The 144,179-nt window shown below is 34.8% G+C and overlaps 8 protein-coding genes and 2 pseudogenes across 8 annotated transcripts; 9 read left to right on the plus strand and 1 right to left on the minus strand.

Annotated features, from left to right (window-relative positions):
* The first annotated feature begins 6,789 nt into the window (after positions 1 to 6,789).
* Positions 6,790 to 7,752, plus strand: OR2T8 (olfactory receptor family 2 subfamily T member 8). Its single transcript, XM_010954061.2, has one exon. It carries the CDS (start codon positions 6,793 to 6,795, stop codon positions 7,750 to 7,752), a length of 960 nt encoding a protein of 319 aa, XP_010952363.1. The 5' UTR covers positions 6,790 to 6,792.
* An 8,636-nt stretch (positions 7,753 to 16,388) lies between these two features.
* Positions 16,389 to 17,333, plus strand: OR2AJ1 (olfactory receptor family 2 subfamily AJ member 1). The gene has a single exon (XM_010953498.1). The coding sequence runs from the start codon at positions 16,389 to 16,391 to the stop codon at positions 17,331 to 17,333; it is 945 nt and encodes a 314-aa protein (XP_010951800.1).
* Positions 17,334 to 28,812: 11,479 nt separating this feature from the next.
* Positions 28,813 to 29,763, plus strand: LOC105068234 (olfactory receptor 2L3-like). Its single transcript, XM_010954072.1, has one exon. It carries the CDS (start codon positions 28,813 to 28,815, stop codon positions 29,761 to 29,763), a length of 951 nt encoding a protein of 316 aa, XP_010952374.1.
* Positions 29,764 to 41,599: 11,836 nt separating this feature from the next.
* LOC105068245 (olfactory receptor 2L3-like) lies at positions 41,600 to 42,538 on the plus strand. The gene has a single exon (XM_010954082.2). The coding sequence runs from the start codon at positions 41,600 to 41,602 to the stop codon at positions 42,536 to 42,538; it is 939 nt and encodes a 312-aa protein (XP_010952384.2).
* Positions 42,539 to 60,457: 17,919 nt separating this feature from the next.
* Positions 60,458 to 61,396, plus strand: LOC105067843 (olfactory receptor 2L3). The gene has a single exon (XM_010953510.2). The coding sequence runs from the start codon at positions 60,458 to 60,460 to the stop codon at positions 61,394 to 61,396; it is 939 nt and encodes a 312-aa protein (XP_010951812.1).
* Positions 61,397 to 78,417: 17,021 nt separating this feature from the next.
* On the plus strand, positions 78,418 to 79,355 carry LOC105067851 (olfactory receptor 2L8-like; annotated as a pseudogene).
* Positions 79,356 to 90,049: 10,694 nt separating this feature from the next.
* Positions 90,050 to 90,985, minus strand: LOC105067860 (olfactory receptor 2L13). The gene has a single exon (XM_010953534.1). The coding sequence runs from the start codon at positions 90,983 to 90,985 to the stop codon at positions 90,050 to 90,052; it is 936 nt and encodes a 311-aa protein (XP_010951836.1).
* Positions 90,986 to 101,100: 10,115 nt separating this feature from the next.
* Positions 101,101 to 101,663, plus strand: LOC105067866 (ras-related protein Rap-1A pseudogene; annotated as a pseudogene).
* A 6,825-nt stretch (positions 101,664 to 108,488) lies between these two features.
* LOC105068257 (olfactory receptor 2T12-like) lies at positions 108,489 to 109,340 on the plus strand. The gene has a single exon (XM_010954092.2). It carries the CDS (start codon positions 108,489 to 108,491, stop codon positions 109,338 to 109,340), a length of 852 nt encoding a protein of 283 aa, XP_010952394.2.
* A 21,630-nt stretch (positions 109,341 to 130,970) lies between these two features.
* LOC105067874 (olfactory receptor 2M4) lies at positions 130,971 to 131,906 on the plus strand. Its single transcript, XM_010953545.3, has one exon. The coding sequence runs from the start codon at positions 130,971 to 130,973 to the stop codon at positions 131,904 to 131,906; it is 936 nt and encodes a 311-aa protein (XP_010951847.2).
* The last annotated feature ends 12,273 nt before the right edge of the window (positions 131,907 to 144,179 follow it).

Raw genomic sequence — 144,179 nt, forward strand, 5'->3', positions numbered from 1 at the left:
AGAGAAAAACAGATTTCTGTACATTAATCTTGCATTCTGCAAATGTACAGAAATCCATTTATTGTTTCTAACAGATCTATCTTTCTTTCTTTTTCTTTCTTTCTTTCTTTCTTTCTTTCTTTCTTTCTTTCTTTCATCTTTCTTTCTTTCTTTCATCTTTCTTTCTTTCTTTCTTTCTTTCTTTCTTTCATCTTTCTTTCTTTCTTTCTTTCTTTCTTTCTTTCTTTCTTTCTTTCTTTCTTTCTTTCTTTCTTTCTTTTTTTTCTTTTTTTCTTTCCTTCCTTCTTTCTTTCTTTCCTTCTTTCTTTCTTTTTTTGTGTGAAGATTTTAGTATTTTCTATGTAAAGTATCATGTCATCTGCAAATAGTGGCAATTTTACTATTACCCTTGCAGTTTAGGTGACTTTTATTTCTCTTTCTTGTCTGGTTGCTGTGGAGAGTTTTTTCAATATGATGTTAAATACATGAGGGGAAGTGGGCATCCTTACTTTTTTTCCCTGAATTTAGAGGAAAGACTTTCACATTTTCACCTGTTGGCTGAAATAAATGCGCAGCCTAAAAGTTAAGAGTTATGTTTTATTTGGCGGGAGGACTCGAGCTGGGATGACAGCCTCTCAGATCACTCTGAACGACTGCTGCAAAGCGGTAGTGGAGGAGCCAGGATATATAGGAATTTTACAACAAAGACCAGGTAGTTGGAACAATAAAAGATTACTTGTTAACTAAAGAAAACCAGGCATTTCAAGTTAAAGAATTTAGAGCTTTTCTATGTATGGAGGAAGCAAACATTTGGGCTCACTGAATTCATTCCTTTGACAAGCACCTAGCTATCTAGGACCAGTGTCCTGTCCTTTCTTATTCTGAGTCCCCTCAGGGTGCACCACTGTGAGTGGCTGCAGAGGCTGGGGCTGCAGGCTTGTCTTCACTGGGGGATGGCGGCAGCCGCTGATGACTTGATGGTTTCAGCACTCTTTGTTTACATATGGTATGGTTTGCAGTATTTTTCGTTCACACACCATTGAGTATGATGTGAGCTCTAGGTTTGCCATAAGCAGTTTTCATGATGTTCAGATATGTTCCCTCTATAAAACTTTGAAGAGTGTTTTTATCATGAAAGAATGTTGAAAATGTCAAATGCTTTGTCTGCTTCTATTTGATGATGTAATTTTTATCCTCCCCCTTTTTAATGTGATGTATCACATTGATTTATTTTCAAATATTGAACTATCCTTGCATCTTTGGAGTACACCATATTTCATCAAGGTGTATGATTTTTTTAAAAAATATATTATTGTATTTGGTTTGCTAATATTTTTGAGGACTTTTGCACCTATAATCATCAAAGATATTGGCCTGTAATATTTTTATAGTATCTTTGTCTGGTCTCAGTATTAGGAAAATGGTGGCTTTGTTGAATAATTTTGGGAGTGTTCCATCCTCTGTCCTCTTCAATTTTTTTTTTTTTTTGGGGGGGGATACTTTGAGAAGGATAGATATTACGTCTTCTTTATATGTTTGGCGGGATTCCTCTGTGAGCTGTCCAGTTTGGGGCCACTGTTTACTTGACTTTTTAAAAATTTTGCTACTAGTCATTCTTCTGTTCAAATTGTGTGTTTCCTCTTGATTCACCTTGGCAAGTTGTAAATTTCTAGGCTTTTGTCCATTTCTTCTACGTTGTCAAGCTTGTTGACATATTACTATTTATAGTATTCTCTGATAAGTTTTTGTATCTCGTGATATTGTTATTTTTCCTCTTTCATTTCTTAACTTTATTTATTGTTGTGTTTACTCGGGTTCTCTCTTTGTTTCTTGATGATCCTTGCTAAAGTTTTATTAGTTTTGTATTTTTCTTCCAAAAAATCAGCTCTTGGTTTCACTAATATTCTTATTGTTTTTGTTTGTCTCTCTATTTTATTTACTTCTTTCTAATCTTTATTATTGCCACACTTTGGGCTTTGTTCTTTTTCTAATTCCTTTAAGCAGTAGGTTAAATGGTTTGATATTTTTCTTTTTTCTGGAGGGAGGCCTATATCATTATCAATTTGCCTCCTAGAACTACTTTTACTGCATCCCATAGATATTGGAGAGTTGTGTTTTCATTTTCATTTGTCTTGAGATATTTTCTGACTTTCTCTTTGGTTTCTTCATTGACCCTTTGGTTTTTCATAACATGTTGTTTAGTCTCCATGTGTTTTTTCCGGAAGAGGCAAATTTTGAATCAAATGGTATCTATTTGGATGCTTCTATAATGCACACTGTGTGCTTTTAGATTTTTCTTATAGATTCATTAACAAAGTTTGATTTATGGAAAGGGGAAAGAGTATGTCTCCCTCTCTTCCTATTTTGATGAATGAGTAGTGTCTTCATACAACAAAGTGTAGGTCAATTATGTGAAAAAAAAAAATAATTGTCTTCTTATTGCAAGATTTAGGTAACCTCTGCTACACATTTTCTCACTTTTAAAATATGGAGGAGGAAAAAAAGCTGCTTCTTGGAACAAATGACTATCAGTCATTAAATGCTTTTGGATTATTTATTATATATGATTATATATTATTTATTATACATTATAAGGAGTAAACACATATGTGTCATATAAATTAGAGCCAATGAGATATTTGGGCCCCAACCTGACCTCTTGTCTCATTTCCATAGATAAGTAATCACAAAATCATCATAATTTTACCTCCTAAATATTTCTAAATATCCTTTTTACTTTTCAGTTCCTGTAATTAGTGTCTTAAATTTCCATAATTTCATAGTTAAGTCTTGTTAATAAAGAAGAAAAGAAGAAGAAAAAAGAAGACAAGAGACAAACAAAAGTTGGGTATTTGTGCTAAACACATGTCACCAAACTGAGACTTAATATCTACTCTAATTGCAGTTTCAGCCTGTCCAAGAAATATAAGCTTAACCAGTCAGTCTGAAATTACCTGGTCAGCACTAATGAGAATATCTGAGTAACAGGCGTGTACTTCCTTCCAGCATTTCCCATCAACTATTCCGTGAGACAGAGATATTTAAAAAAATTTTTATAGTTATGTTATATGATGCTTATAGTTGCTCTTTGAAAAGACAAGGTCACAAGAGTGGTAAAAATGGAGCCAAGAACCACGCTTTCCCTGGGAACTGAAAATATAAAGTTATATAATAATAAAATCATAAAACTTAGACCAGATAGAATCAAACTGCACGGCTCTTGGCTTCAAAGATGTAATCTGCTGTTACTGTCCTTGCAATTATCAAGCATTTTATTACTCAGACACAAATAAACCTGTAAAATATAAAATTATGTTACAAAGAAACAAATTAATAGAAACATAATTCATAGCAATTCTATCAAACAAGATTCAAAAATAAAAAATAGATAAATCCTACCATAGGCGTTATTAATTTAATTACTACTTTTGACCAAAGGTTGTCTCTCAACGACACACTCTTTAATCTTCCCTGTGTATCAAAGTTTTAACAAGTATTGGCAGAAACAGATTAAGCCACTGCTTAATGTATTTTTAAATCATCAGCCTTTTCCGAAGACATCTACTTACATTTCACATTTTCTTATAAGTGTTTTTTTTTTTTCTTATTTTTAATAAATTATAACCTTCTGAATGTATGTAAGGAAAGTATATTGAAGTTCTGGAAATCTAGAAAATCCTTGAAAATTAAGTATCTTTGGTATCCAAAGAGTCATGGTTTTGCAGCTCTGACATAGTAATAGGACAGTAATTTTAACATAAGATGGGAATAGGCCCCACCCCTTAATAGGTGACTCCCAACACTAATATGAGCAGGTTTGAAGCTGCAAGATTAAAAGAAGCTTTCTCCATTCCAAGAGGGACATTAGGAGGATGCCGCTCAGAGGGGATGCAGACCCAGGCTATTGGAGTTCCTTATTTTTATCTTATGTGAGTATGTCATTAAAAAATATTAGTTTTGTTTATGAAATTTGAACTCCAGAAAAATCCAGTTTTACCACCTTCTCCGTATAGTTTTACAAATAAAATCCATTCTATTATCTACCCTACAAGCTGCAGAACTAAAACAAATGTTAGCTGACACATACATCAGTTCAAAACACTTGTAAGAATCTGTCAGTTCTGTCACATAGATGATTTGACTGCTACTATTTTATTCTTTAAAGAATAGTTTGATTAATCATCCAAGTATCCTGGGGAGAAATTATAGTTTTAATGTGAAGTGAGGGCAACAAGGATCAGAAAAATATAGAAAGAAAAATTATAGGCAGTTTTCTAAATAGTCTATGGTTACTCCATGAAAAAATAAACAGAAAGGATATTTTGTGCCTTATGGTAGCATTGCAAAAGAGATGAGTTTATAACTTAAAGACATCACAATTTTAGCACCGTTCTAAGAAGAAAAGACAAAAAATGTCTAGTGTTCTGAAGCCATGATCAAGAGAAAGAAGGAAATACTTATCTTTGCAGTCTTAAACATTCCTATTCCTGTAGTTAGAGGTGAGATTTATGATTCCACTTAGTGTCATTGTAAATATTTTATTTGCAAGATGACTTAATTCCTCATTTAGGATTTTTACCACACTTCGTATCCGTTGTCAATTTGTTAGAAATTATTCCTGAGAATCCTCTTTGCATAGGTTTACAAACATTCTAATTAGTAGCAACTAGTCTCACTTGCGTAATATGAAAAGGTAGATAAGAATTTTAATTAAACAATCAATCAAACACTGTCACATCTTAGGAAAGCATAATTATGTACCACTTATTGACGCATTTAGTTGACCTTTCCGTTAAGTAATCTAAACGCTATTAGTATGCTGACTAGTCAGTTACATTTGTGCTGACTGATTATTTTATACATTTATTTCACCTAAAAAAAAAATGTGTAGATATATTACTCATGTCTGCTGAAAAGTTGACCTAATTATTTCATATTTGATAAGATATTAAACACAAGTAGAAACTTCATTAGAAAATGTATTTTCTGTGTATGGCTGAAAAATTGTGCTCTACACCAGAAATTGACACAACATTGTAAACTGACTTTAACTCAATAAAATTAAAAAAAAAAAAGTAAATGTGTTTTTCTAAATTGAAAATTCATGTAAGTTGTAATTATTACCTAAAATATGTGAAATTCTCTTGCATGACTTAAGCAGAAAGTTATCTCAGATTGCTGTATTTTTAGGCTATATATGTTTACCTTATTAAAATAAAAAATAATGAATATATGTTATCAAATATCCCACTAAATGAATACTTAATTACAAAACTGGTTTGGAAGCAACACACGTATCCATAGATGGAATGAATTAATAAGTGAAATACAGTACGTGCATGCAAAAGAATATTACTCAGCCTTAAAATGAAGGAGATTCTGATACAGCATAGATGAACATTGAGGACATAATGACAAGTGAAAAAAACCAATCAAAAAACAAAAGCAAAAGCAAATACTATATGATTTCACTTATCTGATGTTCCTAGAATAGTCACACTTATAGAGACAGAAAGTGGGACAGTGGTTGCCATGGCCTGGGGAGAAGGGGGAATGGGGAGTTCTTGTTCAGTGGATTTCAGTCTGAGTAGATGAAAAAAGTCCTGAGCATTCATATTGGTGATGGGTTCACAAATATATGAAAATATTTAATGCCACGGTATTGACAGTAAACTTAAAAATGGGTAAGATGGCATCGAAAAATTAATTTAACACACTTGCCCAACACCATCCAGTTATACTTAGTTACCTACTAATTTTTAAATAGATTTAAAATTCTGTCAATATTCAACAATAAAAAGAGCTGGAAATAATGGAATATAAGGTCTTGAGTCAAAAAAAAGTTAGAAGGGTTTGAAGTCCTTCAGAAGAGCAGTACTGAGATCTATAGTTAGAAATTGCATATAGTTACTAGTGGTTCAAAATGCATGTTAGATATATGAGATTGTGCAGATTACACAGTTTTGGCAAATGTGAAATACATTTGACAAGGAGGAAGTGTATTTCCATGACATCTAACTTTAAAACAACCAACTAAAACCCTCAAGTAGAATGCTGTCAGTACAGTGGTGGTGTTGAAGCAGTGGAGTTAGGGGTTGAGTGAACCTTTTCGCACTTCCTTTCTCCATCGTGATTGGCAGTCAAGTATGGGATGAATGTAAAAAGTGGGGGTAAAGGGAGGTGGAAGAGATGGACTCCCTCTGCCCTGTAACATCGCTGAATCACACCATATCTTTGATACTGAATTAGCATCCTCCTCACCTCTGCAGGTATGTTTGTATTTATTCAACAAGCTAGGGCAGTTTCAGCTCCAGAAGATCAGAGATAAACATACCTTTAAGGACTGAGGTCCTCTTAGAACTGAAGAAGAACCACTTATTTCTGTGGTTGGGTGAAGAAGTAAGGAGTTTTATTTTCTCTTCTTCACGCAGTAAAGATTATGTTCCTATGACTTTGACCAGGACGGATCTCATTACACAAAACGTCATTTTACAGTTACAGTTTCCCTTCAGTGTTAGAGGGTTATATTGGGGGAACATATTCTAAGAAGATCATTACTGTTTTCAATGCATAGCTTGGCAAAGTTAAACTAAATGCACTAACAATTCTAAGTAAACTTATGTTTCTACCTGCAGCCTCGGTACTCACAGTTCCTAGGACTAAGGATGTAAGTTTTCTTGTTTGCAAAGTAAAAATGCCTCCCTAGATGAATGGATGTCAACAAGAATTGACCGATTTTAATAGAGTTAAACTTTTTTTTGCTATGTTATATGTACGTGTAACCTCATCTATTTCTCCATCTTGCTGGAAATCATGGGAAACTGGAATACGACATCAGATTTCATTCTCCTAGGTCTCTTTAACCACACAGGAGCCCATTTATTTCTCTTTGTGATGGTTCTGATGATGGCCTTCACCTCCCTAGTGGGCAACGCCCTCATACTTGTCCTGATTCTCCTGGACCCCCGGCTCCACAGGCCCATGTACTTCCTCCTGAGCCAACTCTCCCTCATGGACCTGCTGCTGGTGTGCACCATCGTGCCCAAAATGGCTGCTGACTACCTGACTGACAGGAAGTCCATCTCCCCGGCTGGCTGTGGGCTGCAGATCTTCTTCCTCAGTTTGGGAGGGGGTGAGTGCTTCCTCTTAGCAGCCATGTCCTACGACCGCTACGTCGCTGTTTGCCACCCACTGAGATACTCAGTCCTCATGAGTAGGCAGTCATGCCTGAGGATGATTTTGGGGTCTTGGTTCCTGGGTGCAGCTGACGGGCTCATGCAGGCTGCTGCTACCCTCAGTTTCTCATTTTGTAGTTCACGTGAGATGGACCATTTCTTCTGCGAGGCCCCCACTCTGGTGCGTTTGGCTTGTGCTGACACGTCAGCCTTTGAGTACGTCATGTACATCTGCTGTGTGCTGATGCTCCTGGTCCCCCTTTCCCTCATCCTGACTTCCTACGGCCTCATCCTCGCTGCCGTTCTCCAGATGCGTTCTAACGAAGCCCGCAAGAAAGCTTTTGCCACCTGCTCCTCACATCTGTCCGTGGTGGGACTCTTTTTTGGAGCTGCCATTTTTACCTACATGAGACCCAAATCCTACAGGTCAGCGAACCACGATAAGGTGGTGTCAGTTTACTATACGGTCTTCACCCCTGTGCTGAACCCCCTCATCTACAGTCTGAGGAACAGTGAGGTCAAGGGAGCCCTGAGAAAGTGTATGGATCAGTGTGCTGCCTTAAGTATTTGCCCCAAAGTTCGAAGTTGTAAGAAGTGAATGTAGCGGATTTTCCTGACTGAGGTTATATATACATCATTTCTCTGCCTGTTATTTCTGCTTTGCTTCAAAATGCAGGTGGACCTTCAGCTTTGGGATGATTTACTCTTCTGTCATCAGCAAATCAAACTGTGGATTGTTAAAAATCTGTTCATCGCAAATCACTATTAAGATATGTCTACACCACCCCTCAGCATAAATATCTGTTCAAAGAGTAAATAGAGTGGTCAAATGATGTTAAGTTTGTTGATTTTTAAAATTGAGGTATAATTTACAGACACCAGAACACTCACATCTGAAGGGTGCCTTTCAATCAGTTTCAACAGTCCATGCACTCGTAACTTATCCCCATAGCAAACCACACCCAAATGCCCTTTTCCGATAAAACCCCTCAACTGAGAGGCAAACATTGATGCCATTTGTATCTCTCCATTGGCTTAACCTCTCCTAGAATTTCCTAGCAGTGAAAACATACAGTAGGCATTTTTCTTGCATCTTGTGCCTTTCTCTCAGCTTAATATGTTTTTGAAGATTTCTCCACAGTTCTACTTCTACCAGCAGTGTGCTTTTGTTTATTTAATTGCTGAATCACACTTCTTTGTTGGCAAGTATCCCCATTGCTTTAGGCGCTGTTTTGTTGATAGACATCTGGGCTCTTTTCCATCTGGAACAGTTATGACTAAAACTGCTATTAGCCATTTTTTGGTGTGTGTGAGCATATGTGTTTATGGTTAACTTTTTAGTAATCTGTTTTTCAGAGTAGGTGTCTGATTTTAAAGTCCCATCAGCAAAGCACTTGAGTAGCAGTTGCTTCAAATTGGCAGAAACTGTGGGTATTACTAACCTTTTGCATTTTGTCTCATTTTGTCTCATGTAGTGAGTCATTTGGTCTTAATTTGTATTTCCCTGATGTGTAATGACGCTGTGGACTTTTGCATTAATTTATTGCCTATTTGTGTATTTTTCTTGTGAATCATCCATTATGACTTGGAAAAAAAAATATAGATACATTTTAAGGCACAGACAATTTGGTTGTTTATTGATAATATATGATGTTCATAGCAATATTTGGCATTTTTAAATAACATTATCTTGGGTTATCTTTATTATTATATATTTTCTTACATTTCTGTTATTATTTAACTCTTCAATATTAATTCTTTTTGAACTGGGTGTGTATATAATGAATCTCTTCCACCACCTTCATTGGGCTTGAAACTGTAGGTATATTTGTTTGTTTGTTTATTTTAATTTTTCATTATAACAAAAGATTCCAGTTCCATGGGTGGAATCATCCCACTGAAATCTGAAGGAATTTTTTTCTTGTAGGTACATTTTGCCCAAAGTTGAAGGAAAAAATTAGGTTACAAAATTTAAGGTTTGGGTGTTCATGGCATATTTCTTATCTTTTCCTGGTAAATGAAGATATACTTACAATAATTTTCAGCCAAGTTCTTTGGTACATTTAAAGATGCCATTGGTTTTGCAAAGAAAATAGTTCTGTATATATTTGTTTAGTACATCTATATATTTACAAATGTGTATGCATGTGCTCTCCAAAAATAAAGCATTTGAATATAAAGTCAAGTATAAGACAGTGGTTTAAAATTTTTGAATTTTTGAATCGCAGTTTAGTCAAAATAGTTTTCTCCATCTCACATGAATTAAAAGGGAGAATGATCGACAGGAGATGATATCAGGGATCATGGGACAGAACCAGTTTTGCAGGTTCCTGGGATATTTTGCAAGTGGCACTTAGAGATTTAGGAGAAAGGCTAGTTGCTGTATTTGTCCATACCTGAATGCTGTGTTTCAGATTCTATAATGGAATTTAGCCATTAAATTCCATTTTGCTGTATTTTAAGCCTTGTTTGTTCCTCTAAACATAGTCATACGTTGATCAATAGATAATTTAAGTAAATATTTTAATAGTCCCCTTAAGTTACTATTAACTAATCCACTAAAGTAATATCCACTAAGGTGGAGTGACATTATATGTGATTTTTTTTTTTTTTTTTTTTTGGTTGGGAAATGTAGCAAAGCATTAAAAGATGACAGTTAATTACAAAGAACAGGCATCTCAGGTTACTGATTTGAGTGTTTTTCTATTGTGAATACAAAATATTGCCCACATATCAGTAAACAAAGGATGCTGCAGCCATCACACTGCAGTAGACCCCTGATGGTGAGCCCTGAGGGAACTCAGGATGGAAACAGGATGCCTGCCATCAAGCAGTCAGCCACTTAGCCACCCCCAACCATGTGCCCTGAGGGACTCAGGATGGCAGAGAACAGGATGCTGGCCCTAGATAGCTAGGTGCGCATCAAAGAAGTGATTTCAGTGAGCCCAGACTCTGGTATTTTCCCATACATAAAAAAGTGCTAAATTCCTTATCTTGAGATATCTGGTTTTCTTTAATAGTAATCTTTGGATGTTCCAACTACCTGATCTTTGTTGTAAAAACTGCCATATATCCTGGCTCCTCCCTTACCTCTTTGGAGCAGTCCCTTAGAGCTATCTGAAGGGCTATCTCCTCGGCTTGAAATCCTCAGGAAGTCTGCCAAATGAAATATGATTCTCAACTTTAAGGCTGTGCATTTTTTTTTTTTCATTTGACACAATGTATAGGAAGATGCAAGAATCTAGGGTCATCTGAAATTCATTTTCTTGAATACATATCTTAACTATGTAGAGGCCAGTATAGCCAAAGCACAGAATACTTCCTGTTTTTTCCGTCCTGAATTGTCCTCTGGAAACACTGTTGGGAGGCAATTGAAGTGTCTTAATGCCTTGATCTTTATAGAATTGGTGTGGCAGGCAACATTGTTTGTTTTACATCCTGATTTTTGAAACATGGAAGCATTTATGAGGCAAAATCCATTGCCCACCTTCACGCAGATCTGAATTCAGTTGTTTGATTTTTAAAAGCTTATGTATATGAAAGGGCCAGTTTTAAAAGTAGGACTGGGGCATTCCCTTGCCCCTGCAATTCACACACCTAAGTGAACTAGCTGTTTTTTATCTTTCCTAAAGAAAGAACAAGATATTGGCAAATTGAGACCCTTTGTTGGGTGAAATAGAAGAAGTTTTCAGGAAACAGTACTTTAGAATGTGAAATGGGAGACCAGAACTTCAGGACTTGAATTCTTGATGAACCTGAACAGCCCTGAAAATGCTGCTTGATGCCTGTGGGTCCCATGCAGTTCTTGATGATTAAGTAATAATTGTAACATGCTAATGAATGGAAGATGCTTGAAATCTTGTGTGGCATTTAAAACTGCCCAATGAGTTTTAGCTGCCAAAATAATTATGTGTTAAGGAAGTGCATTGACTGAGTGTTTTAACACTCCGTTCACTTACACACTTAATTTATTGGCTGATCCTTTGATGGACTCATGAATCTATTCAAAATGAAAACAAGCAGAATCACTTAGGTACAGAAAGTCCATCTTTTCAGTTTGCCTCCATGTAATAGGCAGTCTGTGGAATAATTGGGTTTCTCTATTGATGCCCAAACACCCAGAAGACTCTCAACTTTGCAGCAAGTGAAACCCCTCCAAGTGGCCTGTCCTGGAGCGCCTACCTAGCGTAAGGGACAGGCTGTGCATAGATCCTCTAACAGACAGTGTTCTCTCAGGCCCTGAAGAGTGGAAATAAAATATGCTAAGAAAAGGAGGAATTACAGGAAAGTGGTCAGAGAAGGCAGTTTTTGGTTTCCCCTGCATCAAATGTTCAATCTCACTTTGTATAGGCAATGCTGGTATAGATCCCTTATCCCTGTGACAAGAGGATTCTTCTGCTGCACCCAGAGGAAATCCTGGTCTGTCTCAGTGACCACACCTCTCTCCACACAAACTATTTCGTCATGTTTCCTTTGCTTCCTTCTTCGGCTTCCCCATGGAGACATGGTTTCCCATGTTGCCCTATCAAGGGGAAGCTCTTTTGTCTCCCAGAGGCTACATGTGTCCTTCCTCCTCCCAAAACATTCGTCCCGCCCCTCCCTGTAAACCCTTAGCTATAATGAAGCAAATGCACGGAGTTAGGCATCACCCCACGTCTCTCAATCACTCTGGAGGAAGTGATACCGAAGCAGACTCCTGAATGGTGTGAGCAAAAAGCCAGTCACCATGGTGGAGGGTGTTGCTTGTATCCTTGAGGTGCTGGTGAGGCTAGTGTGTTAGATGTGAAAAGACTCAGCAAGAATGTTCTGTCTTGGGGACGGGGGCTACTGATAAAGTGGAATGGTTTGAGACTTGTGGGCTTTGGGAGACTTCGGGTACCAAGTGAAGAAGAGATGCAGAGGTCATGTTCAGTGTGCAGAGAGCACAACTAGACATTGACAACGCAGCTACTGATCACATACGATATCCTGACAGAGCTATCTAGTTCCCAGCAGGAAAGAAAACCAAGGAAGAAAGATCTAAAGAGAAAAAGGGAATCACAGAAGAAGGATTTAACATAAAATATTAGAGGGTGGAAGTCCACAAAGCCCTAAGAAATGGTAGGGAAGACATTTATATGGGAGAAAGGATGTGGGTGTGGGCAAAAATGCAAGAAAGACAATGCTGTATATAAAATGAGTATTTCAGCTTTATTAGAAATGAAAACTAAAGATGGGAGATATTTTTTTTCTGTTCTTTCTTTTCCTTTTTTCTCTCTTTCAGGGAATGTACATGGAATGTAAACCAGTGAATTATTTGGATTCTTAAAACTGCTCTAAAAAGAATAACCTGATATAGGGCAAATTATATTTATGTGGGGGCTAGTTGGAGGCAGAAAATTACTTTAATTATCATTATATTATAATACTTCCAGTTTCTATCTCTTGAAACACATGTTAAACATTTTGAATAAAACATACCAGAATTATGCTAAATTCATGATCTTCAAAAATTTATGATCTAATAGGAATGTTAAGATGGCAAATAATTATCACAAATATTATTCTTCTGATTTTTCCCTTCTAAAATCAATTTTTGGGACAATTTGATGATGAGTTATTTCATACCAATACCCCCACATTGTCATGATCAATAGTAAATTGTATGGTGGCTCCCAGCTTTCTGTTCCTGAATCCCTGGGCTTTGTTCCCTGTACAACTCTTCCAGGAGGAACGCAGAACCACGCATCATCACATGCAAATTCCAACTAGTAAGATGAAGGTACAAGAAAGGCGTGTGCCTCCAGTCCCAAGACTGTTCTGTCATCCAAATTTACTCCATTGGCTACACACTGCTGGCTTCAAGGAGATTTGAAAAGCACGCAAAACTATGCGGGTCTTGCTACATCCATAATGGTCTATTTAATTAGAAGAGAAGAGTAGAATGAATGCCTCAAATCCACCACGGCCACTCATGGTATGCAGCCCATGAGAAGGAGGATCCCAGGAGAGGCATTTGCATGGGTTAAATAGGTAGGAGATGGCGATTTGCACATGGAAAAGGCAGACACAAAGAGAAGTCAGATGATTTTCTGATTGCTGGCTGGGCCATTACACATAGTGATGCAATTTATTATTTCAGGGGACTTGGGAGTTTCAGTGTTGCACATGATGAATTTCATGCGGATGTGAGACACTGGTCACAAATGGAGAGGCAGCAAAAAGACACAGAATTATGATCACCCTGCAATGATTCCTTGAGGCATGATACAGTGCCCTGAAAAGTCTAAGGGCAAGACATGTGTAATGAAAACATCACTGACTGTTATAAAATGAAATTGTGAGCAGCTCAGCTGATTGATTTCAGAATAAGAAGCATTGCTTCACTTTCTCATATACACCTGTTTGTGTGTAGACAGGTGAGAAAGCCAACCCACTCATTTTCATTGAACATGTTGAGTTGAATTCTCCCCCAGAGAACCTCCGGGATCAGTTTTAACAGATAGTGAGTAAACTTGAACTTCAGATTCATCTTATTGAAATTTACTTCTATTAACATGGTAATATTCTTGCATAACTTGGTTCTTTCCCTCTCTCTCTCTGTTTATTTTGAATATAATTGCTTAAGTGCATATTGAAATTATAAAGAAATAATACAGTAATGATAAGAATAGACTAATATAGAAATAGACTAATTATAGATATAATATAACATAAGAACAGACTAATTATAGAAACAATAGTAATAACAGAAACAATAATAATCATTGTTTTTGGTATTTACCATGTGCCAGGCTTCGTTCCGTGTGTGCGTGTATGTGCATGTATATATGTGAGTGTGTTATTTAATATGTTGTTTAATGTGAATTATTTAATCTTCAAAATAACCCTATGAGAAAGGTAACACCATCATCCTGATTTAATAGAAATTCATTTCAGGTATGATGTCATTTCTCATTAGTGTTCTGTATTACGATGAGACATAAAATTAAATATTTTAAAAATATGCACGTGAATTGTATTTTCTTGTTTATCTCTTCAAAGCATTGGGGAAATTTTAGCTTATATTTCTACTTTGTTAATATAATTATTTGAGTCAATAGTACACTGACCACCAGGCTATCAACTTCTTAAACATGAGTAATGATTTTATTCCATCCGTGTTTAAGACAATTCAATGTCTGACGATTGCATCTTTCATGAAACTCCATTGCAGTTAATTGAATTATTAGCAACAACCAGTTATTTTGAGTCAGTTGTACACCAAGCAAGTCTGATATTTGAAGTCTCATGATAGAGCTTATCATTATTATGTCAAGTGGGTCACTGATATTATAAGTTTATAGAAAAGCTCAAAAAATAAAAATGGTAGTGTCAAATGGTATCAAATACAAATGTGCACCTCAGACTTAACATTGCCAAGGATTTCCATGTCAAACAACTTTCAAAATAAAAGTTTTTTCAGAAAGAAAGGATTTCGTGTTTTCTCTTTTGTTTGCCTTTATAGTCAAATCTTTGATGTAAAGACAAAATATAGCAGCATAGAAACAATCGTTTAACTTATAAATGTGTAATCTTAACAAAATTAGTGAGTAACTGGCCTCTAGTTAAATCTAAATCATAACAAGATTTGTGAATAACTGACCTCTAGAAAAATTCTATGAGCTTAATTTATATTATGGAGAAATATGGTCGAAAAATGAAAAAAGTATTTTGATTCTAGTGAAGCCAAACTTAATGGATATATAGTATTTTGAGAACCTTGATAAATGCAAAGTGGTAAGAATATTACAAGTATTATAATAAGTAGTGTATAAATAAATAAATAGTGTATTCATTGCATAAAGAATACAAGTCTTTTTTTTTCTTATGAGGAAGAATTGAGATATGACTGTGTGTATATCTAAAAATTACAGCATTTTTTACAATTAGCTTCCAGGCGTTTAGAAGATACAGCAATACAAAGTACATGCGACATCTCTTTTCTGAAATTTAGCTTTATTAAACAAGGAAAATTTGATACTAGATGGAGAGAGAAATATTTTCCCTTGGGTAAGAGTTGTATGTATGTGGAAGAGGCTATGTGATATGTGACATGAGTTTTCTCAACTTTTTAGCTTAGAGGAAGGAAGCTGACAACTGAATCATTGCACTTTGGCTTCTAGAACAACTTTCATTGAAGATCTTAGATGTTGTAATAATGTTTTGTCTATCTTTCCAGTACCATGGGAGGATTTTCCAGATGCCTGATTGACTGGTTAAGCCAAGAGTTATAATAGGTGGTTGTAAAAATCGTAGATGCCTCATGGGTGTGGGGGCAGGGTGTGGGAAATGTGACAAAAGTAAGATGATCAATGAGTTAGGGGATATATTATGGAGTGCATCCAATATCTGAAGACAAAGGAATAGATACACATTCTTGTGGAGACAACACAAACTCTTTAAAAATGTAAATATGATTGAGGCCTCATTGAAAAAACATTAATATGAGAAGCCATAGAAGCATAAGTCAGTAATTTCTTTAATAAGCATTTGAGAACTTACATTGGGCCAGGGGATCTGTGTAGCAATGGGGATTCAATGTGAATAGACACTGTCCACTCTTCTTAACACTAAAGTGACGTATTAAGCTTTGAATTAAGATGATTCTATCAAAGCAAATCATTAGGAAAAAAAAAAACCTGAAGGACAAAATGATTCTAGACAGTGGGAAAAAGTAAACAATTTTAGATACAGATATATTAAATTTGAGTTGTCAGTAATATTCATTGATTTTAGAGAGTAATTTATAATCAACCAGTTCATGGGAGACACCACAACCTTAAATCTTAAATTCTACTGAGCTGTAGGTCAAAGCATTCAAAAGAGCCAGAACTATTTACACATGCAAACATCTGCAAAACTCATTCCTACGCTGATCTTTTAAAATTCTTATAGTTATGGCAAAACACTGTTAACATTCCAAGGCATTAAATATAGAATTAAGGGGTTTGTTTATTTCATAATGAAGAAAAGTATTAGTTGATTCAACAAGTAAATGTCCATCTTGTAAAACATGCCCACTTCAAAAGCTGGCTGAGAGTCTTGGGTTTACTTGCAAAATACTGCAAAATAGAAATATGCTTATTTGATTGCAATTAAATGTAAAGGAGTTTGAGACTTAGGCTAATTTTGCTCCCTTTTCAATTTACCTCTTGTTTATTTGTTGATTCATTTACTCATTTATTTATTTTTAGGTCAAAGGAGGAACACATTATGGGACGTGAGAATCAGACTTTCAGCAGTGACTTCATTCTTTTGGGACTCTTCTCTTCTTCCCAAACAAGTCTGATCTTCTTCTCCTTGATTTTCATCATTTTTATTATGACTGTAACAGAAAACGCAGTCATGATTCTCCTTATCCGCAGGGAATCTCAGCTTCACACTCCGATGTATTTCCTGCTCAGCCATCTCTCTTTTATGGATATCCTGCATACCAGCAACACTGTTCCCAAGATGATCACTGACTTTCTGGCAGGAAGCAGAATTATTTCATTTGCAGGCTGTGGCTTCCAGATATTCCTATCCCTCACCCTGTTGGGTGGTGAGTGCCTCCTCCTGGCGGCGATGTCCTATGACCGCTACATAGCCATCTGTCACCCACTGCGCTATCCCATTCTTATGAATGACAACGTCAGCGTCCTCATGGCTGGAGGATCCTGGCTTGTTGGGGCAGTCAACTCCATAGTCCACACGGCTTTCACACTCCACTTTCCCTTCTGTGCCTCAAGAACCACCGATCACTTTTTCTGCGAAGTCCCTGCCATGTTGGTTTTGTCCTGTGTGGACACGACACGCTACGAGCAAGGAGGTTATGTGAGTGGCATCATCTTCCTGCTTGTTCCGTTCTCTCTTATCTCTGCCTCTTATGTCCAAATTCTCCTCACTGTCTTCCAAATGCAATCATTTGAGGCACGGAAAAAGTCATTTTCTACCTGTTTCTTCCACATGATCGTGGTCATAATGTACTACGGGCCATTTATTTTCACGTGTATGAGACCTAAAAAGTACCACACTCCAGGCCAGGATAAGTTCCTAGCAATATTCTATACCATCCTCACACCCTCTTTCAACCCAATTATCTACAGCATCAGAAATAGAGATGTTTTAGAGGCAATGAAAAATATGCTCAAAAGTAAAATTTTCCATAAAAAATTATAGGGAAAATGCTTGAAGTATGTGTTTTTATATTAAATATTTGGAGGTATCTGTTATTCATATCTTTGGGGAAAAAAAAATTAAAGTTTTTTTTTTTTAATCTCATCAAGTGTGGAAACAAATGGATGTTTCCAGAACCCTGATAATACTAAAGTTGTCCCAAATTTTTGTTTTATAATTACATATATCTAATATTGTATCTATCCCTTTATATTATCAATTATAATCACCAGAGCCACTTAAAGAAAGTAAAAGGTGACTCATGCTTCCATTATTCTCCCGCAAAAATTGTATGAATTTGTAAAAATTATCTTCTATAAATCACATTTTATATATATATATATATATATCATATATATATGGAGAGAGAGGGAAATATATATACTTTCTATATTTGTATGAAACTGTTAAATGATATTTAAAAGCTTACAATAACTTATCAAAATTTTATAAAAATTCATAGGTGCAAAGGGTGAAGGTGAACAAAAGGCACAAACTTGAAGTTATGAGATAAATAAGTCCTGGGTATAGAGTGAACAGCATGGTGACTATCGTTAACAAGGTTATATTGTATATTTGAAAGTTGTTAACAGAGCAGATTTTAAAAGGTCTCATCAGAAGAAAAAAAATTGTACCTATGTGTGGTGATGGGTACTATCTAACCTTATTGTGGACATCTTTTTGCAATATATACATATATCAAAATGTTACGTTTTACACCTAAAATTAATACAATGATATGTCAGTTTATCTCAATGCAATAGGAAAAAATTAAATGTATGATTACTATTATTAAATAAATAATATTTATTCAATGCATATTATTTATAATAATTATAACTAGTAATATATTCATTTAATAGTATTTAATTAAACATTAATGTCATAAGAATATCATTTATTAAAAGGTATTTAATAAGTACCATTTAATTTTATTAACACGGGATTTATTTACTTATTTATTTATTTATTTTTATTTTTTATTGAGTTACAGTCAGTTTACAATGTTGTGTCAATTTCTGGCCTACAGCACAATTCTTCAGTCACACATGAATATACATATATTCATTTTCATATCCTCTTTCACCGTGAGCTGCTACAAGATATTGAATGTATTTGTCTTTGCTGTACAGTATAAACTTGTTTATCTATTTTACATATACCAGTCAGTATCTAACATTTATTAAAAGGTATTTAACAAGTACCATTTAATCTTTATCAACATGGGTTCTAAATATAGAAATGACTTAGTTTTGAAATGCTCAAACCCATGTTTTCTTGCACAACAAAATAAGCAACTACTGTGTGTAAGGATGTCCATACCTTAATTCCATCCTTGTCACAGCCAGCATCCCTGAATCTTTCTTTATTGTGATGTCCAAGGCAGAGGGCGGCACCTCCGCATGGAAGAAATGATGTAGAGAGGGTCCAGCAACACTTTGCTAAGTACAAGCAATTTCTGTCCCTGCCCCCACCTCAGGTTAATTGGAGAAGAATTTAGGGCAACAAAATGCTTGATTACATAATATTACAAACCAACAATACCACATCTATCATTCTGTCCTCTCCTGGAAGTTTCCAAAACAAGAAAAATTTACAAACTTTGCTTAAAATATCCATTATTTATTGCTTTGTTTTAAAATCTTTGTTAGTGTAGTGATAAATGTATATACATATATGTGCATATATACACTATTTGTGGTAAAATCAAGGTAGAGTAGTCCCGCCTTGTCCACAGGGAGTATGTTCCAAGACCCCTGATAGATGCCTAAAGCCACAGACAGTACTAAATCCTAAATGTAATGTTTGTTTCCTACATATGCTTACCTATGATGAAATATAATTTATAAATTAGGCACAGTAAGTGATCAACAATAATTAACAAAGAAATAGAACAATTATCACCATATACTGTAGAAATGCTATGTGAATGTGGTCTCACAGTGTAAAACTTCTTATGAAGTGTTTACTTCCAGAATTTTCCATTGAATATTTTCAGGCCATGTTTGATCTTTGGTAACTAAAACCTTAGGAAGTGAAACCTCAGATGAAGGTGGACTTCAGTGCTTGTCCTTAGCTAGAAGGGTGAATACAGTATTTGATAAGAATATCCTGAACAATTCCAGCATTTCCACTACTGGGCATACATCCAGAAAAGACAAAAACTCTAATTCAAAAAGATATATGCACCCCCATGTTCATAGCAGCACTATTTACAATAGCCAAGACATGGAAACAACCCAAGTGCCCATCAACAGATGATTGCTTTACAAAGATGTGGTGTATGTGTGTATATATATATTACTTAACTATAAAAAGAATGAAATGTTGCTATGCACAGCAATGTGGATGGACTTAGGGAATGTCATACTAAGTGAAGTAAGTCAGATAGAGAAAGATAAATATTATATGATATCACTTATATATGGAATCTAAAAATAATACAAATGAAACTCTATACAAAGCAGAAACTGACTAATGGATTAGAAAAAAAACTAATGGTTTCCAAAGGGAAAAAAGGAAGGGAAAGGGATAAATTAGGAAAATAGTATTGACAGATACAAACTACTGTTAAGTATCACTAGGAGAAATTCAAATAGACTGGAGATACTAGCATTTACATTCAATATATCACATGATACATAGGTTTTCCAGATACGTTGAAATTAAACTGACATAATTTAGTATAAGTTTAAGCTGCACAACATGTTGATTTTATGCACTTACATACTGCAAAATTATTACCACCGTAGTATTAGTCAACACTTCCATCACACATCACCCAATAGCGTATCTTTTTTGTGGTGAGAATATTTAAGATTTACTTAGAACTTCTGAGTATAATACAGTATTATTACTAAAATCACCATGCTGTAAAATAGATCCCCAGAACTTATCCCCCTTATAACTAGAAGTTTGTATCCTTTGACCAACATCTCTCCATTTCTTCCACTCTCTATCCCCTAGTAACCATTATTTGATGTTCTGTATCTATGAATTTAGCTTTTTATATTCCACACATAAAAGATATCATATGGTATTTGTCTTTGTCTGATGTATTTGCCTAGCATAATGTCCTCAGGGGTCATGCAAGTTGTCTTAAATGGTGGTTGGATGTCCATTCTAATGTCTGAATGATATTCCAATATTATATATGTACACACACATGTACAGTCTCTTTTTCATTTATTTATTGATGGACACAGTTTTTTTTTTAGTATTTTATTTTATTCTTAAACATTTTTTATTGAGTTATAGTCATTTTACAATGTTATGCCAAATTCCAGTGCAGAGCACACTTTTTCAGTCATACATGAACATGCATGTATTCATTGTCACATCTTTTTTCGCGCTGTCAGCTACCACAAGATCTTGCATATATTTCCCTGTGCTGTACAGTATAATCTTGTTTATCTATTCTACATATGCCTGTCAGTATCTACAAATTTTGAAATCCCAGTCTGTCCCTTCCCACCCCCTGCCCCCTTGGCAACCACAAGTTTGTACTCTATGTCTATGAGTCTGTTTCTGTTTCTGTTTCGTATTTATGTTTTTTTTTTTTCCAGATTCCAATCATATGAGTGATCTCATATGGTATGTTTCTTTCTCTTTCTGGCTTACTTCACTTAGAATGACATTCTCCAGGGACATCCGTGTTGCTGCAAAAAGCGTTATGTTGTCATTTTTGTGGCTGAATAGTATTCCATTGTATAGATACACCACCTCTTCTTTATCCAGTCATCTGTTAATGGACATTTAGGCTGTTTCCATGTCTTGGCTATTGTAAATAGCGCTGCTATGAACATTGGGGTGCAGGTGTCTTGATTGGCACAGCTTTTTTCTATACTTTGGCTATTATGAATAATGCTGCAATGAATATCAGAGGGCAGATATCACTTTGAGATCCTATTTTATTTCCTCTGGATATATATCCAGAAGTGAGATTGCTGGAACATAATGTAATTCTATTTTTGATTTTTGAGGAATTTCCACATTGTTTTTCATAAAGGTTGACGCATTTTACACCCCCGCAAATATAGCACAAAGGTTCCTCAGGTTCTATGTCCTTGATAACACTTATTATCGTGTATCAATTTGAAAATAGCTATTCTAACAGGTGTGAAGTGATATGTCCTTGTGGATTTGTTTAGAATTTCCCTAATGATTAGTAATGTTAAGTACCATTTCCTGTACCTGGTGGTCATCTGTATATCATTTTTTTCCATTTTTCAGTTTTATTAGGTAGAATTGTTACAATTTGACTACACACATACAATATGTTGCATGTAAATACATATACACCATATATTGAACTTTTAAATTTACATATATGTACTGTTCATTGTTTCTAAGAATGTTTAGAGCTTTAACTTTTTAAATGTACATAGTTATCAAAAGAATAAAGCCAACCAAAAAATAAGAATTAATTCAAAAGGATACATACACCCCACTATTAACAACATTATTTATAATTGCCAAGATACAGAAGCATCCTAATTTTACATCAATACATGAAAGGATAAAGAAGATGCAGCAACTATATGTAATGGAATACATAACATAACATAGAAGGATATTTTACCATTTGTGGCCCTTCATTTACTTTTTTTCTCACTTCAAAAACCAGAATTTTATAACTGGCATAAACATTTCCATTGCATCAAAAGCAACACAATACCTAGAAATAAACTTAATTAAGGAGGTTGCCTATACTCTGAAAACTATAAAACACTGATGAAGGAAATTGAAAATGTTACAAAGAAATGGAATTCACAGGTGAACAAAAGCTAAAAGATCTCAGCACCACCAAATCAGCTTTACCACAAATATTAAAGGAACTTCTCTAGTCATCAAACCATAAGAAAAGAGAGCAAAAGGAAAAAAAAAGAAAAAAAAAAAAAAAAAGACCTACAAAAGATTGCTTTGGCTCTTCAGGGTCTTTTGTGGTTCCTTATAAATTGTGGAATTGTTTGTTCTAGTTCTGGGAGGAATGTCACGAGTATTTTGATGGGGGTTGCATTGGATCTGTGGATTGCTTTGGGTGGTGTGGCCATTTTGATAGTGTTGATTCTTCAAGAATACAAGAAATCTTTCCATTTCTCTGTGTCATTTTGGTTTTCAGAGTATAGGTAACCACCTTATTTCTAGGTAATTTTTTGGTTTTTGATGTAATGGAAATGTCTCTGCCAGTTATAAAATTCTGGTTTTTGAAGTTAAAAAAATGTGAATGAAGGGCTGCAAATGGCAAAATATCCTTCTTTTTCATGGGTGAGTTGTATTCCATTACATATGTATATGCTGCATCTTCACTGTCTATTCAACTATTGATGTGCACTTAGGATGCGTCCATATCTTGGCAATTGTAAATAATGTTGCTATTAATAGCAGGGTGGATGTATCTTTTTGAATTAATTCTTCTTTTGTGTTGGCTTTATTTCTTTGATAACTACGTAAGTTTAAAAAGCTAAAGCTCTAAACGTTCTTAGAAACAATGAACAGTACATATATGTAAATTAAAAATATATGTGCAGTGAAAAAAAAGATCTATCCAGCCATGAAAGACATGGAAGAAACTTAAAAGACATATTACTAAATGAAAGGAGCCAGTCTGAAAAGGCTACAAGCTGTACGATTCCAACCAAATGACATTCTGGAAAAGGCACAGCTACAGAAACAATAAAAACATCGTGGTTTCCAGGGGTCTGGGGAGAGGGAGGGAGGGAGGGAGGGATGAACAGATGGAGCACAAGGGATTTTCAGGGCAATGAAATTGTTCTATATGATACTATAGTGGTGGCTACATGTCATTTTTCATTTTCACAACCCATAGAATGTACAACATCAAGAGTGAACCTTAATGTAAACTATGGACTTTGGTTGATAATAATGTGCCCATGTTGTTTCATCAGTTGTACCAAATATGCCACACTGAAGAGGGATACTGAGGGTAGGGGAGTATATGTGTGTGGGTGGGAAGGGCTGCCAACTCTGTATTTTCTGCTCAATTCTGCTGTGAACCTGAAACTGCTCTAAAAGAATAAAGTCTATTAAAAATGCACATACCTTAATTTAAAAAAATATTTTATTTCTAAAAAGTGCTAACCACCATCTGAGCCTTCAGTCAGTTGTATTCTTTTGCCTGGTTGATAGTTTGAAATATGTAAAGAATTACAAAAACGTGACATAGACAAGAGGTGAGAAAATGCTATTGGAAAAATGGCACTGAGAGACTTCTCCAACACAGGGTTGCCAGAAAACTTCAGTTTGTAAAAATCATAGTATTTTTGAAGTACATAAAATAAAGCCCAATAAAAGATATATGCTTGTATTTAATGCACTTACCAAATAATAAAATATAAAATATATGACTCCATAAAACTTTAGACACATAATAACATTGGAAGAGTCTGAATAAATACATCTCTTCATTTCCACACTAAATCGACACTTAGCGCATCTGTGAAAATATTTAAAGAAATTATCAGAACTCCTTCCCCGTTCTTGGCCTGAGGCCAATCTGAGTTATCAGTGATTTAACTTACATTAGTGACGTCTCAGTGGACTTTCCCAGGTGAACACACACACAAAATAAGCGTTATCCTTCATCTCCAGGTAAAGAAGTTTAGGGATCTTGGCTGCTGCTGATTCTTCATAAAATTATCCAAAATGTCAAGTGCAGGAGTAAGAGCTGAATGTATACATTTGTTTGTAAAATATTCAAAGAAGACCACTTAGAAAAATAATTTTGATCCTCTGATGATTGTAGGACCGCCGTCAACTATCCAATACAGTGGTGGCATCAAAGTGGGATGATAATAAAAGGCACAGGTACTAATTCAATTTCTATTTTTACTAATAAGCATCTTCTGCAAGTTCTTAAGAGAGTTTTTATTAGAATTAATTAATAACTGCTTTTTATGAAGAACTGACATAAACAATTGATCCTTTGATATATTCAGGCATCTAAGTATTTAGAGAATTGCGAAAAAAAAAAGAATTTAATTGAAATTAGTTTAAAAGATCATATATATGTGTGTATGCAATTAAATATGAATGGATTGCTTACATACGTGTATGCATTTTTAAGACATGAAACTCTCTTTAAACGTGAAACACAAATTGTTAAACAATTCCAGAAAGAAGTGGTGTTAATCCTAATAATCAACTGTGAAATAGTAGAGAAAAATAGTGAAATTAATATTATAGTCAATAGTTGGTATTATTCATGAATGTCTTTCCTGGATTTCTGGTAAATAACACTAAGGTCTATACTAAATGATACCATATTAATAAAAATATGGTCACTTTAAAAATAATGAGCCCACGTGACAAACTATATACTAAAATTTTATTTAAATGCAAATGGAAATTCAAATTTGAGAAGAATGTATTTGTCCATAACTGAAACAAGATATTTCTGAAAAACACTTGAATTTGAAAATAAATAGTATTGATGGAGGAAAGGAATGCGCATTGTGTTCAGAGTCTGTAATAAATCCTCTGAAGATAGAGATTTCGGCTAAGTGGAGAATTATTTAATACGGCATGTGTAAAATAAATTATATTCTCCAGGAGTAAAGCTATTTTCATGCAAGCATATGAGGTAATCACCCAGCTGTTGATTCTACTGCATTAATGCTTTAGGTAGTGTGGATTACTGTCTGGAATAAAATTATTCTAGATTAGAGATGATCAGTTTGGGAAATTAGGGACCTAATCTAAGTGAAAGTTGGTCAAGTCCAGAATCAGAAGATATTAAGGGCCTTTAAGTGTGAATTCCTGCACTTTTTACAACAGGAAGCATTTCGGATATGTTCTATCTGGATGGGAAGGGAAATGAGGGTCTTTGTAAGAGATTAGCTGGAATCATATTGTCATATTGAATATAGATATTTGATGGGCTTACAGGGAGTTTGATGAACAAAGCTAACATATGAGTCCAGATCCTCAACAATGATTGTATTAGGTAGAATTTTATATTTCTTACTTGCATTTGTATGTGAGGGTGTGTACTTGCATTTGTATGTGAGGGTGTGTATGCTTTCCTATGAGCACAGTAGTTACATGATTCCAGGGTAAACTTATAATTGCAAATGCACTTTTAACTTACATGAATCTGTTATTTCCAACTAAATTGTTTCTTGTCAAATTTTATACAAAAATATAAAATGAAACTTATACTAAAGGTGAGATAGTAATGGCTAAATATGAGACATAGCTGAGGTAATAATAGTACATTTAAAAAAATATTCAGAGCATCTTGTGGAAATTATTCAGGTCCTCATAGAAATTGTGTTACAGTTATCCATTTTTTTCCAAACACAAATTGTGCTAATTGTATTGCTTTTTGTGTTTAACTTTTGCATTTTATTTTTAACTCTCTGTGCATATCACTAAAATTCCAGTGAAATGGTAATGAAATCAGTGTTTGCAATCTAGGATGCTTTGTCAAAACCCAGCAGGAATGGTACACTAGAACAATTTGTGACCAATACTGCTGAGAAATTTACAGATGAAAATTATGTGGATGGAAATGATATGCTTATGTTGGTGGTGTTGGCAGTGGGGATGATGAAGATGGTAAATGTCACAGGTGCAGTTCAGTGATAACTTATGCAAGGCGCATGCTCTGTTTCCAGTGTACATTACCTCATACAATCTTGTAATAACTCCTGTTTTTCTCCCAGCTTTATTGAGGTATAATTGACAAATAAAAAGTGTATACATTTAAGGTATACAAGTGGATGTTTTGATATATGTACACATTCTGAAAGAATCATCCAATCAAGCTAATTAACATAATCAACCTACTTAGTTATCTTTTTTTCCTGCTTAAATCATGTAATATTTACTCTCCTGTCACATTTTAAGTGTATATTAACGTATTGTTGATTACATTTCCATTTCACTGTGTCAAATCCCCAGAATTTCTTCATCTTGCATGGTGGAAAGTGTCGTCTTTGACCCAGATCTCTCATTTTTCACTCCCTTTAGCCACTGACAACTGCTGTTTAACTCTCTGCTTGTGTGAGCTGGACTCTTTTAGATTCCAGAAATCAGTGTCATCAAGCAGTATTTGCCTTTCCGTGTCTGGCTTCTTTACTTATCATAATGTCTTTTACATTCTACATTTAAAAATTTTATTTATTCATTGATGGACACTTAGCTGTTGTGAATAATGCTGCACTAACAGTAAGACGACAGATGTCTTTTCCTGATGCTAATTCATTCCCTTTGAATATATACCTGGAAGTGAGATTGCTGGATTATATGGCAGTTCCAGTGTTAATTTTTTGAGAAATCTTTATACTGCTTTCCAAAGTGACTGTATCAACTTACATGCCTACCAACAGTGAACAAGGGTTCTCTTTTCTCCAAATGCTCAACAAAGATCGTTAACTTTGTTCTTTGGTAACAGCCATTGTAACATGTGTGAAATTATATTTTATTGTGGTTTTTGACTTGCTCATTCATACTATACAGGCTCAGAGAGTTAAATTCACTATGCAAGCTTACATTTCTAGTAAGTGTACTAGATCTAATTTTGACTGTAAATTATCATTATCATGCTGGTTCAATAAAGTAGAGTAAATTCACCTCCCATCAGAATCCAATCTCAAAGTATATACACTAGTAATCATTTTTATTTATCTCTCAATATATCAGTCTACCTATTATTCTATTTTCTATCTGTTAATGCTGATTCAGTATCACAGAATTTCATGACGGTATATAATTTAGAGGCATACATAAAAAATCTGGATAATTGTAACATATCCACCATTTCTAAGAATACCTGAATAATTTCCTCAAGATGTTCCTTAAATGTAGAAAATACGTTATTGCCTTAATGTGTCTCAATTTTAGCCATTATTATTTTACCTTTATTATGAATTCAATATAAGTTGCATGTACAAATATTGTGTATTCTAAATCTCTTTATGCATCAAAAACTTATACTTCTTACACTTTATCCTTCTACACAATTAAAATAAGTATTACTTAAATATTGGATGATAAGATTATTAATTCTTAAGTCACTGAAGTATTGCAAACTATATACTCTTTGCCCCTTTTTAGTATAATCTGTTGTGGAAAAACTAGAAGAGGTGGAATTTCATGTAAGATTCCGTCAGAGGATACTGTGGAGAATTATCTTGTGTCGGCTCCATCTGTTTCAGAAACATTGAAAACCATTTTGCAACACGGTACATGTAAGGTTTCTTACATTTTCCCAGTCATTTTTTTTAACTCAGTATGTGTGTGTATATGTCTCTTTGACTTGAAGACTTTCCTCAAAACTCTGATGAGCTTCGGTCTCAGAGCAGTATTACAAGACTGCAAATATCACCGCCCCTATTTGGGTAAAGCATCCTGAGCTTGCTCACTGATGGACACTTCTCTGGCGAATACGCTCATTCATTTCCACTTAGCAGACTCTCTGGAGTTCCCCCTGTCCCTTTAAGTGGGTATTTTTCAAAGTTTCTACTTCCAGAAGTTCCTAAACTCTTTCATCCATGGTTCCCTTCTCAGCTTTCTTCCCCATTTTTTATTCTTTTTTCTTTGTTATTGTGTGAGTTGAGTTTTATTATGGAAAGGTGTTAAAAGTATATGCTTATACTCCCACACTTAGGAGAAATGGAAGCAATTTTAATACGGGAGAAAACAAAATAGGAAAAAAGAGGAACCAGTAAGAAAAGGGATCATGAAGCAAAATATGTTCTATAAGCCATGAGAAGCAGATGGACAGAATGCACACCTTTCAGGAGAGCTTGAGCAGAGTTATTGAATCTACAGTGAAACTGAAGTAGAGAAACTCAAGAAAAGGGTCTACTTTAACTACTGCGTTCAGAAATTGGGTAAGGAGGCAGAAGAGAATAACTTTGCATAAATGATATATGGCAATGACATTTATGAAAAACTGAAACACATCATAATACTTGACATCTGTGAAGCTTGATTTGTCATTATTTCACAAGAACTCTAAGAGGGAATATAGATCTGTAACATGAGCTGTTAAACGACTGCAGTTTCAGGCCATATTATGACTTAAATTAAAAAAAAAGTCATTCTGTAAAGTTCATGAACATGTATTCAAATATGGGTCTATAATTTATGCACTTACATTGATTTTTTATGCATACATTTAAAGTATCAGTTCTGAATTTGATGATAACCTGAATTTATGTAGGGAAATAAAGTATTTGTGTCCTAATTAAGTCATTAGAGTAATATATTATTCTTACAAATTCACAGATTTCTATAAAATATTTTGGACACAGATGTTTGCCTGACCAAGATTTTACTATGAGGCAGATGCTGGTCATATTTCTTTTTCCAAAATAGGTTAGATTGTTCTTTATTTAAAAGCTGCAATGTTTTATCTGTTTATCACAATTTGATTAAAATAATAAATTAAAAACAACTTATTTCTCTATACATAATGTATGTCTGTCTTTAGGGAAAACTAAATGAATACCCCATGGAAAATTACAACGAAACACCTGATTTCATCTTATTGGGGTTATTCCTACCATCAAAAATTGGGCTGTTCATCTTCATTCTCATCATTCTCCTTTTTCTTATGGCTTGGTTTGGCAACCTGTCCATGGTCCTACTCATCCTCCTGGACACCCATCTCCACACCCCCATGTATTTCCTACTTAGTCAGCTCTCCTTCATTGACCTGAACTACATCTCCACCATTGTCCCCAAAATGACTTCCCATTATCTGTTTGGAAACAAGTCTATCTCCTTCATTGGGTGTGGGGTTCAGAGCTTCTTCTTGACTTTAGGAGGTGCAGAAGCATTACTATTGGTCTCTATGGCTTATGATCGTTACATGGCCATTTGCTTCCCTCTTCACTATCCCAACAGGATCAGCAGAAGAGTGTGTGTGTTGATGATAACAGGATCTTGGATAATGGGCTCTATCAACTCCTGTGCCCACACCACGTATGCCCTCCACATCCCTTACTGCAGGTCCAGGGCCATCAATCATTTCTTCTGTGATGTCCCAGCCATGCTGACTCTGGCCTGCATGGACACGTGGGTCTACGAGTACACCGTGTTTGTGAGCACCACTCTATTCCTCGTGCTGCCTTTTGTCATTATTGCATGTTCCTATGGCCATGTTCTCCTTGCTGTCTACCTCATGCACTCAGCAGAAGGGAGGAAGAAGGCCTATTCAACCTGCAGCACCCACCTCACTGTGGTGACTTTCTACTATGTGCCATTTGCTTACACTTATCTGCGCCCAAGATCCCTTCGATCTCCAGCAGAGGACAAAGCTCTGGCTGTCTTCTACACCGTCCTGACCCCAATGCTCTACCCTATTATCTATAGCCTGAGAAACAAGGAAGTGAAGGGGGCTCTGAGAAGAGTGATTCACAGAATCTGTTTTGTAAAAATGGATACAAACTATTTATCTTAGTCCCCAGCCCTCAGTTATAGATCTATTCACCTGTGTGTTATCATGAAGGGAAATAATATTCCATGCCTAAAGTGACATCACTGAAATTAATCTAGAGAATTAAAAATTAAAGTTTTACATAATAATTTTATATTCTGAGGCATAGGTTTTATTTTTCTTTGTGATCTGTTTTTCCTATCAAGGTAAAGGAAATGTATTTTTAGTTAACTTATGGGCAAAAAAAAGTTTAACATCAAAATGGAAATGAAAATGTATAACATAATGACAACATTCAGCATATCTGTTCTGCAATACTTTATAATCTCCCAATATTATTAAATTAGGTCTTGAAAACAATAAATGATTTAGGATGGACGAGATCTAATTGTAAAGAAAAGAATATTTTATTAAGGTACACTTTTTTTCAGTTTTATTAAGCTTAATTGACAAAAAAATTCCATCACTTTGAGGTTTCCAGTGTGATGACTTGACATACATACACACTGTGAAGTCATCACCACAATCAGACCAATTAACATTTCCATTACCTTACATTGTTCCTTTTTTGATGGGAATAGTTAAAACCTACCGTCTTGGCAAATTTCAAGTATATAATAGAGTGATATTAGCTAAACTCACTCTATTCCACATTAAAGTTCAGAAATTTTTCATCTTGCATATCTGAAAGTTTGTACATTTCCCCTCATTCCCCAGCCTTTGGTAAAGACCGTTGTACTTTCTAGGAGTTTGACATTTTTACATTCCACATGTAAGTGACATCATGCAGTATGTGTCTTTGTGTGTCCGGTGTATATACCTAAGCCTTATGTCCTCCAGGTTCATGCATGTTGTCAGAGTGACACAATTTCCTTCTTTTCTGAGGCTTAATGGTACCCCCATTGTGTGTGTGTTTACCGCATTCTCTTTATCCATTCATCCACTGATAGACATTTAGACTCTTTTCGTGTTTTGGCTATTGTGAATAATGTGGAATAAACAGGAGAGTGTATATATCTCTTTGTCATAGTGATTTCATTTGATTTAGATATATACCCAGAAGTGAGATTACTTGATCATATGGTAGTTCAATATTTTTTTGTTTTGAGGAAACTTCATGTTGTTTTCCATAATAACTATACAGATTTGTAGTCCAGTGAGTGAGAGACATCTGAAGTGGTGATTTGAATTTGGATACTTTTTACTCATGTCAGTCAAGCATTTAGTGTCTACCAGGGCACTAACTGATTAAAAGCTTAGCTCATAGAACGCCAATTGGTTATAACTTGCTTCTCACCAAATTTAACGTGGAATTTTTTTTTGCATCGCAAGAAACCGATGAAAATATCATAGCAATCTGGAAAAATGTAACAGTTGTTTGCTGTTCAACAGTTTCCCTCATCTCACTTAATTACATTACTTTAAAATTTGGAGAAATCTAAAAAAATATTTCTTAAAACAAAAATATTTAAAGAGCAAAAAAAGACAATTGCTGCTTAACACCAATGACCAGATAATTACTAAGCACTTCGTATGTTGTGGGGGACACAAAGATACAGCTCACAAAAATGATGAGTCAGTATGACAATTTCAAGCTAATATAAACTTTTTATTCTTTCATTGCAACAAACCAATGTATCATAAAAAGTCTGATGTTTTCTAACTGAACATTTTCAAGATCCCTCTCAATGGCTGTAATGACTGACTCACTCCAGGTTCTCACCTTCTCTTTACTAGAATATTTTGTAGCAAGATTTTCCTACTGACTCAAAATGGGATTTGGAACCTAATATGATCAGCTAGGGTTCTTAACTAGAAAAAGACAAAGTCAATCCATTTTAAACTGATAATACTAAAAATAATTGAAAGACCTATAAAATCTTGAGAAATTAGGTGAATTATGTCTGAAGACTCTTCAGTCATGAGGACTGGCCAATATGATCCTGAAACGAGTCTTGTGAAGGTACCACTGTTCCCTTCAGGGTGCTATTTATAGCATCAGAATCATATTATAGGCTCCTATAATATGATATAATAGAATATAAGAGAAAGAGGACAGAAAGCATATTTAAAGTAATAATGATAAAAAGATCCTTCCCAAATCTGGGGAGAGAAACAGACATCTAGCTCCATGAAGCCCGGAGAACTCTAAATTAAAGACGTTTTCACTGAGACACACTGTAATTCAGGAATCAAATATGTTTAAAATCATTTTTTAAACATATTTTAAAATTTAATTGGCTCAGTATTTCCCTTTTCCAAATGAAAGGTGTAGTTAATTCACTTATAAAACTATGAGAAATATAAGAATATTTAAGGTATGATCTGCAATAAAATTACATTGTTGAATATTTTCTACACTTGATCTTAGCCAATAGGCTGAGAAGTGATGTTGAATATTTTCTAAACATCATTCCACCGAAGTATGATGATCATTTTTACAAGCTTAACAAGTGAAAGTTGTTTTGTAGTTTAGTGAATATTTCCAACAGAATGGAAATATAACTGAAAAGATATAATACCTAAAATCAATGAAAGAAAACTTCCATAAGTGTGATATGTTAAGAATTTCTGCTTATATGTTTTTTTTAAACTAACCACATTGCATTTAATGTATTAAATGTTTGGTTAATGCATTCAAAACTGGGAGCCAAATTCATGCACATATCATTACTGTACAGACATACCATTACTGTACAATTACTGAACTATGATATAGAAAATATATGTTTTAATAAAGTTCAGGGACATAATAATACTGGAAAAGTCTGTATAAAGATGTTTTCTTCACTACTGTATTGACCCTAAATGCACTCGTGAAAACATCTAAAGAAGTTCTCAGAGGACCTTCCCCCAACTTGGCAAACGGCCATCACAGCCTAATAGTGAATTTACCTACATTCCAAGTCTCAGTGGAAATTTCTATGTGAATCCAAAAAAGAAAAGCATTAGACTAAATCTCCTGGTAAAGAAGGTCTAGAATCCTAGAATCATGATTGCTCTTGAGTTTCCATGGGGATGTTTAAAATGTCAATTGCAGAGATGAAAGATTAATATATGTACATTTGCTTGGATAATTTTCAAAGACATTTACTTGGAAAATGACTTCATTTATATGATGATGGTTGGACTGCTGTCAGCTAATTAAGCCAGAGAGTTTGTGAAAATACAGAAATAATAAAAGGTACTAATACTAATTGTATTATTCTTACTCACCACAGAAGAGGAGGGACTCTTGAGCAAGTAGGTAAGAGAAGTTTATGTGGAATTCAGTACTTTTTTATATAATAAATACGTCTAGGCATCTCGTTAGCCAGAGAACTCCAAAGAGAACATTTTAATTGACTGAGCTTGGCATAAACAAAAGATACAAATACTTTGTACTAAAATATGTGTCCTTAAAAATAGATGGGCTGCTCACTTAGTCACATTTTTTTAAAAAGATATGAAGCTCTTTTTAAACTTAAAATGTGTTATCATACAATTCTGAGAATTGATCTGATTTTTAAATGATTGATTGTAAAATCACAGGAAAACACTAAAGTTGATAATAAAGGCAGCTCTTGATATTGTCTTTGAATTACTGTTCTGGATGTACGATGAATAATACATGGGCTTACCCTTAAAGTATACCGTATTCTGAAATATAATTGAGACTAATCATGGTATTCTATGAAAAGTATATAATAAAAGTTTACATGAATTTTAAGAGGATGTCAAGTATAAGAATTTACTTGGCCAAAATCGAACTAAGATATTTATAGGGAAAAAAAACAAAAAGAAAGTTGAAGGAAGAGCAATAGTCATTAATGAAGTGTGGATGCATTGTATCCACAGCTCGTGATGTATTCCCTGGAGATGGGATAAATTGCAGCCAAGTGGAGAATGCTTTAAAACAGGACCAGTAACACAATTTATATTCCTTAGGAGTTGAGATGTTTTCATGCAAGCATGCTGTGTAATCACATAGGTGCTAATTCTGCGGTATTAAGCTTTGGGCAGTGTGGGTTACTGTTTGGATGGAAATCATTCAAGACTGAAGGTAACCAGTTTGGGAAATGAGTGACGCATTGTATGTAAGAGTTGGTTAAGTTAAGGAAAAAGCTTTCAAAGGACGTTTGAGGTTGAGCGAGTGGCTGTACTTTTTACAATGTTGTTCAGGAAAAATTAAAGAGTATGAAATGGACAACAGATGGTGGTTTTGGAGCTGACTCGTAAATGTGCTTTCTGAATGCAAAGTGAGAAGAGGGTCTTGGAAGATGCTTTGGATGTGCTCAAGTGATACTTAACTTAACACTTAAGAATCACAATCCTCAATAAAGATTGTGAAGGACAATCTACCTTATTTTCTACTTATTATAATAGCTTTTATAAATGAAGAGTGATTACTTGGCACCCATTATAATCTGAATACTACTTCCTACCTATTCTTTTACCTCACAAGAGTCCACAGTTTCTAATCAAAACCTAGAAATTGCTTCTCTGGATTTTATATGAAAAAAATGGTTAAAGTAATGTTATATATATTAATGGCTAATATTACTATCTATGGATAATTATATATAATATATATAATTTAAAGGATAACTTCTAAAAATAATCCAGGTAACAAATAATATGTTTTGTTCTAGTTATTCATTTTTCGGTTATCAAACACAAACTACATGACATTGAAGTGGCTTATGCTTTTAACTTTGGCATTTTATTTATTTGTTTTTTAAAATTTCCTGTACACATCAATAATTTTCTAGTGAAAGAGTAACAATTCCTGAATAAACAAACTTGTAGAGATTTTGTGCATATCACATACACGAAAACAATTTGAAATCGCATCATCAAGCGATTGTAGTGATAAGTGAGATAAATGTAAACGATGGTGATGGCAAGTTTTATCTAATGGACAGTTAAAATATTCCAGTGTTTCTTTGTGCCTATTCCACATAAAAGATACAGATTAAGATAGTTATTAAATGCTCTAAACTTAAATTCTTTATACGTAGGTGAGCTAGAATTATATCTAGTTTGCAACTTCAACGCTCTCTGACGTGGTTGAGTCATAAAGCAGACTGAAAACATTCTCATTGCAAAGCAAAATTTGAAGGACGCAAACTTACAATCAGTTTCTGTCTTTAAAAATGCCTGTCTACCTGATTGCCTGTTTATTAATGCTGATTCATCATTGGAGAAGTTCATGGAATGATGTGAATTATAACACACAAAACATACATACACAAATACTCACTGTGTATTCTAGGTCTCTTTATATTGTAAACAATATGGATCTCAAACTTTACGGGTTCAAAAATTAACAATACCCATCACTTGATTATTAAATACTATCAAAAAACGATTACAAATTATTCTGTACTCTTTGCCCCTTCTTTAGTTGATCCTGCTGTGGAAACGCTTGAAGGAATAGCCTTAGGTAGGTCTCCATGTAAGGGTACCACGGAGAACAAGGCTTTTCTAGACTCCAGAGGACACCGTCCTGGGTAACATGATTCTGATTCTATAAAAGCCATGTGGCAGTGCTGTCAATTCTAGATAAATGATGGCAATGAAAAGTAACTCAATACAGACGTTGAGATTGATGTATGATCAGTCCATTTTGCGGAACCACAATTGACTTCATATAACTAATGCATTTAAAGACCTCCCAGTAAAATTAACCTGGTAACCAGGTTTACTGATTTCCCGGCCCTACACATGAATGAGGCAAGTCAGGCTGGGGAAGCTCAAGAATATTAGGGTATCTTAGGGATCTTAAGAATGGAGGAGGTTATCCTCTGGTGGAGAGGGTTTTGTGCTTTAGACACTTTTCAGATTTCTTATAACATTCTCAGCAAAGCCAATTTACAAACGCTTCTTATGTGAATCTACACCTTGCTGCATCTCTGTAAATAATCACACCAGCTTTCTTTTGTAATCAAGAATGATCCTTGAGACTAGTTTTGATGAAAAGTGAGGAGAGAGTAAGGTATAAAAATATACTTCAGTGGAAAATTCTGCATTATCTAGTCTCTAGAGGACACTCTTCCGTGTTTTCCAACAGCCTTGAATAATTCACTGCATATATCTGTGATTCAGTTTTTTTATCTTTATAAGAATTAAACCCTAGTTTTAAAACCTTTATGCTCTATAAAACACATGAATCACTAAAATGAGGCTTTTTCCAGTATTTTATTTTCAACTCTAAATATAACATAGGAAGAAAAAGATCTGCAATGAAATCGATGCATATTGATTTCGAGAGATGGTCATATGTAATTCACTTTGAAATTTGGGCAGCATTTGGATGGTTTTGTTTATCATATAGAATATGTATATCTACAATCTGAATTGGACGGTGGATAATGGTTGTTTCTTTGCAAGTGAATTCTCCTAGGTAGGGACAATTTTGTGCTGGGAGTAAAACATGAATTGGATTTCATGCAGCTGCTTTGAGAGACCATTTTTGTAATTTATGTGTGTGTGTATATATTAGTAAATAGAATATGTCAAAATGAGTGAACTAGAAACACTGAAATAACTTTATATGTGTTTTAAGAAACTTTTCACATATACTCTTGACCTTCTGCCACATACATATAATTTCTATTTTGTAACTTCCATTTCTTTTTTTCTTTCTTCCTTTTCAGTTCTTTTTTGTTTGTTTGTGAATAAAAAGCAGCCCACCCTTATTTCAGATTTATTATCTCAAAATATTTAATATTTGAGGTATAAGGGAGGGCAGATAGGAGATACATTTAGGCAAATGGATAGATAAATAGACAGATAGACAGACTAGACAGATAGGTAAATAAATCTGGGAATCCACCTCCCCAATATATATTTTAAGGTAAAATCACTTTAAGTCTCTGAATCTCAGTTTTCATGATTTATAAAACGTCAGCAGTGTCAAGGTCAAGAGATAGTGGTCAAGATTAAATTCAATTTAATCCTGGAGCATATCCTGAGATATTCCAGGTGCCAAGATGGCAATAAAAGTTTTCACCTTTTACTTTCTCTTTTATTTAGGACATGGTCCAGATTCAAGTTTTGTTTATTCTCGTAAAAAAAAATCAGTTATTTTCTGCTTGCTCGTCCCTCTATTTTACAGTGTAATTAATGCTGATGCCTGTGTTGCAATATTTTAAAATAAATTTTAAAAATCAAAGAGATTCAAAATGTTTTGAAATTAAAATGGATTTTATATTGTTCTTCCAGTGGATAAAAACAAAATAAAATGGGAAAATAAGCTATTTGAATTTTATTTTAACCTAAGAAAAAAATTCCCTCTTCACATTAGACCTTGAAGAGTTCAAGGGTGATATTTAATAGTCAAATTTGCTTCCCTGTCAATGCAGGGGGTCTGTTAAGTAATATATTACAGAATACTAGAAACAATACAACATAAAAGCCCAAAAAATTTCCATTGGTGGTAATGATACATGGAATCAAATATGAGTTATAATGTACCATTCATTTTTTTTTTTTTTTTACATTTGGCATTTTTTTTTCACCGTTAGAGTGTGATATTAACTACCTCATGGAAACATTTTTATAGACAGACATATAAAATATATGTGATAGGAACAATTATAATTTCATTGGCAGTTTCAAATATTACATTATTAACTTGTTAATAATTAAATTACTAATATAAATTGTATACTATTGGAAAGTCTCACATGCTAATTGTGTTGAATCCAAAGGTATTTATAAAACAAGTTGCTCTTCCTTTTTTTTTTTTCCTTTTGCAAGTTTTCAGAGGCCACATTTTATTGGAAGATCGATTTCTCTGCGTAAGCTGAAGACCCTGCTGTAAGTTTTGAACAATATATTTGGAGCTCCAAATATAAAATAACTTCAGTTATATTCAAATTACATTTTTGACTGATTCATTGTAGTAAATATACGTATTATAAAATTTACCATTTTATCCATTGTTAAGTGTATGGGTCAATGACATTGAGTACATTAACAATATTGTGCAGCCATTACCCACATCAAACCAGGATATGTTATTTTCTTACTCAACTGAAACTCTTTACCCATTAAACACTAACTCTTCGTTCCTGTAATCTCCCAGGCCCTCGCAACCACCATTTCAATTTTCATCTCTATAAATTTTATCACCCTGAGTAACCCATGTATGTGGAATTAGGTGTATGGCTTATCATGACTGGCTTATTTTACTTAGTATAATCTGTGCATGCTTCATCCATTTTTGTAGCATGTAACAGAATTTCCTTTCTTTTGAAGACTGAATAATACTCATATATATTTATGTATAAATATACATATATAATATTAATGTATGTGTGTGTCTACATTTGTGTTGGTGGACATTTGTGTTGCTTCCGCCTTTTAGCTATTGAGAATAAATCTTCTAGGAACATGGGTATAAAAATACCTGTTGGTAGATAGACTCTGCTTTCAATCATTTTGGACATATACTCAGAAAGGCAATTGCTGGATCACATGATGGTTCTATGTTTATTGTTTTAAAAAATTGCAATAGCATTATTCATAATGGTTACACCATTTTGCATTCCTACCAGTATTGCACACATCCTAATTTCTTCATATCCTTATCAACACTTTTTTTTTTCCTGTACTGTTTTTAATAATAGCCATCACCTAAGAGTGAGATGTGGTATCTTACTGTAGTTTTGATTTGAATTTTCCTACTAATTAGTGATATGGAGGAACCTTTCCTGTGTTTATTGGCAATTTGTATAACTTCTTCGGAGAAATGTTTAAGAGCTTCCCCCATTTTTAAACTAGTTTCTCTTGTTGTTGAGTTATGTATTTCTTCATATATTTTTATATCAATGCATTATCTGATACATATTTTGCAAATATTTTCCATTCTGTGAGTTGGTTATTCATTCTACTGATAAAGTTCATCAATTCACAGTTTGTTAAAAATTTTGATAATGACCAATTTATCTATATTTTTATTCCTGTTGCACACATTTTTGGTGTTATATCCAAGAAAGAACAACCTAAATGCAATGTCATGAATCCCTTTCCTTATGGTTTCATCTAAAAGTTTATACTTTTAGCTCTATGTTTAGCTCTTTGATCCATTTAAGTGAACTCTTGTACACAGTGTAAGGCAATGGGCCCCATTTTGTTAATTGCATGTGGATATCCAGTTTTCCCAGCAGCATTTGGTGGAACAAGGTCCCCTGGGAATGGCTTTTGAGACTTTTGTCAAAAATCCTCTGACCACATAAGTGAAATGTTTTTATTTATGTTTTTGTATCTCTATTTTACTTGGTTGGTTTATGTCTGTCTTTATGCCAATACTCCTCCGTTTTTATTATTGTAGTTTTGTAAAAAGTTTTTACTCAGGATAGTGAGCTTTTCAATTCTTTTATAAGATTCTTTCCACTATTCTAAGTACCTTGAGATTTCATGGAATTTTAGGATGTACTTTTTTATATTAATACCAAAAATCTAATCGGGATTATGACAGACATTTCATTGCATCTGCAGTTTTCTTGTGGTAGTAATTCCATCTTCATATTCAGTTTTCCAACATTCTTTGCCTTCTTTGTTAAATTTATTCCTTGGGATTTTATTCTTTTTCATGATACTGTAAATGTAATCATTTAAAAATACTTCTTAGTATTATATATTATTAGTGCATAGAAATAAAACTTACTTTATGTCCTACGACTGTGCTGTATTTGTTAATTAGCTCTCACAGATTTTTGGTGGACTCTTAACAATTTTATGTTGTTTGTTAACTAAGATAATTTTACTTCCAGTAGTGCGTAAATTAGAATTGCCAAAGTGGGCATCCTTGCTTTTTCTCCTCTTAAAGGAAAAATTTTTCAGTCTTTCACCGTTGAGTATAATGTTATTTGTGAGTTTGATTTTTAACTGTACCATCAGTTTGACATCACTTAAATATCTTCTTCAAGTGAAGCAAGCGTATGATCTCAATAGCTTACAGGATGAAAGAATGGTTTCATAACCCAGTCCTCTTGATCCCCAAGGCAAATATTTTATATTATTTTAACACTTTGTACCCTCTATTTATCCATATTTTTAGCAATATTCTTATTTTCTAATGCTTAAGTGAATAAATCTCAAACATCTCTTGACTCTACTGCGGCCACTGTGTATGAAGACTTTCTCCCTCCGCATCCCCCCACCTCCAACTATCTTTCTCCCTCTCCATCCTTTCACAACATGGATACGTCCCACTTTGTGTCTGGGGTGGCAAGGTTGGCAGTGTTGTTCCAGGATGTATTTGTAAAATACAAAAATATAAATTAGTGTAAAACATGAGGATATTTTAGTATTTCTACCCAAATAGTCCTTCTCATTATTAGTATTTTCTCTGTCAGGACACTTTTAGGACAATATATTTATTTATATTTATTGAGAATTGTCTGAAAATATTTTCAAAAGGCATTTGGAATTTTCAAGGAACTATTGACAATAAAAGTTTTCACTTAGTTTTCAGTATTCTGTTCATACTGTTTGCATATGGCGGCTCATAAACACAAGTTCTGAAAAAAAAGTTTTTTGGATGCTATTAATGCCATTATTATTTTGCTACATGCATTTCTAGGAATGAAAATAAGCATGCATTTGTTCCCTTACATCAATTATCTAATTCTCCTATCCTTTCAAATTGACAATCTTTTTTCGTGTTTTTGTTGATGTTCTTTTATTTTAATTTGGGTGTATATATGTATATTTTTTCATTTTGTCTATGAAACTTTCACTTATTATTATTATTTTTTTAATTTGCAAGCAACTTTGTTACCTGACACTTTCTTTTACATATATTATGATGTTTACTTTGTGAAATAATACTGTCTCATACATATTTGAAGATTCAAGTCTTTTTTTAAAAATGTATTCTTTTCTACATTTTCCCAATCATTTTACCTCATTGTACATTCATTTATGAATGTGTACTTGTGTTTGTGTGTATGTGTACATGTATGCAACTTCCTCTTTCATGTTACAGATTTGCTTAAAAGTATGGTAACATGGGGGTCTAAAAGAATATTTGCAACTAAAACACGGTATAATCTGTAGGGTTTGTCTGTTTACAATGTCTCTGGAGAATTTCTCCTCCCATTTCCACGAAGAAGACTCCGAGGAGGCCATTTTGTTTTTTCCGTGTAAGTGACTGATCATTCCTCTAACCAGATTCCTTCCTCAAAGGGTCCTGAAATATTTCATCTCTTCTTGTGCTTTATGCTCTCCTGTTCTCTTTTAATTTATGATATATCTATTTTTTTTATCATCAAGATAATTGGGATTTAACAGGGAGATATTTTATATATGTGCTTAAATTTACACACTAATCTAAAATTGGAAAGAGTTTTAAGTACAAGAAAATAAAAGGTAAAAATTAAATGAGTAAGACGAAGAAAATAAAAGGTAAAAATTAAATGGGTATGACAAAGAAAATAAAATGTAAAAATGAAATGAGTAAGACAAAGAAAATAAAACATAAAAATTAAATGAGTAAGACAAAGTGCCATGAAGCAATGCTTAACACTTAAGTGTTACAGAGAGACATGAAACACATGCTGTCCAGGAGAGCTTGAGTAGATTTATGAAATCCACAAGGAATGTGATGCATAGATATGCAGGCACAGATTCTACATGAACTACAGCATTCAGAAACTCCTCTCTTCTGAGGATGCAGAAGACATTGACTTTGTTTAATTGCTACATGACAATAAAGATTCATTCCAGATTTCACAACAGATTATTTAAGAACTGTAGCATTTTAAATAATACACAGTCTGACTAAAATAATAACTTGAAATAGTTTATTGCTTTAGATCTAACTCACTTTTGTGTCTACCTTTAGGATAAATAGTAATATCAGTGCTCTATGGAAAGTTATAATCAAACATCAACTGATTTCATCTTGCTGGGGTTATTCCCTCCTTCAGGAATTGGCCTGTTTCTTTTTATTCTCATTGCTCTCATTTTCCTAGTGGCATTATTTGGCAACCTCTCCATGATCCTTCTCATCTGTCTGGACACCCATCTCCACACCCCCATGTATTTCCTACTTAGTCAGCTCTCCTTCATTGACCTGAACTACATCTCCACCATTGTCCCCAGAATGGTCTCCAATTATCTGTTTGGAAACAAAGCTATCTCCTTCATTGCGTGTGGGGTTCAGAGCTTCTTCTTCTTGACTCTAGGAGGTGCAGAAACACTGCTTTTGACATCTATGGCTTATGATCGTTATGTGGCCATTTGCTTCCCTCTGCACTATCCCAACAGGATCAGCAGAAGAGTGTGTGTGTTGATGATAACAGGATCTTGGATAATGGGCTCTATCAACTCCTGTGCCCACACCACGTATGCCCTCCACATCCCTTACTGCAGGTCCAGGGCCATCAATCATTTCTTCTGTGATGTCCCAGCCATGCTGACTCTGGCCTGCATGGACACGTGGGTCTACGAGTACACTGTGTTTGTGAGCACCACCCTATTCCTCGTGCTGCCTTTCGTCATTATTGCATGTTCCTATGGCCATGTTCTCCTTGCTGTCTACCTCATGCGCTCAGCAGAAGGGAGGAAGAGGGCCTATTCAACCTGCAGCGCCCACCTCACTGTGGTGACTTTCTACTATGTGCCCTTTGCTTACACTTATCTGCGCCCAAGATCCCTTCGATCTCCAGCAGAGGACAAAGCTCTGGCTGTCTTCTACACCGTCCTGACCCCAATGCTCAACCCTATTATCTATAGCCTGAGAAACAAGGAGGTGATGGGGGCCTTGAGAAGAGTAATTCAGAGAATTTGCTCTGTGAATATGTAGACAAAATTTTTGGCATGAGTACTTAGGTCTTGGGTATAAATCCATTTGTCAGTGTACAGCAATTTCAAAATATTTTATCATTAAATTCAAGGACTAAAATTAATCTAGAGCAGATGAAAATCACACATGTGTGGAGGAAATTATCTTGTAAGTATATACATATATTTTTTCAAGCCTTTTTCTTTTTTCTTCATGGTGTATTTCTCCTCATCAATTTCAAAAGCATTAATTTTTTCCTGATATTTTGTCAGTGAAATGGTTTTGTCATATTGAAATGAAAATGGAAACTGTCTAACTGAAGTTGTCATTTATTATAAAAGTTCCACAATTTTCAGTTGATTCTCCAATATGTCTGAAACATAAAAGTAAAAGTTTTCTGAAAGTCTAGATCAAACCAAGAGCCAGAAGACTTCTCATTCTTCTTACAGTAGTCATAGAATTTGCTAGTAACAGTTATACTTTCTTTCAGTTTAGGGAAACTTAAGAGAGTTAGCTGACACTTCATCAGGGACTCTGAAGTCCTTATACCACTCTGAAGGGAAAATGACAGGTTTCTGTTTCTTTCAGTGTAGTGCATCCCCAGGAAGTGATTTAATGCCGGTGTATTTGCAGATCCACAGCAAGGACTTGAAGATGTCAACAGAGGTCCAGTAAATAGTGAGGTTATGAGTGGGTCAAGATTTAGTACAATTAGTGGGAATTCGAAAAATCAAAAACATTCTTGCAACCACCCCCCTCACTCAGGACATATTCGGTTTACATCTTAAGTAGCCACTACAGATCTTGCATTAGATAACGTCTCTCAGATGAGATTTTGTTCGCCACCCACTACATCCCATGGTTCTACTGAAATGTATTCGGGAAGGTCAACTTTTATGAACCAACTTTAGCAGTCCATCCATTTTATGGCTTAGTCACTTTCCTAAACCAATCCCACCACTGCATTCAGTAAAAATCCATTAGCTCAGGTGCACTTCTTGGGTGAAGTGTTAGCACTGTTCATCAGTAATCAGTGGAAAAATGTGCTTTACCTCTCTGGTGCAGCAGGGAAGAGAAAGGTCACATCCTACTTAACTTGCAAGACACAGCACACAATGAAAATATGTCTTCTTATTCAGAAATCAGAAAAAAGTACAATTATTGGTGCTCAGATATAGTTATTTTTCTTCAAAATTAATTCATTAGTTATGAAATGCATTACAATTTACAAAGAATACTCTGTGGCAAAATTTTATACATAATAAAATTATGTTTTATTATACAATGTTTTTATTGATTATAAGATTTGGGGGGGCTCATTTTTCTCCAAAATTATTTTCATCAAAATTTACACTTTTCAAAATTTTAGCAATGTAATTCAGTGTTTTCAGTCACTGGTGACAAATGTAGGTTGCAATTAATTTTTGATTGTTTTGAATTTTGAAAAGAATCTTTCTGTTTATGTTACTGATATTATTTGAATTTTTTATAGGTTTTGAAAGCATGGGGATGAAACTTGTTAAACTGTATCAAAATATAAATTTTAGTATAGGTAGAGCTGATTATTTTCAAGATGTTTTTCTAAAAATATTTATCTTATAAATCAATGTCATCCCATAGATTTCTACAAGTCCATTCCTTGTAAATCTGTATTTAATTTTAAATACAAATTTAATTAATGGCATTTTAATAACCCCCCTCAAATTTCTGGTAATTTGTGGACTTTGTATAAGAAACAAGAAATGTCTTTTTGTTTCAAATATCTGTTTACTCATTTGATTACTGTATCTTCAATTACAAGGTAAATGGTTAGTTTTTTGTTAATAATTGTTTTCTGAAACATTGCATGAAAAAAGTGTTCTTTTCCATTTGTGACCATTCATTTAATTTTAAACTTTTATATAATCTTTAAATATTATTTCAAGTTAGACAACACCTACCAGGGAATATTCAGGATTCAGGATTCGCTTCATTTGGCAAGTCCCTAGCTGCCTGGTTAGGGAGTAACTATAAATGAGACTGTGATTTAAAAATCTCTCCTTAACTCTTGAAGGTATTGAAGAATATGTTGCTAAAACACAGTAGCTGCCCAAGACAAGACCTTAGATCTTATTGCCTAAGTGATTCTTGATAGATTACCCCTTGATTATCTTTTAACTGAACAAGGAGATGTCTGTGCTTTGGCCAACATCATTTGCTGCACTGGGACTGACACTTCTGGGGACATTAACACTCAGCTATATAAGATTACTGAGCGAGCCACTTGGCTTAAGAAAGTGACTCCAAAGATGCATTCTTTCTTATTTGATTTTGAATTAAGTCTTGGGAATCATGACTCCAAACTGCAATTCAGACAGTGGAAATTGTCCTGCTTTTAGTAAAAATAGAAGTTCTTATGGTGTTCTGCATTCTCTCAGAGCTTTAACTGGATTTTTACAGCTGCTTACCCCCAAGCAAATGAATTTGCTAAGAATGGAATGACATACACAGAAACCATCCCAACCAGAGAATATCAAAGAATCAACTGAAGCTGTGAGAACTACAGAGCAATAGCTGGAGATGGCACTAATGTGCTAAGCCCATGTCATCAAACTGAGACTTACTACTTATATAATTGCAGTGTAAGCCTCTCTGAGAAATGTAATCTTAACCAGTCAGTCTGGAATTATCTGGTTAGCACTAATCAGATTGTCTGCCTGATAGACCTCACCTACCCCAGAGGAAAGTCACCTTGCTTGAAACAATCCATGTTCTGCTGGAATAATTTTCTTGCCAGCCTTCTTCTGCCTATAAGAGTCTTGCGTTTTGTATAACTTCTCGGAGCCCCTTTTTCTACTTTATGAATGGGATTCTGCCCATATCGTGAAATGTTGAATGAAATCATAAAATCATACTTCAAATTTACTCAGTTGAATTTTGGTTTTTCACAGTCTGAATTGGCATTTGCAATCTGATTCTTTCAACCAGAATTCTAAATTGAAAGCAACAGACAAAAATGCAACCCCACTGGAATTAAAAATAAGTATTTTTAAAGAGATTAAGTGGTTCACAAAATGTTTAAAAGCACAGAAGAATCAAGTGTAATGTGTGCATACCATGAGCAATACCCAATAATGACCCTAAACATAAATTCTGTGACATCAACACCAGGACAAAAAGAAGATAAATGATATTATTTGCCAACTCAGTACTATCAGATCAAGTGACTTCAAGCCAGTATGCATGACCTTGAGGAAGTATTGGAGAAAGACAGACTTGAGAATTAGGTCCAGAAAGAAACCGAGCATGTGGATGGTGGCTCAAAACTCACCAGAGGCAAACACATTAGAAAAGATGAGAGTGTAATAATAAGGAAATCACTATTTTGTATGTAAGCCTTGTGATGGTAAATCCATGTGCTGTTTGAGAAGCAAGATACATAAACTGCTAAGAGCCAATGAGACAGAGACTTCAGTGTACAGCTTATGGGGGAGATGGTAGCCAACAAGGTAAAAGGTTCGGAAGGTACAGTAGGGCATGAACGATATTGGATTAGGAGTTTTGTCCCAAAGGTCAGGATCCACAGCCTGAGCAAGAAATTATATCTGGACTGCAAATTATCCAGAGACTGTGTATTTTTGTCAGGAGGCAATGACTGACAACTTGGTGGAACTCCACACACTGTGGAATATATGATAACACCAATTATCTGTACAGAAAATTCTCCTTGCTCATGAAATTATATTTACTTACTTGCAAGGAAAGACATCATCCTATACCATTTTGATTCCCCAACAATTCAGAATCCTATTTACAGAAATGAGAACTGTTGGTAGAAGAGAGTTGATTGGTCAAGAGACTTATTTCAACCCTTGCTCCCTGAGTGGACATATGGCCCCTTCCTTTCCTCACCAGAGATTTCCAGGACTCTAGAATAACATCCAATTTCTATGCTTTGGCTCCCAGGAAAAAAGCCTAAGCAACATATAACTCTGTTAAGAAACTTAAAATTCCACAGAAATTTTGTCTTCACACCAAGTGGTTGCTGATACAGTTTTAACATATATTATGCATTTCACAATTGTCAGCTGTCTGGTGAAGTTAAAAGTGTTAATTAGAATGCTGCTGCAAAGATACTTTCCAGTTGCTAAACCTTAATTCATGAAGATAGCAACTAGAGTTTAGATGTTAAATATCGATCAAATCATCTTTCATCAAAGTAAGTTAATGCAAGGACTTATAATTTTCAGGAAAAAGCATTAAGCTCTGGAGAAGAGGAGGTGCTTAATGTCACACAGAGGAAACTGACTATGTATTGCTCATTGTAAACACAAGTGTTGATTTAACTCTGCAACTATTTCATAAATGTATGGAGTTTATCCTCTGATCTCATAAGTTTTAAATGATCTATCACTATTTCCCCTAGATATTCTTTTAATTCTTGACATGCAGTTTTATCATAACAAAGTTTTTATAAATATATTATCATTGTGTTATAGAAGATCTGTTTATTATTATGTATTATAACATTTACATCTTCACATCTTGTCAGCCTCCTAATGAACTCTTTTGTAAGAAATATCATTGCACTACACTTTCATACCTAGTTATTTGGCTGCCCCTGAGTTACTGAGTTTAAGTATTTCCAGAGAGGTAGTTGCATATTTTTAATTTCAGAAAAAAACTTACAAATATAATAAAAACGTAGGGAAATCTCTTATTTATATTACCCTTTGTATGCATTTTAAAAATTTCCAAGTTATATATTCATTTTATTCATTTTTTTTTGTGGGGGTGGAGAGGTAATTAGGTTTATCTACTTATTTATTTTTAGAAGCAGAACTGGGGATTGACCCCAGGACCTTGTGTGTGCTAAATATGCACTCTAACACTTGAGATACACCTTCTTCCTAACTTCATTTTATTTTTCAAATAATGTTGAAGAATTAAAAGATAATTAAAAGGTAAATAAATAATTCTGAATTTACAAAAGTTCATAATTTAAAATTCTAGAGTCTTTTGAAAATATAATCAGTTGGGACATGACTCAAGATTTTCTTAGTCTGAGTTATACCTTTTCCTTATGTCTTTGTTTTAATTAATTAACTGTGTAGTTATAATTAATGTATGACAATAATATAAGCAAAATCTTATAAAAATATTTAAAATTTGAACTAATTATCTCTTCAACATAAAAATAATTTTTCCTCTACCATTCTAAGTTCTCTGCTGGGAACCCTGTAACAAAAGGAACTGGCCATGGGTCTGATGGATTGGAACTGATGAAACTGCTGGAGCAGGTAAGAGAGAGTATATGACAACTGGTTGAACTTCCAGCTGGATTTGAGCAATCAGAAGCTCCACATTCTCTCCTTTGTCCTTGGACAGTACATTCTGCCTACTCCCCACAGTGGGAACTATTCCAAGGACACAGCCTTGAGGGTGCAAAGTATTGTTGAGATTATCTGGGTTGTTGTGTATGCGACTGAACCCATTTAAGTCTTCTATATAAGTTTTTGAGATTGTGCTGGGAAGTTGTAGTGATCTATTTGTCTTGTGGCTGCCTAAAACAAGCCTCATAAAAAAGTTCCCTTGTTTATTAAACTCTAACATACTGATCCAGAACGTACTGCTTCTTTCTTTGGTCTCTACTTTCCCTGCATTTTCAGGGGCCAGTTTCTGAACCAAAAATTGGTGATCCAGCCAGGAGACCAAAAAAAGGAACATTGGGCGAGAAAGCATCCATGAGGGAAATTCCAAATTGGCCATCAACTTCTATGTGATGGAGAATGGCTCATATGTCAGACGCTTGTGGAAGCCTTATGAGTATGAGAATGTCCTCAAACCTCATTTTTTTTTCATTGTGAGTGTTTGAGTAACTACACATAGTCTACTGTAGCACAGAACAGAAACCAATGGGTGTCATAGTGTGTTAGCCTCCAGCATGGGCAATTTGAGTTGAGTTAGAATGTTGAAGGAAGGAATGAGGTTAGAGAAGGAGGTGAAGTTGTCCACTACTCTTCTAGCTTTGGGGCTGACAGACAGTTTAGCAGAGCGGGAGGAAAATTTGGAGAACTTAGCATGCCATTTTACAAAACTAGAAAGGCTCAAACTGCCACGGATTAAAATCCAGCACTTATCACAGTGCCTGATTAGGAATCAAAGAGATAAAATCCCTTGGAAAGTGAGGACGGTATAGTGTAGTAAATAAAAGTAAATGAACAGATGGAATGCCCCTTGCAATTTGATCCGTAATAGAAACAACATTTTTAATAGTAATTACACTAGATTTCTGATAATAAAGGTATATCCCAAAACTGCTAGGATAAAACTTGCATTATTTTCTATCCCTTAAAGTGGTAAATCTTTTCATGACTATACGATAGAAACATTGCCCACAATTTCTTGAGACTGAAAAAAAAAAAAAAGGTGAGTATAAGGCTTTTAAAGTACAAACTGCTATAGAGAATTCCTTTCCCATCATCTAATTCACAGTCTCAACAAAATTTCTTGTCAAGGGCTTAACTTTTGGAATGAAATCCATGGAATCACTGTTTCTATGTTTATGTATGTTTATGGATATATGCATGTATATATGATTTTTCTTTTACCTTTGGAGGGTATTGCCAAAATTAAATTATGAAAGTTCTCAATTTAAGTGGATTTAAGAAAAATTAGTTTTTATATCAATAGTGTATTTATGTAAAATTAAAACTTAATTTTCTTTCATCTGGTAAAAATGACAAAGTTTTCTTGGACTAAAGGTCTGTTTATTGACAAGATTAGGAAAGAATTTTCTTTTCCTTTTAAGTGACTGTTTTCTTCCCTATCCAATATTCCATTCATAATATCAAAAAATAAAAATGAAAGTGTGTATTCTTATGGTAATGGTTTCTATCACTTCCTGGGCCTACAATTGTTAAGTCCTTCATTACTCTTATTGACAATCCAGGGTCATTAACCATTTCTTCAGTGATGTCCCAGCCATACTGATGCTGGCCTGAAGAGACACATGGATCAATGAGTACACAGTGTTTCTGAGCACCACCCCTTCCTTGTGTTGCCTTTTTTCGGTATTGCATATTCCAATGGCCGTATTCTCCTTGCAATCTATCATGTGCACTCAGTAAAAGGGAGGAAGAAGGCTTGTTCAAACTGCAGCACCCACCTCACTGTGGGGACTGTCTACTATAGGCCCACTGATTACGTTATCCACCCTGAACTCAATGCTGGACCCTGTCATCTATACCCTGAGAAACAAGGACGTGATCTGGGTCCTGAGAAAAGAGATTAATAAAATCTGTTCTATAAAAATGTAGGCATGCTATCTGCCTTAGTCCCCAGGCCTCAGTTACAAGTAAATTCAGCTTTGTGTCATCATGAATAAAAATAATATTTCATGACTACAGTGAAGGAACTGAAATTAACCCAGAAAATTAAAAAGTTAAATTTTATATAATAAGTTTATATTCTAAAACATTATTTTTATTTTTATTTGTAATCCTTTTTTTTTTTGGCCTTAAGTATGAAATAAATATATTTGCAATTAATTCCAGGGCAAAATGTTTTACTATTATGTGTAAATAAAAATAAGAATTTCTAAACTATTGATATCTTTCAGCATACCAATTCTATAATAACTTTCTGTCTCACAATATTAGGATCAAAGCACAATAAATAATTTTGGATGGACATGATCTAATTGGAAACAGAATAATATTTTATTTGTATATTAATGTACACTTTTTCAGTTTTATTGAGGTATAACTGACAAATAAAATTGTATATATAAAGTGTACAGTGTGATGATTTGCTATACATATATATTGTGAAATCATCACACTCAAACTAATTAACATGTCTATGACCTTACATAGTTACATGTTGTTTTTCCTGATGAGAACAGTTAAGATCTACTTTCTCAGCAATTTTCAAATACGTGATAGAGAACAGTTAATTGTAGTCACCTGCTTCTACATTACAGCTCCAGGAAATTTACATCCTGTGTATCTAAAACTTCGTATCCTTTGACTAAAATTTCCTCATTTTCCTCATCCACCAGCCCCTGGTAAACAGCATCCTACATTCTGTTTCTAAGAGCTTAACTTTTTTGCTTTCCATATATAAGTTATATCAAGCAGTGTTGGTCTTTCTTTGACTGCTTTATACAGAACTTATCCTAATGCCCTCTAGGTTCATCCATGCTGTCACAGTGACAAGAGTTCCTTCTTTTATAAGGCTGAGTAATTTTCCACTATATATATATTTAGCACATTTTCTTTATCCACTATCCACAGATGGATACTTCAGTGATTTCCAGGTCTTGGCTATTACAAATAGTGTGGCATTGAATATGGGAGTTCAGATACCTCTTTTTGCTAGTGATTTCACTTCTTTTGGATATATAATAAGAAAGGAGATTTCTAGATCACATCGTCTGTTTTTAAGTCTTTGAGGAACTGTCATACTGGTTTTCAAAATGAATGTGCCAATTACACTGTTGGAATGTTACATTCCAACAACAGTGAGAGAAATTTGAAAGAAATGATATAAATTTTGATATTTTTAGGCTCATGTTGATTAAACACTTATTGTTTACTAGAGTGCCAACTGATTAATATCTTGGATTATAGAATGGCAATTGGTTATAGCTTTTTTCCTTCCAAATTTATATTACGTAGAATTTTTCTTTTTAGAAAAATTTTGAAAGGTTTTTAAATTTCTTGGAGGGGGAGGTAATTAGATTTACTTATTTATTTTTAGAGGCGGTACTGGGGATTGAACCCAGGACCTCCTGCATGCTAAACATGTGTTCTACCACTTGATCTATACCTTCCCCCTATATTATGTAGAATTTTTCATAGGAATGAAATGATAATGTTATAATAATCTGGAAAAACGTAACAGTTGCTTGCTGTCAAAAGATTTACCTCACCTCACTTAACTGCATCACTCTAAAATTTGGAAAAATTGTAACACAATATTGTTAAGAATAAAAATGTTAAAGAAGAACAAAGATAATTGCTGCTTAAAACCAATGGCTAAATTCTTACTAAGCACATCGTACATTGTGGGGAAATATTTCACAAATATTTTGTTCTTCCCTTGGATAGATCAATCAATCATAAGTAATTTCAATGCTTTCTACTTGAAAATTTTAAGATCTGTCTTCCTAAATCCCTATAATTACTGCCTTAATCCATGTCCTCACTCTTTCTTACTAGAGTGTTTTCTAGCAAGATTTTCCAACTGAATCAAAATGGGATTTGGAATCTAATATAATCAGCTGGGTTTCTTAACAGGAAAAAGAAATTAATTCTACCCAAATTAAATTGATAATATAATTATAAAAATAGTGAAAGACTTATAAAATCTCCAGAAATGGAGGTGAAGTACGTCTGAAGACTCTGCAATCCTGAGGAATGTCCAATATCAGCCTGTGAATGGATCTTGTGAAGAAGCCACTATTGCCCATTTGTGATACCATTTATAACATCAGAATAACACTATGAGCTCCTCCCAAAGCTTCATAAATGTATTTATGTTGTACCCATATTCACTTAGAAATAAAGAATTTAAAACATAGTGTAGGCATATATTTTCGCTATAGCTTAAGTCAAGCAAGGAAGTGAGAACTTGGCTTCTTTCTTAGATACTGAAATGTTTGCTCTCCAAGAAATGTCAAAAGAGAACTCATAAAAAAATGATAAATTTGTTCCAGACTTTCTAATTAACTAAGAGTCCAGTGACCTCTCATTTAGTTATGAACTTGGTTATTATCACTAAGCTAAAAGGATACGTCAGAAGATGGTTTTAGGTACAGTGTCTGGGGAAAAGGACATAAGAAGTGGAAAAAGTAAAAATGGTTTGGTTGGTCTTTATTCTTTGGTTAGTCCAGAAAGAACTTGTATGACTGTTTCTATAGATACACTGAAAGACAGCAGAGAGAGGTTAGAGAAAGAGATAGAGATGGGCATATATATACATATATATATAGAGAGAGGGAGAGCCAGAGACAGATAGAGACAGAGGGAGAGTGCCTGTCATGAATTTGTGAAAAAGTGGACAAGCATTGGTATCTCGAGGACCTGGTGATCTAATGTGTCCCAGTGCTTGTAGAAAAGCCATCTCTACAATTCAGTAATGAATAGAATGTGGCACACAGGAAAACCTCCCACCTCCTTGGACATCTCAAAGTTCCTAACACTTCTAAAGTTTCTGGAGTGGTGGTCTTTCTATGGGGGGAGGGGGGGAGCTCAACTGCCATTGTCATTTAGTGTCACAGTCTAGGAGAAAATGGGGATGATTTGTTTCTATGACTGCAGTCTCCCAGTACAAGACTCTGTTATTCTAATATTTCTTTTTAACTCCAGACTATCTTGAAATTTCTCTTGGAGTTACCTAGCCAACATGCATATTAATCATGTTACTTTTCCTTTTATGGCAAGTTATCGCCTCCTTTCAGTTGGTGCATTCCTGTGTCTGCAGGATCATGCAGCCCATGCTCCTACCTAAACATTTATGTCCTCTTCATGCTAAATTGAAGGCAGTTGTCTGAACAAATGGTGATAACTCATAACTGCATCAGGTAGATACTTGCACACATCTTCAAAATAAGATCCACTCTCCTCACATAAATTTCTTTGACTGTATTATTCACATTCCTCACTGTTCTCAAATTTGAAATCAGATGCCATTTACATAAGGACCCTGTATGCTTCCTCTCTGTTTCCATAGATCCCAATAGTCCTTCTAATAAAACATGTTCTCTACATATTGTAGCCAACTGTTTTTACTATCACTCCATCAAGCTTCCCCCCCTTTTAAAAAAATAAAAAATTATCATTGTAGTGGCCAGAAAATAGTTACTTTAGAATCAAATTATTCCATAGGTTTGCTGGGGCAGGGAATGGGCTGTGTGGGACCGGCTTAGTACTCTTTATTTTGTTCATTCATGGCTATTGTGTCAGAAAGATGTTGGAATAAAAGATTACAGCCTGCATCCGTTCACAGAAACACGGATATAAATACTTAATCATGCAGAAACATACGTTCAGGAGAGCTCTGGATTCCAGATAAGAGATTACAGCACTCAGGTGGAGCACAGAAATCAGAAAAGACACATTGAAGTGGGTAGAAAGGACAGTTTACTCTACCTGAGTCACTCCTTCCCCAGTGCCATGAAGCACAGGACACAGAGAGATTTATTTCTCTCTAGTGGTCTCCCGTGGGGAAAAGAAGGGCAAGTGAGCATCCGATTTTAACATAGACCCAAACATCAAGCCCACTGACCCACAGACCCTCTGAGCAAACCTGTGCATGTTACTTGCCTACTAGCCTGCCCAAAATTTCTAGCTGGGCTTATTAATTCAAGGCTGTTCCTATCAAATCTAACATATAAAGACTAGAAATTGTGACTTCCTCTTCAAATATGAAAACACCAATTCAAGAATCAAAGTTTCTCAAGGGACAGAAGAATATGACATGACCAAATGACAAAATAATACACAAGCAATTGATCTTAAGGAAATGGAGAGCTAAAAACTGCCTGACACAAGTTCAGAATATTTATTTTAAAGAAACTTATGGAGCTATAAGAAAACACAGAAAACTAAATAATATCAGAGAATCAATATTTGAACAAAATGAGACATTCAAGAACAAACTTGGTATCTTTAAAAAAAGCAAATAAAAATTCTAGAACTGAAGAACACAGTGGCTGAACTGAAAAATTGATAAACAAACAGACATGATCAAGTCAAAGAAACAGCCAGTGAACTCAAGAATATTTGAACTTATCCAGATAAAGGATCAAAAAACCCAGAGCACAAAAGAGTGAAAAATGTCATAGAATTTGTGGGATTTCATAAACAAACAACATATGCTTTATGGGAATTTCAGAAGAAGCAGACAAAGAGAAAGGGGACAGAAAGCTTATTTCAAATAATAACGACACCAACTTCCCAAATCTGAGGAGAGAAATGAACATCGAGACCCATGAAGACCAAAGAACTCAAAATAAATTGAAGAAAAAAAATCTTCCTTGAAACATATTATAACAAATGATTCAAGTATTTTTAAATCAGTTTTTAAAAATTTAAAAGGCACCTGTATTACTCTCACAAGTAAATGGCACAATTAATTCACTTACTGGAAACTATGAGGAATGTAAGAACATTTAATATATTTTCTCAGTATGTTTGCTTTGTTGGATATGTTCTAAATCTTTCATCAAAGTTAGTAATATTTTCTCTGTTTAGCTTAATAAGTGAAAATTGTTTTATAATGAAATGTGTATTTTCAATTGAATGGAAAAAAATGAAAAATATGGAATACCTAAAATTAAATATCACTTCCATATATTTGACATTTGAAGAATTTTTGCTTATATGTTTTTTATTAAACTAATTATATTATATTTATCTTACTAAACTTTGACCAGTATAATCAAAACTGAGATATACATTAATACTTGCAAACATATCATGAATATATATTAATTGAACAATATATAAAATATATGATCCAAAAAGTTTAGAGACATAATATGGGAAAAAGCTGATTAAATAATTTGCTTCTTTCCCCACTGAACTGACCCTTAACACACCTGAGAAAATGCCTCTAGAAGTTGTCAAAACTCCACCCTCAACTTTGGCTTCTGGCCATCGTGAGCCATTAGTGACTTAACTTACATTGGCTAAATCTCAGTAGACATTCCTAAGTGAATACAAAAAAAAAAAAAAAAAAAAAAAAAAGCATTAGAATAAATCTGCAGGCAAGGAAGTCTTATAATCATTTTGCTCCTGAGCTTCCATGGAGGTATTTAAAAATGTCAACTCTAGAGATGAGATATTAATACTCATTCAAAAAATTTTCAAAGACGTTAACTCAGAAAATGACTTTGATTACATGATGTCCATTGGACCTCTGTCAGTTAATCAAACCAGGGAGCGTGTGAAAGTGTGGATATAATAAAAGGTAATAATCCTAATGGTATTTTTATTTTTATTCACCACAGAAGAGGAGAGATTCCACAGCAATGGCTTAAGGGAAATTTATTCAGAACGAAGTACTTCTGTTTATAATAAGCATGAATGCATCCAGGAATCTCTATTAGCCAGGAAACTCCAAAAAAAAAAAAAAAGACTTTATTTGACTGAAGTTGGTTTAAACAAGATATAGAAATAATTTATACTAAACATGTATCCTTAAAAATAAAAAAGACGGACTTCTCAAACACATTTTCATGTATCTTAAGACATGAAGTTCTTTTACACCCAAGACATGTTATTGAATTGAGATTTGATCTAATTGTGAATGATTGATTATAAACTTAGATTAAAACAGCAAAACTGATGACATAGGCAACTGCTTATATTGTCCATGTACTAATGTCCTGGACTTACAGTGAATGGGCCTGCCTTCAACTATACCATATTCTGAAATATAGCCGAATACAATTATGATATTCCATGATAAAGCATATAATAAATATTTATATGAATTAAAATGGTACTTCAATTAGGAGTAGAATTTATTCGCCCTTAATTGAACCAAGACATTTATCGAAAAAAAGGAAGTTGAAGGATAAACATTGTTTTGAAAAAAAAAGAAGAGATGATTCATTGCTCCCTCAGCCTGTGATCTATCCTCTGGAAATGGGATAGATGCAGCACATAGAGGATGCTTTAAAACAGCGTATGTAACGCCATCATATTCCCTAGGAGTAGAGATGCTTTCATACAACCACACTGTGCAATTACATACGGACTGACTCTCTTATATTAAGGCTTGGCAGTTCTCATTATGGTTTGTACTGAAGCCATTCTTGAGTTAAAGTAATCAGTTCAGGAAGTGTGTGTTGTTCTCTGTATGATCGTTGGTTAAGGAACAGAAGACTGTAAATGAAGTTTGAGGTACAGCCAGTGGCTGCATTTTTTTTTTACTATACCGTTCAGCAAAAATGGTAAAGTATGAAATAGATAACATAAATTATTTTTGGAGCTAATTCTGAATGCAAAGGGAGATGAGGGTCTTGAAAGATGGTTTGGATGTGCTCAAGTGAAACCGGAATAAACCTAACGCTTAATGATACAAATTCTGAATAAGGACTGTGAAGGACCCTTTTTTGTATTTGTATTTTAAGAAACTTTATTTGTGTTTTAAGAAACGTTTCACATACATTCTTGGCTTTCTACACCTATGTAGTGTTTCTATTTTAATAACTTCTATTTCTTTTTTCTTTCGTTTCTTACTTTTCATTTCCTTCTTTTTGTGTGTTGGTGAATAAAAAGTGACCCAGCCTTATTTCAGATTCATTACTTTAAAATATTTACTATTTTAGGGATAATTATTTTAAAGTATAATAGATAAAGAATGCATTTACATACATAGATCCATCATTTGACAGGTAGATAGTGCAAGCTCTCTGGGAATCCAACACTCTATAATTTTAAGGCAAAGTCACTTTAAATCTCTGAATCTCAATTGTGTTATTTATAAAGTGTCAGTTGTGATTTCAAGCTCAAGAGATAGTGATCAAGAACAAACACAATTTAATCTTGGAACATATCCTGACACATTCTACGTGCCAGCCTACAGAGACGGTCAACAGAAGTTTACACCTTCAATTTACCTTCCATGTAGGATAAAGTCCAGATTCAAGGCTTGCATTTTTTTTTTTCACCAAAAACCCATCATCAGAATTTTTTTCTGCTACCTCTTTTCCTTTTATGGATAATGTCGTTAATTCTGATACATGGGCTGCAATCTTTTAAAATAATTTAAAAATATCAATGAGATTGAAAATGTTGCATAAATTGAAATAGGTTATTTATTGTTGTTCCAATGGGTAAAACCAAAATAAAAGAGAACATTAAACAATTTGGATTTATTTTTTAACTCAGAAAAAAAAACGGCTTCTTCAATTTAGACCTTGAAATATTCAAGACTGTTATCCAACAGTTAAGATTGCTTCCCTGGCAGATGTAAGTCTTTTAAGTAATATCAAATGACAGAATCCTAGAACAGGGCAACATGATAAACAAAAACAAAAACAAAAACAAAACAAAAAACTCCAGTGGCTCTCATTACCATGAGATTTCATAAGAATTTTAGGATGTATTATTGTATTTATGCCAAAAAAAACCCTCATTGGCACTATGATAGCCATTTCATTGCATCTGTTGTTTGCTTATGGCAATATTGAAATCTTCACAAAACAGTTTTCCAACCCAGGAGCTCAGAATACTTTTCCATTTATTTGCCTTTTCGATTTCCTTCAGCAATATTTTGTAATTTTTAGTGAAGAAGTTATTTGTCTTCCTTGTTAAGTTTATTCCCAGGGATTTTAGTTTTTTCATGATATTGTAAATCTAATTGCTTTCTTGAATACTTCTCAGTATTGTATATGATTCTTGTATAGAAATACAGCTGATTTTGTATCCTGCAACTTTGCTAAATTCGTTTGCTAGTGCTAACTCATTTTTGGTGAACTCTACATTTTTCTATATGTAAGATCATGGCATTTGTAAATGAAGATAATTTACTTCCAGTACTGTGTAAATTAGAAGTGACTAAAGTGGACATCCTTGCCTTTTTTCTTCCTCTTAAAAGAAAAGCTTTCAGTCTTCACAAATGAGTATAATGTTAGTCGTGACTTCAATTTTTAACTGTGACATCAGTTTTACATCACTTTAATAATTTATTCCAATTGGAGTAAGAACATAATCTCACAGCCCAGAAGGCAAGCAATGGTTTCATAACCCACTCCTCCTGATCAACAAGGCAGACGTTTTGTATTATTTTAACACTTTCCCCCTGTATTTAATTGTGTCTTTTCACCAATATGCTTATCTTCTCAAGCTTAATTACTAAATATCAAGTATCATCTCTTGATTCTTACTCTCACCCTGGTGAATGGAGACCTTCCCCCTCCACATACAACCACTTCCACCTCTTTTTCTCTTTCCTCTTTATGTCTGTGGTAGCTAAGTTGACAGCATTTATCCATCTGCTAGCACGCATTTCTAAAATACAAAAATATAAATTACTGTAAAATCTGATGGTCTTTTACTTGGTATTTCTATATAAATAATTCTTCTCATTTCTGATATTTTCTTCATCAAGACACTTTTAGGAGCATATATTTGCAGGTAATATTGACACTTTTCAAAAAATGTTCTCAGGAAGGCACGTAGAAATTTCAAGGTAACCTCTTTCGAGGAAATATTTCTTGTTTAATTTTCTGTGTTCTGTTCATGCTGTTTGAATATGATATTTCACACATATCAATACTTAAATTTTTAAATTTGGTATTATTAACTCCATTATTTTGCTATATGTATTTCTAGGAGTAAATTTGTGTCTCTTATATTAATTCTCTAATTCTTCTACCGTTTGAAAATGACAAAACTTTTATTTTGTTGCTGTCCATTTTTTAAAAATTCTGGTAAATATCTTTCATGTTGCCTTTGAAAGTTTCATTTAATCTTTAAAAGTTATTATTATTTTCTTTTAATTTGCGAGAACCTTTGTTACTTGACGCACTCTTTTATAGCTCTGATGATACTTATGTTGTAGAATGGTAATGTCTCAAACCTCTCAAACAAATCTTATTTTTAAATAATGCATCCTTTTATACATTTTCCAATCATTTTACCTCGCTGTATGTCTGTAAGTGTGTGTGAATGTGTATTTGTGTTTTTGTGTGAGTGTATGTGGGTATGTGCACACACCCTCCTTCACGTTGCACACTTCTTTAAAAGCTGTTAATATTTGTTTAAATAAAAATATTTACAACTGAAACACTACATACTTTGTAGACCTTGTTCAGTTACAGTGTCTCTGGAGAATTCCTTTTCCCATCTCCATGAAAAAGATTCCTTGGGTGACATCTTTTTTCCCTCTTTAAGTGACTGACCTTTCCTTTATCCAAATTTATTCCTTCAAACGTTCCTGAGCTATTTCATTTCTTATTGTGCCTTATGCTTATCCACTCTCTCTTAATTTATAGCTGATATATATATTTTATCATCATGATAGGTTTTAACAGGGAGAGATTATAAGTATATGTGCTTAAATTTACACACTAATCAAGAATTGGAAAAAAAACCCTTCAAGAATCTAAAAGGTAAAAAAGTTAAATGAGTAAGACAAAGTGCCATAAAGTAATGTATATCCTATTGTGTTAGCAAAGCAGAGAGACATAAAATGTCTATTTGGAAGAAATTGCACAGATTTATCAAATCTACAAGAAGTGTGGTGTTTAATACACACACACACACGCAAACACTCAGGCAAAGTTTCTAACTACATATTCAGAAACTCACTGAAGAGGCAGAAGAGAGTGAATTTTTATAAATGATACTTGACAATAAGGATTCACTGTAGATTTCACAACAGATGAAATTAATAACTGACTTCAAAGAAGCTCGCTTTAACACCTTTGAACAAAGAAGACTAAGAAAGAAAAATAGATTCTCAACATGAGCTGACAGGGTGCAATCGTTTTAGAGGTAAACCTGAGGGCTTAAATATGAAAGATAAGTCATTCCTTAATGGTAATAAACACTTAGTCATAATAGAATTCTATAATGTATGCATTATATTCATTTCTCATGAATATATTTTGAATGACATCTGATTTTGATGTTACTTGGGTTTATGCAGGACAGTAAAACATATTAATCCTAATACTGTCATAATTTTTTTTAATAACTGTAAGATATCTTGGCAAACACTTGGTCCAAAAATGTTTGCATTTACAAATTTTAAACCCTGGCCTCAATAACTAAGGTTGTTTTTTTTCCAAATGTGGTAAGTCCAGTTTTCATTTCAGAGCTGAAACTTATTAAATAATACACAATCTGACTAAAATACTAACTTAAATATAGTTTCTTGTTTTAAACTTGACTGACTTACTCTTGTGTTTGCCTTTAGGAAAAATTACATGAATGTCCAATGGAAAATTATAATCAAACATCAACTGATTTCATCTTATTGGGGTTATTCCCCTCATCAAGAATTGGCCTGTTTCTTTTTATGCTCATTGTTCTCATTTTCCTAGTGGCTCTGTTTGGCAACCTCACCATGATCCTTCTCATCTGTCTGGACACCCATCTCCACACCCCCATGTATTTCCTACTTAGTCAGCTCTCCCTCATGGACCTGACCTACATCTCCACCATTGTCCCCAAAATGGCCTCCAATTTCCTGTTTGGAAACAAGTCTATCTCCTTCTTTGGGTGTGGTGTTCAGAGCTTCTTCTTCTTGACTTTAGCAGGAGCGGAAGGATTGCTTTTGGCCTCCATGGCTTATGATCGTTATGTGGCCATTTGCTTCCCTCTGCACTATCCCATGAGGATCAGCAGAAGAGTGTGTGTGTTGATGATAACAGGATCTTGGATAATGGGCTCTATCAACTCCTGTGCCCACACCACATATGCCCTCCACATCCCTTACTGCAGGTCCAGGGCCATCAATCATTTCTTCTGTGATGTCCCAGCCATGCTGACTCTGGCCTGCATGGACACGTGGGTCTATGAGTACACCGTGTTTGTGAGCACCAGCCTCTTCCTTTTGTTGCCTTTCATTGGGATTGCATGTTCCTACGGCCGCGTTCTCCTTGCTGTCTACCGCATGCGCTCAGCAGAAGGGAGGAAGAAGGCTTATTCAACCTGCAGCGCCCACCTCACTGTGGTGACTTTCTACTATGCGCCCTTTGTTTACACTTATCTGCGCCCAAGATCCCTTCGATCTCCAGCAGAGGACAAAGCTCTGGCTGTCTTCTATACTATCCTGACACCGACACTTAACCCTATTATTTATAGCTTGAGAAACAAAGAGGTAACGGGGGCCTTGAGAAGAGTAACTCAGAGAATTTGCTCTAAGAAAATTTAGACAAAGTTTTTGCATGAGTACCAAGAGTTGGATATAAATCCATTCATCAGTGTACAGTAATTAAAATATTATTTTATCATTAAATGCAAGGACTACGATTAACCTAGAGAAGAATATCACTCATTTGCCTGGATGAAATTATATATATGTGTGTATATGTGTATATATAATTTATATATAATATTACATGTATATGTGTATATATAATGTTTATATAACATATATATACACACACACGTACATATAATGAGCCTTATTTTAATTCGTGGTGTTTTTTCCCAATCAGTTTCAAATGCTTAGATTTCTTGCTGAAATGTTGTCAAAGGGAAAGTTCCTTCCTCACGTAGCGATAAAAATGGAAACTGTATAACTGAAATTGTCATTCCGCGTAACAGTTCGACTATTTTCCATTTATTTTGCAATATATCTAAACCATGTTTTCTGAACGTCTAGATCAAATTAAAAGTCAGAACACTTCCTGTTCTTCTCATAGTATGCCTATAAGTCCCAGTAGCAGTTATTCTTTCTTTTTACAAAGAGAAACTATTTCAGAGATTTAGCTGGGCTTTATCAAGGATTCCAAAGTTCTTATCCCACTCTGAAAGGAAAATGACAAGTTTATGTTTCTTTTCGGGTGGTGCATCCTCAGGAAGTGGTTTAGTATCAGGGGATCAACACTAAGGACCTGGAGATGCCCACAGAGATCAAGAAGATTAAGAAGTTGATTATAGGACTATTTTGTCAGTGTTTAGTAGTTAGAAATATCAAGGACATTCTTGCAAGCATTGCCCACACTTAGAACATACTTAGTTAGCTTCCTAAATAGCCACGACGACTCTTATGTTAGATAATGTCTCTCAAATGCGATTTTATTTGTCACTTATACTAGATCCCATATTTCTACTGAATCAGGTTGGGGAAAGTTAATTTTTATGAATCAGTTATAACCATTCATATTATGGCTTAATCACTTTTCTAAACAAGTCTCTCTACAACGTTTAATATCAACCCATTAGCTCAGGTGAACTTCTGGGTAAACTGTTATCATTATCCATGATCAGTGTGGAGATGTTCTTTACTCCTCAAACGTGGCAGGGAAGAGAAGGTTCATGCCCTACATTATTTGCAGGGCATAGCACAAAATCAAAACCTGAGGCCTCCTGTTCAAAAAGAGGATAAAGTCGCCTGTATTGGTGCTTCAATGTAGTTTTTTCTCAACATTAATTCATTAGATATTAAATGCAATAAAAATTGCAAATAGTATTTTGTCTCAGAATTTTGTACATAATAAAAAGTACTTCATTATGTGGTACCTTCGCTGATGGTAAGATTTCTAGGACTCATTTTTCTCCAAATTTATTTTTCTCCAAATTTATAATTTGGAAACTTTATTCTATATTAACGTAGTATAAAGTGTTTTCAGTCACTGGTGATCAATATTAGGGTGGGATTAATTTTTGATTATTTTGAATTTTTTAATATTTAAAAGAATCTTTCTGCTTATGTTACTGGAGCTCTTAGGAATGTGCATAGGTTGCGAAAATGTTGAGCTGAATTTTTGATAAATTATATCAAAATACATATTTTAGTAGACATAGAGCTGATAATTCTCATAGATAATTTTTCTAAAAAGATTTCTTTTTTTGAATATATTTCAAACCATCAATTAATACAATTCCATTTCATGTAAGTTGGAATTTAATTTTAAATATAAATTTAATCATTAATATTTTAATGATTCCTCAAATTTATGGTAATTTGTGGACTTTGTATAAGAAACCCCGGAGTATCTTTATGTTTCAAATGAATACTCCTTCATTTTATCACCATATTTTTAATGACAAAGTACATTGTTAAAATTTTTTATTAATAATTATTTTCTGAAACAGCATGAAAAGAATGTCTTTTCCATCAGTAAATTTCAAGTTAATTTTAAATCTTTAAATATTATTTCCATTTCTAAGCCTTTATGTAATTTGCTTTGCAATGCTGAAACAGTTTTTAAAACCACATATTCTGTACTATTTAATAAGTGTTAATAATTCCCTGATGTACTTTATTGCCATGGTCATTTGTGCATTCTTATTTTGTAATAATTTACTGAAAAGCCTCATTGCCTAAGCTTTCTAATATTTCCTCATCTGACACTCAGGTGATATATTTAATTGTTTTGCAGATGACACAGGGATGGGCTCTGGATGGAAAGGTAAATCAACCCCCACCTTCAGCATGGGTCATTCCTCCTGCCTGACAAAGTTCCTTCGCTCTCCCAGTCATCATTCTTCTTGCATCTACAGTTGTTGTCATCCCCAACACCAGTTTGGGCCAATGACTCAACCCAATCACTCCATCGCGGTCCTGTATTGCCCTGAACATTAATGTATGCGTGCACACGGGGAGGGCAGGCCAGCTGATCCCTTTGCAAACGACCTAGATGACGTGTACAGTCCCCACAGCTGGATTACAACTGCACTGAATGCTGCTGCTGGCACCGAGTATAGGTCCTCTGCTCACATGCACACACAGAGATAACATTATTAAGAATTCTAGGTGGCAAAACACAGCATGTACCAAACGAGGGTGCTAACTGTATGTGAGAGCCTATGTAAGCAACATGCCACATGCCCTGAGAAAGATACAACGAATTAATACAAAGGTAATGGCATCAGGCAAAATGAAGAAAATAATGGGAAAGCCTGGGGTTTTTTGGTCAGTTTTTATTCTTGGAAATAATCTAAGGAAGTGTGGAATTGAGTAGGGATGCCTTTTCCAGACTCCTTATCCATTTCAGACAGTTAAAAATAGAATTAAGAGACATGGCACTATTCTGGGCCCCGATACACCCTGTTTTATTAGATTAATAATCTTTTAACAAGAAATTGCAAACAAACTTTTTCTTTACATTTTATAGTAACCCATCCAACAAACAAAGATTTGAAGTTATATGATATTAACTTCTTGTGTTGTCTTCATCAGACCTTTGATTACTTCAGAAAACTGAGTCTTCTGTATAAAAGGGCTAAATTTTTTTTAAAAAACAGGTATCTAACATTCTGTATTTGCCTGAAAAATCTTTCATTGTTATTATGATTAAATGGACAGCTAAGTATTTTTTTTTACAGTGATTTATAATTTTATTTGACCAAGTGCTTTAAAACTTCTTAATGTTTTTCCAAAATTACCAATATCAAATACTAAGTAAATATGTTTTCACCTCAAATTAACTTTGGGGTTTTCCATAAGACCCCTATAAAATCTCAGAAGAAATTTACTTTCATCTTATAAAACTAGAGATGTTAAAATAATTGGGCTTATTTGATATGTCAAATTACATGGGAATAGTTGTCAAATAAAGAGTAATACTAAACCTCTTTATCTGGTATTTGTACAGGTGGATGTTATGTGTTCCAGGAATTATATGAAATATTCAGAAATCTGATATGTCCTGGTGTAATGATCAGTTATAATTCCAAATATCATCTCAAAAGATTGCATATCACAGAAGTAACTACACTTTCTTATCAAATGAACACTCATCAGATCTTTAACAATGGACATTTTAAGTGTTTGTTATTTGCAGAGAGCTATTGTTTTAATCAGATGATTTGAAAAGTGTTCCTGCAAAACTACTGTTTATCTTCAAGGAAATCTATAAAAAAAATTATGGTAAAACTGGATTCGAGCAAGAAAGTTTTCATGACATGGGGCTTAATGAACTAGGGGGATGATGATAATTTTTGATAATGTTTAGTTTGAAACATTGCTGGTTCCTTGAAATTTCGGTTTTGAAATTGAAGAAACCCTTTTCTTCTAAGCTATCTGTGACTTATGACAAGTTGTGAAGTACACCTTCTACCATCATAAACAAAGGTGATTTTTCTCCTTTACTTGATCCCTGAGGAATCTGGAAGTTCTTTATGTCCATGAAAATATAATTACTTATTTGCCTAAGTTCAATGTGAATCTGTTCTCTAACAGGACACAATTGGAACTACTGGCTATGTTATCAAGGCTTTCACTGGAATGTCATATACGTAGACTCAGATATGATCAGACAGCTTTGAGAAACTAAGAGTGACTTTATGGAGCCAACAAAGGTCTTCGGAGTATCAGGCTAGTACTTTGATTACAGGCTTCCAGCAAATCAATTTTAAAAAGAACTTATATGGATAATTACTATTCTTGATGCACTTATATCAATGGCAAGGCCAAGATTAATGCAAACAAATTAGCTTCACTGTGATTATTTTTGTAAAAGTAATGGGGAATGAAGTAGAGAGAAAAGTGATCTCTGCTCATTTGTAGACATTAGAGTCTAGTCCTGGTAATTGTCTTTAAGTTTTGTTATTTAACTGTAACCGGCCTGGATCCTGAATTCTTCTAGTTTCCCCCCAAATCTGTCTACAACTCTCCAAACTAATAATTCCAACTTTCTTCTACCCTTCTGATTTGGAATCACACTAAGGAAAAAGACTGCCCTTGAATCTCCTTGGTTGGGACTATACCAGATTCTTATCATTACCCAGATGACAGACAGAGAGAGCACTTCAGGAACTAAACCTTGAGTCTACATCTCCCACTTAAAAGGTTTTCTTTTGACTTGAGAAACTGCACACCAGCTGGAGACCTCCAAATCGAACTGGCAAGGGAGAGGAGTAGCTGATGTCACTGTAGACTGCTTGTGCCAACGTTGCCGGATCAAGATTTCCTACTTAAACTAAAAATAAAACTTTCCCTTCTCTCCTTCATTTTTTAAAATTGAGAATTGGCCTAGAACTACAACTTCATTACTCTAATCTCCCAGGCCGTTGCCAATGGGGTAACTTTTCAAACTACTGGATTTGTTGTTAAAAACCCTAATATGCCCATTAGTGGTGGAATCTTACCAAAAGTGGCATTAGTCCCAACAGGATTAACATGTATGTCAATTTATAAAAGTTATAAACACATCCATTTTGCAATTCATTTTATGAGGATATTTTTCTTATATGAGTTCTTGGTATTTTCCAAGATTTTTTGTGAAAACATTTACCACGTGTATTTTGGTATTTTGGGACACAGAATGGTGTCTCTTTTTCAAAATAAGTAAATGTGATCTTTCATTAAAACTGTGTGGGGTATATCTCCATTTCTCCTACAGTGTTGGTGGGAATGTAGTTTGGTACAACTGTTACAGAAAACAGTATGGAGCTTCCTCAAAAAACTAAAAATTGACTTACCATATGGTCCAATAATCGCACTCTGGGGCGTATATCCAGAGGGAACTTTAATTCAAAAAGATACATGCACCCCAACGTTCACAGGAGCACTCTTTACAAAAGCCAAAACATGGAAACAACCTAAATGTTCATTGACAGATGACTGGATAAAGACTTTGTGGTATATTTATACGATGGAATACTATTCAGCCTTAAAAAATAATAAAATAATGCCATTTGCAGCAACATGGATGGACCTAGAGATTATCATTCTACGTGAAGTAAGCCAGAAAGAGAAAGAAAAATATAATAGGTGTCTGTATGACTAAAACATGCTGTACACCAGAAACTGACACATTGTAAACTGGCTATACTTAAATAATTAAAAAAAAATCCATATTCTTCTTTCTTCTCTTAGGATAAAGGAAATGCATTGCTCCATGCTGTGCTTGGCTTTGTGATGTCTTCATGGGAGGTATGTGGCACTCAGTACTCACCACTTTGCACAGTACTCATGGGAGAAAATGGTTATTTTAGAATCAAATTATTCCATAGATTTGCTGGGGTGGGGAATGGGCTGTGTGGGATTCGCTTAGTACTCTGACTAAACACATCGCATTTTGTTCATTCATGGTTATTAGGTCAGACAGATGGTGGAATAAAGGATTACACATGCATCCCTGCACAGAAACACGGATACAAATAACTATCCATGCAAAAACATACCTTCAGGAGAGCTCTGGATTCCAGGTGAGAGGTTATAGCCCTCAGGTGGCGCACAGAAATGAGAAAAGACATGTTGAAGTGGGTAGGAAGGACAGTTTAACTCTACCTGAGTCACTCCTTCCCCAGTGCCATGAAGCACAGGGCAGAGAGAGATTTGCTCCTTTTTATGCTCTCCCACAGAGAAAAGAAAGGCAAGTGAGCATCCGATTTTAATATAAACCCAAACATCAAGCCCACTTGCCCACGGACCCTATAAGTGAACCTGCTCATGTTACCTCCCTGCTGGTCTTCCCCAAATTTCTGGCTGGGTTTATTAATTCAAGGCTGTCCCTATCGAATCTAATCTATAAGAATAGAAATTGTGACTTCTTCTTTTATTTTTTTAAACTTTCTTTATTGAGTTATAATCATTTTACAATGTGGTGTCAAATTCCAGTGTAGAGCACAATTTTTCAGTTATACATGAACATACATACATTCATTGTCACATTTTTTTTTTTCACTGTGACTTCTTCTTGAAATATAAAAGCATCAACTCAGGAATAAAAGTTTCTCAAGTTTGGAACGTGACACTGCCAAATGACAAAATAATGTACAGGCAACTGGCCCCAAGAAATGGAGATCTAAAAACTTCCTGACAAAGAATTCAGAATATTTATCTTAAAGAAACTTAGCTATAAGAAAACACAGAAAACTAAACAATATCAGATAATCAATATTTTAACAAAATGAGAAGTTCAAGAAAAAAATCTGATATCTTAAAAAGAACCAAATCAAAACTCTAAAATTGAAGGACACAGTGACTGAACTGGAAAAAAAAAAAAAATCAATAAAGGCTGGACAGCAAACACGATCAAGCCAAAGAAAGAATGAGTGATCTCCAAAACAGATCCTTTGAATTTTTCCAGATTGAGAATTAAAAAAAAAAAATACAAAAGTGTGAAAAGATCTCACAGAATTTATGGGATTTCCTAAACAAACAATATATGCATTATGAAAATTCCAGAAAGAGAAGATAAAGGAGAAAATACCTTATTTAAAATAATAATGACACCAACGTCCCAAATCTGAGGAGGGAAATAAAAAACCAGATCCTTGAAGACCAAAGAACTCAAAATAAATTAAATTAACATAAAAAAGTCTTTACTGAGATGGTTGTAATAAAAATTCAAATATTTAAAAAATTTAAACAGCTCCAATATTGTACTTCACAAGTAAAAGTGGAATTAATTAGAAGCATGAAAAATATAAGAATATTTAATGTATTATCTACAATAAAATTATTTTGTTGTATATTTACTAAGATTGCAGTAAAGTTAGTAATATAATTTCCTTTAGTTTAATAAATGAAAATTGTCTCACACTTTAATATGTGTTTCCATCTGAGCTGAAACCATTGAAAATGCATAATACCTAAAATGAAGGTAACTCTCATATATTTGATATTTTAAGAATCTGGCTTACATGTTTTTATTAAATTAACCATATTCCATTTGGTGTATTCAATTTTGGGCTGATATAACCAAAACTAGGAAATTAATTAATATATGCAGACATATTAATGTGTACTTACTGAGCAACAATATCTAAAATACATGATTGAAAATGTTTAATAATAACAGTGGAAGAATCTGAATAATTTTTTTCTTTCCCTACTGAATTGACCCTTAACACACCTTCACCAGCTTTGGCATATGGCCACTCTGGGCTGTTACTGACTTAACCTACATTTGTAAAATCTCAGTGGGCATTCCTAAGTGAATACAAAAAAAGAAAGAAAGGAAGGAAGGAAGGAAGGAAGGAAGGAAGGAAGGAAGGAAGGAAGGAAGGAAGGAAGAAAGAAAGAAAGAAAGAAAGAAAGAAAGAAAGAAAGAAAGAAAGAAAGAAAGAAAGAAAGAAAGAAAGAAAGAAAGAAAGAAAGAAAGAAAAGGCAGTAGCGTAAGCCTCCAGGTAAAGAATTCTTAGAATCATTTTGCTCCCGAGTTTCCATGGAGGTATTGAAAATGTCAACTCTAGAGATAAGATATTAACATGCACATTCATTTAGAAAATTTTCAGAGACGTTTACTCAGAAAGTGACTTTGTTTATATGATGTCCATTGCTCCTCCGTCAGCTAATCAACCCAGTGAGTATGTGAATGTGCAGATATAATAACTGTCTTTTAATTTTTAATTACCACAGAAGAGAACAAACTCTCCAGCAAGGGCTTAAGATAAATTTATTTGGAATTAAGTAGCTTTGTTTATAATAAACAAAGCATACATCCGGTCATCTCTATTAGATGAGGAACTCCAAAAAGAAAACTTTATTTGACTGAAGTTGGTTTAAACAAGATATAGAAATAATTATACTAAAATACGTATCCTTAAAGATAAAAAAATTGATGAACTTCTCAAACACATTTTTATGGGCTTTAAGACATGACGCTCTTTTAAATTTAAAACATGTTGTACAGTTCTGAGAACTGACATGATTGTAAATGATTGATTATGAAATGACAGTTAAACATAGAAATATTGGTAATGAAAACAACAGCTTAAATGGCCTACGAGCTACTGTTCTGGGCTTGTATTCAGTGGGTCTACCCTCAACGATACCGTATTCTGAAGTATCATTGAATATAATTATGATATTTCTTGATAAAGTACATAATAAAAGTTTATATTCATTAGAAAAGGTACTTCGATTATGAGAAGAAATTCATTTGCCCCAATTTAACCAAGAAATTTATAGAAAAAAAGGAAGTTGAAGGATAAACAGTGTTTTTTTAAAGAAGAGGGTGATTCATTGTATCCACAAACTATGAAGTATCCTCCAGAAATGGGAAAGATTGCAGCAAAGTAGAAAATATTTTGAAACAGTGTAGTTACCTGTTCTTTAGGAATAGAGATCCTTGTACTCAAGTAACACTGTGTAATCCCATACGTACTGATTTTATTGCAGTAACATTTTTGGCAGGTTGGTTACTACTGTGTGAAATCACGAATAATTTAAGGCAATGATCTATTCTATGTAAGACTTGGTTAAGAAACAGAAGACTTTAAACAAAATTTGAGGTCCGGGAGTGGCTGTGCTTTTTACTATACTGTTCAGCAGAAACTGAGGAGCGTGAATGGGACAAAAGAAGGTGGTTTTGGAGCTGATTCAAAAATGTGCTTTCTGAACGGGAAGGGAGATGAGGGTCTTGGAAGATGCTCTGCATGTGCTCAAGTGACATTTGAAGAGCAAATCTCACACTTAAGGGTACCAGTCCTAAACAAGGACTGTGGAAAACCTCATGTCTTATATCATGTTTATTATAATGTTTCTAATGAAGGAAGAGTGTTTACACAATGCTCCTGGTACTCTCAATGCTGCCTCCTACTTGTTCTTTTGCCCTCCATGAATCCACTCTGTCTAATAAAAACCTAGAAATTGCTTGTTTGAATTTTATATAAAAATACTAAATAAAATGTATCTCAAAAATGGCTACTATTAACTTTCTATGGATGTGTGTGTGTCTATATATACACATATAATTTGAAGGATAACTTCTAGAAATATTTGAGGTAACAAACTGTATGTTTAGTTATATTTAACTATTAAAAATGTTTAATCACAAACCCTGTGAAATTGAAGTGTGTTATGCTACTAATATTTGCATTTTATTTGGTTTTTTTCTTCCTGTATACATCAATAAATTTCCAGTGAAGGAACATAATACCTGAATAAGCAACCCTGCAGAGGTTTTTGTGAGAATCAAATGGGCAAAGCACAAATAGATAACTGGAAACTATAAAATCGTGCAATTATAGTGGGTAACAAGGGAGGTGAATGTAAAATATGGTGATGAGAATGATACTGATAAAGATTAAAATTTACAGCTACTTTTAAATGATATGTTATATCCAGGCATGCACTTTTTTTTTAATGTTTTGTCTAATTGATAGTTTTAATATCTCACATATCTTTAGGTTTGTTTTATAGAAAAGATATAAGTTTAGTTAGTTAAATTTCTTATTCCAAGCTTACATTACCTGTGAGTAAGTGAGCTAAAATTATAATTAGTTTTAAACATAAACACTCTCTGGTGTACTTCTGTAATGAGCAGGATAAACACGTTCTCATTGCAAAACAAAATTTAAAGGACATATGCTTATAATCAGTCTCTGTCTTTAAAAATATCTGTCTATCGAATTACCTATTTATTAGTGTTGATTCCTCATTGTAAAACCTCATGGAATTATATTAATTAGAAGCATGCAAACATATAGACAAAACAAATATTCACTGCGTAGTCTAGATCTCTTTATGCTGCTAAAATGTGGTTCTTAAACAGCATATCTTCAGAAATTAAAAATACACATTACTTGATTATTACATACTATCATTATTATCTAAGTTAGTACACTAATATAAGCCATATGTAATCTTTTGTCTCTTCCTTAGAAGAAATTGTGGAAAGCAAGGAATGTGGAATGTCGTGTAGGCTTCTACGTAAGGATACTGTAGACAAATATGTTTGTCTAGACATGAGAGGACACACTTCTGGGTAATGTGATTCTGACTCTATGAAAGCCGTTTTACAACGCTGTCAATGCTAAGTAACTGATGGTAATGCAAAATAATCTTATTGTAGACTTATAGATGAATGTATGATCGGCCAATTTTTAGGAACTACAATTGACTTCACGTAGCTAACGTACTCAAAGATCTCCCAGTATAACTGACCGGGTAACCTGGTTTACTGTTTTCCCAGCCTTACACATTGAGCGAGGAAAGTTCATTTGGGGAAGGTACAACATCTTAGGATATTTTAGGGACCTAAGAAGGTAGGAAGTGATGTAATGTTCTGCAAACCTATTGGCGAGTGTCTTGTGTTTTAGAGGATGCCACAAGTCTAATCTGAGATTTTTCTATAACTCTTCCAGGAAGGCGAATTCAAGGAAGCTTCTCTGGTGAATCTGCAGCCTTACTGTACCTCTGTAAATTATCACACCAGCTTTGTTTTATGATCAAGAATGATCTTTGAGAATAGTTTTGATGAAAATTGAGGAAGGTGTAGGATATAAAAATCTGTGCTTTAGTGGAAAGCATTATCTAGAATTTAGAGGATACTCTTTATGTCTTCCAACTCCATCACTAGGTCACTACATGGTTTTGAATAACTAACTTTACATCTCTGCAATTCAGTTTTTTTTATCTTTTCAATAATGAAACTATATATTTAAAAACTATATGTTCTATAATATATATGGATCACTGATGCTTTTTCAGTATTTTATTTTCAACTATAAATATAAAAATAGGAGAAATATATGCAATGAAACTAATGCATATTGACTTCAAGAGATGGTTATATGTAATTCATTTTGAAATCTGGGCCATATGTGAATGGTTTTATTCATCATATAGAATATATAGATATATCTACAGTCTGAATGGACAACAGATCATATGGATGATCCTTTGCAAGTGGATTCTCCAAGGTAGGGACCACTATGTAATGAGAGTTAGACATGTATCGGATTTCATTCAAAGGCTTTTACAGACCATTTTTGGAGCATAATGTCTGTGGTTGTTGTTGGGTAAAGTGAAAATGCAGTAAAGTCATTACATATGAGAATGCAAAAGAACATGTCAAAATGAGTAAATACTGAAATAACTGTTTGTGTTCTAAGAAACTTCTCACATGCATTCTTGACCTTCTACCAACTAGATAGATTTTCTATTTTAATGACTTCAATTAATTTTTTTTCTTTCTTACTTTTCATTTCTTTTTTGAGTTGGTGAATAAAAAGTGATCCACCCTTATTTCAGATTCATTACTTTGAAACATTTAATATTTGAGGGATAAGATAGGATAGGTGAAGAATGCATTTTGAGGGATGGATGGATAGATGATAGATAGATAGATAGACAGACAGACAGATGGATAGATGGGTAGATGGATAGATGGGTGGGTAGGTAAGTAGATAGACAGACAGACTAGATAGATAGATAGACAGACAGACTAGATAGATACATAGATAGGTAGATACATAGAGCAATCTGGAATCCAGCTATTCAACTATATATTTTAAGGTAAAATCACTTCAAATCTCTGAATCTTAATTTTATCACCTAAGAAACGTCTCGTAGTAAAACAAGTTTACACCTTCACTTTCTCTTCCGTGTAGGACATGGATCAGATTCAGGGATGTGTTTCCTCCCCCCAAAAAATCCGTTACTGGAATTTTTTCTGCTAGCTTTTTCCTCTTATGTATGTCATTAACGCTGATGCATAGATTTACATGTTTTTAAAGATATTTAAAGTAGCAAAGCAATTGAAATGTTTTGTAAATGGAAATAGGTGATTGTTCTTGCAGTGGATTAAAACAAAATTAAAGAGTAAATGAAGCTATTTGTTTTTATTTTTACCCAAGGAAAATATGTCCTCTTCACATTAGACGTTGAAGTATTCAAGGCTGATATTTTCAACAATTAAGATTATTTCCCTGTCAGATGCAGGAGTCTTTTATGTAACATCACAACCAAATACCAGAACAGCGTGTAACATGAATAACGCAAAAAATGCTCCATTGGCAGTCATGATACAGAGAATCAAATATCAGATATAATGTGCCTTTCATTATTTCAGAGTGTGAAAATTAACTACCTGATGGAAACTTTTTCACAGCCTTATGTAATATACATGAGATGCGATGATGATAATTCCATTGGTAATTTCAAATATTATATTTTTACCTATCAACAATTAAGTTACCAATATAAATTGTATAATATGGGAGAGTCTGATATATGTCAGGTTGAATCCAAATGACATTTGTAACAAAAATGATCCCTGAATTTTTCACGGCAAGCTGTTTTATAGGCCACATATTATTAGAAGATCATTTCTCCTGCACGTGTTCAGAATGCTGTCGTACGTTTTGTACAATATATTTGGAGTTGAAAATACAGAATAATTTCAGTTACATTTAAATTATATTTTTGACTTTATTGTGGTAAACATACATGCTATAAAGGGTATCATGTTATCCATTTTTAAGTGTGCAGGTCAATGACATTAAGCACATGGGTAGCATTGTGCGGTCATTACCAACATCACCCCAGAATATTTCTATGTTACCCAGCGGAAACTGTGTACACAGTAAACAGTAACTCTCCATGCCTGCCGCCTCCCAGTCCTTAGCCACCGCCTTTCCACTTTCTACTCTATTTCATCTCTGTGAATTTGCTAGGAACATAGATGTACAAATATCTGGTCTATCCTCTGCCTTCAATTATTTGGACATATATGCAGAACTGTAATTGCTGGATCATATGGTGATTCCATGTTTTTTGTTTCGTTTTGTTCATTTTTTTTAGATATTGCCGTAGCATTTTCCACAATGGTTTAATCATTTTGAATTCCCACCAGCATTCCATTTGCTCATTTCTATTTCTTCACATCCTTTTCAACACTTGTTCTTTTCTTTCTTTCTTTCTTTTTTTTCAAAAGAAGCCATCACCAAAGGGTGAGATGTTCTGTCTCATTGTGGTTTTGATTTGAATTTTCCTAATAATCATTGATGTGGCGCATCCTTTCCCATGTTTATTGGCCATTTGTATATCTGCTTTGGATAAATATGTATTCAAGTGCTCCCTCCACTATTAAATTAGTTTTTTGGTTGTTGCTGAGCTGTGTAGTTCTTTGTATATCCCCTACCTCAGTCCATCATCCGAAGCGTATTTTGCAAATATTTTTCCATTCTGTGGCTTCCTTATTCATTCTCCTGATAAAGTTCTTTGATGCACAGAAGTTTTTAATGTTATAAAGGTCAAATTTATTTCTATGTTTGTGGTTGTTGCACATGCTTTTAGTGTTATATCTAAGAAAGAACAGCTAAATCCAATGCCATGGAAACATTTCCCCTATGGTTTTACCTCACAGTTTATACTTCCAGCTCTATATTTAGATCTTGGATCCAGTTGAGTTAATTCTTGTGTACGGTATAAGGAAATGGTCCAATTTCATTCATTGGACCAGGATATGCAGTTTTGCCAGCAACATTTGTTGACAAGACATCCCCATTGAATGGTTTTGAGATGCTTATTAAAAATCATTTGCCTAATACATGCAGGTTTTGTTTTCTGGTTGTCAATTTTATTTTGTTGGTTTATTTCTGTCTTTGGCAGGTGCTGCACTATTTTTATTACCATAGCTTTGTAGTAGGTTTTGTATCAGAAACAGTAAGTTCTATTCTTTTTTAAGATTCTTTTTGCTATCCTAAGTACCTTGAGATTTCATAAGAATTTTAGGGTGTATTTTTGTATTTCTGCCAAAAAAAACCTTATTGGGATTATGATAGACATTTCATTGCATCTGTTGTTTACTTATGGCAGTACTGACATCTTAATAATATTTAGCCTTCTAACCCAAGAGCAAAGAATATTTTCCTATTTGTTTGCCTTTTCAATTTCTTTCAGTCATGTTTGGCAATTTTCAGTGAACAAGTTTTTGCCTTCTTTGTTAAGTTTATTCCTAAAATTGTATTCTCTCTCATTGTACTATAAATACAATTGTTTTCTTAAATTCTCTTAGTATTGTACATTATTAGTTTATAGAATTACAACTGATTTCATATCCTGCAACTTTGCCTTCTTTATTAGCTCTAATGAATTTTTGGTGGAGTCCACATTTTGCTACATGTAAGATCATGTCATTCGTGAACTAAGGTAATTTTACTTCCAGGATTATATGTAAATTAGAAGTGACAAAAGTGGACATCTTTGTCTTTTCTTCCTCTTAAAAGAACAGTTTTCAGTCTCTCACCATAATGTTAATTGTAAGTTCGATTTTTAATTGTGACTTCTGCTCTATGTCACTTTAATATTTTATTCAAGTAAAACAAGAATTGAGCTCAATAGCCCACAACACAAAACAATGATGTCAGAACCCAATCCTGCTCATCCACAAGGCAAATATTTTATATTATTTTAACACTTTTCTCCTCTATTTATCCTTGTATTTTTCTCCCATCTGTCTAACTTCTCATGTTTAATTACTAAACATCAATACCATCTGTCGCCTCCTACTCTGGTCACTGTGAATGGAAACATTCCCCTTCCACGTACCACCACCTCCACGTCCTTTTCTCTCTCTGTATCTTTTCAACATAGTTACATTCCACTTTGTGTCTGGGGCTAGCTAGGTGGAGTGCATTCTTCCACCTTCTAGCATACATTACTAAAACACAAAAATATAACTTATTGTGAAACCTGATGAATTTCAGTATTTATATAAATATTTATTTTCATTATTGGTATTTTCTTAGTTAAGACTATTTTAAGACGATGTATTTATAGGCAACATTGAGAATTTTCAGAAAGTATTTTCAAGAAAACGTAGAATTTTCAAGAAAATACTTTTCAGTATTTCTCAATTATTTTTCTGCGTTCTGTTCATGTGGTTTATGTTGGTTCATTATATCAATTCTGAAAAACATTTTTCTTTGATATTACCAACTCCTTTCTTATTTGTAATATGCATTTCTAAGAATGACAACAAGCATTTATTGGTTGCACTGTATTAATTCTCTAATTATCTTCGAAAACAGCAAAACTTTTACGTTATTATTGCTGAATTTTCTTTTAATTCTGGTAGATTTTTTTCACTTAGTCTTTAAATTTGCAATCTTTTATGTCAATCATTATTTTTTTAATTTGCAAGAGACTTTGTTAACTTAGACTTTCTTTTCTATATCCAATGATATTTATATTGCAAAATGATAGTGTCCCATACTTCCTTGAACATAAAAATCATATTTTTAAAAATGCATCATTTTCTACATTTTTCCAACCATTTACCTCGTTGCATATTTGTTTATGAATATATGCATGTGTGTGCACGTGTGCATATTCCTTGTTCATGTTTCAGACTTCCTTAAGAGTCTGTTAATATTTGTTTCTAAAAAAAGCATTCAAAATTAAAGCACTACATAATTTGTAGAGCTTGATCACTTTAAATGTCTCTAGGGAATTCTGTCTACCACCTGCTCGAAGAAGACTCCTAGGATGTCATTTTTTTTTTCCATTTAAATGACCAACCATTCCTCTGTCCAAATTGTTTCTTTCAAAGAGTTCTAAACTATTTCTTCTCTTATTGTGCCTTAGGTTCACCTGAACTCTTTTAATTCATAACATATCTATTTTTGAAAAATCGTGATAGTTGGGTTTGAACAGGGAGATATTATAAATACATATGCTTAAATTTATATCTAATTGAGAATTGGAAAGAACTTCATACACACAAAAAAATAAAATAAAAGGTAAAAATTAAATAAGATGAAGTTCCATAAAACAATGATTACCGTATAAGTATTGGAGAAACAGAGAGACATAAAACGGATGCTGTTTGGGAAAGCTTACACAGATTCATCAAATCTACAAGGGGGGAGGTGAATATATACTCAGGCAAAGGCTCTACTTTAACTACATCATTAAGATATTTATTGAAAAGGCTGAAGAGAGGGACTTTTGGTAAATAATACTTGACAATAAGAATGCATTTTAGACTTCACAAAAGAAAAACCAAATTAATGCCTGGCTTACAAGAAGCTTGATTTAACACTTCTGAGTGAAGAAGACTAAAAAGAAAGTGGCTTCTCAGCATAGCTGATAGGTTGCTACAGTTTTAGAGGTAAAATTGGGAAGGAACATGGAAGAGAAATCATACATTGATGGCAGTAAGCATTTATCCATAATAGAATCCTATAATATTTAATTTACATTGATTTCCAATGAATAAATTTTGAATATGACATCTGAGTTTGGTGTCACTTGAATTTGAAAAAGTATGCCGTAAAACATACTTACCCCAACAATGTTACAATAAAATGGTTTTGTAATGTTAAAGGTTTCTTGGAAAACATTTTGGTCAAAAATATTTACATCTTCATATTTTAATCTTCAGCTCAAAAATAAGGCTATGTTTTTCTAAAACTGGTAAGTTCTTAATTTAAGAGCTAAAAATTTGAATACTATACTGTCTGAGTAAATAATAAAAATATCTTATTGTTTAAAACTTAACTTACTCTTTTATCTACCTTTAGGAAAATTTATATGAATGCTCCATGGAAAATTATAATCAAACATCAATTGATTTCATCGTATTGGGATTGCTCCCCTCTTCAAGAATTGGCCTGTTTCTTTTTACTCTCATTGTTCTCATTTTCCTAGTGGCTCTATTTGGCAACCTCTCCATGATCCTTCTCATCTGTCTGGACACTCATCTTCATAAACCCATGTACTTTTTACTTGTCAGTTATCCCTAATTGACCTGAACTACATCTCCACCATTGTCCCCAAAATGGCCTCCAATTTCCTGTTTGGAAACAAGTCTATCTCCTTCATTGGGTGTGGGATTCAGAGCTTCTTCTTCTTGACTTTAGCAGGAGTGGAAGGATTGCTTTTGGCCTCCATGGCTTATGATCGTTATGTGGCCATTTGCTTCCCTCTGCACTATCCCATGAGGATCAGCAGAAGAGTGTGTGTGTTGATGATAACAGGATCTTGGATAATGGGCTCTATCAACTCCTGTGCCCACACCACGTATGCCCTCCACATCCCTTACTGCAGGTCCAGGGCCATCAATCATTTCTTCTGTGATGTCCCAGCCATGCTGACTCTGGCCTGCATGGACACGTGGGTCTATGAGTACACGGTGTTTGTGAGCACCAGCCTCTTCCTTTTGTTGCCTTTCATTGGGATTGCATGTTCCTACGGCTGCGTTCTCCTTGCTGTCTACCGCATGCGCTCAGCAGAAGGGAGGAAGAGGGCCTATTCAACCTGCAGCGCCCACCTCACTGTGGTGACTCTCTACTATGCGCCCTTTGTTTACACTTATCTGCGCCCAAGATATCTCAGATCTCCAGCAGAGGACAAAGTTCTGGCTGTCTTCTATACCATCTTGACCCCAATGCTCAATCCCATTATCTATAGCCTGAGAAACAAGGAGGCGATGGGAGCTCTGAGAAGAGTAATTCAGCAAATCTGCTTTGTGAAAATGTGAACAGAAATTTTGCATTAGTAGCAGGAGTTGGATATAAATCCATTCATCATCATATAGCAATTTAAAAGTTATTTTACCTTTAAATGCCAAGAATAAAATTAATCTAGTGGTGGAGAATATTATTCATATCTGGGCATCACTTGCATATATATAATATATATATCATATCAAGACTTTTTCTTTGTATTCTTCATTGTGTGTTTTTCCCATCAATTTCAAAAAAAAAATTTTTTTTTTTTGCTGGTATGTTCTCAATGCAAATTCTTTTTGTCACGTAGTAATGAAAATGATAACTGAAATTATCATTTAGCGTTATAAATCTACTATTTTCCATTTATTTTCCTAAATGTTTAAAACATGTTTTCTGAATGTCTAGGTCAGATTAAAAGTCAGAAAACTTCTTGTTCTTCCCATAACGGAACTATAATTACCAGTAACATCTTTTTCTTTCCTTCAGGATATGGAAACTTCATTTCGGAGGTTTAGCTGAGACTTCAACAGAGATTCTGAAGTCCTTATACCATTCTGAAGGGAAAATGTCAAGTTTGTGTTTCTTTTAGGGTGATGTGAGGAAGAAAAGTTAAGCAAAGATAAAACACCCCGTTGCTTGCACTGTCATGCTGTTGGCTTCTGTAATCTTGCTTGCTTCTTGTATCAGCCCAAAATAGCCATTGAGAAACTTACTGCCCTTGGCCCAAGAGGTCCCTAACATGTATAAGAAGCAATCAAAACCCGAGCCGGGAGCTCAGCCTTTGGTGGTGACTCCGCTGGGCCAGCACTAGTGCGGAATAAACCATTTTTTTTTCTGATCCTCTGAGTGCATGCCAACTGTCTCTTCCTGCCGGCAGAATTCTCCCATTATAGTGCATCCTAGGGAAGTGATTTAATATCAGGTATACCCGGGGATCAATATGGACCTGGAGATGCCAACAGAGACCAAGGAAACTGAAGTTAATTTTAAGACTAGTGGTTCAATGGTTTAGTTTAATTAGTGGAAATTGGAAATGGCGAGGATCTTCTTGCAACCATCTCCCAAACTCATAACCTACTCAGCTTACGCCCCAAGTTGCCACTGCAATTCTTACACTAGATAATGTCTCTCAGATGGCATTTCATTCTCCACTCACTACATCCCATAGCTCTACTAAAGCAGGCTGAGAAAAGTTAACTTATGAACTCATTTTAGCCATTCATATTATGGCTTAGTTATTTTCCTAGCCAGGTCCCACACTTCCTCCAATAAAAATCCATCAGCTCAAATAAACTTTCTGGGTAAATTGTTTTCTTTGTCCATCAGTGATAAGTGCAGAAATGCTCCTTACCATTCAGGTGTGGCAAGAAAGGGAAGGTTCATATCCTGCATAATTTGCAGGGCATAGCACACAGTGAAAAATACAAAGCTTCTTGTTCATAAAAGCAGAAAATGGTACCACTATAGTTGCTCAAAAGTAGTTTTTTCTCGACTTTATTTTCTTAGTTATGAAATTATAAAATGCAATAAAAATTGCAAACAATATTTTGTGTCCGATTTTATACACAGTCAAAAGAAATATTTTCTTGTCCGATATATCTGTTAATTATAAGGTTTGAGTCTCATTTTTCTCTGAGTTTATTTTTATCAAAATGTATAATTTGGTAAAATTAATAGAGATGATAAATGTAGTAGAAAGTGATTTCAGTCGCTGGTGATAAATGCTATCTTGCAACTAACTTTTGATTATTTTAATTTTTTAATTTTAAAAGAATCTTTATGCTTTTGTTACTGGAGTTATTAAGAGTGTTTATAGGTTGCAAAAACATTGGGCTGAATTTCTGATAAATTATACCAAAATATCTATTTGTGCACTCAAAGTTTTGATGATTCTCAAGAAGAATTTTTTTTCTTAAAAGATTTATCTCATGAAGCCATTTCAACTCATCAATTCCAACAAGTCCATTTCATGTAAATCTGAATTTCATTTAAAATATAAATTTGATTACTGGTATTTTAATGATTCCTCTCAAATTTCTGGTAATTTGTGTACTTTGTATAAGAAACCAGAGGTTCCTTTGTGTTTCAAATGTCACTTCACTCATTTTATCACTGCTTTCTCCAATGCAAGGTAAATTGCTGAAATTTTTTGTTAATAATTATTTTCTGAAATTTTATAGGAAAAGTGTGTTATTTTCCATCAGTAATCTTTCAAATTCATTTTATATTGTGAATGAACAATACTTCAAACCATATCAGCAAACAAAGAATGCTGAAGCCGTCAAGTCATTAGCGGCTCCCGCCACCCCCCAGTGAGGACAAGCCTGCAGCCCAGCCTCTGCAGCCACTCACAGTGGTGCACCCTCAGGGGACTCAGAATAAGAAAGGACAGGACACTGGCCCTAGATAGCTAGGTGCTTGTCAAAGGAATGAATTCAATGAGCCCAAATGATTGCTTCCTCCCATACATAGAAAAGCCCTAAATTCTTTAACTTGAGATGCCTAGGTTCTTCAGTTAACAAGTAATCTTTTAATGTTCTGACTACCTGGCTTTTGTTGTAAAGCTCCCATATATCCCGGCTCCTCCCCTGCCTCCTGGGAGCAGACCCTCAGAGCCATCTGAGAGGCTGTCATCCTAGGCTGAGTCCTCAGAGTTGTCCGCCGAATAAAACATAACTCTCAACTTTTAGGCTGTGCGTTTATTTCAGTCAACAATCTCTTTACATCACCTGCACCATGGGTTCCTGCCAGACAAAGCTCCTTCCATCTCCTAGGCAGTGGTCAGCTCTACCCTTGTTGTTGAATCTGCAACTACTGTTGTCAATACCACCACCTCCCTGCGCCCACGTTTCAACCCAACCAGTCCCTCGGGTTCCTGTGGTGCCCTGATCTCTCTACTGTGTCTGTGTGCACATGAAAAGGCCAGGCTAATTGGTACCTTTGCCAATATCTACAATTCCTGCTGCTGGACCAAAACTGAATGCTAATGCTGCCACCAGTGCAGCTCTTCTGCTTACATGCAGACTCAGAAATAAACTTATTAAGAATTTCAAGTTGGCAAACACAGAGGATTAAACCAAGCAAGGGGACTATCTGAGTGTCAGACCCTCTGTAAGCACACATGTTTCTCGCCCTGAAAAAGGTAGAATGAATAAATATAAAGGGAATGCCATCATGCAAAACCAGGAAAATGATGGGAGTGTCTGCTGTTTTTGTCCGTTGTTACCACTGGCAGGAATCTACGGAGGAGCAGGCATCCCCACTCCAGACGCCTCATCCATTCCAGGAAGTGAAAAATACAGGGAATCAGGAGACATGGTCCATCCTTGGCCTTGATGCTGCGTGTCTTATTCGATTATTAAACTGCTTTTAACAAGAAATTGCAAGCCAAGTTTTTAATTTACATTTTAAGTAACCTCCTTAAAAAGCAAAGATTGTGGGTTATATCAGATTAATTTCCTGTGTTTTATCAGGCCTTTGATTACTTAAGAAAAATGAGTCTTCTCTATGAAAAGGGCTAAGTTTTTTGTGTTTGTTTTTTAGAAAGTATTTAACATTCTGTATTTGCCTGCCAGACCTTTGTCATGATGATTGAAGGGATAGCTAAGTATTTTCCACAGTGACCTATGATTCTATTTGACCCTTTTAATAATTTTTGATAAACTTGTGTATGAAACCCTTTTAATAATTTTTGATAAACTTTCCAAAATGGAATAGTAAATATTTTTGTCCTCAAATTCACTTGATGACTTTCCATAAGGCTCCTGTAAAATTTCAAAAGACATTTTCTTTCATCTTATTCAAATAAAGACGTTAAAATAATGGGGCTTATTTGATATGTAAAATTACATGAGAATAACTGTCAAATAAGAAGTAATATTAAGCCTTCTTTATGCTGTATTTGTATAGATACATATGTGTTCCAGAAATTATATGAAATTTTTAGTAATTTTATATATCCTGATATATTGTTATCAGTCATAATTCTGACTCTCATCTTAAAATGTTGCATATCAAAGTAATAACTACATTTTTTATCAAAGAACTTTCATCAGATCTTTAACAATGGGCATTTTAAGCCTTTGTCATTGACAGAGTTATTGTTTTTGTCACATTCTTTTGCAAAAGGGTTCCTGAAAAATTGTTCTATTTTCAAGGAAATTCACTGAAACAAATAATGGAGAAAGTGGAGTCAAAAGTATTCATTACGTGTGACTAAGTGGACCAAGGAGGATAATTACATTTTTATGTTGCTTTGTTTGAAACATTGCTGATTTCTTAAAGCCTCTCTTTCCAGATTGAAGAAAAACTTTCTCTTAAGCTGTCTGTGACTTTTGACAATTTGGGAAAAGTATACTTTCATGAACAAAGATGCACCATCTACTCTTGTTCCATACTGATCCCTCCGGAATCTGGAGATTCTTGAGTATTGTGTTCATGCAAATACAATTAATTATTTGCAAAAGTTTAATCTGAATGTGTTCTTGTAAGAGGACACAACTGGAAACACTGGGTATATTATCAAGGCTTTGACTGGAATGCCATATTTGAGAGCGATGTGTATAAACTCAGATATGACCAAACAGCTTTGAGAAACTACGATTGACTTTATGTTGCCAATAAAGCCACTTGGAAAAGTCAGACTTGTACCTTGCCTGCAGGGTTCCAGCAAAGCTATCTTATACGGTTAATCACAATCTTGGTGCACTTATATAAAAAATCAGGCCAACTTTAATGCAAACAAATTGGTTTTACCGTGGTTGTTTTGGTAGTAAATGGGAATAAATACAAAGTGAAAAACTGCATATTTTTAAACATTACATTCTAGTTCTGTTAGTTATCTTGAGATTTTCTTATATTCCTGTATACAAAACTGGACTGGATTCTGAATTCTTCTTTTTTCCCCAAATATCTGGCTACAACTCTCCAAACTAATGTTTCCAATTTCCCCCCACCATTCTGATTTGGAATCACTCGGAAAAAATGACTGCCCTTGAATCTCCTTGGTTGGGACTGTAGGAGATCTTCCTCATTACCCAGGTGACAGACATACTTACAAAACTGAAGCTTGGATCTACATCTATCAAATCAAAAGGGCTTCTTTAGACTCTAGGAACTGCGCACCAGCGGGAGACTTCTAAATCAATTTGACACGGAAGAGAAGCAGTTGGCATCAATGTAGGTTTCTCCTACCCAGTTGCTCGATCAAGACTTCCTACACTAACTAAACATAAAAACCTTTCTTCTTTTCTTTCTTCTCTTCACTTGGCATTGGCCTGGAATGATAAACAGCATTACCCAAATCTCCCAGGCCATTGGTAAGGGTGGGGCTAACCTTTCAGACTGCTGGATTTTTTTTTTTTTTTATTGAAAGCTCTGATCTGTCTATTAGCAATGCCACCTTAGCAAAGGTGGAATGTGCCCCTAATGGAATTTATCTTTGTCTGTAGTGGTTATCATCCTCCTTGAGCCTATGAATGTCTAGATGGTTGGCTCATAACTAGGCAATACCTCTTAAATTATCTAACTGAACTTTTGATACAGACGCCTCATAGGTCAATTCCCTTGAATTTGTGTCATCACATTAGAAAAGACCTCCAGGAGAAGTTCATGACTGAGGATTTGTTTTCTTTGGCAGATCCCTACTTTCCTGGTTTAGACTGAATATGAATGTGACTATTCTGTGTAGTGTCTCCTTAACTCTTGAAAGCATCGCAGAATCTGCTTCTAAGAGAAGCTATCCAAAGATGTTCTAGCTAATGTTTCAAACAGAATAGCCCTTCATGATTTTTTAGTTGAGTGAAGAACTGTTCATGCTCTACCCAACTCCATTTGTTGCACCTGGATTACCACTTCTGGGGATGTTAAAACTCAGCTATGTAAGATTGCTGAGCGAGCCACTTAAGAAAGTGACTCCTTCAGTGTGTTCTTTCTTTGCTTATTTGATTTTCAATTGTCTGGGTCTTGAAGACCATGGGTCCAATGTGCAGTCCAGATAATGGGAATTATTCTGCTTATAATAGTCAGACTAGTATCTTTGATATGCTGCATTCTCTCAAAACCATTAAATATATGTTCACAGCTGCTGACAGCGAAGCAAATGATCTCCCTAAGAGTGGAATATCTAAAAAGGAATGAAGTAAATAACTAACAAGTTGTGAGCCTGAAGCTGTGACCTATGGATATGAAAAAGGTTTAGAAACAAAAACAACAAAAATCATACAGAGAATAAATAAAAGCTGTAATAACTACAGAGCATTAGATGGGACTGTCTTAATACCTTAAATTTTGATCACATCCTTCAGTCTAAGAGTCTGATCAAAATGGAGAAATTGTTAAAAAAAAAAAAAAAAAAAAGACAAGCCCCAAATGGAGTCACTTGTGCCAAGCCAACGTCACCAAACTGAGACAATATTTAACCTAATTACAGTTTAAGCCTCTACAAGGGATATAATCTTAACAAGACAGCCTGGAATATATCTGGTCAACACTAGTGAAATCTGCCTGATAACCCTTCACCTTCCCCCAAAGGAAGGTCACCTAACCTGAAACAAACACTCTGCTGAGAGAACTTTCTGGCCCAGCCTTCTTTTGCCTCTAAAATTCTTCCATTTTGTGCAGCTTCTCAGAGTGCCTTTCTGCTTTATAGTTAGGATTCTACCCAATACATGAAGCTTTGAATAAAGCCAACTAGACTTTCAAATTTACTTGGCTGAAGTGTGGTTGTTAATGCTGTCTAAACTGGTATTTGCTACCTGAATCTATCAACAAGAATTCAAAACTGGTAACAATAGATAAAAATGTATTCTTGTTGGAAAAAAAAAAAAGAAAAAACAACTAGATATATTTAAAGAGATTTAGTGGTCGCCATACAATCTTCAGAAATGCACAAGAATCGGGGGTAATGTCTGCATACCATGAGCAATATTCAATGTGTGCTTAAAAATAAGTTTTGTGAGTATGTTAGAGCAGGTGGGTAGCTAGATATGAGCAAGAAAGGGGGACACAGACCAAATGGCAGGAATTGAGCAGAAAAGAGGGGCACAGGCCAAATGCAGGAAACCACACATCATGTAAGCACCAGGGGTCCCTGGGCAGAGAAAGAAAAGCAGGAACCTTTGGGCTGATAAGGGATCATACTTTTTGGGGTGATGAGTAGCCTGGAGATGAATAAAGGAAGATGAGAAAAGGCAGGAATTTCCAGTGTCCAAATGTAACCTTTTGCTCATCATGCCGTCACTTCAATAAAATTAGCCTAGCAGATCAGAAGTATCCATCATGCACTGATGCCATGACACTTCTGATCCAGACTAATTAAGGACAAAAATCCTTCCTCTTTCTGGGAAGGTGGAGTTGGGATGATAATCAGGGAATATGACCCCAAACCCTTCCCTCCCCAATAGATATTCCGCCCATTCATTTTTACACCCCGTGTAACTAACTTGCCAAAGAAACTCAGGGCAGCCGCTCACCTGAGCCTGCCTGCTCTCCCCTGAGAGTGTACTATCCATCCTTTAATAAATCCTCACTTTACTTTTTTAACCACTGCATCTTGTCTCTGTATTCTTTCTGGGACGGGACAAGAACCTGGAACACCGGTTGCATCTACCAGCAACAAGTACACCTACAGGAAAAATAGCAAGCTGTAAGGACGTATTGAAAGGACACAGGCTTGAGAATTTAGTCTGGAAAGAAACTGAGCAGGTGGCTGGTGGCTCAAAACTGACCATAGGAAAACATATTGGAAAAGATGAAAGAATGTAATCATAAGTAAAACAGTATCCTTTACCACCACTAAGGCTTATGGTGGTAAAGTCAAGCGTTATTTGAGAAGAAGGACACATCAACTGATGAAAATCAATGAGACGGAGACACTAACGTCCAGTTTAGATAGGCCATGGATTGTAACACATAAGGAAAAATTTCCCCGAGGGTATAGTAAGGCACCATGAACAATATTCGAATAGGAGATTTGCCCTAGAGACCAGGATCCACTGCCAGAGCACGAAGTGACCTCTGCCCATGAAGGAGAGGACTATAAATTAACCAGAGGTTGTGTGCTTTTGTCAGAAGGCAATGATTTACTACTTAATGGAATTTTGGGGTGTCTGTCTTCCTAAGTGAATATAATTTCACGGGTAGAGAGAAGTTTACATGCATATAATTGGTAGCAAGCATGGCTCAGTATCAACTATTGTGGCAGATCACTATGATTCTTCAAAAATTCAGAATCCTATTTATAGAAATGAGAATCCTTACTGGAAGACATTTAATTAGTCACCATGACAGAGTTCAACCCTTGCTTTCAGTATGGATGTATAAACACTTGCCTCCTTCACCGGAGATTTCCATGACTCTGTATTAAAATTCAGTTATTTGCTTTAACCCAGAGGAAAAACCCCAAGCAACATACGACTGTACTAAGTAACTTACAATTTCACAGAAGATTTGTCTTTATAATAAGTAGTGGCTGATTTACTTTTAAAATACATTATGCATTTCACAATTTTCAGCTGTCTGGTAAAGTTAGAAGTGCCAATCAGAATGCTTCAAAGATAATTCCCTGGTGTTAAAACTTAATGCATGAAGATTGCAACTGGAGATTAGATGTTAAATATTGATTAAATAACTTTTTTGAAATTAAGTTGAAGAAAGGACATGTCATTTTCAGGAGAAAGCATTAAGCTCTGGCGAAGAGAAGGCACTTACTGTCATACCGAGGACATTGACTATGTGCAGCTCATTGAAAATGCAACTTGTAATTTTAACTCTGCTAATGTTAGAGCAGGCTTATAGCTAGATATGAGCAGAGAAAGGGGGACATGGACAGGAATTAGACAAAAACAGATGGGCATGGGCCAAATGGCAGGATGTATGATTATACATCTTGCGAACAGTAGGGGTCCTTAGGGCAGACAGAAAAGCAGGAACCTCTGGACTGATAAGAAATCACACACTTTGGGGTGACAAGTGGCCTGGAGGCAGGCAAAGAATGGTGGGGAAAGGCAGGAATCTTCAGCATCCGAATGAGCCACAAACTAGTCCTAACTGTCGTAATCAGGGTAGCAAAACATATCTTTTATCCTTTGTTTTGTTTTGAATTCAAGAAGAAAATCTGGCTCCAGCAGAGCACATGAATGAGATGTGTCACAGCTGAGGAATCTGGCTCACGGCCCATTGCTCAGTTGAAAGGTAAAAGGATACCCTAGGTCATGAACACTTAGCTTTGCGTAGAGGAATTATCTGGTTACATCCTCCCTCAGCTGTGGCACGTAGCACGTTCACAATTTCCTGGAACATGTAACTGTGCCCATAGACAACAGAGGGCCACGGACAAGTGGCTTCTGTGCTACAAGAGTTGATATTTGAGGTCTTTTATAAGAGAGGGTGACCTTTTACTGCCTGTGCTGGTGTGACATTGGACACAAGGCAGTTGCGGGGTGTGTGATCGAACTGTGCACAAGCTTCTGATTGGTTGATGTTGAGGTGACAGGGAAGGGAGGGTGCTGTGAAGGGGGAGGCGACATTCGACTCTGGCAGGGGGCTGTGACCAGTCCTGGTGGTCAGACTTCTGGACATTGTACAGTGTTCACTGTCTAGTGTAGTTAGTTCTGCTAAGGGAAGTGTGCGCTGGGAAAGGAATGTTCTGTATTATCTTTGAAGGGCAGCAGCTGGACACTTGCGGGGCCTCGGAGCAGGAATCTGCTGGATGTCTGTGGACCCCACTAACGACACATAGTCCAGTGTCTGTCACAGACGCATGGGGCTCCATGGCATGCAAATACCGGGGGTGCTTGTTAGCAGTTTGTTACTTGTGGACCAACTACCACATTTACATTTTACACGTTGTAGCTGAAACCTGAAGGCTCTGTTTTCATTTTATATGTTTTATACTCTAGCCACCCAATCATTTTGTTTCCCTGCCTTTCAGTAAATAACTGTGTCAAGTACAAAAACCTTCTTTAAGTTCATTTAAATATGTGATTTTCCAAATCTGAATATAGAATAATTTTTGATTATCCTCATCATCCTACACAGGTCACGTAATCTCTGTATTTTTATTGAAATCAGACAAATTCTGAGCCAAATAAGCCTGCTCAGAATATTTTCATAAAAGGTAAACAAACAGGTAAACAAACTCAGAAACACGTTAGCCTGCTTGTTTTGCTGGCTTGTTACTTCTCAGCCCACTATCCATATTTTATACACTACAATATCTTTATATACCTCATTTAAAACATTTCAGAGCATTTCACTGAATGCTCTAAGGCTGTGTTGTCCAACAGAGTAATGGGCTAATGGGCACTTGAAATGTGTACAGTCAAAATTGCGGTGGGTTCTAAGTATAAACACACAGACTTACAATGAAAACAAAATAAAACATTGCTTAATGATCTCGCATCTATTACGTGGAGAAATGGTAATGTCAATATGAATGTATTATTACATTAATAGTAACATATGCACAAACATATATGTAATATAATATGTTGCATAATATAATGTATCATTAATATCAGTGTTGTTAATAGCAATATTGATTATAACATTGGGATTAAACAGATACATTATTCAGATTAATTTCATTTTTTAAATGTGGCTACTAGAAAATTTTAAATTACATTCGTGGCTCACATTATATTTCTACCAGGTAGTACTCCTCTAGGGTCTTCTAACCAACAGGGAAAGAGGAAATGAAGCAGAGTGAGGGCCGCCATAATTACTACTTCATGGACGAGAATATCCCAAAAACTCTTGCCATGGCGCCCAGGACTTCCTTATTCCCCAGGCTGTAGATAATGGGGTTGAGCATGGGCGTGAGGATGGTGTAGAAGACTGCCAGAATTTTATCTTCTGCTGGCGAGCGGAGGTTCCTGGGCCGAAGATAGGTGTAGACAAAAGGTGCGTAGTAGAAGGTCACTATGGTTAAATGTGTTGAACGGGTGGTGAAGGCCTTTTTTCTTCCATCTCTGGATTGCATATGGTAGACAGCAAAAAGAACGCGGCTGTAGGAAGCAGTGATGCCAAGGAAAGGCAAGAGGAGAAAAAGGCTGGTGCTCACAAAAACCATGTACTCATAGACCCAGGTGTCCATACAGGCCAGAGGCAACATGGCTGGGACATCACAGAAGAAGTGATTAATAGCCCTGGACCTGCAGTAAGGAATATGGAGGGCGTAGGCTGTGTGTGCCAGGGAGTTGATGGACCCCAAGATCCAAGATCCCACGATCATCTTCACGCACATCCTTTTACTCATGCGGATGCAGTAGTGGAGGGGGTGGCAGATGGCCACGTAACGATCATAGGCCATGGAAGCCAGGAGCAAGCCTTCAGAACATGCCATGATCAGAAAGAAGAAGGACTGCACCCCGCATCCTAGGAAGGAGATGCCTTTCTGGCCGGAGAGGAAGTTGAACACCATCTTGGGGGCGGTAGTGGAGAGATACTTCAGGTCCATGAGAGACAGCTGGCTGAGGAGGAAGTACATAGGCGTGTGGAGCCGGGCGTCCAAGCGTATGAGGTAAATCATGGCCAAGTTACCCACTGAAGCGAGAAAGAATATGAGCACGATCAGAAACAAGAGAAGCAGGCCAGTTCGATTTGGCGGAAACAACCCCAACAAAATGAAATCATTTGAAGTTTGATTCCATTTCTCCATGGAAACTTACAGCTTTAACTTTCTCGAAAGACAAATGAAGACAAAAACAAAGCACAGAATGTGAAATGAAACAAAACGGGAGCATAAAAGGGAGCTTTGGCTTCATTCATGTTTGCTGAGAATGAATTCCTTCCTTCAATACTACGGCTTTTGTTGAAGCAGTTTCAATATCTGAATTGAACGTTCCACTTCCAGTTTTCTCTGAAAAATAGCTGATCAAGTGATCTTTAAGTTTAAAGTCTAGTGTCATAGCCAGCAGAGATAAACAAGATAACTAAAGCATTCATCTCGGTTTAACCCCTGGCCAGGCTCACTACTCAAAATTCACAAACAGGTCACAGGAATCCCTGCATTTTCCAGTGTCTGTCAATTGCACACAACATATTCACGGCAGTAATTGGCTCACGTGACTCACGTACGACTTTCTACATGCTTAAATTCTGATTCTTCTGTTACTTCGCCCTGTTTTAGATATTTAATTTTTGAGCCTGTTCGGCTGCTTCAGATATCTAGCTATTTTAATATTCCAAGTTTCCTATTTGGTAAATGCCTTGCTCATTATACACTGCCTTGTTCAACAGAAACTGTAATTATTAGCCTTTTGCAAAAGACCTGGCTTAATTCCACATCTTATACTACGTCAAAGCATACTGAGATTAGAAAGGACATTTACTCTTTTTCTGTAGTTTAGTTTCTGCACAGTAGGTGGTAGCAGAGTCTCAGAAATTGAAAAACTATTCCCCTGGACATCAGGTATGAGTTTGATTTGTAGCTTACATATTGTAATTACTCCCTTCAGACTTAATTGTTTAAACAAAACAGTGACATTAATACCTTATATTAATTATTTACAATAAAAAATGAATAAAATTTAATTTTGGAGAATTTTTCTAGCTCTTCTGTCCTATACTTTCCTTGAGAATTTTTACTTGCGACTCAACATTGTATAACTTCTCTTTTTCTCTCTGTATCACATCGATTCTGGCAACTGGCTCTTTCCTTCACTCAGTCTCCCAAACATGTATAAATTGTGATTGTGGTATTTCTTACATTTTCTCGGTATATGTTCGATTTCTCCCTTAGGTCAGCTTTGATGTCAGAAAACACCTGCTTTGTTTATGTTCTTCTGTCTGAGGGAGACTCCTAATGCCATGTTATATCAAAGATTTAGGTAATTTTGATTGGGCAACTAATTTTTCAATAGTAAAGAACAAACATTTATGGTTTGTTGCAATGATTTCCATTTGCTAATTCAAAATCAATTGTTACTTTATGTAACTTTGGTAAGCATGAATGAAATTGTGAAAAAAAATACAGTAGAGAAATGGGAATACTTTTTGACAGTTGTTTAGTTCACAGATGCTAAGAATAAGAAGTGTGTAGGCACATAAGAGGTGCACAAAGATGCTAGATGGGATCCTAGACGTCTTCTGCTTTTTATAACTTTCTAGAAATCAAAATTAATAACCTAACAGATAAAGCATAGTCGTCATCATTAAAGTACATTCATTCCTTCAAATAAAATCCACTTAGTGTCTGTTTTATGACAGTTCTGCTAGGGACTGAGGTGCTTTGGTAATTAAAGCAGACGAGATTCTATAATCATATAGGTAAAGTTTAGTAAGTGATACAGGCAATAAACCAACAAACTCAGAGTTGCTACCTGATGTTCCATAATGGTGATATCCATATATGCATATATATAAATGATATATAATGCTTATAATGTATGAAGACCAGTTATTTTGTAGAGAGACTCACAAGCATTTTGATTCTCTGCTGCATGAATTAGAGCTCAGAGTACCATAAAGTTTTTTTTTTTGATGATAGTTACACCTATTTTGCTTTCTAAGTTGAAAACTGGTATCATGTGAGGCACTGGAAATCAATAGTTAGTTACATTCAGGAGCCCATGAATCTGGGATTTGAAGCTTTTAGGACATGGAGCCAGAACTCAGGATCCATTTTTATTGATAACCAACAGATTTCTTTATGGGGTATGGGACCTTATTTATTGCACCAGAATTACATGAAACAACACCTTCTGGTTATATTATAATTTGGAGAATATTGTTCTTGTGACTACAATTGAGTGGGCAATGAGTGCCTCTCTTGATCACCTTAAGAAGCATATGCTGACATTTATAGAGTTAAAAGGAAAAATAAAAGCTCAACTTAGAGGACCTATTATATGTAAATGTGTCAATCTCCCGGCCCTAAATTTATTTTGCAAAAGTTGACCGTCAAGCACTCTTTAAAAAGTCTTATAGACAAACATTCCAAAGTGTTTTGAGCCTCCGCTAACTCAATCCCAACAACTTTCAAGACAGCTCTGAAGATAGACTTAAACTAGCTCTGTGTGTTCAACACATAGTAGGTTCTCAACAGGTGTCAGTCTTCTTTGTTCATTCAATTTCTTAACCACTGAGAGATCTCAGGTAGAGAGAGATAAAGGGTCTTAATTAAGGTCACACACACAGACACACATCATTCGAGCCACACATCATTCCAGAGCCACACATCATAGAATTCTACCAGGTCCATATTACTTCTTTTTACATTTTATGTTCAATTTTCACTTTTCCAATTCTTTATAGAACTGCCTATTCTCTGTGTAGAAGGAAATATTTTCCTAAGGTAGGAAAACCCCATCTCCAAAATTACTCCTGGGGTAAAGGTAACCCAAATCAACTCAATTCAGATTATTATGACTCACCTTGTCTGAAGTTCTTGCGTATTTTGAGAGCAGAAGTAGCTTTATAATGGCACGATTTCCTGCTAACAATACATTGAATTATTTGAAATATTTAAGAACCAAACTTTGCTGACATTGTTTCTGAAGCTGTGGTATAAGACCGTGTCACTGAGCAACAGACTCTGCATCAAATCAAAACTCGCTTTCCGACATGAGGATCTCTTCTTTAGCTGCTAAAATTCATGAGAAGGAAATTCCTGAGGGCACATTTTAATGTCTATTCCTCATTTTACTCAAAAGAAAATGGCAAACTCTTAACTGCTCATCGTTTTCTTTAGCATAAATCCTATGGCCACACATAGGGTCCTTTCGTCCAGGAGTTGCCAGAATTAGAACACAACTTAAACCTGTCAGTGAAGTATTTTTCCATTCACATATACATCGATGAGTTGAAACATTTTCCTTTTCCTATTATCTTGTCCCAGTGACTAAGACATTTCACACCTAATTTCCTCAGGTTCTACTGTTGGAAGACAGGATGAGTTTATATATTTTACATGCAGATTATTACATCATCAAGCCTTAGACATTCCTCTTTCTCCTGTAATTGATCCCCAATGTCCAAGTCCGCTGTGGCCAAAACCTTGGCCAGTTTAGTTGACTTTATTATTTGGAGATCCATGCAGTTCTGCACTTAGATAGAGCAAAGTAATCAACGTAGTCAATGATGTTGCATTCTGCTGATGTCCAGAATTAGACCAAAGAGAGCTTGATTATTCCAAACCATGACTCAATGGCTGAGATGTCACATCATGCCTGTTGAAATGATGTAAGTTATTGACCTAAGGACTAAGAGATGAAGAAAGAACTTATTGGTGATTATGACTAAATTAAAGTTTACAATGTCAAAATACCTTTTCCCAATTGTATATGGGTAAGGCAACTGATCCATAAAAATGTTAATCGAGTCAGCTCTTCTACTGAAGTGGCAAGGTGACCCTTAGCAGCAGTGCCATGCAGTCGGCATTGACTCAAGAAGAAGACTCTAGGCTGCCAGGTCCACCACTGATTAGAAAGGTGACTGGCAAATTGCTTAAAAATCTAGTGTGTGGCCAAGTTCTTAAAGGTGTTCTAAAGGATATTCTAAGAATTAAAGGGAATAATATACACCAGAGGTTTACATAGTACCTGTCACCTACTGAGAGGAAAGCCTCAGTAGATTTTAGGATTTATTATTCCATTCAATCAACAGATTTATAATCCACAGATGTATTAAAATGAGGTTACTTCTCCTAGGAAAGGATGCTGGAATATTATTTAACAAGACTTTGCTTTATAAACAACATTGTCATATATATATATGTGTGTGTGTATATATATATATGACAATGTTGTTTATATATATATATATATATATACACACACATACATATACACATACATATATATATACACATATTTAAATGCAAATATGATAAACCACAAAACTAGAAAAATTAGTTTCGCTGCTTTACATTTGGAAAGGGGATGTTATTGACACATAGATTTATTTTGTTATAATTAATTTATTGATAATGTTTCCTTTTTATGTATTTTTTTTAATTGAAGTATAGTCAGTTTACAATGCTATGTCAATTTCTGGTGTACAGCACGATGCTTCAGTCATACATGAACATACGTATATTCATTTTCATATTCTTTTCCACCATAAGTTACTGCAAGGTATTGAATATAGTTCCCTGTGCTATACAGTATAAACTTGTTTATCTATTTCATATAAATTAGTTAGTATCTGCAAATCTCTAACTCTCAATTTATCCCCTCTCCACCTGGGTAATCGCAAGTTTGTTCTCTGTATCGGAGAGTCTGTTTCTGTTTTGCAAATAAGTTCATTTGTCTTTTTTTTAGATTCCACATATAAGTGATATCATATGGTATTTTTCTCTTTCTTTCTGGCTTATTTCCCTTAGAATGACAATCTCCAGGTCTATCCATGTTGCTGCAAATGGCATTATTTTATTCTTTTTTATGGCTGAGTAGTATTCCATTGTATAAATGTACCACAACTTCATTATCGAGTCATCTGTCAATGGACATTTAGATTTTTCCATGTCTTGGCTATTGTATGTAGTGCTGCTATGAACATTGGGGTGCATGTATCTCTTTGAATTAAGGTTCCTTCTGGATATATGCCCAGGAGTGGGATTGCTGGATCATATGGTAAGTCGATTTTTAGTCTTTTGAAGAATCTCCACACTGTTTTCCACAATTGCTGCATCAAACTACATTCTCACTAAGAGTGTAAGAGGCTTCCCTTTTCTTCACCCCCTCTCCAGCATTTATCATTTGTGGACTTTTGAATGATGGCCATTCTGACTGGTGTGAGGTGATACTTCATTGTAGTTTTGATTTGCATTTCCCTCATAATTAGCGATGATGAGCATTTTTTTTCACATGTGTCTACTGGCCATTTGTATGTCTTCATTGGAGAATTGCTTGTTTAGGTCTTCTGCCCATTTTTGGATTAGGTTTTTTTTTTTTTTTTTGTTATTAAGTTGTATGAGCTGTTTATATATTCTGGAAATTAAGCCCTTGTCAGTCTCATCTTTTGCAAGTATTTTCTCCCATTCTGTAGGTTGTCTTTTTGTTTTGCATATGATTTCCTTTGCTGTGCAAATGCCTGTAAGTTTAATTAGGTCCCATTTGTTTATTTTTGCTTTTATTTTCTACTGCCTGGGTAGACTGCCCTAGGAGAACAGTGCTGAGATTTATGTCAGATAATGTTTTGCTTATGTTTTCTTCTAAGAGATTTATAGTGTCTTGTCTTATGTTTAAGTCTTTAAGCCATTTTGAGTTTATTTTTGTGTATGGTGTGAGGGAGTGTTCTAACTTCATTGATTTACATGCAGCTGTCCAGTTTATCCAACACTACTTGCTGAAGAGACTGTCTTTAACCCATTGAATGTTCTTGCCTCCTTTGTCAAACATTAATTGACCAAAAGTTTGTGGATTTATTTCTGGGCTTTCTATTCTGTTCCATTGATCTATAAGTCTGAATTTATACTTAGAGTCTACAACCTTATAGGAAATTAAAAAAAAAAAAAAGAAAATGAAAAGAAAAATCCACTGCCTGAATGACTAAATGAATAAATGAAAGGATGCACCACTCTGTTCTCAACACCATTGTCTGTTCCTCTCCAAACACTCTTTGCAGTGAATGGGGGTGTATGTAATAGGATCATCCTTCACAGAAGCTGTAGTTTAAAGATGGTCTGTGCGCTACTAAATCAGAGGGAGGCATGCTCTGAGGACAACAGTGGGAACACATTTACCTTACATGACACAACTGGAACTGAGTCTTCTATTACGGAGCTCTCCTTGCCAGCTTGAAGGTGTATGGACATATTCAAAGTACTTTGTAAATGCTGGATGTTCTGAGTTAATTCATCATTAAACAAAAATGTGGTGATTCCTTAATGGATTTCAACTAATGCTTCATCAGTATTATTCAAATCCATGATTGTTTCTTGAGCTGTAGACGTCAACTTAGTCATTCTTAATCTCAAGCCTTCAATAAAAAAATAATGGCAAAACATTATGTCAAAGATGATCATTCTTTGTTTTCAAATGCCATGATCATATAGTAGAGGTAAGAATTCTTCCAAGAGGTCACTAAAAGCTGACCAGTGAGACTTACAGAAAGGTATAAATAAGATTTGTTCTTGAGCCTGGTGATGGTTAATTTTATGTGTCAATTGGACTGGGCTGGGGAGTGCCCAGATATTTGATCAAACATCATTCTGGGTGCATCTCTAAGAGTGCTGTTGGGTGAGATTAGTATTCCAATTCATAGACTGAGAAAAGCCTATAGCCTTCCCTAATGTGGGTGGCCCCCATCCAGTCAGTTGAAGGCCCACGTAGAACTAATAAGCTGAATAAAACAGAGTTTATTTCTGCCTGACTGCTTTCAAGCTGACACATCAGATTTTACTGTCTTCAACTCAAGCTGAAGTATCAGCTCTGTCTGGTCCCTGAGGCCACCAGCTCTTAGACTGGGACTACATCAACGGCTCTCTTGAGTCTCCAGGTTGCCACCTGCACATCTTGGGTCTTTTCAGCCTCCATTATTATATAAGCCAATTTCTTACAATAAATGAATGCATATCCATATCCTATTTTATTGATGGAGAATTCTGACTGATATGGACCTGTACATTACACTTCAATCATCCAGGGACTGCTTGTGCCCAGATATTTTAATGTGTACTAAAATCTTGAAGAAAAATATTCCCTTAATATTTTATTTATAAAATTTTGAATCTAAATTTTCATATAGGTTTATGTCATTATAAAAGGTTTATCTTGATGTATATTAATAGGGATATATTAACTTATACATCAATATATTTATATGAATTTATAAAATATATATAAATATTTATTAACTTCAAGGTTGTCATGCGATGCTGGCAATGTCATTGTGTTTAGTTCTGGGCTTGTAGCCAGAATCACCATATGTACAATGTCAAACAGTCAGTAATCTACTCCTGTTTTATAATGGTTATTTTTAAATTTTTTGACCTTATCAAAGATAGCCAGCATCACTCTGCAATTCTTACACCCGAGGTAAACACATATCATGTGGTATCTAAGGTAATTTATCTTTTTATTTTTATATCAGATCAATTGTTTAACAATATTTTTGATTAAAGCTACATTTCCAATGAAGTGTCGATCAAAAGTATAGTCTGTTTCCATTCTGTCTTTTCACAACTAAATTATTTTTAATAGTTTTTAAAACAAGAGGCCATTAAATTTAGCACCCTCAATTGGATGATATGATGTATTAAGTCCTAACCAAAATATAGACATAATGCCCAAAGATGCTGGAGGTGATGTTTTCTCAAGCATCATTTAGCAAAGAATTTTTGAGAGTCACTGTTTGTGTTCTTACTATTAAAAAAAAAAAGTTTGTCTAAAAACTCCCACTAAATGTCAGCATGACAAAGTGAGTCACAGCAGAGCACAAACTTGGCCTCAGCGAGAATGAATCCAGGCTCTACCAGTTAGTAAGGGTAATAAGTACTTCAGAATTAGTACTAGCTGTATTCATGCCCCAGTTTCCACAGCTATCAAATGAGAATCAGAATCATAATAGTACTTGTATTATATGATTGGTATAATGTTTAAAATGTCTTAAAGTTTCTGAAGTATTTAAAAGTTATGCAGTAAGTGTAAAATGTTCACATAATTCCAAAAGATCCTTAACATTTTTTATCAAGTTTGGCGGGGTGGGTGGGTGGGATTGTAACTGAGAAGAAGACCGAACTGTAAAAATTATATACTGCCTTTGAAAGGCAGCTATAGATTATTTTTCAATGATTCAGTATTTGGGATTATTCACGGAGGTCCGGAGGAGAAGGGAGTATAGGAATTCTTACGGCCTCTGAGGCCGAATTCTTGACTTCAGTTGGAGCAGGACCAGTGGAAGGGAAGGGAGATGGAGCTGCCCGGTGCAACGCGGAAGGTTGGTCTTATTTACCTCGCGGTTGACTGTGGTAACAGGTCCATCTGGGTGGAAGGAAAGGGTGGAAGCTGCGGTCCCGGGAAGGGCTGTGACACTTGGCATGTCCACGGTGCCACAGAGCCACAAGGCTCTTCCCTGGACCCCTCTTAGCCGAGCACAGGAGGTTGGGGACCCCTCTGAAGCCATCTCTGTTGGAGAATCCCTCGGGGACCAAACACACATTTGATCTTTCTGGCCAGAGGCATCTGGTTTAAAGCGGATATTCTGAGTTGGCCCTTCATTTGTAAAGGCCCCATCAGTGAGAATTTGCCTCTTTAAGGAGGACATTGGGAACATACCGGGACCCCCCCCCAACCCCCAGTTTTCAGACTGTGTCCGTGTGATAGGCCTGTAAGCACTCAGGCCCAGGATTTACCACAGGAAAAGGGCTGCATCAGACTGGATGTTCTGAAAGCAAACAGGGCTTCTGTGAAATGTGGAAGAGAAAAACCTTGGGCATTAAGGTGAAAAGAGGCCGCTCAGGTTGTGGGGCCCTGGATGTGGGAGTACTATGTCTTTAGGTTTTAAGGCCTCCCGTGGTTTTCATTGAATAAGCACCTGGGCAGCAGAAAACACAAAGCCCCATTTTTCAGTATGAAGATTTCTCAAAAGACTAAAAATAGACTTACCATATGATCCAGCAATCCCAGTCCTGGGTGTATACCCAGAGGGAACCTTATACCCAGAGGCAACCTTAATTCAAAAAGACACCTGCACCCAGTGTTCACAGCAGCACTATATACAATAGCCAAGACATGGAAACAACCTAAATGTCCATCAACAGATGACTGGATAAAGAAGTTGTGGTATATTTATACAATGGAATACTACTCAGCCATAAAAAATGATGAAATAATGCCATTTGCAGCAACATGGTTGGACCTGGAGATTGTCATTCTAAGTGAAGTAAGACAGAAAGAGAAAGAACAATATCATATGATATCATTCATATGTGTAATCTAAAAAGAAAAACAGAAACAGATTCAGACATAGAATACAGACTTGTGGTTGCTAGAGGGAGGGGAGTGGGAAGGGATGAACTGGGAGTTTGAGATTTGTAGATACTGACAGGTATATATAGAATAGATAAACAAGTTTATATTGTATAGCACAGGGAAATATATTCAATATCTTGTTAGTACCTCACAGTGAAAAAGAATATGAAAATGACTATATGTATATTCATATATGACTGAAGCATTGTGCTGCACACCAGAACTGACACAACACTGTAAGTTAACTATACCTCAATAAAAAAAAAATTGACTGTACCTCAATAAAAAAAAAAAGCCCCATTTTTGCTTTGTCTTCTAGACCAAAAAATGCAGTTCCATTCTTCATTCTAGTCCACATGTAGCTTCATCAGGATGTGCTGATGGCAAATCATTTTCCCTGAAAGATAGTTTGCTGGAAATACCACATACTGACTTATTTACAATATTGATCATTCTTAGGCTGGATATAATCTAAGAATTTATGTAAAAATTTGTCTTATTACAGCCAGAAACAGCATTTACTATCAATACATAATGTAGATTAATATGTATGTTAATGGGGACATAAGCCTGTTAACATACATGTACTTAGACCTGTACATATACACATGATGTGGACCATATTGCAGTGGCACAGCCATAAAGGACTTATTAGCATAGATTCTAATTATAAAATTATAAATGCTGCTCCAGAACTGTGAACCTCAGGGTCCTGACCAGAAATTTATATCCTATATAAAATAGTTATTTTAAAAATATGATTCAGGCCACTGCTGCCAGGCCCAGAGGAGAGAGGGGGAGAAGATGGAGGAGGCACCGGACGGATGCGGGGATTGTCAATACTGAAACCGATCATGTTATGCGTGAGTACCAACTAGTGGTCCTTGCTTGGTTCAGGAGACGTGGGGAAGTCTGCTCTGACAGTTCAGTTTGTTCACAGAATTTTTGTTGGAAGATATGATCCAACAATAGAAGATTCCTGCAGAAGGCAAGTTGAAGTAGACTGCCAACATCCTATGCTTGAAATCCTGGACACAGCGGGAACAGAGAGATTTACAGCGATGAGGGATTTGTGTATGAAGAACGGACAAGGGACAAGGGTTTGCACTAGTATATTCTGTTACAGCTCAGTCCCCGTTTAATGACTTACGGGACCTGAGGGAACAGATTTTATGGGTTAAGGACACAGAAGACGTTCCAGTGATCTGGGTTGGCAATAAACATGACCTGGAAGATGAGTGAGTAGCTGGCAAAGAACAGAGTCAGAATGTAGCAACAGTGGTGTAACTGTGCCTTTTTAGAATCTTCTGCAAAGTCAAAGATCAGCGTTAATGAGGTATTTTATGACCTGATCAGACAGATAAACAGAAAACACCAGTGGAAAAGAAGAAGCCTAAGAAGAAATTGTGTCTGCTGCTTTAGACCCGCAGTAAGCAGCAGCTCTGATTACAGGAATGAAGAATGTTGCCTGATTGGAAAGTGCTTGCAGTCCAGACTTCAAAAAATAAATCTGAAGAGGCTTCTCCTGTTTTATATATTATGTGAAGAATTTAGATCTTATATTGATTGGTTTGCACAAGTTCCCTGGAGAAAAAATTTGCTCTGTGCCTATCTCTTGGAAAAAGAAGACAATTGTATTTTTCCTTTGCAATAGCAGTTATAACAGATGTGAAAATAAATATACTTGACTCTAATATGATTATATGAAATGTAATGTATGCACTATAATCAAATGATTTCATATTGACCTTTTTTATCATGATTCCTCCCTGTCTAGCATTAAAAAGTTGAACCATTTTACTTTATATCTGTAATGATATAGATTATGAAATTTCCCCTCAAACTCATTGCAGCAGATAACCTTTTTGAGTCATTGACTTCATTTTATATTTAAAAAATTATGAAGCATCATTCGGTCATTACATCTAATTAAAATTGTGCATATGCTTTGGGAAAATGGGTCTTTTATACGGAAAAAACTGAGATAACTGATTTCTATGGCTTCCAAAGCTAAAATATGTAATATACTAAATCAGCTCTAAAAAAAAATATGATTTCAAGTTTGTATCTTTTCCCCAAATTGTGACCTTCAAAGGAGCCTCAGATTGCTCTTAAGAATTTGCAGAACATACAGAAACTTTTCCTTCCTCCCCATCTAATTTTGTAACACTTTTTTTTTGAGATTTTAATAAAGTTTTAATGGTTTTTATTTTTTAATTTTTTAAACATTTTTTATCGATTTATGATCGTTTTACAATGTTGTGTCAAATTCCAGTGTAGAGTACAATTTTTCAGTTATACATGAACATATATATATTCATTGTCACATTCCTTTCTCTGTGAGCTACCATAAGATCTTGTATATATTTCCCTGTGCTATACAGTATAGACTGGGATTTCAAAATTGTAGAATAGATAAACAAGATTATGCTTTGTAACGCTTTGACTACCTGACATGTTTATGTTTGTTTCACCTGGTGTCGGTCTGCCCTCACCCCCAGGAGACTGGAAGCCCTGTGAGAGCAGGGATTTCCTTTTATTGATCTCTGTAATCTGGCACCTACCACAGTGCAGTGTCTTGCATGTAGAAACGCAGACAATATTTCTCAGATGACCAAAATCTAAAAGTTGAACCAAGAGGGTGTCTCTGACACTTCGTACGTCTTGTTGAGCTGGAGAAGGACACAACCATGTTTCCAGTGTTTCTATGCAGTGAACTTTTGTACCTTATTTCGTTTGCATTTTTGTCTTAACCCATATTGCTGTTTGTTAAAGAGTTTTCTACCATAAACACTGAGTCTAGAAGTTTTGGGAAAAAAAACCACAACAAACAAAAACAAAAATATTTATAGGCTGTTCTTTTTTAATCTTTATAATAAACTAGAATTATTAATATAGCATTATTTTGATTTCTGTGAGTCATTCTAGCAAATCATTGAATGTGAAAAGGGGGTCATTGGAACACTTGATTTTGTAATCAAGTCAGGCAAATGTGTGGGTAATCTCAAAACCCACTATTTGTGACTAGAATCTGGAGTAGGGGCAGGCCCTTGGGATTGAGCCCTTAAACCTGTGGGGTTTACCTTAATGCCAGGTAGTGTCAGAATTGAAATAAATTGTAGGACAACACCCAGTTGGTTTTGGAGACAGGAAGAAACAGTGTTGGAAAATACATCACACATTTGAAGTGAGGAGGAAAGAAAATCATTGCTTGTGTTGTTTTTGTTTTCAGTTAGGGTGTAATTGGTTGATTTCTTACTTCATTACTGGACAGAAATTATTTGCATCTGTACTGGATACAAATATACACGTTCACATGCAACTTCACAGATCCTGGGGCCTAAATAGTAGTAAATAGTAAGTCAAACACAGATGCATTCATCTAGAGAGCTAAATAATCTCTGAGCAAGCTGCTTAAACAAGCAATGCTCCAGGATAATATTGAAAGGACAGGCTCTTCTCCCTTTGCCTTTTCTGTTATAGATAATTTCTCATAACATTTGGGTTGGAATCAACACAAGCTTTGCTTTAGAGATTTTTTTTTTCCATTTGAAACAGTCACAATGATAGTAACAATGAACACTGATATGGAATTTACAATGGGCCAGATACCCTTCCAGATCGTTTATCACTATTTCATTTAATTCTTCTAATAATGCTACAAAGTTAGCAATGTTATGCATATTTCATAGGAGGGAAACACAGAGTTTAGTCATAATGGTAAGATCATGAAATGGGTAAAGAATAGAAACAGGATTTAAAACACACACACACACACACACACACACACACAAACACACACACAGAATTTGGGATCAATGAGTTTATAGGCTATCAAAGAATGGACATCCAGTTCACGATAGAGTTAACGTTCACCTTGTAAATGAATTATTTAAAGAAATGTTTCTCAATCTCTTCAGGTGATTCAGATGTCCACTAAAGTTTGAGAACCACAAAACTAAGGAGATTTAAAGATGAATTCTTCCACTCTGCTATCTCAGAAGAGTTAAAATATTAGTATCATTTGCATTTCTATAAAATGCAAACGCTCATAAATCAATGGTCTTTTTTTTTTAAGATTAAATAAAGTGCATGTAAAATACTGAGCATATTGCTGGCATGTAGAGATGTTTAATAAATAAAGTTTTTCAGTTTTATCACCACACAGTTAAGAATGGTAAACAGTCTATCTATTTCAGGCAATTGAGTCACATTTATTCAGTTCAAGGAGTGGAATTCTAGCTGTTGCCTTTGGCCATTCTTTGAATTAGCTAGCTATTTATTTGTTTGCTTGTTTATTTATTTTTATTGAGTTCCTCGTATTGGCTTTTGACCTTAACAGTGTCCCTTTGCTTCACCTTCCCATTCAGGGTTCTTTGCTTTTAGAAAAACCTAGGAGACAAATTAGTTCACTATATGTATCATTTATTCTAAAGAAACATTTAAATCTGAGCTGCCTTGCTAAAGACGATTTGCCTTTGACAGTGTCATTACTCGAGGGAAGGCATTTGGTAGATGTAGGAAGCTTTAAGTAGTCACATAGGACTTCTAAATAAATATGGCAGGAGGCCAGGGACAGAGAGCAGGATCCCCAACACTGATGTAAGCAAACATTTACAGTCAACCTATCAGAAAGATCCAGTAGCATATATACGCCTCATGATTTATGACTCTACTATGGAGGTGAGTCTAACTTGTTTAAAAATCATTTATCCATTTTTTTAGGAAGCCATCTCAAATTATTTACATTTGTTATATGATTGGCATTTCCCATGTGAATTTTGAGTTTCAGAGTAAACCTCTGTAAAATTTCACCCACAGATGACAAAAAATAAAAGGCTCTCTATTTTCCACATCTATTCTGAAAATGTAAGATGTGGGGTGTGTCCAGGCAGGACCAGTGAGCTAAAAAATCCTTTTGAATAAGCAGTCAACTCAGTCAAATTACCGAGTTCGTATTAGTGGAATTTTTTTTCACTGACTAGTAGCGCTGTTTCAAGGAATGAAGCATGCTATGTTAATATCTTGTGGCCATATGTCACCTTCCTTGTGCAGGGCAGGATGGCAGAAGGAAGAGAAAAGGAGGGCCTGAAAGGAAGCTCCAGATATTTCACGACAATGGTCTCTACTTGTGTTTACAAGTAAGTGCGGATGTGGGGGACACTATGAGCAACTTTTGTAACAGCATCAGAAGGGGTACACTTTTGAGATAAACAGACACAGAGTTTCTGAAATTTTTTCCAAATGAAGGGCATAGAATAAGTAAAAAAGAATTGCAGGGATACACTGTTAGTCTAAAGATAATGAAACAGAGCCTCCTTTTCTTTTGCGGAAGGATATACATCTTGAAAAGTATCCATCAGCTATTTCTGGAGGGGAAAACTTTCTCCCAGGTCTGGAAGAAAAATATGTATAGCTTTAAAAATGTTTCATTCACTTCGAGTTACTCTCTGTAATATGCTAGAATTAATTTGGTCCACAATTGACCTAAAAAAAGCTACTTATAAGCATATGTCCACAGTCTCATAATTTGCCGAGTTAACGTAGCTATTCAATTAAGAGCGAAACATTTCACTTAGCAAGTAAATGAGTTTATAAATCCATAATGCCAAAAAACCCCTTTATTTAAAATGCTTTATATGATATTTAGTTTAAAAAAATCAAACTGCTTGTCTATATAGCCGACAAAAGAATTATGTAATATATTTAAACTGACCTTTTAATTAATTTATCTGTTATTCTGAGATGTCTAATTTATTAAAACATACACATCACAATTTTTCACAGCAGATGAGGATATTATAGATTTATTTATTTATTTACTACATTTTCATTTTAAACGTTCATAGTTCCAAATTTTATTCTTTTTTCATTTAAACACAGACATGTGCGCGCATGTGATGTGTGTGTTTATCATTTCTCTATTTGCCTTAGAATTTCACCTTCATGTCGCCAGAGCATTCAGTCAAATAATCAAATTGACATATTCTGCTATGACTTCCTAGCTCCTGTTTATGTGAAAAAAGAAAAAAAAAAGCTCAATGGCAACAAATGATCTAGATAGATAAATTAAAATGAAAAAAGTCTTGTTTGAATGTGCAAAATGATGTGGGAAATCATCTCAAAACTCTTCCGCGCACAAAACATCTTTTATTTGTTTGAGTAATCTCTTCAGGAGGTATATAATTTTAAACAGGCTAGTAAACTTAAACAAAATAAAACCAAGTTACATAACTGATTCATCACATACATAGAAAATGACAGAGTGATTCTTAAACCAGGACTTCTGTATTCCAAGTCTCATGTTCTTCATCCACACATCCCTTCATCAGTAAGATGAGTCTGAAGGTTGTTTAAAGTTATACTAGAAGAAGTAGGAACCTGCGGGCCAGAAGTCAGGGGGCTGGGGTGGTAATAAGGTCTCTTAAATAGTATATAAAACAAGGGGCTGCACATACTAGGTAAAAAGTATTTGGGAGAACAAGGCTTAGCAATGCGTTGACTGGGTAAAACAGACTGCCTGTATTTTTCTGGTTTCCAGTGCTTAAGCAAGTCTTTGAAAGATGCTGGTGTTACGGTGTGTTTTTATGTCAGTTTAAATGTGAGTGATTTAATAGACTGTTAGCAGGTGGTTTAAAGAGACTGCTGATGTGTGAGGTCGCTCTGCAAGAGGTGAGCTCTGTCTGCCACCTAATTTTTATAGCATTAAGGTATTCACAAGATCAAACTCTTTAGGCTGAAAGGCATCATCACTATCTCTTTCTGCAACAATCCATAACCAGACAAATTCTAGACAGCAGGCTCAGAAATCATTGTGTCTCTAAAGATTTGGGTAAAGCTTTTGGACTGTCCATTATCAGACACATCTATCAACGTGTATATTTACAAAAGTGACACATCTGTGCATTTTTCTGTTAATAAAAGAGAAGAATTGGCCCCTTGCTGCTATGTGCTCTTCTGCTCTTTATAAGTTTACAAGTTTTGTTCTTAGTAAGGAGTTTGAAAATGATGAACACTAAAAAACTTACTTATATTTTGTGTATAGCAGCTTTCAGTCCACAAACTCTTCCTCATAAGCTGCACTCATTTCTGTGAGCTCAGTCATTTCCATTGTGTTTCCTAAGAAAATGGTTTGGTTTTGTTGAATATGAAAATGTCTCTCCAAAAGACAAGCCACCCATCTGAACTGTTTTTAAAATAAAGTGTTTTTTTTTTTCTTTCCAAATATATTTGTGCTTTGTGATAGCAATGATGCTTCATGGTAATGAAATGGTTTTAAAATTGCTTCTTTATCCTTTTGGTCACTTTACTCCTCATTATACTTATGGCTCTTCTCTTCAAGCATTTGTTGACATCACAGATCCTCTTGTGCTTCCCTTTCACACTTGCCTGGTCATTTGATGTCTCGGTGACAGTGTACATTGGGGTGAAATGATGCCCATGGCACGTCCCCAAGCCTTAGTAAGCTGGGGAAATGTTTCTAGTTCATTCTGAGTGTTGCAGGAAGACACTAAAGTTTTCATAGTAGGGAGTAATGAACTAAGGAATATCTCCGTTTTAAAAAAATCATGTAAATAAAAATACTGAGAGAAAAAAAGCCATTTGCATCAATGATTGAGGATATATATCCTTCAATGCAGAAACTTTGTTTCACTTATGCTCATCTGTTCCATTCCGTGGTCCTTGTAGCCCAGTGGTAGGACGACTCCAATTTCTTGTAATCAAAAAAAAGAAAAAGGAACTAATGTTATAATTTCCAAAACTTGGGGAAAAAAATCACCCGTGATTCAAACAAATATAAATGACAAACTGCTATATGAGTCTTATTTTCTTCAACTGATTAATTTGGTTTCAGTACCCATAGTAAGAGCACAATAATAATAATAAAAATAATAAAAATAAAATAATAGTCAAAGTAACGATTTACAATTATTTAGTTCTTGACAGTTTTTTTCTGCTTTTGATCCACTTGGATCTGTTATCTCAATCAACATACTGTTGTGTAAACTGTACGGCTTGACCTCACTTAAAACATTACAAAGTTCTCATATTTAGTATGTATCCAGAAGTTGTGAAGTCAAACTAAGATTGTTGGATGCTAATAGCCCCTTCTGTCTCTATTTTTCCATTGGCAGTGTTACATCAGGAGAAATCTTGGAGAGGAGAAACACAACTTCATACTTTATTCTCCTAGGAATCTTTAAGCACACCAGATCCCACCTCTTTCTGTTCGTGGTGGTGCTTACCATGGCCATTGCTTCCTTGATGGGCAACGCCCTCATGCTTGTCCTGATTCTCCTGGACCCCCGGCTCCACAGGCCCATGTACTTCCTCCTGAGCCAACTCTCCCTCATGGACCTGCTGCTGGTGTGCACCATCGTGCCCAAAATGGCTGCTGACTACCTGACCTGCAACAAAGCCATCTCCTCTACTGGCTGTGGGTTGCAGATCTTTGTCTCGCTCACAATGGGTGGTGGCGAGGGTTTCCTCTTAGCAGCCATGTCCTATGACCGCTATGTGGCTGTTTGCCACCCGCTGCGATACACTGTTCTCTTGAGCCGGCGGTTATGTTTGCAGATGACTCTGGCGTCTTGGTTCCTGGGGGCGGCTGATGGGCTCATGCAGGCTGCTGCCGTCCTGAGCTTCGCATTTTGCAGTGCTCGTGAGATCGACCATTTGTTCTGCGAGGCCCCCATGCTGGTGCGTTTGGCTTGTGCTGACACATCTGTCTTTGAGTACGTCATGTACATCTGCTGTGTGCTGATGCTCCTGGTCCCCCTTTCCCTCATCCTGACTTCCTATGGCCTCATCCTCGCTGCCGTTCTCCAGATGCGTTCTAACAAAGCCCGCAAGAAGGCTTGTGCCACCTGCTCCTCACATCTGTCGGTGGTGGGACTCTTTTTTGGAGCTGCCATTTTTATCTACATGAGACCCAAATCCTACAGGTCAGCGAACCACGATAAGGTGGTGTCAACATTCTATACGATCTTCACCCCTGTGCTGAACCCCCTCATCTACAGTCTGAGGAACAGTGAGGTCCAGGAAGCCTTGAAAAAGTGGCTCGGAAAGTGTACAAACTTCAGATGCCAGCAGACGTAGTCCCATGACTCAAGGTTACCTAGTGTCAATTGAGTTTAAGTTCCAGAAGCCATTAACATTTTAAACATTATAATTATCACTTACTTAGCAATACATGAAGAGAAAGTTAAGTTCATTGATTGGTGTAATAGGAAGTTAATAATTGAGTCTATCATACTGAGAGAGACTGTTTCTGGAGCATTTACACTATTTGCTATGCTTCACACTAAGCAATTTTTATAAATTATTTTGTGCCTTCGAACAACCATGTAAGTACTTTGACTCGTACTTTCTAAATAGGGAAATGGAAAAATAGAATGTTAAACATTATTTCCAATATCACACAGTGTATAAATGTTAAAATGTGACTCCAAAGCTTGTCCCCTAAACTGGTATATTTTATTTCTGTCTGGTAATTTATTCTGAACACTGTGTTCCTATGTCCCTTGCTCCATGCATTTCTAAGAACTAAATATAGGGATTCCACCAAAAATAAATGACGACACTACTCTTTAGCTATAATTTAAAATGCAGGCTCTTGGCAAAGGGGAACTTGCACAACTTAAACATGTGTTATATTGTCTCCTCCACAGACTTTTACTTGGTGTTTGAAGGCAATCTTTTCAGTGCATACAACTTTTCATTTAAGTAATACCCAGGATCTAATTGCAATTTCAATGGCTAATCCATTTTAAAGTACACCACCACCAAATTTTCTGGAAACTGTGTCTGTGATATTTAAAGGTTATGTTAACTTATGATGGATGTAGGTCCATGGATATGAACTCAGATGTAGAAACATACTTAGTCTTAACAGAACACCTGACAATAATGAGTTATCAAAGCTGAGTAAGATTCAACCATCTGTCCCTTAAAAGTTTTGTGGAACACTTTACCTCAGCAAATGTGCCGATGACTAAGCTATTTCTCATGCAAAATACAGGGCACTCCTCAAGGGTTGGGGAACAGGACTGTTTCTTCTGTCTGTTAGGTGACGATGCAAAACCAGGCAGATATGACAGAAAGCTTGGTCTTCAAAGACAAATGGTAATCAGAAACTGCAAAAGTTGGCTTAGAGAATTTTGTGATTGGGTCTAAATTGACTTCAGTTGCAACACGCTAAGAAATAACGTAAAAAAAGAAAGAATTTCAGATAGAGCTTCCAGGGAAAATAACTCTCCAGTACAAACGTCTGAGAGTTAAATTGCCGTACAATTTCACCTCAAATATTTTAGAGCGATGTAGGTAATTTCCAGCTTTATGTAGAGATGCAAATATCAATTTTGAATGTGTGTTTACAATAGTACCTTAACCAGTGCTAGTAGATCCTGGGCTCATGTCCAGAGAAATTATTCAGGAAATGCTACACTCTTGGGACGAATTGATGTCAGGAGACAGTCATCTGTTCAACACTAACAATTTGTTTGCTTATTATTCTCTTCACCCAGTATTAGGATAAAATAAAAGAAGCACAATTGCTGATATTCTGTCAGTTACGCTCAAAATGTCTTCTTCTCTTAAGATGGATGATACTGATCAAAGTAAACGTAATCATGGACAGTTAATTGTTTGTGCCAGATTTATTTACCATCAGAAAGGTAAATGCTAGAACACATCACTTAGAAAATCATATATTAAGCCCATAAACATTGCTGAGGATGGAATATTTCTGCAAGACTTCTATAGGAGGAAACATAAACAAAAAACAGTCACAGAATGATTATCTCCAGGCAAATGTAAAATATTAATAAAAATTTATCAGATCTCTGTGAAAATAGCAGCACATTTGAAATGACATTACAGATTAGTAATGTGAGCATAATGAAATTAAATATGAAATCGACAATAAAGATCTTTTTAAAATAGTTTTCAAAGTTATATGTGTCCATCTCAATTACTTTTGGGAGTTTTATTCTTAGTTCCTTAATAAAGGTTTATGTAAAATCTTTATATGTCTTTAAATAATATACGATGTCTAGAAATAATGTAGTACTGTGTAGAGGAAATATGTACAAAGGCATGAATAGAAAGAAGAGTTTAAGTGGGGAGTTACTTTGAATATATCATCATCAATTATAATTTACTTACAGTTGATACAGTTCCTAGTTAATGCTGTTAAGATAAATCTCAAGTATAGTTTGATGAATATTACATGTGTATATGCCTGTGTAACTACGATGAATTTGAAGATTTAGAATATTTCTAGTACCCTGAAGTCTTCCTTTTGCTTCCTTCCAATCAATACCTCCAGAAAGGCTATTCTAAAATATCTGTTAATTATGCTATACTTCACTTGCTCAATACTATGAAGGTTCGTGTAAATTGTATTTCGATTCCATATGATACTGTTTTTTCATTGTATTAATATACTACACGTATTTATTAATTCTGCTTCTGTGAGTATTTGAATTGTTTCCATTTTGGGACTACTGTAAATTAAATGGCTGCAAACACTTCCGTAGTTGTCATTTAATAAACTCAACTTTCATTTCGGTTTAGTGCATCGGCCACAGTGGAATTATTGTTTCATCAGTTATAAATAAGAATGTTGCGCTGTACTAGAGAATGCTCAAATTTCCCAAGGTTTTTATGTCAACTTTTGCCTTATTGGCGATGCTCAGTTAAGAACTGAGAATGCCAGTTGTTCCACATCCTCACCAACAAGTGGTATTGTCAGTCCTTTTAATTTTAATCTTTATGATGAGTAGTTTCCCATTGTAGTTTTAATTTCTCTTTTTCAGAAGGTCAGTGATCTGTACTACATTTTTATATGCTTATCAGACGCTGGTTAGGAAGTATATGCAAGTGTTTGCCATTATTTTTTAGATTGGGGAGGGAGAGCTAGGTCTCTTTTCTTATTGATTTGTTAGGAAATCTTTATATATTTTGGATACCAATCTTTGTTCAGTATATGTACTGCAAACCTCTTCCTGTGTGCAGCTTGTGCTTTCCCTTCTACTGGTGAGCAGAAAGATTTTAACTTTTATGAGGATGACTTTATCAATTATTTATGTCATGGTTTTACTTTTGGTCTAGTTTAACAAATAGTTGCCTATACAAATTCACAAAGATGTCCTACCATTTTAGTTCTTTAATTCTTACCAAATTAATTTTTCAATGTATTTTGTCAAAGTACTCCAAATTGACCAAGAATTGCTAATATAAAAACTTTCTGTGGCAGCTTTGTTATAAATCAGGCATCTGTATGGGACCATTAATGGGCTGGCTGGTTTTCCCTTTGTCTGCTTTTTTATTCTTGTGCAAATACTACATTGTGTTAATTTCTGTAATCTGATAAATTCTGATATTAAGTTGTATAAGTATCCAGTAATTTTATTTCTTTTTATCTTCATCTTTTTCTATTTTTGAGATTTTGCATTCCTGTATAAATTTTATTTAATATTTGACCCAGATTTATTGAGATATAATTCACGCATGACATTGTACACTTTTAAGGTATACAGAATGATTTCATATATTTATATATTGTGAAATGATTACCACACTAAAATCTGTTAAAACACGTATCCCCTCATATAGTTACCTTTTGTGTGTATCTGTATCTTTATGTGTGTGTTGTGAGAATATTTAAGATTTATTCTCTTAACAATCTTCAAGTATACAGTACTATCTTTTTAAGTATAGTCATCATATTTTACACTGGATCCCCATAACTTACTCATCTTATAACTGGAAGTTTGTACCCTTTGACCAACAAAATTTCCCCCCGCTTCCAGCCCCCAGTAACCACCAATATGTTTCTATAAGTTCATCTCTTTGAGTTTCCACATATACATGAAATCATACTGTATTTTTTCTTGCTGGGTTTGACTTTTCATTTAGCATAAAGCCCACAAAGTCGATAAATGTAGTCACAAATGGCAGGGTTGCCTTCTTTATGATGGCTTAATAATATTTCATTATATCTATGTACCAAATTTTCTTTATCCATTCACCATGGACAGAAACTTAGGCTGTTTCCAGGTGTTCGCTGTTGTGAATAGTGCTGCAATGAACATGAGAGTGCAGCTGTCTCCTGAAGGTCTTGATTTTATTTCCTTTGGATATATACCCTAGGGTGGATTTCTGGATCATAGGGTGGTGGTTTCTGGATCATAGGATTAATTATTTGAGGAACCTCCATGCTGTTTTCCATAGTGACTGTCCCAACTTACAAGACTTGCTTATATCAACAAGTTTCACCTGGTCATGTTGTATATGCCATCCTTTTAATAAGAGGGCAAAGCTGATTTTTTGTATTTTGTTGAGGAGTTTTCATCAATATTTATAAGAGTTATGTGTTTTTAGTTTGGGGGTATTTTTGTTTTTTTTTCAGCAGAATCTTTGTCTGGCTTTGGTATCAAGGTGATGTGCTGACCTAACAGAATAAGTTTGGAAGTGTTTCTTCCTATTCAGTTTTTTGGAAGCGTTCTAAGATGCTTGACGTTAATTCTTCCTTAAACGTTTGATAGGATTCAACACGGATGCCACTTGCTGCTCGGATTTTCTTTGTTGAGAAGTTTTTAATTACTGATTTACTGATTCAATCTTCTTTCTAATTATTGAAAAGTTCAGATTTTCTTTTTGCTAAATATTCCATCTTGGTAGATCCATGTTTCTAGGAAATTCTCCATCTGTCTGTAGATTATGTAAAATTTTGGTGCACAACAGTTCATGGTTGTTTCTTATAATTATTTTTATTTCTGGTGATTGGGAGTAATGACCCCATTTTATTTTCTGATATTAGTGATTTTAACTGTCTCTCATTTTTCTTTATCAGTCTAATAAAGAATTTTCAATGCTTATCTTTTAAAAGAACCAACTCTTAGTTTTGTTGATTTTCTCTTTTTCTCTTCTTTGCTTAACTTATGACCACTCAAATATTTATTATTTCCTTTTTTATGCTAGATTTTGATTTTGTTTTTCTTGTTTTGTAGTTCCTTAGCATGAAATTAGATTTTGATTTGAGATTTTTAATTTTGATATAGATAATTATGTCCACAAATTTTCTTAACACCATTTTGCTGCATCCCATATAATTTTGTATATTGTGTTTTCATTTTCATTTGTCTCAGGACATTTTCTAATATCCCTTGTAATTTCTTCTTTGACCCATTGATTGCTTTAAACTGTGTTGATTATTTCTCATATATTTGTGAATTTTTATTTGATTTCCAATTTTATTTTATAATGGTTAGAAAAGATATTTTGAAACATCTTCATACCTGTAAACTTTTGAAGACTTGTTATGTGGCCTAATATGTAGTCTATCCTGAAGAATATTTTATGTGCACTTAATTTAATATGTATTCAGCTTTTATTATGTGGAGAGTTCTGTTTGGTCCATATAGTTTAGAGTGACTTTCAAGTCCTCTGCCTTCCTTTTGAAATTTTGTCTGATTTTTCTATCCATTATTGAATGTGAGGTATTCAAGTTTCCTACTATTGCTACAGCACTTTTTGTGTCTTATTTCAATTTTGTCAGAGGTTGCTTCATATATTTTGTATCTCTTATCTTTGCTGCATATATGTTTTTAATTGTTAATCTTCCTGGTGATTTGAACTTCTCATCAAAACGTAATGTCCTATTTATCATTTTTTAATTTTAAGTATATTTTGTCTGATATTGGCATAGTCATCATAGGTCTCTTTTTTACTGCTTACATGGGTTATCCTTTCCATCCTTTCTTTTTTTTGTCCTCAGCTCTAAAGAGAGTAGACAGCATTGGATCATTAAAACATTTTTTTTCTCCCATTCTATGCCTTTGATTTGGGAGTTTAATCCATTTACATTTAAAATAAATAGTTATGGAAAAACAATTTTGCCACTTTTTGCTTGTATCTTTACATCTTTTAGCTGATTGGCCCTATTTTCTCCATCATTTCCTTCTCTTGTGCTGAAATTTTTGTTGTGAACCATTTTGATTCCTTTTTATTTTATTTTGGTGTATTTTATAAATATTTCCTTTGAATTTGCCATGTGGATTACAAATAACATCCTAAAGTTTATAACAATCTATTTCTAATTGTTAACATGTAAGTTCAATTGCCTATAAATCTCTACTCCTTTACAGTTTCATCCTCCACTTTATTATGTTATTAATATCATTAATTACATTTTATCCATTGTGTACTTGACATAAATTTATAATTATATTTTATGCACTTGTAGTCTAAATTCTGTAGAAAACTGTTTAAATGGAAATATAATCCAAAATTATAATAATACTGTTTTTTAAAAAAAATACTTAGTCATATATTTACCTTTACTAGAGAGCTTTATATTTTAGTATGTCTTCAAGTTACCCTCTAGCATACTTTCATTTCAACATGAAGAATTCCCTTTAGTATTTCTTTTGGGACGAGTCTAGTAAAAATGAATTCTCTCAGCTTCTAGTTATATGCAAATATCTTAATTTCTCCCTTATTTTTAAAGTAGAGTTTTGCTGAATATAGAATTTATGTTTAACGGTTTTATGGGAGGAGGTTGTTTGATTTTATTCTTTCAGCACTTTGGATATATTATTCTATTGCCTCATGATCTCCAAGTTTTTGTAGAGAAATTGGTTCATAATCTTATGGGCAACTTTTGTATGTGACAAATTTTTGTTTGTTAGTTTTTGTTTTTGATTTTCCTACTGTCAGATTTTCTCATCATCTTTCAACAGTTTGATTTGTCAACAGAAATTCAATTACAACAAAGTTAAGAAGAAAAAAAGGGAATTTTATTCAAGCCAAAGTGAGGATTATAACTCTTCAGGAAACAGACTCTCAGAGAGCTCTGAGAACTGTTCCACCTGTTAGAAATTGAAGTGACATACTGATATTTTACCTACAGTTCACCAGAAATACATAGTCCAGGTAAGGAAGTACTTACAGAACATCAAGTCACCATGGCCTCCTACAGAGTTGGAAAAGAATGCTATTCTCTTAAGAAGTTTCATTGCTAGCCTCAGAAGAAAGGGAAAAACATTGATCTTTATGACTGAGCACACTCTCCCCACTTTGTGGTCTGATTGATGTGTAATGAAGATGCAACTGCACATTAGGGAGGGAGGGAGAAGGCTCAAGTAAACTGAGAGAATTTTATGATAAATTTTTTTGCCATGACTTAAAATGTGAATTTTATTTTATTAGATTATAATAGATCTTACTGTGAATCTCTTTATGTTTATCTCGCTTGAGTTCATTGAGCTTCTGAGATTTGTAAATTTATGACGTTTCCCACATTTGCAATGATTTGGACCATTGCTTCTTTAAATAATCTATCTTCACCTTCTCTCTCTTATTCTTTTGAGGCTCCCATAATGCATATATTTTTCCTTTTGATGGTGTGCCACATCTTTTCGCTTCTGTTTACTTTTTTCTTTTTCTTTTTGTCCCTTGGGCTCCATAATTTCACATCTAACTTTTGGTTCTTTGATTCTTCTGCCTGCTTAAGTTGGCCATTGAAATTCCATACTCAATTTTTCACTGCGTTCATTGAATTTTTCAGCTTCAGGTACTCTGTTTCATTATTTATTATAATTCAGCCTTTTATTGATATGATCATTTTGTTTTTATGCTGTTTTTCTGATTTCCTTTTGTTCTTTATTTTTCTTACCTCACTAAGCATTTGTAAGACAGTTGTTTAAAGTCGTTTTCTGTAAGTTTCATATGTATGTTTCTTCAGGAATGATTTCTGAATATTTATGCTTTTCTTTTGAATGAGTCTTTTTTTTTTTTGGTGTACCTTATGATTATTTTTGTCAAAAAAGGGGTCACTTGAAAAAACATCTGTGTCACCTATTATTTTCAGAATGTATCTGTGCCAATGATTAGTTGAGCCTTGGTTATGAGCCTTATAAACATCCTGAGGAGAAGGCTAAATGCTCTCTCAGTCCTTACTCAGCATGCATCTTACCTGGACTTGTGTGTGGCTTTTTATATTTTCCTGTATATACAACCATTTTTAAATGTTTTAATTTCCCAAAGCGTTCTTTCCTTTGACAGTCTATTTTATGTCTTCACCTATAATCCTTTGCCCTAGTAATCTGTGGTTTAGTATATCTGCAATTATTTTTGAGTAGTGCTTTCTGCTTTTCCCTTCTTGATATCACACTTAGAAAAACTTCTATCTTATATACTATAAATAAATAATATACATATATAACACATTATTTATATATGTGTGTACATGTGTATGTATGTTATGGACATTTTTATTGAGATTCCTATGAATGGGCTGATTATGAATATTCTTATACAAATATTTTTATAGATATATGCTTAAATTTGTCTTGGTTAAATAACTACTTATGGAATTGGTGAATCATAGGAGGGTTTTATCAGCCACACATGAATATCTCATTTGCTCTACATCTTTGTAACTATTTGTATTTTCAGCATTTTAAAAATCCTTATTTTGAAACATACTAATGCACAGGAAGAATGGGAAAGAAAGAAGGAAAGAAGAAAGAAAAAAAAAAAGAAAGAAAAGAAGGAAGGAAGGGAGGGAGGAGAAAAAAAATTGCTTCAAGAGGCAAAGCATTTATTTGGGATCATATAATTGCAATTTTAGTTAAATAGATTCAGGTAGAAACACAAATAGTGACCTGATTACAGAGGAAAATGAGATTTTTTTTTTTTTAAGGAAGAGTTTATCAATTCTGACAAGCAAAGCTAGATTTCTACTTTATTGATTGGTCAAGCCAAGTGGTCATTAGGTAAATGTTTACTTTTGTTATTCCTGTCAAAAAGATATTCTCGTTCTTGCTGATTTCTTGGAATGCTCTTAGCTTGGCCCAGTTCAAAGATTCAGAAAACAGGATCACCAAAGGGCTCCTCTGGAATGGCTGCTCCAGCTCTATTTTAAAATGTTTCCACTTCTGACATTTTTCATAAGAATAATATACACTTCACAATGACTAATGTTCTTGAACATCTTTTCATTTAACTCTTGGCCATCCAAACATATATCCTCTTTTGCTCAGTTTTAAAATTTGAATCATTTTTCTTTTTTATTGCTAGGATTTTATTGTTTTGGGTTTAGGGATTTTTAATATAATTTGCATGAGACCATTGTCAGATACATAGCAATGAATACTTTCTCCTCAGTCTGCTGATAGTTTATTCATTTATTTCATAAGGTCTTTTGAATTTTATTTTATTTATTATTCTGTTTTATTTTAAGAATTGTTCTTTTGGGATCCCATCTAAGAAATCTTTGCCTATCTGTATTTTGTGATTTATTTTTAGAATTCTTATGGTTTCAGCTTTTAGATTTAGAAATATAATCCATTTTGAAATAACTTTTACATGTAGTTAGGTTCAAGCCTTTTTTTTTCTCTCCCTACAGCCATCCTGATTTTCAATGAATTAATTTGGAGTCTCTAAATTTCATTTAATTTAATCCATTCTATTTCCTATAATCTGAGCTAATCATACAGGGAAGAAAAATATGTGCACCAAAATTCAACTCCACTTTATTATAATTAAAAAATAACCTCTTAGTAAAGTAAGAATAGAAGTAAACTTTCTTAAACTAATAAAAATGTATATGTACATATTTTGTATGTATACATATATATGTGATATAAATATGAAATAGTAACAGTATACAAATTTAGAGGTTTTAACAACCCTAAATTAATCCAAAATATCAATTAAAATCAGAATCAAAGCAATTATTTGATTTGCATTTTTTCTATTTAACATGGTAATAAGATGCTAAACAACACAATAAAACAACAAAAATAAATTGATATACAGTCTTTGGAAATTTAAAAAAATCCTCTCATTATACCAGATTCATTAGTGTTAATAGTACAAGATTGTATTTTAAAGGAAAATTTTGTGATTTTATTTAATATTGATTAATTCAATCAATTTCTTTTTCACTTGTTTTTGAATTAACCCATCTTTGACTCATTCCTTTATATCAGGACAGCAGAGGACACTGCCATACTGTCTTTACTTTAAAAACTTATCATATAACTGTTAGCTAATTTACATCAAGCATGGACAGGCTGTTGTTAGTTGGTTTTGATGTACAGTTTAGAGAGAGGACACTTTACTGCTATGAAACTCATTCCTCTGCCAGGTGTTACCATGGCAACCACACAACTTTGTTTTCTTTCAGTTTGCTAATAAAGGGTCCTTACTGATCCCTGAGAATATCTCTAAATTACTCTAATAGATTAAGGATCCAATTAACCCACAGGTTCCAAAGGATAATGACAAAGTTTTAACTCTTGCTAATTGGGAGATTATTTAACAAGGCTCTGTGGGTGTTGAATTCAGCCAATCTCATTAAAAGTTTTTCGCCACAACCCCAGAAGCCTGATTTACTGGTCTCCTGAACACTGCTCTACCAATTAGGCCTTTCCCTTTCATGCCTAGAGTACATAGTTGCCTGTGATTAGTGCCTTGCTGTCTTTGTTAGTGAACATCCCAGCCCAATGATGTAAGAGGGAAAAAAAATGAATCAAATATTCTTAGATTTTTATCTAGACTTCCAGCAGGTTGGAAGTGCCCTTCAACTTCTGTTTACCAATTTTATTAAGGATACATTGAGTAACAGAAGACTCCACTATGTCTCTCAGCACATTTTAGAATGCATATAAATAAAATTATGTATGTGTAAGGGATTTTATAGCAGGTCCAACATTAGAAGGGCTTGTTTGGCAATCTTCCAATCTAGAAGATTGAGGAGATGCTGTTATTTCTAGACTTTTTTGATTCTTAATAATTTAATATGCCAGTATTTAAAGAAACCAAACAAGAACCCTTAGATGATCTTTTAGCCAATTATTTTATTCAGTAGAAAGTCTCTGAACTGACCTCCTCTCACAAGCACACCAAAATCACAACTATCTGCAGAACAAGGTCACTGAAAAAGACAGAACCTACAAGAAAAGATCTTCTACAACTAAATACATAAAGAAGAATACACAACTAGACAGGTAGAAGGCATGGACTCATGATATAAAATCAACTCCCATACCCTTGGGTGGGCAACACACAAACTGGAGAATAATTATATTGCAGATTTTCTCCCACAGGATTGAGAATGCTGAACTTCCTTTAGGGCTATATAGTGTTCTTGGATAGGAAGAATGAATATTGTTAAAGTGACCATATTTCCCAAGGCATTCTACATAATCAATGCAATCCTTATGAAAATATCAATGGCATTTTTCATAGAACTAGAACAAATAATTTTTGAAGTTATATGGAAACAAAAAAGACCCTGAATAGACAAAAAAAAAACCTTGACAAAAAACAGAGCTGGAGGAATCACATTCCCTGACTTCAAACTATACAACAAAGCTATAGCAATCAAAACAGTATGGTACTGGCACAAAAAAGACTCAGAGAGCAATGGAACAGAATACCGAGCCCAGAAATATACCCACACACTTACAGTAAGTTACAACAATGGAGGCAAGAATATATAACAGGGAAAAAACAGTCTCTTCAATAAGTGGTGCTGGGAAAAGTGGACAGCTATGTGTATAAGAATTAAATTGCAACATTCTCCAATACATACATACATACATACATACATACATACATACATACATACATACATTCCCTAACACTCTATACAAAAATAAACTCAAAATGGATTAAAGATTTTAATGTACGACTAGATTACTATAAAACTCCTGGAGGAAAATATAGGCAGAACACTCTCTGGCATAAATTATAGCAATCCTTTTTGGAAATATGTCCCCTAAAGGGAAAAATAAACATATGGGACCAAATTAAATCTTAAAACTTTTACTCATCAAAGGCAACCATTGACAAAATGAAAAGACAACCTACTGAATAGGAGAAAACATTTGTAAATGATATCAGAGATAAAGGGTTAATATAAAACATATATAAACAGTTCATACAACTCAACAGTAAAAAACAAAAAACAGAGAGAGGGCCAAGATGGCGGAGTAGGACACTCGTAGCTCACCCTCTCCCACAAACACGTCAAGACTGACATCCACAGGCTCACCCAGCCAATCAGAACACCTCCTGAACTTTGACAGAACACCACCTTCTTCAAAAGACAAAATATGCCATGAATCTGGTAGGAGAAAAGGAAAAAAGAAGGAAGAAAAAGGAAAATAGTGTAGGACTGGTCTCACGGGGAGGGAGCAGCAAAGGAGGACGAGCACTCAATTGCTGGGTCCCTCCATCTCCAACGGAGAAGCCAGTGGGTCAGAGGGGGAGCCTCCGAGGCTCGGATCTGTAAGGAGCAGCCCTTGACCGACAGAACCAAGTTAAAGGAGCACAAAGGGAGTAGCTCACGGTGAAAAAGAGTATGAAAATGAATATATGCATATTCATGTACGACTGAAAAATTCTGCTGTACACCAGAAATTGACACAACATTATAAACTGGCTATAACTCAGTAAAAAAAAAAAATCTAAAAAAGAAAAATAATATTTGCATAAATACACTAGAGCACATAGTGGAAAAAGTATCTGAAAGTCACATTTCTAATAAAAGAAAAGTGACTAGAATATATAAAGAACTTTTACAACTCAATAGTAAAGAAGTAGCCTAATTAAAAAATGGGGAACAAACTTAAACAGGTTATGTCTTCAAAGAAGATGTTTGGATGGCAAACTAGTGTATGAAAAGATTCTCAGTATAATTAATTACTAAGGAATTGCTAATTAAAATCACAGTGAGATACCATCATACACAAGCTGAAATGTTTAAAATTAAAAATTTGATCATACATAATGTTGGAAAGAATATGGAGTAACAGAGATTCTCTGTACTGTTAAATGGAATGCACAATGCTCTAACGATTTTGGAAAACAGATGGACAATTACTTAAGAATTTAGACATACGTATACATATAACTTAGCCATTTCCCTCTGAGGTATTTTGGGTTTGTACACAAGTGTTCACAAATATTGTACACAAGTATTTGTAATAGCCCCAAACTGGGAATATCTAAATATCTATCAATAGGTAAACAAATAAATTGTGGTATATCTGTACAATTGAATATGCGCTCATAAATAAAAACAATAAAATTTTGATACATTCAAAAAAATTATTTGAAAAGTTAATAGGCTGAGTAGCAGAATGTGGACACCTATGGAGCCAAACATGCTGCTCTAGTTTTAAATGTACTTAAGAAAGATTATTGTAATCACTTCATAATATATACAAGTATCAAATTATTATATTATACATCTGAATTTAATGTAATATTATATGCCAATTTTAACTCAATAGAAACAAGACAAATAGACTGTATTCATAAAATTAATAAAATGAAGAATAAAAATTAATAGTATGGTATCTTTCTGGAAGTAGAAAGTAAAGAGAAAACAGAAGAAATTATAAAACAAATATAAGTGCAGAAAAGTAAACTAAAATGGCACAAGAGAAAACACATTTTTTTTTTCAGGACAGAAGAAAGACCACAGTGGATGGTTGGCCAGGGTGTCTGCAAAAAAGGTTACCAGAAATTCTTTCCATTCCCATGTATACATGCTTTTCCTTCATCATAGCTGAGGTTTTTCACCTCTTAATGAGTCTTTTAACTTGCATTTACCAAAAGAATGTGGCAGAAGTAAATCAGTCTCAATTCTGGGCCAAGTCCTTAGGAAGTGTGGTATGTTCCACATACATTCTCACTGAGCCCTGAGTTACCTCATAAAGAAGTCCAGCTACCAGAGTGGGCATAAAAAGTGAATTCTGGCCATTTTCTATTTGGTAGGTGTTGCAGCCATTCCATCCAAGACATGAGGAATTTTAGTAAATGCCTGTTAGATGTTCCAGCCTGTTTTATTGCCCGAGCCATCGTCGACTGAAGGGTAAATGACTCTGACGCAGCTGAATACGGTCCATTTACCAAACCCCAGAACCATGAGTAATGAAATAATTGTCCTAACCACTACATTTTATGGTGCTTTTCCACAGAAATATAAAGTTAAATAGAAGTCAAGCAGGATAAGTTAACATACATACATGCACATGCAAAGACACAAACATATATCATAATGCATTATATGAACATAATGATGGAAAGAAAATGCTCAAATACATTTGTGACATGGTGGGTGGTGAAATTTCCTTTAAAAAAGAGTAAAATCCATATTTAAATGAAAATTTTTACTAGCAATGTTGAATGTAGGGAAGATGTTCCATACGTTCAAAGTTTTATGAGAAAATATCTTGGGTCCTAATTTTATACCCACTTAAACTACATTGCAAGAGTGAGGATGATCTCACATAATTTTCATATAATCAAGAACTTGGAAAATTTATATTTATATATATCCTTAGCGGAAGGATTTATTAGTAAATTGTATAGCCAAATGAAAAATTAATTGGAGAGGAAGAAGTAGAACAAAATATTAGTAAATATATTGTGAGATTTGAATTTCTTTGAATACTATATTTTTAAAAGATAATAAAATTCCAGGTGATCACTGAGCATTGATGATGTAAAGAGGAGGAGAAAGAAGGAAGCAAATGTGTAGAAATACTTTGCTCTTGTTGTTTTATTTGGAGTTAAGGTTATACAATATATACTTACATAAACATATATAAATACATTATATATATATATATATAAACACACACACACACACACACACACATATTTGAAGCAAATAGAAGCCATATACATTGAAAAAAATAATGAGTGTTAAACAAGCAAAGATCAATCAATTATTCCAAAGAAAGCTAAGGGGAAAACTGACTTGAAACACAGGATAAAAAGATTGCTAAATACATAGGTAAAATACAACTAAACAACTAAAAGCAAGAAAGTAGGGATACATGATACACACACATAATATTAGACTGCAGGAAAAATTATAAATATGACTTGGTGATACTAACATTAAATGTTAGGGATCAAAAGATGGATTTTAAACATCTATCCATAATAATAAAAGAAATAAACTTAAAATAGCAGAAAATATATTTATTTGTGAAATGTTAACAAGTAATTCAGACCTGATAATGTTAATATAGTATTAAATAAAATTCAAAAAAAGACAATCAAATGATCAATGATAGATATTTCCTTACAAAAAGTAATAAAGTCTACAATCATAAACTTATAAAAACTGAGTTAATTTTAAATAAAAAAATTTAAAAATAGTTATAAATCAAGGAAATATTTATAATTCCTCATTCTTAGTGTAATCTTCAATGTGTTTTTCTCATGTAAAAACAGATGAAGTAATTCAAAATGTAAGGTGTGATTTTAAAACCAAATTAAAAACAGTAATTGCATAGAATTCATACAACCAAAAATAGAGAATAATTATTTTAAATTCTGGGAACATTCACAGAAATTGTTCTATTTTAGGCCAAATAATTTCACAAACATTAAAAAATTTGCTACATAGTAGTCATGTTTATTGGCAAAATCAAAAGCATTAAAATTAGAATACTATGGTGTTCATAAAGATGATAGAGAGTTTTATTGATGATGATAAGTAGACAAGCAGACATACATATGAGCATGAAGGGGTAAAGGGAAAGGCAGCTAAATGACCTGTAAAAAGAAGCCACATCAGGAGGATTCAGACCAGACCCATTGCCCTTAGCAGAGATTCCCACCCCAGAGTGTTCACAGTCACTGGACGGGGAAATACACAGCTCTCTCCATTTGATTTCCTGTCTTTGCTACCATTGGCCACAACTCCACCAGAAGTCAAAAGGGAAAGACTCCTAAGGGCTTCCAGAATAGAAAGGAGAGGTGGAAAATGTGGAGAGCAATTCTGGAAAAAGAAAAGTAAAGATCAAACACAATAGAACAAAATGTTTCCCCATTAAAAGAAATCAGATTTACTTTTGTCTCTAGATGGGGCAGAAAAGAAGCAGAGGGAGGGGTGCTGGTGGTGTCTATCAGTCCTTTAAGGGAAAGGCAATTAAACTTTTGTATAATCTTTTGGAATATTATCATGAATGTATTTAAGATGACTTAGTAATGCAGAGATTTTAGTTTGTTTTTGGTTAATAACTTCAGCCACCAGGAAATTAACTATTGCTCACAAACATTCCAACAACTTTTTCTTTATTGAGATGTAATTCACATATGCAGATTTAACGTATACAATGTGATGATTTGATACATGTATACGATGTGAAATATTTTGCACAGTAAAATAAATTAACACATCCTTTAACAGAAATACCATTGTTGTTATGATAGAATATTAAAGCTCTAGTCTAATAATTTATTTTCAGTGGATGCTAACATTTTTGGCTGTTGTTACCATGTTGCACAATAGATTCCTGGAAAACATCTATCTTGTATTGGACAGTTTCTACCCTTTGAGAAACATCACCCCATTTCTCCCACCACTCAGCTCCTGATAGCCAGCATTCTACTTTGTTCCTATGAATTCTATGATTTTAGATTTCTCATACAAGTATCATCATACAGTATTTGTCTTTCTCTTTTTGGCCTATTTTCCTTAGCATGATGCCCTCAAGGTTTGCCACAAATGACAGGATTTTTTTCCCTTCGTTTTTTATTGTTGAATAATATTCCGGTGTGTTTGTGTGTGTGTACATGTACCACATTGCGTACATATATCACATTTTCTTTATGTGTTTACCCATTGATGGACACTTATATTGTTTCCATGTCTTGGATACAGCAAATAATCCATAATCTTAGCAGATTTTAATGTCAAGGAAAGGGGATTCACAGCAGGATAATGCCTTAGGGACTGTGACTCCATCTTGGGGTTGAGTTCTTGAGGTTTCATAGAAAACCTGGATGGAACAGAAAAGGTCGTAACAATCAGAGTGCTTTACAGGGTGCTACATTCCTCTTAACCTCAATGAATCTTCCTGGCATGGCGGAGGAACTCTGGAGGGTCTGTCCATTCGACTGTCACCTTCTTCCTGGAGCATAGCCTCTGGGTTAAAGCTATTTTCAGTAAGGAATGTATAGGGAGGGGAGAGCGTAATGTTTGGGGGAGTTTGAGGGTTGCTTAGTATAAAAAACAGCAAGGGAGAAAAAATAAGTTTCAGAATTTCTTAGAATAAATCAGCAAACAATTTTAGCATCAGGGAAGCCAGTTTGTTAGTTTGTTTCCCAATCCTTCAAGCTCACTGCCTGGCTCTGAGACAAAAATGATAGCTAATGGATTTTGTTCCTCAAAGTCCCCTGATGGTTTTTGCTGAAGTGTGTCTTGCAATCATAATAAGAACCACAAGGGTAAGTGCAGCCAGAACACTGACCCTGGTAAGGGAGTAATGTCTACGGAGGTTGGTTTTGAGTAATATGGACCCGGGCAGATGCCTCGGGCATCCCTGGGCTACAGCATCACTGTCAGTAAGCTGGGACCAACACAGCAGGCATTTAATGCAGGGGTGGACCACAAGGAGCTTTCATAAAGGCTTTGGACCCATTTGCACACCTAATCATGTTCTTGCACACATTTAGGCTCTGAGAGTTCATTTGCATTTTATTTCAGCCTAACTACTGGATAAGACATACAGCAAATGAGGCAATAATGTTAACACAGTAGAGAGGGCAGGTTGAAAGATTCAGTTTACCTTGTAGTAAATATTCTCTGTTTAATTTTACCTCTATTTTTAAAATTTGGAAATATTTAGTTTTATCATTATGAACATTATTTCCTAAAGAAAAGTAGGCAGCCAACAATTAAAGTATGACAAACAGGCCAAATTTTATTCAAATCTGGGGGTCCATATGGATTTTGTTTCCTAGGAGAGGTTCTGAAAAAGGGCATGCCCTTCTGTAATTGAAGTCGAGGGACTGAGTGCTCTGTGGGGGTAAAGGACTTAAGGTCCATGATACCATATGATGGCTCAGTCTCTGAAAATGTGAATCCTTTGGATCATTTGAATAACGGCTGCTGACTCTATTCTAGAAGAGACAGAAGGGAAGCTTGCAATGTGACTCAGAGTCAAAGAGTGATTCTCATTTTCTGGTTCAGAGGTCCTAGAATTTATTTGGTGAACTGCCACCTGTAAGTATAAATATAAGATAAATTCTTTTCTGAGAATCTGTTTCCTCCTTGATTGACCTTAAATGCATTTGGTGAGAGAGAGAGACAGAGAGAGGGAGAGAGAGAAACTGTGTGTGAAAAAGTTTTTGTAACACTATATAGATTATACAAATACAAGGCTTTCTCAGCCTTGATTTTAAAATTATGCTGTATATTTTTATAAGTTCACCATATTATGTCCCATTTTTCACAACATCCTGGGAATATCAACATTTCCTTTCACATCCTAGTCTCTCTTTCTCCTTCAGGCTAAAAATAAGGGAGAAGAGAAAAGACAGAATCATTTTCCTTAAATTATTTTTCATTTATTAGAAATAGTTATTAAATAAATGTGAAATATCTATGATAAACATAATTATCATTTAGTTGTGAGATGCAACTTCAAAATGAATTTATAGAAACAATCACATACCAGGTGACTTTAATATACTGCTTTGAAAGGGATTCATGGACATTTAGACGTAAAAAATTTCCTCACACCACCTCGTACAAATTTTCAATTTACAAATTATTGGAGGAAATGATGTGACCCCAAACAGAACTCAGTTTCCTTATTTATGTTTCAAAATATATCAGTTACTAAAATTCTCAGAATCGATGCCATCAATAGCAGAAAAAAAAAAAAGAAAAATATGACATTTGATTGAAATAAATTATACATTATGTGAAACTTATAAGATCTGGAAATATGGAATGTTCCAGAATGCATGGTTGGAAATCTTCAGTTTTATAATGTTGCAAGGTCTAGAGAAAACCTAGGCCCGGTGCAGCTGGGCCTTCTCCCAGAGTCCTTTGCCCACCACAGTCCATGAATTATGTTGTCTTTTCTTCTCTCTTATCCATTAATATTTCAAGGTATCTAATCATCTAAGGCTTTCAGTCCTCAATCTTATTTTCCCCCCCTTTTTCCTTTATGTTATCAGCTCTTGTTTTACAATTCATTTCCTCATATGCCTCCACATTTCTTCCATACACTTAATTCTGCCCTTCTTAAATAACTTCTTTTCTTTAAAGTGGTTTTTTTTTTTCATCTTCCTGGGACTTATTCTCCAATTTCTTTTAACAATTGGCATGACAAGAATATAGAAATAGCAAAATGTTCTAGCTGGGATGTTAAAATTTCACAGTTTTATGTTTAATTATAACACTGAATCAAAATTTTAAATTACGAGAAGAAAGAAAGAAGCTGGTGGGTCTTTATGCTGACTACATTGGGAATAAGACTATATGTGTTACTTAAAGTTATCAATATTTTCATGTATTTTTGTCACAGAAAATTAGGATTCCATCAACATGTATTCATCATTAAAACAGGTGAATGTATCTAACACATACTAGTTATACAAAGAGAGGAATTTGTGACTGAAGGGGTAATTCTCCAGTTTCAATATTCAGCATATCTCATTCTGCAAGGCACTCTTCTATGCTCAAATGTTAGAAATGGGAATAAAGCGGGGTTTTGTTTTAGAATAATAGCATAACATTTTAATTCTCTGAAAATAAAGCCTGTCATTTTTGCGTGTTATTTTAAAAAAGCAAAAAACCTCTCTGAGAAGAGTTCTATCTTTAACTATAATCAACAAAAGTTAATTTTGAGTATTATTACATAACCAGGGTATTTCCTAGGGAAAAATTTCTGCAGCAGACAGATTTTGAACTAATTTACCCATTCTAGATAGAATGTTTTGATAGGCATGGGCCATCTGTCATTAAAATGTCACTTGTACAACAGTTACAAGAATCATTTCTGTCCTTGGAGATACACATTATTTGGTGTCATGTATACAATAATACATGTAGGTTGTGAATTTTAAATAGAAAAAAGCTTAAGGTATCTCTATTTATGCCCCTGCTCATTGAAATGTCAAAATAAAAAGTAGATAATTGGAATTTACTTGTTATTTAATCCAATTCCACAGAACATATTTGAAAACTACTACTTGTTTAGAATTTTTTTCAGTGGAATTAAAGATCGACCCCATGGATAAACACTCACTATGATAAACAGCTCGGGGTCAGTGGGTTTTCATTTTCAAAAGCATGATATGAGACATAACTTAGATTTTTTTAAAGGGTGTATTTAAAATAAGACCGTGAAAAAAATAAGAGAAAAATAAATTACCTTATTTCAAGATTTGAAGTCTGGAAGGCCAGAAGCATTTTAGTGAAGTATATCACACAGGGGGGAAAATGAGGGTCTCCTTCAGAGTGAGTTTTATTTGGTGTACAATTACTTTGAGACTCTATAAGACCCATGTCTTTATAACATGATATTTTAGAAGCAGAGTGAAATATATGGCAGCTAGAAACCAATAGCCTTTAACAGAGACCTGATGGATGCTTATATTTCCCACCAGTACCCTCCATCCTCCACTGTTACTGCCTGTGGTTTACTTGGTACCCTTGGATATGGCAGGTATCTTCCACCTCGTTGCGATGCTTGCAGACTTAACCCAGCCAACCTGTCATATTTCAGCCACTGAGAGATTTTTCTCAGTGAAAAATTATTTCACATCACTCCACATCTTCATGCTACACCTGAAAATATTTCTTTGGTAAATTCATAAATAAAAACAAAATAGAAGGATGCCATTCTGGCTATGATCTGATTCCTCATACCTCTCCAGGTTCATTGTCGCAGTGCTGACCCCATTCCACCCAAGTATGTCTTGGGTTCTGCCCAAGAACCCAAATTCAAATTGTAAGAGGTTAGGTATTTCTTACAGTCATGCCTTTACTCATTGTGGTTGAACAAGCCCCATCAGGGCCCAAAAGGGCACACTGCAGTAAAACTTTTAAAGCACACAGAGGGGTTTTCCTTTGCTCCTAGAAGTTAATGCCACTCAACTTATAATATTTTATTGTTATAAAAAAAAAAAGAAAGTTACCCTCCATGCCACCCTTACATCTTGTCCAGGTTGGAAAAAGCAAAATATTCTCAAAATAGAAGTAAATATCTTTTACTTCCCTAAGGGGAAAAAAATAAGTGGGGCTTTTGATGAATTAAGAAAAAAACTCCAAAGTTCAGTCCGAGACAGTAAAGTTAAAATGTAATGTTATTAAACACTTCTCTGAATACAATTATGCAGATTTCCCTATGGGGTAATAATACTGATCCAATATAGTCTTTCACTGGTCCAGTATCACACAAGAGGAGGGGGCAGGAAGGTAGGGGGAATCCAGAGAAGAGGAAATTAGTAGTTATTAAGGAGAGCGCAGGCTGGAGACAAGTTAGGACTAAAAGATATAAAGGGATTCCATGTGAACAGGGATGGTTCATAAAATTGAGCAACAAAGTATGTGTAATTATTTTTCCTCCTATGTTTTCTCTATTGACTGTGTATCTGTGGGAAAACCATCAGTAACTTCATATATACTTCAGTTTTCTTTTCTGGAAAATAAAGAAAATACTTATTGAAGTTCTTGTTTGTGATGTTTGGATAGGGAACCAAGAAGAGACCACTGGACCAAGTCGCATAGCTTACTGGGACTAAAGGGGAGGTAGCTGAAGTTTAGTGAGGACGTCTTTGACATGCATGCAGTTGCGTTTGAGTGCATTGCCACAGTATGCATTTGAAAACTAAATTAGTACACACGCTTGTGTCCACTCTGGAACTTGTAGGTGAAGCAAGTGATCCAGGATGGTTTGGAGAAACCAGACCTTCGATTTTGACTTCATCCTGTTAGGAATCTTCGATCACAGCCCCACCCACATCTTCCTCTTCTCTCTGGTCTTGGGCATCTTCTCAGTGGCTTTCGTGGGAAATACTGCCATGGTTCTCCTCATCCACCTGGACACCCAGCTCCACACCCCCATGTACTTCCTGCTCAGCCAGCTCTCCCTCATGGACCTGATGCTCATCTCTACCACTGTCCCCAAGATGGCCTTCAACTACCTGTCTGGCAGGAAACTCATCTCTCTAGCAGGTTGTGGAACTCAGATCTTTTTCTACGTTTCCCTGCTTGGAGCTGAATGTTTCCTGTTGGCTGTCATGGCCTATGACCGCTATGTGGCTATATGCCACCCTCTTCGATACACTATTCTAATGAATCCGAAACTCTGTGTCCTCATGACCGTTTCTTCCTGGGTCTTGGGCTCTCTTGATGGCATCATTGTGCTCGCAGCCACCCTCTCATTCTCATACTGCGGCTCCCTGGAGATCCATCACTTTTTCTGTGATGTTGCTGCTCTGTTACCGCTGTCTTGTACAGACACCTCTACTTTCGAAAGACTGCTTTTCATCTGCTGTGTGGTGATGCTAGTCTTTCCGGTGTCTGTGATCGTCGGTTCCTATTCACGAGTCCTTGGAGCTGTCATCGGCATGGGCTCTGAGGAACGTCGCCGCAGAGCCTTCACCACCTGCTCCTCCCATCTGTCTGTGGTTGGACTCTATTATGGTGCTGCCATGTTTATGTACATGAGACCAGCTTCCAACCACACACCAACCCAGGATAAGATGGTCTCAGCCTTTTACACAATCCTCACTCCCATGCTAAACCCTCTTATCTACAGTCTTCGCAACAAAGAGGTAGCCAGGGGATTTCAGAAACTGCTGAAGAAAAGAAAATTAATATAACTTCATCCAACATCTTTGAGCGTCCACTCTGGTCAACACTCCTTCCAGGGACTGAAGTCCCTTCCGTCATCTTATTCTCCTAGAGTTCTTTTCTTCCACTTTCCCCCCCAATATTAAATAGCTTTATTTAGTATAGTGTTATAGAAACATCACAAGTAAAGAAGACAATTTAGACAAGAGCATAAGCTGCTGAGTCCCTGTGAATTTCAATATTAATTAATGTACTTTCTCCACTAAATTGTTCACTGTAACTTTGTTGAAAATCAGTTGGCTGTAGATGAATATAATTACTCTTGGACACAGTTCTATTTCACACATCTTTATATCTATCCTCAGGTTGTTGCTGCACTGCCCTGATTTCTATGGCCTTATTGTTAAGGGAAAAGTAAAAAAGTGTAAGTTCTCTTTGTTCATCTTGGTAACACATTGCTTAGGCTATTCCGGGTATCTTGAGTTTCCATGTAAACTTTAGGATCAGCTTGTCATCTTCTGAAAAAGAGCAGCTGAAATTTTTGTAGAGATCATGTTGCATCTGTAAACCAATTCGGGGACTTTCTCCAACTTCACAATAATAAATCTTACAATTCATGGACAACACAATATCTTTGATACTTTTCTTTTAATATTTCTTTCTTTCAAGATTTTGCATTTTCTGGTGTACAAATTGTGTGCTATTTTGTAAAATTTATTAATAACTTATTTTTGATGATATTACAAACCGACTGTTTACTTAATTTGCTTTTATTCCATAGGTGTAATGTATTACTATTGCATATTTCTGTGTCATTTATATATTATCTGAATGGAAACAAACCTGTGATAAAGCACTGTCTTTCTAGTTGTTGCTCATGTGGCTTTCAATTATGATCATTTATAACTAAAATCAGTAATGATTCTGTGGGATAGTCACTGTTTTGAGTCATTTCCTTTTCTATTGCTTATTAATTAATTCAACTAATATTGACCGAATGTAAACTGTATGACAAACAATGTGCTTTTATACAGGGTTAAAAATTAGCTCTGTATTATTGTTTATGTAAGAAGTTTGTTATTAAGGAAAAGAGAAATAATAAGATGTAGATAAATTACAATGCATTTTAAAAGTTGCGATCAGCATAATTTTGTGGTGGCCAGCCATAATTTTTCATCCAAATTTCAGAGACTATGAACATGATGGATGTTACTCCTTTAGTTGTCACATTACATGGCCAAAAGGCATTTTGCAAATGAAGGTAAAGTCAATTGATAATAAAGGCAATTTGCAATTGAAGGCAAAGTCAGTTGACCTTATTATTAGATTTTTACGTGTTTATGGCTAACCAAATCACATAAGTGCTTTAGAGAAAAGAGTAAAAGGAGAAGAAAGACTGAAGCAAATCATGAGAGTACTATGGCATGTCATCCGTGGCTTTAAAGATGGAGGGGGCCATGTGCAAAAAGCAGGTTGTGGGAGTTGAGAGCAATCTCTGGCTCATAGGCAGTAAAGAAACAGTGACATCAGTCCTATGACCTTGTAGGACAAAAATATGCAAATAACCTGAATGAGACTGGAAACTGTCTACATAGTCTCCAATAAAAGCTAGTCCATCTGCGAGAACCTAAGAAGGGAATCTAACCAACTATACCTGGACGTCTAATATACGCGACTCTAAAATAATGAGTCAGTATTGATTCCGGGCATTAAGTTTGTGGTAATTTGCCACAGAAAAATAGAAAACCAACATAGGTCATGAGAGTAATTCACTTAAAAAAAAAATAGTGGTAGGAGTTCTTAGCGCAATTAAGAATACTTAAAATCTCTGGGACTGCTTCCTTGCCGAGTTGGCTTTTGTGATATTCCATTTAAATAAATAGGAACTTTTCTGCAAAGAATGGTTATAAAGAAATCATGGGAGACTGCAATGCATGCACAAAGCCACAGAGCATTGGACATAGACTCACTGAGGACTATATATGGCTAGTTTGGGAGTTCACAATGAGTCCCTATAGAAACAGAAATAATTATCTTTAAAGGCTTAATTATAGGGGTCTTATTTCAAAGTGAGGAGTCTAAATTATATCATCCAGGTAACACTGAAAATGTATCATTAAATATGCACTGACATCAGCTATTTTAGTAAAATAATATTAATCATAACCAAACCTATGTTTGGATTTCCCGCAACACTAAAACTTTGATATGATCACTTCCAGTATTGTTTCTGGAATTATTTGATGAGAACATTCCATAAATGTGTATAAGATTTATCATTTTGACTTTCGCAAAATTTTGTCTCTTCCTCTAATTTGGTAAGTGATTACGGGCAATGCAGTTTTTTTTTTTTTCCCTTTTCTAAACTAGAAACTGAGTCTAGCCTAATCTGTTTGCTAAATCCTCCCTCATCTGATGTGAATTCAAACCCCCTTGCAAGGTCTGGGAAACAACCCAGACAACTGACACTTTGAAAATCACTAAAGCCTCTTCTACAACTTAAGCACATATGAAAGTAAAGAAATTATCAGGAAAAACAAGATATCATTTGATTTAGTTATAACAACGAAAAAAGGCATTCATTCTCCAAGTACCTTAAAATTTTCTTTAATCTGATAAGGATTTCTCATCATTACCTACCTTCATCAACTCTTACTGACTTAACTTTTTTCTATTACGTTTTAGTGCTTATGCTTTCATATGCAAACCATACTATCTACAATGCTTTCAATACCATTGGCTTGTACCTCTTTGACCAACGACCAAACCGGTTTATCCACTGTATGCTGATGGAATAAAATTCCACAGCTCTTTTGTTTGTGTCATTACTATCAATAACCTCTGTATTACAGATCCCCATAGCCATTCACTCCTTCAGAGATGCCAAGAATGATACACAGTTTTCAACACAATAGATATACTCATAGGTAAGACGTATCATCATGTAATAATCAGGGTACCCCATAGGATCATGATGGGCAAAGACATAGTCTAGAGGAATCCATGTACAATTTTCTTCATTTTCTTTTATTCCATGAGGTGTCACACAAAGAGTACCTTACCCCAGCAGTGAAGAGGCAACCACATGTATACAATGCTTCTGAGCAGGGAAGCCTGTTAGAGACTCAGTGTCTAAGGTTTTTACTTGGGGCTGGCTATTTAGGTACCCTCTGCCTAGAACATTCCAAAAATTTCAGACTTCCAGAGGAGCGAAAGCATTGAGTATAAACCACAGCGCTTATGTAAATAATTAAAGCACAGCAACGCCCTGTTATTATTTAACTGTTCACTAGAATCACACTGAGAGATGCATTCCTAAACCCATTCTAGGCTAGCTGTGCAAGGGCCCTTTCTAAGACCTGCTCAGTTAACTCATCCCTGCTCAGTCTCAACCTCAGTTCTTGATTCAATTTGTGTCCAAAATTCTTCTCCATGCTCTAATAGAGAAGAACAAATCGGACTCCATATTAGATCTGCTCCTTTGGCTTTAACCCTGTGCCCTGTTTCCTAGGCTTCGTCTTGCTAGCTCTGCGCTCATGTAGAGATAACAAGTTGCAGAACAGAGAATAACATTTGTTTTCTGGGAGGTTTTGCAGGAGCACCACGAGCTGGCCCATGTGGACAGCTGCAGGAACAAACAATTCCGGCACCAAGAAGTTTGCAACAACCGACCACACCCCCTCCCCTTTTCAGCATAAAAGGAGCCTGTGTTCTGACTTGGGGAAGCTGGTTCTCAAAGACATTGGTCTGCCGTCCTCTCGGTCTGCCGGCTTTCCGAATAAAGTTGCTATTCCCTGCCCCAACACCTCGTCTCCTGATTTATTGTCCTGTTGTGCAGAGAACAGAACGAGTTTGGACTCAGTAACAATGCCACTATGTCACATGTTATTTAAAACTCAGCATTACTTATGATAAAGTCATCTCAACCCTCAGGACACTGACCACTTACATGCTGGTCTGATTTCTGTTTCCTGAATGATTTGTTCTCTGCCTACTGGGAGTGCTCATTCAGCTCACCATCCTTTCAGGGATCGCTACAGCTGGAGAGAGCTACCTTGAACATGGAAGCCTTCTAATGCCCCATCCGTGTGGAACTGTAAACATCCATCCATGTCAGCGAACTCAGGCCAGCCCTAAAAGAGTATTTCAATTCCTGAGTTTCTTACTGTGTCAACCCAAGCTATGGGGGTTTTGAAATTAGATCATCTGCCATCCAGGAGTCAATGAGGCCCCTATCACTGGGGATCTATGGAGGACTAATTTTAAACTACAACTACAAGGTGGAAGCCTAACTTTTTTTAAAGGATGAGACTGATTTGTGGCCCAAATGAAAGCACACGTTTCCTGCTTTTATTGTTTGTTTCATGAGGGGGAGGTAATTAGGTTTCTTCATTGATTTTCTGCTTGCAGGAGGTACCGTGGATTGAACCCCTGACCTCTTGGGTGCTAAGTATGTGCCCTACCTCTTGAGCTATATATTACCCTTCCCCCAGGAGCCTAACTTTTAAAAGAATAAGCAGTGGAGAAATGAGGTAATACATGGAAGGAAAGACATTAGTTGTTGCAATGTGTCAAGCTCTTGAGTTATACAGGGAAATCGGGATGGTAGCTGAAATAGGATGGCTACTGCTAAGTCAATGGATGCTCAGGAAAAATCAGCAAAATACGTTTGAAAAGCTAAATGTGAAAGCCAGAGGGACTCCTTGGAAACAGCTTACCTTCTGTAGTGGGAGGCCGGAGAAAACCGAGGCCAAGGACATAATAGTCAAGTAGTGGAGCTTCCAAGAAGTGAAATTACAAATCAAGAGAGCTCGGCTATGCCAAGACTCTAGTTAGAAGAGTGAATTTCTTGTATTCCTATATTTCTTCAAAACCACTTTAAGTTGCCCATCCTCCTTTAATACCTAGCAATTCCTGTTTGATTAGAGGCTGTGAGGAGGATTCACAGTGCCCATGTTACTGAATTCAAGTTAAGTTAGCCTGACACATTAATTTTTTATAGATCTCATTAAGTGGAGATGTGAATTCTACTTTACGAAAGCCATGTTGTTATAAACAAGAATCTAAATATATTGATTAAATAGAAAACACAAGATGATGGATCTTTGTCAAACTAATACCTTGACCATTTTGACAAGGTTGGACATTAAAGGATATAATGTATATTGTATTTAGATATTAATATAAATATACATATACATAGAATAATCCTTTAGTGTACAATTAGTGATTGATATTGAAGATAGATTCACCAAAGAATCTAGGAATGTTAAATGTCACTATTACTACACAATATTAGATTTAATTTATTAAAAAGATGACTATCACCACTTGCTGGTTTCTCCATACATCTAGAAAATAATCTTTATCTTAGTGCATTTATATGTTTGTTTAATGAGTGATTTACAGAAAACTAAGCATATTTATATACAATAGAAGATTGATTCTGCCCCATATGTAAATTGAGAAAATAGAATGACTTGTCATAGGGTAAATCATGTTCATAGCAGATCTATCTTTCTGTTATGAATTATTAACTCTTGTGATTTTAGACTTCATATAATTTATTGAAATAAAAATGAGTCACATTCTCATATTTTCAATTTGACTATTATTATTTGTTCTTTTAAAAAAACATTTATAATAAAGGAGTGTTGTTTATATAATCACATATACACACATGTATATAACATAAACATACACAGATATACATAAGCAATAAGATATGTATAAGCAACTTAAACATAATCAAATATGAAGGTATAACTTTTATAATCATATTTAGAATTCAAAGTATAATTAAATTTACTTCAATATTTTCAAATTTTTCAAAAGTAACACTAAAAATTCCTTTAAAACATTGAGGATGGTAATTAAAAATTCATCTATAATCTTACAACTTAAATAATCCTTTTTAGGTTTTGAAACAAAGTATTGTACACTTTCTTAGTTAAAGAAATCAATGACAAAATGTGACAATTGTAAGCTCTCTACTCTTATCAATTGATCATTAAAAGAAAAAACTTTTGAAAAGTCTCGATTTCTAGAATTTGAAATACTTTAATTTATAGTTATAATTACATATATTTCAATTTTTCCTAATCTTTGTTTTACTTATAATTCCACCATATTTTTTCACTTGAAAATATGCACTAAGAATTTGTATACTTTTAAGCTTAGATGGGTTTAGTAGAGACTCAGTTGAAGATATTATGCGTAATTTTCAAATATAAGTAAATCATATGTTTTTGTTAAAAATCTGTCTGGTTCTTAAAGAAATTACATTTATTTTAATTGTTAAAATGATCTGAGGTCTAAACTAAGTATAAGATTGCCATTTATATATTTTTCTTTCATATTTCATTCTTACATACAATTTCTGCTTAAGGCACTATAAGTTTCTATGTGAAATTTATGCTTGAAAAATAGAGTCAAATAAAAATGAAATGTTCCAATTATATTACTGTCACTCAAACAAAATAGTGTATCAATGAAATTCAATCAGTTTAAAATCCTTGGGGTTGGTCACACATAACACAGCTTTGGAAAACACATGTGTATTCACAAATGGACTAGAAAAACTCAAGGAAAAGTAACTTCTAGAGGAAAGATTGTGGTTATGTGAGAAGACGCTGAAAAGGACCAAGTATTTGTGAGGGCAGAGGAAATAACAATACAGGCTTCTTAAAGGTCTGTAATTGGTAAGAGTTATTGCAAAACAATGTGCAAAATGTAGTGCCAAAATTTGTAATAGAAAGTACAGATAGTATATTGAAATTAATTACCGTGAAAAAAATGGGGAAAAGAAAAAACAATACAAGATATCAACAGGACCAGGACAAATCAGTTTAAAAGCTGAGGAATCTGAGCTTTCTGTAGGTAAGAGCACAGAGTAGTATGTTATAATTAAGGAGCACAGTCAGAGGGGAAAGCTGACACCAGTTGAAGACAATGAGAGTGAGAATCAAGATAATATTTGAACAGATTGGTCTTAGACATTTAAGCTGGCTCTCAAACTAGAAAAGAAAAACTGTGGAGCACATTGATTAAAATGTATAAGGGCAAGTTTCTATTACACATGTTCAAATTACTAGTATAAATTATTAAAATTTTAACATTATTTTTTAAAGTATTAAGAATATTATGATGTGTATTTCATCAAACCACCTGATTGGAAACTATTTCAGAAAAAAATTAAGAAACATCAATAATTCTGAGACTAGGCAATGTACAATTTTAATTAAACTTAGGAAAAAGCAATGTTTATAAAACAGAAGAGTTTGGGGGATTTTCTCACGGGCTATAAAAGATAATCAGTGGGATGACGGTTCAGCCAAGAGTAGGGAAAACATAAAATATAAATGATCCATGAGAAGGTTTTTTAGCATCCTTTTAATAACCTACTGGAAAAAGAAAACAAAGCACTAAATGTAAATAACCCAGCATCACTGAATGATATCACTTACTCTCAACTAGTTTCCTTTTATTGATTGATTGATTTTTGCATGTGATGAGAGCACCTGAAATATATTTTTAGCAAATTTCCATTATTCAATACAGCTTTATTCATTATAGTATCAGGCTGTACATTATATCTCAAAGACTAATTCTTGCTACATACTGCAATCTTATACCCTTTGATAAACATCTTCTGATCTCCCCCACCATCCACCTCTGGTAACCACAGTTACAATCTCTGCTTTTCTATTATTTGACTTTTTTTTTAACCTTCCACATATAAGTAACACCATTCAGATTTTACCTTTTTGTGTTTGCCCTATTTCACTTAGCATAATGTCCTACATTTCTATTTATGTTGTTCTGAATGGCAGGATTCCTTTCTTTTATAAGGATAAATATATATACCCCATTTTCTTTATCCAGGCATCTGTTGAGGACACAGATTGCTTCCATATACTGGCTATTATAAATAATGCTGCAGTAAACATGGCATTGCAGGCATAACTTTAGGTACTGATTTAATTTCTCTTATGTGGATTACAGGATCATATGGTAAATCTAGTTTTAGTGTTTTGAAGAACCTCCGTATTGTTTTTCATAATGGCTGTACCAATTTACATTCCTTTTTACAATGTACAAGCGTTCCCTTCACCCCACATTGTTGCCAACACTTACTTTTTATTTATTTTTCACTCTTAGTCATCTTGACATATTGGAGTGATATCTCATTGTGGTTTTGAATTGTATTTCCCTGATAATTAGTGATGTCAAAGACATTTTCATGTATCTGTTGGCCATTTGTAAGTCATCTTTGGAAATCTATCAGTTTTTGTCCATTTTTTTTCCTGTTCAGTTGTATGAACTCCTTACATATTTTGGGTATCATTTCCTTATCAGATACATGATTTGCAAAAGTTTTCTCTTAATCTGTAGGTTAACTTTTCATCTTGTTTATTTGCTTTTGCTCTGATTATGATCACATATTTACTTATTTTTTGGTTGCCTGAGCTTTAAGTGGTATATCAAAAATGACTGTCAACACAAATGTCAAGGAATGTTTTCTCTCTTTTTTTTTTTGTATAGGACAAATCCAAAAATGAAAATGAAATTCAGAAGATAAACCAGAAAAAATCTCCAGTTATTTCATTCAAATCATACAAGATTTAATAGTATTGACTTTAGGTTGTGTAGGAATGTAGACAAGTCATTTGCAATATTTACCATAGTAAAACTTTATTATTTATTTTCTCATAGAATATTTTACAGAACGACCACAGAGAATTCTTCTCTACTGAGATGATTCACTTAGACCAGCATATCTGTAAATGGTGGTAGTGAAGACTACCGTTATTTCCCTGGTTCAGTGTTACTAACTTCAGATTTTGAGATAAGAAAACTGACAATGTAAATGCTTTAATAATATCTCCCAAGATTTACAAAATTTTCATTGCAGTATTGCATACATTATGTAGTGAGTATTCATTAACCATAACAATTTTCTTCAATAAATAATAGGCAACTTTAATGATATTCTTTAAAAGAAGCTCACAACATGCTGATGGACAATGAATTTATCAGTCTCTGTATATTTTTCCCAAGTTTTTTTGTTGTTTTATGACATTTTATTATATAATCACATTATAAAATACAAATCCATTTGAAAAAAACTTTCATTGTATTTCATATACAATATACCTAAATGTCCATATTTCAATTGGGCAAATAAATCATTTACATGATAAATATTCCTGAGATTGATGCAAGGCAACACATTCTGGTTTTGATTCCTGGAATTATGTCAAACCAGCTTCTCAAATATGCACACACTGTTGAGACTACTACATGAAATACGTAATTTAGCCCTGTTCGCTAAAGAATGACTAATGTCAAGCTGACAGAACATCAGAAATAAATAAAAACAATATTGGATTTTCTAAAGAGAATTTTTTTTAAAGAACTGCTTTAAGAATCTGGTGGGTGAATAGACAAGAGTAAACAAAAATGTCAAAATCTTCAAACAATACAGTTATTAAGCTTGATGAAGAACAGATGATAAATGATAGATTGATAGATATAAACATATATAAGATAGACATATCTAGACAGAGAAAATAGACAATTTCATATGCAATGGGGAATATGTTGCATGTGTGTATATCATATGAACATAATTTACAAAAAAGACATTGTATATTTTATGTTGTTAAATTTTCAACTTTTTCTCAATATCTCTTCCCTTCTCTTTGTAAACAAAGAGAATCAAAATTAATAAATTTATTTTTATAACAGATTCAATTTGCTTATTTTGGTCTACTTGATCTACTGGATTTAAAGAGCACTCTATTAAAAAATCAAATTAGTATCAATGATCTATCCAGTTCTCTTTACAATTTTGGCAGTTTTGGTTTAGCTACAATTATATAGGTACTATTAATATTTAGTAGAATAAAGGAAGTAAACAATAAGATGCTATGATATAGTAAGCATTGCAGTTAGAAGAGAATGACTCCAAAGCCCAGAAGTGGCCTTTTCTCCCTCTCAATCCCTATTGGGACATCACTGACCTCACTAAGCCTTGGATCCCGAGTCTCATACGAAGCAGAAATGCCCATCCTTTAAAATTTTATGTGTACTAATCCACAGACATTAATTCATTTATTTTCATAACAGCCTAAATTAACAACTAAGAAATAAAGGCTTTGATTAAAAAACAAAACAAAGCAAAACAAAACAAAAAAAAACAGACAAAAACTGGCTTCAGTCCATTCACCTGTTAAGAACAGATCTGGGAACTGAAGCCTGGCAAAATGGCCCCAAAGGAGTTTTACCAGTTACCTTAACATTATACTGGCCTATGGTAACTCATGAGTGCCTCATGCCACTTTCCTTCTGATGATATATTCCACAGAATATACAGTAAGTATAATTTTCAAGTGGACAATGGCCAGTGATTCTGAGGAGTCTAACTTTTGGTCAAGTATCTGTCCGCTGGTCTTTCCGGCCAGCCATTGACCATTACACAACTGAAGGCAGACCTCATCGGAAACACATGCCATTCCCACACCAGACTTGATGCACAGTCAAGTGTGTTGCTGTCCCTGAAAGTGCCTGCCGTCAATGACTCAGGTGGAGTCCAGCTGGAGTCCAGTTTGGCCATGCTATTGTACATGTCTACAATTTGGCCCAGATGCATTCATTCTGGGATCTCTGCAGCTGGGGTCTTCAGCTGAGTAGTTGCAATGGGACCTCTGCCACGGCTTCCCAACGGAGGGGAAGAAGAGAAATCCTCAAGACACTTTCCTCTGCTCTAAGTATCCCATACATCATGGTCCTACTCCTCCCTTTTCTTCCCCACCCCTTCTGGTCCAGGCCCATGAAACTCCAAGAACTTTTCATTTAGGTTCCTTGAGAAGTCATATGACTTCCACATATCTGCTGATTCTTCTGGCCCTTGATCAGTTGTCACAAAAATAGAACAGTCGGTGCATTCTCCAGTTGATCTTTTGTTTGTACCAGCATAGAAAGTGACTAATGGCTTAACTGATACTCTGATTTCTGGCTTGTTGCTGCTCAATATCCAGCACCGGCTTTCTCTCCAGCTCAGTGGAAACTTTGAAACTGTTATCTCCATTTCTCTCAATTGAATATGATAGATACAAATAGATTAATTAAATTTTACAAAGCCCACGATTGAGGTCATGTCATTTGCCTACACCAAGATATACAAGGTTATCTGGGTTCCTTAAAATATATAATAGTATTAATCACTGGAATCAGAGATGCCCCCAATGCAAACTTTGATAAAGATGCATGATGCTCTTTAATTATATTATTTACAAACTTATTAATTATTTACACACATTTATAGTAACACTCTTCCTAGTTCATCAACCCTGTCTTCATTATTCAATTGGGTTTCATTTTAATTGCGTCTCACTCCTCTGTGCTCTAAGGATCATTATCTGCTTGAAATTACCCTTGGGCAACTGACCAAAACTCAAATCACAAAGATTTTCTTCCCAGAGGCATCGAAGGTTATGGCACACTTACGCCCACATTTTTACACAAAACAGAACGTGATCAGCCAACTTACACAACCTAAAAATGGTGCTTTTTTCATATTAAGGTGCTCCCAATGCTTATCTGCATGGGCAAATTCAGTCAATCCATCTTAAGGACCTTGATTTGGAAAAAATAACAAGAGAAGAATATGTTCCCTTATAGATTAAGAACATAGAGTACTCAAGAGTAAGTACTTTTTGATTACTATTGTTAACGTCTCCCCAACTGCTGCACTTCCCCAAAACATTCTGTTTTTTATGAGATTTTTGCTTCATCTTTATAATTTTACTTTTGTTTTAGAAATGAACATTTTCAGAATTGAAAGTACGGCTAGATTGTCAAAGCAATAGGCTAATTTATTTTACAATATGAAACATGTAGTCATTTTATTAAAGGAATGAGCTCACTCAATAAAAGAATAGTTAATTATGTGAAGAAAACAGAGAGCACAGAGAATTTTTGCCAAATGTTTTATAGAAGTTGCTATAACTACTATTGTCATAATACTTGGTCAGGAGGTGTGATGGACTTAGGTTTAACATAAAAATAAACCATAGTGGACAGTTGTTTCTTTATACTGTTACTATTGATTTAAAATTCTTATTTTCAAATATATCTATTTATCTATCTATCTATCTATCTATCTATCTATCTATCTATCTATGTATCTATCTCTCAATCATATACTTGGAAAATCCTCAGAACCTTGTATATGGAAGTTCCAGAGGAACCTAAGAAGAAATCAACATTCAGGTAAATAAATAATAATATAAGACAGT

Source organism: Camelus bactrianus, chromosome 3 (assembly GCF_048773025.1).
Source record: "Camelus bactrianus isolate YW-2024 breed Bactrian camel chromosome 3, ASM4877302v1, whole genome shotgun sequence".
NCBI lineage: Eukaryota > Metazoa > Chordata > Mammalia > Artiodactyla > Camelidae > Camelus > Camelus bactrianus.

Bases quoted from the DNA above. Each gene is read 5' to 3' on its own strand.
- OR2T8 (XM_010954061.2), top strand. From the start codon at position 6,793: ATGGGAAACTGGAATACGACATCAGATTTCATTCTCCTAGGTCTCTTT.
- OR2AJ1 (XM_010953498.1), top strand. From the start codon at position 16,389: ATGGGACGTGAGAATCAGACTTTCAGCAGTGACTTCATTCTTTTGGGA.
- LOC105068234 (XM_010954072.1), top strand. From the start codon at position 28,813: ATGGAAAATTACAACGAAACACCTGATTTCATCTTATTGGGGTTATTC.
- LOC105068245 (XM_010954082.2), top strand. From the start codon at position 41,600: ATGGAAAGTTATAATCAAACATCAACTGATTTCATCTTGCTGGGGTTA.
- LOC105067843 (XM_010953510.2), top strand. From the start codon at position 60,458: ATGGAAAATTATAATCAAACATCAACTGATTTCATCTTATTGGGGTTA.
- LOC105067860 (XM_010953534.1), bottom strand. From the start codon at position 90,985: ATGGAGAAATGGAATCAAACTTCAAATGATTTCATTTTGTTGGGGTTG.
- LOC105068257 (XM_010954092.2), top strand. From the start codon at position 108,489: ATGGCCATTGCTTCCTTGATGGGCAACGCCCTCATGCTTGTCCTGATT.
- LOC105067874 (XM_010953545.3), top strand. From the start codon at position 130,971: ATGGTTTGGAGAAACCAGACCTTCGATTTTGACTTCATCCTGTTAGGA.